Raw genomic sequence first — 143,706 nt, forward strand, 5'->3', positions numbered from 1 at the left:
CTGGGCTTTTATCTTTCCGGTGTTGTTCTTTTAGCTGTAGTAAGGGCACAGAGGGCCTATTTTTATTGACCATTGGTTAGCCTCCAAGAAACAGGTAAATAGTTTACATAGACATCTTCAAAATCAATGTACATTCTAATTCAAAATTGATATGAGTAATAACTTCTTCCCAGAAATACTGAATGACTGGTGAGTTACAATTCCAACAAGGGTTAGACACTTTAATCATTCCTTTGCTAAAGAGTCGCTGTGGTGTCCAGTATACCTTAAGCATAATTTTTTGCTGAATAAGTCTCAACTTAAGGTCCATGGAGAGAGCAGGCATAAGCTTTAAGACCATATCCCATTGCTTGGGCAAAATAATGCAATCTAGCTCTATATTCCATTGGTTCCTGAGACTTTGCATATCATATTTATTAATCAACATCAAGTATTTATAAACAAATATTGTAGGTTTTGTTTTCTGCCTTGATTCAATTAGACTTCCAGGAGTAAAGGGGACTCTAAGACATTTAATTCTGCAGGGCCATATTTAGATACCAACAGATGTTGCAACTAAGTATTGCCATTCTACATAAGGTTAGTCAATGCAAGGCAATCACTATGGCTATTTATAACAAAAACCAATGATAACAATATCTTAAAGGTTCAGTTTCTTATTCATCTGTTGTTCCTTCACAAAGATAAAAATTATACATAACAATATCAATCAAAATCAAAACAGGCTTCCGGTAATTTTCCTGTTTCATATAAACTTTCATCAGTTGGTAAGTAGGATTTCATAAATTATAGTTCATTAATCCTCTGTTTCTTCTTTTTTTCAGATTCTTTGCTGAAGAATTACTGAGGATTGTTCGTGCACAATGGCGATCCCACGTTGTATCTCTTAATTCTAAATAAAATATTTTTTCCAAAAGGTATCATTGGAGCTCATTATGCAATCATAAGTACATGCAGCACAACCAAATAATACACAATTATAAATTATACTCACAGACTACTTTTCCACGTCTTATATTTTAAGTTATACCATTCGTATGGTGAGTGTTCTTATATCATGATGGGATAGAGTAGAGAGAGAGGGTGCAATATTTATTAGAAACGCTCCTATACGGCGTTTTACAGTGAGATTCACAAAAAGGCAGAATAATCGCATGCCGAATTCAATCCATTGGGGGCCATAGTATTAAACATCGTGATAAAGTGAGCTTCTCTTTGATGAAGAATCCTATCTACATTTTCCCTAGATAGGATTCTTCATCAAAGAGAAGCTCACTTTATCACGATGTTTAATACTATGGCCCCCAATGGATTGAATTCGGCATGCGATTATTCTGCCTTTTTGTGAATCTCACTGTAAAACGCCGTATAGGAGCGTTTCTAATAAATATTGCACCCTCTCTCTCTCTACTCTATCCCATCATGATATAAGAACACTCACCATACGAATGGTATAACTTAAAAATATAAGACGTGGAAAAGTAGTCTGTGAGTATAATTTATAATTGTGTATTATTTAGTTGTGCTGCATGTACTTATGATTGCATAATGAGCTCCAATGATACCTTTTGGAAAAAATATTTTATTTAGAATTAAGAGATACAACGTGGGATCGCCATTGTGCACGAACAATCCTCAATAATTCTTCAGCAAAGAATCTGAAAAAAAGAAGAAACAGAGGATTAATGAACTATAATTTATAAAATCCTACTTACCAACTGATGAAAGTTTATATGAAACAGGAAAATTACCGGAAGCCTGTTTTGATTTTGATTGATATTGTTATGTATAATTTTTATCTTTGTGAAGGAACAAAAGATGAATAAGAAACTGAACCTTTAAGATATTGTTATCATTAGTTTTTGTTATAAATAGCCATAGTGATTGCCTTGCATTGACTAACTTCATATTGCAATCTGAGTTTTACTTGTAAATTCTACATAAGGTGGCAAATCATATCTAGGCCTCAGCTCAGAAATTGGTGAAAACACGTCATCATAACCTATCAATTGGTCCAATGTAAAAATTCCCCGATCAGTCCAAGCCTTCAATAAAAAAAGATTTCTTCCCCATTTTTAAATCTGCTTTGGCCCATAATGTTAATTTAGCATTTCAAAATGGATCAAATTGATATTGTCATACCATTATGCAACCCTGTTCTTTAGTTGCAGAAAGTGCAAATGGAATGGGATCCACTCTAGCCTATGTAGACCCTGAGGCATTCCACTTAGAGAGCTTTCTTAGCATCAAGTGAAAGAATGGCAACTTGATCAAATCTCTTGCTATTTAAAGCAATCACACCTGTGACCAGGCTAACATTCTGACCACCCAAAATTGTCAATGTTTGTGATTCTTTAGCAAACATTTCAAAAAATATATGGAACACTTCAGCTAAAGCAGTCTAACCACCTTCTTGCTTCAATGGCTCATTTATCCTAGAAAGCCATTGAGAAAAAAGTGATGTTGCCCCAGGGATTTCTCTGTTGGGTGCAGCTTTGGAAACACTTGTATACAGATAAGTGACCCATAAACATTCTGACAATAAACAAATAGATTTGTCTTGGTGTTTTTGTGAAGGCTTCATTCCCAATATTGGGCGGCCTTGTCCAAATTCACATGGACCCTGCAGGTATGAAAAATGCAAGCCAAGTACAGAAGCACTCCTTCCTCGCCCCAAATAACAAAACCAATCATCCCCGCATCACATCGGCTTCCTTCCATCATAAGGACAGAAAATTTTGCTCCAATGTCTTCCTTTTCTTTCTAGGTCAGTTATGGGTTTGTTCCTCACATTCTTAATGATCCAGCTCAGTTCCCTTTTCTCTACCAAAGGGTTCCAAAAGAGGAAAAACAATACCTGGGCACTGTCAAACTGCTCTTGCATTTCCAATGGACATGGATTGGTCTCTTTGCAATAGATACTGACAACGGAGAGCAGTTCGTGAGAATCTTCCCCCCTCTGGCCAGCAACCATGGCGTTTGTGTTGCCTTCTCCCTGAGCATCCCGGAAGCAACACTCCCAGAAGTTGTACAACAAAAATTCTTGTACTCTGATGCATTTCACTTGTGGAGAGAAGTCAATGTATTTGTTTATTATGGGGAGCCACAGACTTTTCTGACTATTCCTGACTGTATACATAGCGCAGCAGAAGTGTGGATCAGGCCCCCTGTGGGGAAAGTCTGGATCACAACAGCTTTGTGGGACCTCACGCCCTATTCCCTTTATAGGCTTTTTTATTCTGGTTACCTACATGGGTTTTTCTCTATCTCCATCCGGACCAACAAAAGAATGAAATCGAACAATTACAGAGCATTTTCGTCTGCTATCAGGAAGTTTGGAGAGAAAGCATTTCATTGTTTCTATTCAAAGTCTTCGTTGTCTGTGAAAGGCCAAGAAAGATGCAGAGAGAGAGAAAATATGGAGACCATTTCTCAGGATATGAAGGAAACGAGCCTCTCTCTAGACAGCTACAGTTCTTTCAATGCCATCCTGACTGTGGCCCTGGCCTTACACGCGGCATATTCATCAGGACCCAAGCAAATCTTTGTCAGGGACAGGTTGGGCCTCCAGAGGCTACAGCCATGGCAGGTATCCTTTCCGTTGTTATACAGCTTAATTGAACATTAATTGTTGGTTAATTGGTTATCTTCCATTCTCATATGTAGTCGTTTCTCCCAACACAGACCCCCCCTCCTCTTTAAAGTTGCTATGATGACTTCTAGCCAGTGGGGTGTAGTGGTTAAGAGAGATGGAGTCTAATCTGGAGAATTGGGTTTGATCCCCTACTCCTACACATAAAGCCAGATGGGTGACCTTGGACTAGTCACAGTTCTCTTAGAGCTCTCTCAGCCCTACCTACCTCACAGGGTGTCTGTTATGGGGAGGGGAAGGGAAGGAGATTGTAAGATGGTTTGATTCTCCTTAAAAGGTAGAGAAAGTCGGCATATAAAAATCCAACTCTTCTTCTTCTTTAACTGTCTTTCACCAGCAGCTCCCTGGCTGTGGAGCTCTGTCAGAGACTTCCCTTTGCAGGGAGATTTAACAGCTCACAACTTAGGGCAGCTTTGTGTTTTTAGACATCCAATTTCCTGAGCTAGCTGGTCTTTTGTCAAAAGAGTGAGAATTGTCGAAGGCTTTCACGGTCAGAGTTCATTGGTTCTTGTAGGTTATCCGGGCTGTGTAACCGTGGTCTGGGTATTTTCTTTCCTGACGTTTCGCCAGCAGCTGCTGGCGAAACGTCAGGAAAGAAAATACCAAGACCACGGTTACACAGCCCGGATAACCTACAAGAACCAAAGAGTGAGAATTCTCAACACAAATTACCTCTCCAAAATAGCCAGAAACAATGTGTCCTTTCTACAATTTTATTAAATAAACAAAAACAAAATAAAATGGCAGGATATAACAAGGTTATTGTCCCTTATCCTAGAAGGAATCTGCACCGACTCTCTTCTGTGAAAATTATTTTCCATGAGTAAGTGGCTGCTGACCCTTTTGAGGAGATATGGCATATAAAAACTCACAGAGAGAGAACTTATCTTAATAGGCTCTGAGAAATAAGCTTACTGAGTGTCTATGTTCACATTTTGATGCCACTGATATTTGCTGCCGGAGAAAAGGGGTGGGGAATGGAGTCTGATCTTCAATCTTGAACTTCTGGGTTATACTCTGATGAATCCCCCAAGCTCGATGGACTACACCAAAGTCTATCAATTTCACTATAATTTAGAGAAAATCTGTTGAAAACACTACACCAATGGCATTTAACTCCCCCAAAACAGTGAAAATATGCAGAATTCCTTCCAGTGCTTGCTGGTTTTGCAGGTCTGATAACACTGACTACATGCACATGAGGTGATGGTATTGGTCAATGGGAAAAATACTGTTTATTAGCGGTAGAATGTATGGGAAAGGGTTTTGAGCTAGACTTCCCTTAAACCTCAGAGGCTATTTTGTTAAACTATGTGCCTATGTTTTGCAAAAAGCAACGCAATATAATTCTGCTGTTACAGACTTTGACATATGGGATCATATGAAAATTTTATTTTGTGTATTCTTGGTTACTGTTAGTGTTGTAAGTAGACATAATTTTCTCCATTTAAAATCCTTAGACTTCTCTGTGACATTAGTGGGAGCAGCAAAATCTGTCTTAACTCTGTTCACAGAGGGCTCTCTCTCTGTAACACTAGTTCAAGCAGCCAAAGCTGCTTTTTCAGTTACACCTTGGCAATACCAGGAAGAGTGCCAAGTCTTACATGAGTGTCCACTGAAGTGGTTCAGTACAGTATGACTGCTTTGGCTACTCAATTATGGGAACTAGAAAGCACTACTTAACTAAAGAAAATATATGAAGCTGAAAATTATATTAACTTTATTAACTGTAGGTATTCAATACAGTTACTATACTATAGTTTTGTAACGGTAACAGTTAATGTATTAAATTGCTAGTAGAATTAAATGTTTTAGATATATTGAACTACTAATATAACTGACTGTTGTAATGATATTAAATTGTCTAGTTACTAGTATTTGATGGTATCAAGGATGGTAGCAAACGACTGAAGCCACTTTGACTGCTTAACCTTGACTGGAGCAGCATTAAATGCTGACCTAATGGCAGCAGCAACTGCAGCTCTCATATTATTTAATTAATTAAAAGACATATAAATATAAGTGTGGAGATACAGGAAAGTTAGATCTCTCCAGTCTTTGCATATACTGGAGGTTCTCAGAAGATAATTGAGTTGCTATGTATATTTACTTGCTTATATGCTATTATAGATATTTGAATCAAGATTCTTTTAACTAAATCAGATTTCTTTAACTGTTTTACTTTAAACTGGATTTTAAGACTGCTTAGGATATAGAACTTGCCTGTATTCTCTTGTATTCATTTTGAAGACTTTACATACATGCATATACACATATATTCTGTTTGAAGCTTGACAATAAAAATAACTTATTTACTTAAGTTAAATAAAATTGTGTCCTAAGTGATTATCTGAATAAGATAACATACCACTTCTTAGTAAAGTCAATTCTGAGAGCATAATCACTAAAAGGCACTGACCTGTTTCAGTGCATTTAATAAAAGCAGCCAGAATAACATAGGCCCAATATAGGGGGAAAACTGTAATCCCTACCACTGCAGTATGGAGCATGAAATGTAAGGAAACTTTTATAGTTATTACACTGACTGTTTTAAAAGAACATAATGACTAGGGTTCCTAAGTGCCCACTAATGGTGGGAAATCTCCCAGCAATTCCTGCCACTGCATGCTGACACTCAGCTGTTTGGCAGGCGGAAGCAAGCTGGTCAAAAGGGGTGGGAACTATTGGTGTCCATGCATGATGACATGACTTTCAGTGCGATGCAGAAACCCTAGAGTTTTGAAGGCAAGTGCTACAGTGTCCCCCTGGTGCTATGCCAGCACTTCCACATCCCACCAGAAGTGCCAGATACCGATTGCCACCCCCAGTACCCGCCTCCCAACATCTCCTGCCAGTTGCTGGGAGGGCCCTGGGAACCCTAGTAACAACACATATCAACTGAACAAGACCTGGCAATTTCCCCCCCAAAAAAAATCTGCTAGAAAGGTTTAGTCTTTCTCCAGTCTTGAATTTTTTTATCCTCCTAATAATATGTAATATGCTTTTTTCCCAGTATATTAAAAAAAAGTTTTTCATAGGTCTATATGTTATTATTGTATTGTTAATTAGAGAGAGAGACAGACAGACAGACAGACACAGACAGACAGACAATGGCAAAACCACTCTGAACATCTCTTGTCTTGGTGTTGCCCTAAGTCAACTGTAACTTGATGGCAAAACACAGAGAGAGAGAGAGCTATATATTTGAATGTTGTTTTAATGTTTTTAAATGTTTTAATGCCTTGACCTTCGCTGCCTTGTGGACCTTATTTGGGTGAAAAGGTGGCATATAAATGTTTTGAACAGACCTCCAAATGAACTGGGTTGAGCTATTACTCTGAACTCCTGGTTTCTAAGTGCCTGGTTTTTCTCTTTCATTCCAGTTTCACACTTTCCTAAAGAACATTCCTCTTTATAACACTTCCATGGGTGAGACATATTTGGATCAGGATGGGAATGTTGCCATGGATTTTGATATCATGAAATGGATGGGATTCCCCAATAAGTCTGTTGTTGCAGTGAAAGTGGGGAGTGTAGAGAGTCAGACATTGCCAGACCTAAAGCTCACCATTGACCAGGATGCCCTTGTGTACCCCAAGAGGTTAAACCAGGTGGGGAAATCCATTGGTTTCCTTTAATTCCATTTCTAATTTTTTAAGATCTAGTAATCATTTGGTTACTATATGTCAAAACAAAAATGAATGAATTTATTTTATGCACCTGCTTTCTGTGTCAATAGGACTCAGGGCAACTCCTCATTCTTACTTATTTAATTTATAAGATCATAAAACAGGCAATGTGAATAAACAGGGCCTATTCAAAAGGTATGGGCTCCACTTGAACCAGGATGGAACCAGACTGCTGGTATGTAACATACAAAGGTGGCAGAGTAGCTTTAAATTGAACCTGGGGAGGAAAGATGACAGGAGCTGAGACACATCCAGTTCGGGCAGACTCATTGCAAATAGACAAAGGTAAAAAGGCCTGGGGGAGCTAGAGTGCTTGGTTTTAAGAAAATGCATAGATATAGTGAGCATTACAGAAACCAGGTAGAAGAGAGAAAACTATTGGAATGTGGTCATCCCTGGATACAAACTATAAAAATTACAGGGAAGAGTGTATTGGGGGGGGTGTGTGTGGCTTTGTATATCAAGGAGGGCATAGTGTCTAATAAACTAGAAATAAAAAAGGCAGACTTGTCCACAGAATCCTTGTGTGGGCCTATACCAGGCCCCAAAGGTTAATTAGTACTGGGGACGTTCTATCAACCCCCTGACCAAAAGGCTCAGGGTAATCTAGAGGTGGAGAATGAAATTAGGGATGCATACAAAGATGATGAAGTAGTAATAATAGGGTACTTTAATTACCCTTACATTGACTGATAAGTCAATGCCCCAGTCAAGCCAAAGAGATACAATTTCTAGACATCCTCAATCACTGTGCCCTTGAACAGATGGTCATGGACCCAACAAGAGTAGGCTATCCTGGACTTAATACTCTATCCTGGACTTAAGACTAACAAATACTCAGTGGTGCTGCCATTGACTTTCTGTGGGATGTGTATGTGGTTGAACCAATTGGCAACAGTGACCACAATGGCATCAGATTTAATTTACATGTATGTGAGAAAGTGCCTGAGAAATCTCAAACAATTACATTTGACTTTAAAAGAGGGAACCTCTAAAATGAGGAACCTGGTAAAAAGGAAGTTGAAAAGGAACAATTAGAAGGGTTAGATCTCTGGCAAGGGCTTGGGGTTACTCAGATCCTCAATACTAGAGGCTCAGCTAGATTGTATACTGCAGGTCACATGGTAATAAGTACAAGAGGTCACCACCATGGTTAACGGGTAAGGTGAAGGAAGCTATCAGAGAGAAAAAGGCTTCCTTCAGAAACTGGAGGGCTTTCCCAAATGAGGCAAACAAAAGCAAACACAAACTTGCACAAATGGAAATGCAAGCAAACAATTGTGTGTGTGTAAAGTGCCATCAAGTCGCAGTTGACTTATGGGGACCCCTTATGGGGTTTTCAAGGCAAAATACTAAAAGAGGTGGTTTGCCATTGCCTTCCTCTGAATAGCAACCCTAGACTTCCTTAGTGGTCTCCCATCCAAATACTAACTAGGGCTGACCCTGCTTAGCTTCTGAGATCTGATGAGATCAGACTAGCCTGGGCCATTAGAGATGCAAAAAAGGATTTTGAAGGACATGTTGCTAAACACATCAAGATCAACAATAAGAAATTCTTTAAGTACATTAGGAGCAGAAAAACCAGCAAGGGAAGCAGTTGGACCATTGGATGACAATGGGATTCAAGGAACAATAAGCAAGAATAAAGCGATTGCTCAGAAACTAAATAAATTCTTCTCATCTGTCTTCACTGTTGAAGATATAGGGCAGATGCCTTTTCCTGAACAGATGTTTTGAGGAGGGGAGAATGAGGAGTTGGGGTAAATAGTGGTAATAAGGCCGGACATTCTAGAACATCTAGACAAACTGCAAACTAACAAGTCACAGGGACCAGAAGGTATTCATCCTAGAGTTCTTCAAGAACTCTAATGGGAAATTACTGAACTTATAACAATGATATGTAACATGTCCGTAAGATCATCCTCTGTACCAGAGACTTGAGAATGGCCAATGCTGATTCTATGACCTTAGGCAGATCAAGAGAGGGTGGGCATCTTGGCCATCTTCTGGGCATGGAATTGGGGTCATTGGGGGTGTGGGGTGGGAGAGGTGTGAATTTCCTGCATTGTGCAGGCTGTTGGACTAGATGACCCTTGTTGTCCCTTCCAACTCTATGATTCTATTCTGTTCTATGATTCTAGATTGCATATACATAACATAAGCCAAATTACACTGTATCTGATGGTAGAATGGTTCCCACAAGAGCAAAAACTGTACAAAATTATTCACAACATGTGGATGAATTATTAGGAATTGTGGTCTATGCTACTGTGCGTAGTTTGATATGAATTGGATCCTGTTTTGTAATTTGGCATGTTAACATGCTTTGCTTCCATTTTGCTTTTTAGACTTTTAGTTGGTTCTGCAACCCAAATCTTATTTTATATAACATAAATAAACAAACAAATATGTCAGACAAAACTATGTGATTAATTTTTGCTGATATTTGCCTTGTATATTATATGTTAGAAGGCCCAACCTTCTGTTTTTCTTCTTCTTTCCTTTTTGCAAGGACCTTTCTCTTTCTTTTTTGGCGACTTTCTGGTTAGTCTGTTACCCATTCTAGGTGTACTGAAAGCTGTAAGCCTGGATATGCCAAGAAGAGCCAGGAAGGAAAGGCATTTTGCTGCTATGATTGCGTTCGATGCTCAGAAGGGACAATTTCCACACAGGAAGGTAAGTAAGGCCAAAGAAATAATATTGCGGGGCAGAAACCGAGGCAAAGAGGCAAGATGTAACCAGTCCTTTCCACCCATCAGTGTTTTGTCTGTCACCCCAACTAATGGTGCTCCTGCTACCTCCCCTGACTGTCTGGAAAATTCATGGGGTTCAACTCTTAGCAGTCTCGCCTGAAAGAAAATAATAATCTCTGGTATCAGTGCCAGAAGTACAGTATCTCCTGGAGATATTTAAGAGCTTCTGCCTGTTAGAGTAGACAGCACTAAGATAAACAGACCAACGATATGGGTCAATCCAGCAGCTTCATCTCTGCTTCCAGTGTTTGGTAAGAACTTTTCTAATTTACTCTTTCCCAGTGTCCTAAATTCAGCACTCCCATTTAAGGGTCCAGTGTGCAGCTAGAGTGTATTCTTTGGTCTGGCCTTTTTCTTTTTTGGAAGACCCTCATGGTATCTTCCTCCAACGTAGGTGGATATGCCCTCTTCCTCCAGAGAGAGCCTTGTGAGAAGTCTATTCTTCCTGGCAACATCCCACTTTGATCACTGCAGTGTCCTCTGCTTGGGGCTATCCCTCAAGATTATCAGTAGCAAGTGGAGGGAGGAGCCTTTTCTGCTTTTCCAACCCTGCTTGAGGACTCTTGGTGGGTGACCCCTTAGTCTAGATTTAGGAGCCAAGTCAAGACAATTTTATTCTCCCTCATGGTGAATGAATGAACCACTTTCCAGATGATTGTACCTGTGTTTATTATTTGCAGTATTGTTATTGAGTTATGGTGGTTTTATTATTTGTAATGTTTTCCATGTTTGTCAACACAATACCCAATGACAATATTTCTTAAATTTTACCAGTGTTATCCCCCCCACTTTCAATTAAAACAGTTGTAGACATCCAGAGGCTCCCCTCCTCTCTGTATGCTATTATGCTACCAAAATGCACATGGCAATTCATGCACCTGCCATAGGAACATCTGCCCTCTCACATGCTCTTAGATTATATGAAGACCCTTCAAAATCAACAGCCAGGTCTTTGACAGTGGCTGGTTCTATAGGAGGGACACAATTCCATCCATTTTGCCAGAGGAGGGCAGTCTCTGCCCAATTCTTAAAAGGTGAGAGGGCTCTGTTGTCATCATTGTTGATGGCACAAGAAGGAATGTTGCCCTCACACCCAGTTCCATCTACATATTCTTGGGCGCTGACCTCTCAGATAAGAATAAGACTAAAGGTCAATGTGTGTGTGTTAAGTGCTGTGTGGTCGCCTCCAACTCATGGTGATGCTATGAGTCAATGTCCTCCAAAACATCCTATCTTTAACAGCCTTGCTCAGGTCATGCCAGTAGAGGGCCATGGCTTCTTTTTAGAACCAATCCATCTCTTCTTGGGTCTTCCTCTTTTCCTGCTGCCTTCAACTTTTCCTAGCATGATTGGCTTTTTCCAGTGACTCAATATAGTTCCGCAATTTTTCACAGTGGCTAGTTAGACCACCCAGCACAAATGGCATTCAAAGGTACAATATTCGTAGATCAATGGTATCATGTGCAGAAATGTCCTTTCCTTAATATTTTAGAACACAGATTACTGTATATATAAGGCAGATATTCCTAACATTAAAGTCACTCACGTTCTTTCCAGATGCAGACCGTTGTGACAAATGTCCAGAAGATCAGCATCCAAACAAGGACCAAACTCAATGTGTTCCGAAGGCTACAACCTTCCTGTCTTTTGAAGAACCTTTGGGGATCAGCCTAGCTGTCTTTCCTCTGTTTTTGTCCCTGATCACTAGTTTTGTTTTAGGACTCTTCACTAAATTCCTACACACTCCTGTAGTCAAAGCCAACAACAGGGATCTCTCCTACATTCTCCTTGTCTCCCTCCTGCTTTCCTTTCTGTCCTCCCTTCTATTCATCGGCCAGCCAAGGAAGGTGACCTGTCTTCTGCGACAAACTGCCTTCAGCACCATCTACACAGTTGCCATCTCTTCTGTGTTGGCCAAAACCATCACTGTGGTGGTGGCCTTCATGGCCACCAAGCCAGGGAACAGGATGAGAAAATTTCTGGGGAAGAGTCTTGCAAACTCTATTGTCATTTCTTGTTCCACTGTCCAAGTTGGCCTTTGTGTCATCTGGCTTTGCATGTCTCCCCCTTTCCCAGAGTCTGACATGCACTCCCAGCATGGACTGATCACACTACAATGCAATGAAGGGTCTGTGGCCATGTTTTATGGTGCTCTGAGCTACCTGGGCTTCTTGGCTGCCATCTCCTTCATGGTGGCTTTCCTAGCCAGGAAGCTTCCTGGGGCCTTCAACGAAGCCAAGCTGATCACCTTCAGCATGCTGGTGTTCTGCAGCGTATGGGTGTCCTTTGTGCCCACCTACCTGAGCACGAAGGGGAAATACATGGTAGCCGTGCAGGTCTTCTCCATCTTGGCCTCCAGTGCTGGGCTTTTGGGTTGCATCTTCCTTCCCAAATGCTACATTATCATACTGAGGCCTGATCTGAATACCAAGGAACATCTCACAACAAAAGTGAAGTGATTTAGTTCAATGTGAAGTGGGAGACCTCTTTGCTATCATCCTGATGTACATGCAACAATAACTCCGAAATGCCTAATACCTTGTCAGAAGCAGAAATCACCCAATCTATTACAATACCAAGAAAAAGACTCCTGCTGTCTATCACCCAATTAATTTGCTTTCTGTTATAGGAAAGTTGCATGCTGGCTGGTTTGGGACAGGCTTGCAGCTTTTATCAATCTTATTTCCATTCTTTATTTGCAGATTCTAAAAATAAGGGCTGAGTGGATAGTAGGGTTTCCAGCCTTCTGGTACTAGCTGGAGATCATCTGCTATTACAACTCCAGCTAATAGAGATCAGTTCACCTGGAGAAAATGGCCACCATGTTAATTGGACTCTATGGCATTTAATTCCCTCCCCAAACCCTGCCCTCCTCAAGCTCTGCCCCAAAACCTTCCTGCCAGTGGTGAAGAAGGACCTGACAACCCTAGTGGATAGATAATGCAAGGACCCTAACTGACTGCGCTAGTTCCCATACATTACTTTCTAGAGGGAGCAGGTCACAACAGTCTCATCTGTAAGGGGAAACTGATCTCTATCATTGGGAGATCAGGTGCAATTCCAGGAGAACTCCAGGTCCCTCCTGGAGATTGGCAGCCTTATGGCCCCACCATACCATCAGGTCTTCCTACTCCCATATGGACCTACCCAACTACTGCAATCATCTTCAGGGGCTCTGCTTCAGGTGGCCTCAACATAGGAAGCTAGATGTGTAGCCACCTTAGATGAAAGCATCTTCAGCTCCATGTACAAGCAGCAACTGAACATTAGCTAACAAGTGATTAAATAATGGAGTTCACTGGCACTGGATGTAGTTAGGGCCATAAACATAGCTGGCTTTAAAATGGAGTTAGGCAGCATTGTTAGGGAAGTAGATGGGGGTCTCCTGATTAGAGGGGGAATTTAGCTACAGAGACACCTAGAGCACTGTGAGAGGTTTTCAAGCAGAATCTTTATCCAATGTATGTGAGGGAGGAGCAAATCAGTGGGAAAAGCTTTCAATAAAGAATAAACAACGGTATTTTTTAAAAAGTGTTTTTACTTGAAGGGATTTAAAAGGGGTACAAGTGCACACAGGGACACAATCTGAGAGCGTACAAACACACACAAGATCTATAGGCAAAAAGGGATAAAGGGGATTTATAGCTACCCATCAGAGGAGGAGGAGGGTGTCCGTGGTAGCAGCTGCTTGAAAAGAAGAAGCTGCAAAATGGCAAATGAGATTCAATGTGAGTAAGTGTAAAGTGATGCATATTGGGGCAAAAAATCCCAACTTCACATATACACTGATGGGATCTGTGCGGGCAGCGACAGACCAAGAAAGGGATCTTGGGGTGGTAGTGGGTAGCTCAATGAAGATGTCAACCAGTGTGCGGCTGCTGTAAAAAAGGCAAATTCCATGCTGGCCATAATTAGACGAGAAATAGAGAATAAAACTGCTGATATCATACTGCCCTTGTACAAATCTATGGTGAGGCCACACTTGGAATACTGTGTACAGTTCTGGTCACCACACCTATAAAAGGATATTACAGAGCTTGAGAAAGTGCAGAAAAGAGCAACCAAAATGATTAGGGAACTAGAGCAACTGTCCTATGGGGAGCAGTTAAGACACTTAGGGCAGTTTAGCTTGGAAAGAAGGTGGCTAAGGGGTGACATGATAGAGGTCTATAAAATTATGCCTGGTTTTCTTCCTCTCCCATAATACTAGAACACAAGGTCATCTGCTGAAGCTGGAAGGTGATTCAAAACAGATAAAAGGAAGTATTTTTTCACACAACACATTGTTAAATTGTGGAACTCCCTGCCCCAGGATGTGGTGATGGCTGCCAACTTGGAAGGCTTTAAGAGGGGAGCTGACATATTCATGGAGGAAAAGGGTATTAATTGCTATTAGTTAAAACGGATACTAGTCATGCTGCATACCTATTCTCTCTAGTATCAGAGGAGCATGCCTATTATATTAGGTGCTGTGGAACACAGGCAGGATGGTGCTGCTGCAGTCATCTTGTTGTGGCTTCCTAGAGGCACCTGGTTGGCCACTGTGTGAACAGACTGCTGGACTTGATGGGTCTTGGTCTGATCCAGTAGGGCCTTTCTTATGTTCTTAAGCTGTACAGCAGTAGTACAGGGCACAGCTTTTGGATCCAAAACAAAATACAAGGAAGCATAGCAAAATGGGCAATATTTATAACAAATTCGTGCCCTGGAGCAGGGTGACTACACAAGTTGGGTGGTCATTGAGAGTGGACAAAGGCTGATTGCTTCTTTATTCAATTAAACGTTTGGGTAAGAAAAGACAGAAGAGGAAAGCTGTTAGGCTATACATTAGTGGTTATGATTGAGTAGCATTACGAATCTGCCACAGATTTTTTCGAATCTGCCAGAAAACACTCTAGCTTGAAAACATCTTCAGCAAAGGCTTTCTCTCATACTCCCAGCTCCCCAAAAACATCCCTTGAGTGCTAAGATGAAGACTTAACCAATGTTTAGAAGACTGATTTGCTGTAGACCCCATGACAAGACGATGTAAAGGCAAAGAGAGAAGGTGGTGTCACAGGCTTTGACATATCAGCACATGAACTATAAGATTGTGTTGTACATATGCAGCAATTATTCATTGTAAAACCTAAAACTACACATACAAACTACACAAACTGAACTGCAAACAGAATACAGCAGAGGTTTCTAAGACAGAAAAGCCTGGATATTCATTGTTAGAGATTTGTGCTTTTACAATTGCAATGTCAGCACAGATGAAACTTTTTCCTTCTCACTCTATGACTCATTGCCAGCTGGGGAAAGGAAAATAATTCTCAAGATAACTTTAAACCTCATGACATTTTAATCCTCATGGCTAGTTCCCATGAGTGAAAATTTTCATACAACCACAAGCAGCTATCCAGATGGTATGATAGGCTGACTGAGATGTAATAATGCAATGTAAGCAATAATTGTATTTTATGATTTAAACGTATACAAGATGCTACTGATTCATGAATGGGTTTAATCAAAGCGTATTTTGCTGGAGATGAGAATGGTGTTAAAATTGAACATATAGAGTGATCATAAAGCTCAAAACTGATTGTTTATAGTTAGGGAAAATAGCCTGATAGACAGGATGCCCATATTTGGTAATGGGAAGGAGGCATGGGCAATAAGAAAGGAAATTTTTATCCTTTCAAGATCAGCATCATTAACTGTGCTTGAAACAGTATAAATACAGGCACAGAAAGGCTAGATCTTCAGACCTCTCTCAGAGGGTCTCAAGAAGAAAGCTATTGGTATGTTTGGCTTTATATATATTATTCTAGATATTGTGAATTACTTTGAACTAAATCAGACTTATTTGACTGTTATAATTTGAAGTTAGATTACAAAACTAAATAGTATGTAGAACTTGCTTGCTTTACTGCATACATTGTAAAATACATTGTCACTACATACATTGTCTATGAATGTGAAGACTTTGAACTTGCATATACATATATATATATATATACATTTTTACTGTAAGTTCATCAATAAAAAGACTTGCTTTTTAAAAGTAGGTAAAGTCATTGAGTCCTGCTTAGTGGGTGACTGGCTGAATAAGATAACATATCACTTCTCAGGTAGTTAATACCCCGGAGGATAGGGTCAGTGTTTAGAATGACCTTGATAGACTGGAGAGCTGGGCCATAAGCAATAAAATGGATTTCAATAGGGATAAGTGTAAGGTACTTCACCTAGGCAGAAGGCACAGGTACAGGATGGGAGTTAGTTGGCTTGACAACAGTACATGTGAAAGAGAACTGGGAGTCTTAGTGGACCACAAACTGAATATGAGTCAACAGTGGGATATGGCGGCTAAGAAGGCCAATGCAATTCTGGGCTGCATCAATAGGAGTATTGTGTCTAGATCAAGAGAAGTAATACTACCACTGTATTCTGCATTGGTCAGACCTCACTTGGAATACTGTGTCCAGTTTTGGGCTCCACAATTTAAGAAGGATGTTGACAAGTTGGAACGTGTCCAGAGGAGGGCGACCAGAATGGTCAGAGGTCTGGAATCCATGCCGTATGAGGAGAGACTTAGGGAGTCGGGTTTGTTTAGTTTGGAGAAGGCTGAGGGGAGACATGATAGCCATGTTTAAATATTTGAAGGGATGTCATGTTGATAAGGGAACCAGTTTGTTCTCTGTTGCTCCAGAGACTAGGACACGGAGTAATGGATTTAAACTAATAGAAAAGCGATTCCACCTAAACCTTAGGAAGAACTTTCTGATGGTGAGGGCTGTTCAGTGGTGGAATGCACTGCCTCGGGGGGGGGGAGTCCTTGTCTTTGGAGGTCTTTAAGCAGAGGCTGGATGGCCATCTGTTGGGAGAGCTTTGATTGTGGGATCCTGCATGGCGGGGGGAGGGTTGGGGTCACTGGGGATGTGGGGGGGAGGTAGTTGTTAATTTCCTGCATTGTGCAGGGAGTTGGACTAGATGACCCTGGTGGTCCCTTCCAACTCTATGATTCTATGCCGAATGTTGACATGGGTAATCCATAGGGTTGCCCAGTCCATCTTCTCCTCCGGCGGGAGGCTTTTGTGGTAAGTGTGCATGCGGCAGTCTAAAGAACTTGATTCAGACTGAAGACCCCAAACCCAAGAACACCACAGTGTCCTTCAGTGTTACTCCTCTGAAAATGCCTGCCACAACTGCTGGCGAAACGTCAGGAAAGAAAATACCAAGACCACGGTCACACAGCCCGGTGTCAGGCTTCAGTACCTCGTTGCATTTCAGCAATAGTAAACTTTACTCCAGACATTGCAGAGAGTTTAAAATTTTTATTAAGAAAGTAAATGGGTTCAGGACATCTAACAAACTTAAGGTTGGAATACGGATTAGGGAAACAGTGGTCAACTTTATAGGGAACATACAATATAATTGATTACATCAGCGGTAGGACATGAAAGGGTGCAGCAGAGTTGTTTTGAATATAAAAGGATATAAGGTGACAGTAAGGAAATGTTCGCCGGTGATTGCCCTCTACTAAACCTCCTGGTGAGATTGTCTAGCAGGCTGCCGGGCGATCACTGGGCTCCCAGGCATTTGTTCCACGGCGCCAGAGATCTCACCTGGATCTCTACAGAAACGCTAATGCCAGGCGATCAAAGGAAAGAGAACGGGGGTGGGTGGGAAGGAGACACAGAGTCTGCTTATCTGGGGCTCGACTGGACGCCCTCGCTGACACACAGATAACCTACAAGAACCAATGAACTCTGACCGTGAAAGCCTTCAACAGTATAAGAGCAGTTTGATGGTGAGCAACCTTGAGCAGGCATCTGGAGAGGTGGCCTATACATTCTTTAAGAGAAGCAGAAGAAAAATTGGTTTTAATATCCTGCTTTTCTCTACCTTAAGGTATCTCAAAGTAGCTTACAATCACCTTCCCATTCTCCACAACAGGCACCTTGTGAAATAGGTGGGGCTGAGAGAGTTTGGAGAGAACTGTGACTAGCCCAAGGTCACCCAGCAGGCTTCATGTGTAGTAGTGGGGCAACAAATCTGGTTCTCCAGATTAGAGTCCACCACTGTTAACCACTACACCACGCTGGGTCTCCTAACACTTCCTGACAAAAGCACCTAAAGCTGTCTACCAGAGAATACAGTGGAATACCAGAGACCACCAATGGTAGGAAAAATTTGAGTGATGATCGTGGAAATCCATAAAATGTCTTCACAGGGTAGGACAAATAACTCCCATTTTGTAATAAATTGTATTTCAAATATCTTTGTTGAGAACAGAGCATGCCATAACCAATACCAGTTCAACAGCTGTATAATCTGGGCCTCGTTTAGAAACACAGAAGAATAGTTGCAAGAGACCTCCAAGGTCATCTGGTCCAACCCCTTGAAAAAGGCAGGAAAATCACAACTATTTCCCCCCCCCCTCAACTATCCCTAGTGACCCCTGCTCTAGACCCAGAGGAAGGCAAAAAACCTCCAGGATCCCTGGCCAGTCTGGCCTGAAGGAAAATTCCTTCCTGATTCTAAAGTGGCAATCGACATTACCCTGGGCACGTAAGAAAGGGCCACGAGATCCGAGCATTGACCCTTCATGGCCCACCTTCTCATGAGCTGCCTAAGTTCACAGAATCAGCATTGCTGTCAGATGGATATCTAGCTTCTGTTTTAAAACCTCCAAAGGACAGCTCACCACCTCCCAAGGCAGCCTGTTCCACTGATGAACCGCTGTAACTGTCAGGAAGTTCTTTCTAATGCTGAGCCAAAAGCTCTTTTGATTTACTTTCCACCCGTTGGTTCTGATCTGACCTTCTGAGGCAACAGAAAACAACTTGGCACCATCCTCTGTATGACAGCCCTTCAAGTACTTGAAGGTGGTTATCGTTTCACCTAGTGGAATTTCATGCTTGGAACTGAATTCCAAGGAACCTGGCAGCCCAACTGGGCCTGGGACACAGACAGAGGGGGAACTTGCATGCAGAGTTCCTTGGTACATGCAAGTTTCCGCAATGGAGCAAATTCTAGCCATATCACATTGTGAGGCTTAAGCCCCTTCCCCCCACATGCTAGTCATGCTCTGAAATCAGTCCCCATGCTCCTGGGAATCCTCAATGCATATCTATTTGTCAGTATGCTGGACTACAGCATTGAGCGGTTAGGTCCCAAAGCTCAAAATATGTGACATGCTTATTCCCACCAAAAAAAACTGCTTACCCATTCCTATATGGATTTCAGTACCTTGAAACAGATATTTTAGCCATGTTCTCATATACAATCAAAGTACTGCTGTGTTAAGGAGAAAAAAGTCATTTTTCTGATGTTTTTTATGAAGGGGGATGGGAGAATCTATAATGTTCCCTTCCTGTTGCCCCTCAATGCAAAAATGACAACAGAAGTTGTGCAGTGATCTCAGCCGGCCTTGCCTCAGGCCGCGCCACGGCATCTCTGCGTCACGGAATCCCTGCCCTGCCACCCTGCTCCTTGCCCTCTTGCTTCTTTTGCAACTTTTTTATTTTTCTTGGTGGCGCATGCCGCCCCAAAGCCACTTAGGAGGCCTATCGGCAGCACCATTGCTGCGCCCCAGCCAACCACCCCAGCCTGCCTGCGGTTTCAGGAATGGGCCATAAATCCAGTGTAAGCCAGTGGTTTTTTTATACCTATCCTACTCTTAAATAGAACCTCATGTGGTGAAAGCCATAGGGGAATCTTATCCATTAAGATTTCTATTCACACCAAAGTTCTTTCAGAACTCCAAGAATTTGTAAGGTTTCTCCGCAGTGTGGATATGCTGATGGATAGTAAGGTTTGAACTCCGAGTAAAGCTCTTTTCACACTCCAAGCATTTATAAGGTTTCTCTCCAGTGTGCATACGCTGATGGATAGTAAGCTGTGAACTCTGAGCAAAGCTCTTTCCACACTCCAAGCATTTATAAGGTTTCTCTCCAGTGTGGATACGCTGATGTCTAGTAAGCTGTGAACCCTGAACAAATCTCTTTCCACACTCCAAGCATTTATAAGGTTTCTCCCCAGTGTGGATACGCTGATGTTTAGCAAGGCCTGAACTTGAAGCAAAGCTCTTTCCACACTCCAAGCATTTATAAGGTTTCTCCCCAGTGTGGATATGCTGATGGGTAGTAAGATGGGAACTCTGAACAAAGCTCTTTCCACATTCCAGGCATTTGTAAGGTTTCTCCCCAGTGTGGATACGCTGATGGATAGTAAGGTTTGAACTCCCAGCAGAGCTCTTTTTACACCCCAAGGATTTATAAGGTTTCTCCCCAGTGTGGATACGCTGATGGATAGTAAGCTGTGAACCCTGAACAAAGCTCTTTCCACACTCCAAGCATTTGTAAGGTTTCTCCCCAGTGTGGATACGCTGATGTTTAGCAAGGCTTGAACTTGAAGCAAAGCTCTTTCCACACTCCAAGCATTTATAAGGTTTCTCCCCAGTGTGGATACGCTGATGGATAGTAAGCTGTGAACCCTGAACAAAGCTCTTTCCACACTCCAAGCATTTATAAGGTTTCTCCCCAGTGTGGATACGCTGATGTTTAATAAGGGCTGAACTTGAAGCAAAGCTCTTTCCACACTCCAAGCATTTATAAGGTTTCTCCCCAGTCTGGATATGCTGATGGGTAGTATGGTTTGAATTCTGAGCAAAGCTCTTTTTACACCCCAAGGATTTATAAGGTTTCTCCCCAGTGTAGATATGCTGATGTCTAGTAAGCTCTGAACCCTGAACAAAGCTATTTCCACACAGCAAGCATTTATATGGTTTCTCCCCAATGTGAATATGTTGATGGCTGCAAAAGTCTCTGTTCCAATCAGAGCTCCTTCTATACTCCAAGCATTTATCAGGTTTCTCCCCTGTGTGGATTCTCCACTGTGTATCAAACACCTGGGATTCAGCAGCCTGAGAAGCAGAGCATTCCTTCCCCCTCTTCCTTTTTGTTCTTGCGTTTCTTTTCTGCTCTTTTTCAGCAAATAGGAGATGTGGTAGTTCACCCTCAGGCTTTTTCTGGGGACCATCAGCCACTGCAATAAAGAGAAACACCTTGTAAGACCTTCAAGTAAAAGTGGAATCAAGTAAAGGAGGCCATTAGCTGCTCTTCATAATGAAAGAACCAGAAAGAAGAGACAAATCTTGCCCCGTATGAATCAACTGTTGATGCTTCCTTGGAGGATAGTTCCAGTAAAGAAAAGGCAGGTCAGTGGAACCTCCATGTTTAAAGGTAGTCTCTTCTTGCAGAGGGATGCTCTGGATCTGCTCCTTTAGTTGTGAAACTTCCAAGGGCTCTATTTGACCACTATGTGAAACAGGAGGCTGGACTAGAGGGACCTCTAGCAAATCTCTATATTTGAAGACAGAACTGACTGCATTCACTGGACAGCGAGTTTGGAGCAGAGCTTTACACCAGAACTATGGAGACCCAGTCTGAGCTCCACTTATAAAACTCGCCATACTTTCCACCTCCTGAAAAGTTCAGCCTCCAAACCCTGTGATCTGTGGCCCTGCCTGCAAAGCTGAGGCAGGTGTTGACTGGAAACTGGGCATTTCCAGTGGTGGCCCCTCATCCGGGGAATCCCCCCCCCCCGAAACTCATCTGGAGCTGACCTAGCCAGGTGAAAGCATTTCTTTTCCAACCAGGCTTTAACTTGGGGGTTTGACTTTTTAGCCATTTTATGGTCCTCTTTTAACTTAAGAAGTGTTCTCAGGAGATTTTTGAAGCAACTTGGTGGCTTTTTTGTGCTCTTCTTGTGTCCCTGGATTTTTAAACTAATCATTAAGGTAGTATTTATGATCTTACACTATTGTTTTGAGCCAACTTGAGCAGGTCTGTGAATAGGCAGCAGAAATAAATTAATGTGTATTAAAGCCGAGCAATCAATACACATTTCCTCCCAGTCTTAGATACAAACCAGCCATCATTTTGTTCCTGTTTTAACTTCACTTTCACACTTAAGAAAGCTTTCCTGGCAATTCTCGGGCTGTTGCCAAAGAGAAATCTCTCCATTCCCCAACTGGTGAAATTTAGCCCAAGAGAAGTCCTATCCGCTTCCACAACATAAGTAAGCAGATACCTGCTGATCTCTCTGTTTCTTCTGTGTCTTGGACAAGCAGATCTCCTGCTTGTTCTACTTGGGACATGGAATCAGGTTTGAGAAGCAGAAGTCCTTCTACAGGGAAAAGAAATAGACCAGTGACTTTTAGACATTCCAACTCTAAGAAATGTTCAGATGTTTAAATTAGACTCAAGCGTAGACAGAGCCAGCCTTTCCCCCCTGCCTTGAACGGGAAAAATGCACCTGCCCAACTGAATTCCAGAGAAGCCTCAGAGGCAGGAATTCAGCAACTGAAGCTCATCAGGACATAAAGCCAAACTTCACCTGCTGAAATCCTGTTTTTTTATTTGTTACCTCCGGGATCTTCCACCTCATTTTACTGAATCTGGAGCCATGCCTAAGCCTGGCTTAGCCTAAGCCTGGTGTAACAGGAATGAACCCAGCAGAAGGGGCCCAATTCATCCTATCTTCCCCCTCCACCCCACATTTAACTTCCTCAAGTCCTAGGGGAGAGTGTAATGTCCTCAGGGCAAGTAAAGATCTTTTCAAACTTTGGAAAATGCATATTGAGGGCTCTATTCAAATATTATTATTGTTGTTATTATTTCAAATGCTTCTTTCCATGGCTGCTACGAAAGGCCCAAGAGGAGGCCTTGTTGACATCCCACAAACTGTTATGGAGACCAATTCCCCTCCTGCCCTCCTTCCAATGGATTTTCACCCCTGAAGAACCATGAGGTCGTCCAGTCCTCAATGGCAGTCAGGGGGGTGGGGGGGGTATTCCTTCTCTGCCATATTCGTTTTTCTTTACAAATTCATTTTTCTTTTCCACACTAATTCTAACAGAGTCCAGTAAGTATGCAGAACCCCCTGCCTGGCCTGCCTTTAAATCTACTACATTCCTCTATTCAGAGTCTCCATTGGAAGAGCCCTACCAGGGCCCTTACTGGTGGTGGTGAAAAGTGCTGTCAAGTCACAACTGAGTTATGGCAAGCCCGTAGGGTTTTCAAGGCAAGAGACGGACAGAGGTGGTTTGCTATAACTTTCCTCTGCATAGTGACACTGGACTCTCTTGGTGGTCTCCCATCCAAGTACCCACCTGGAACCACCTTGCTTAGCTTCCATTAACTGTTGAGATCGGGCTAGCCTGGGCCATTCAGGTCAGAGCTGGGGTCCTTCTTAGAAGGAATGGTTTCCACCTTCAGCATGTCTGAATCAAGGGAAATGAGAGCCTTACCCAGGGAGGCCACATTCTCATGATTGTCCTCCATGACTTCCTTGTGAAGCCTTCTTTGGTCTGGATCCAGCAGGGCCCACTCCTCCTCAGTGAAATGAACAGATACCTCCTGAAAGGTCACCAGACCCTGAAAAGAGAGAGAAGAAACTCCTCTGTCATCACAGATAATGTAGCAACCCTTCCCCTTCTTAGGGGCATTCCAAAAGTACTATATTAGTCATTTGATTTCAGGGTTCAAACTTTCATCAGATGTTTTCATTTTCTACCCAGTGAGCAGCACAGATAGCAGACGAAGGTAGGAGATAGAGAGAGACTCCACTTGACCTAGGGAAGGGCAGGGAGACACCCAAGGGCACAATCCAGAGTTCCACACTTACCTGATCTGGCTGCACGAAAGCCGCTTTTTCTCCACCACAAAGAGATGGCAAGGAAGGTATCATTAGCTTTATGCCATCGCCTGGAAGGAGAAGAAGGTCAGTGGAAGGCGTTCTATAATTTCCAAGTTCTTTGTGTTATAATTCTTTGGCAGGGGGATTAGATTCTCCCTCTCTCGGTTCATGATCACAACTGTCCCTGCATCCTCATTTCTCATACACTTTTTGCCAAAAATAGTCTTGGTCCTGTTATCATATACAAAACTATTTGTCTAATGAGTCAGAATTCACAGATATAAGAAGAACTCTGCAATGCAAGGAACTGGAAGAGGTAAAGAAGGACACAAAAACAACTACCAAGTCCCAGAATCTCCTTCCATGTGGCAAGACTATTGGCTCATCCGGAAAAAGGCAGCCTTGCTTTAGTTGAAGGACCAGCAGTTACCCTCTTGACATGGTACTGAACTGACATGGTGAGAGATGCCACTGACGCATATTTATTCTGTTTTCAAGCCTTCTTTGAGGTTTCACCCCCAGTCCACAATCCTAGCCTACTTTATGCCATCTTCCAAAAGATTCTGTGTTGTTAAATTCAAATGTTATTATTGAATGTAATACTGTTATCCTATCTTGTAATCCACTGGTTGCCTGATGTTCTCATCTAATATGTTTACTGGTTGTGGGTTTTTTATCGCCTTGAGTCCCAGTTAGAAAGGAAGAGCAGAAATGAAACTAGTGTTAGAATTATTAATAATTTGGTTTATTACGGTTTATTATTAGATTTATACCCCATTCTTTCGCTGCCAAAATAAGGCTCAGGGTGGCTTACAAAATGTAAACAAACACACACATGCACATATAATTAAATAATACTAATAAAAATATAATGCTATGTCAAATTTAGAAAACTTGTCAGATTCCAACTTATAAAAATTGATTAAAATACAAAAAAAATTACTACAAAATTGAGGTCAAAATAAATCACACAGAACGGATCACAAAGTCTGGATAAGAATGATATAATATAGTGACTGATGTGGAGACCAGCAAAAGAAAGTCAGGGTGGGTTCAGGAAGTGGTCCCAATGAATGGCCCGCCTTAGAATAGAACCGTCACTGTCCTCAAGCGCAAGCCTGGTGAAACATCTCTGTCCTGCAAACCCTGCAAAACTCAGCTGGGTCTCTCAGATTTCAGATCTCCTTAGACAGAGAATTCCACCACATAGGGGCCTGGCTGAGCACAACTGGGGAGATATTTGGGCCAGGGACCACTAAGCAGATTATCTTCTGATGAGTGTAATGCTCTCTGAGGGGTATAACTGGAGCATAATGTCAGGCCTGCTTTCTGCTGCTCTCTGTAGCCTAACGGACTGTGTATGTTTTGGTTTTCATGTTCTGGTTTTACCAGGTGCATCTCAAAGTTAATTCCTGCTGAATTCCTGCTCCAGCGCTATCTTTCGTGGGAACCCTAACGAGGGTTGCCATGGCTGCCAATGTTATCTCGATGTGACCACTGCTTTCCCATATAGGCCCTGTGCTGTGCTTCTAGGCCCCAGTTGTGCCTACTTACCTGTTAGCTCTGTATACCTGTGGAAGTTGTTTATGGGACTACTACGGGGACAAGTGCTTACACATACATTTATTTAGTCACTATGAGGGTAGTTAAAGTCTCCCATTATTACTACTTCATTACCTTTACATGCTTCCCTAATTTCATTCTCCATCTCAAGATCACCCTGAGCCATTTGGTCAGGGGGCCGATAGAACATCCCCAATACTAAATCACCTTTGGGGCCCAGAATCGTCACCCATAAGGATTCTGTGGACGAGCCTGCCCTTTTTATGGTTTCTAGCTTATTAGACACTATGCCTTCCTTGATATACATAGCAACACCCCCACCAATACGTCCTTCCCTGTCATTTCTACACAGTTTGTAACCAGGGATGACCATATCCCACTGGTTCTCTCCCCTCCACCAGGTTTCTGTAATGCTCACTACATCTATGTTTTCTCTTAAAGCCATGCACTAACTTCCCCATTTTTGCTTGGAGGCTTCTAGCATTAGCATAGAAACACCTCCACAGTGTCTCTCTCTTTTGACTTGCCTGGCAAGTGCCTTTGGGCATCCTTAAGTGGATATCCTGCTTTTTTTTACCATCCCCTTTCATGTCTATGCCATTCCCATGTGGGCAATCTGAAGCAATTTTCTCTTTGTCCGTGTGCATTGAATCTGCCCGAACTGGATGCTTCTCAGCTCCTGTTGGCTTTCCCCCAGGTTCAGTTTAAAAGCTGTTCTGCCACCTTTTTTATATTACGCACCAGCAGTCTGGTTCCATCCTGGTTCAAGTGAAGCCCATCTCTTTTGTATAGGCCCGGCTTGTCCCAAAATGTTGCCCAGTTCCTTACAAATCTAAAGCCCTCCTCTCTGCACCACCGTCTCATCCACGCATTGAGACTTGCCAACTGTGCCTGCCTATATGGTCCTGCACGTGGAACAGGTAGCATTTCTGAGAAAGCTACCTTGGAGGTCCTGGGTTTTAGTCTCCTGCCTAGCAACCTAAATTTGGATTCCAAGACCTCCAAACTACACATCCCCACATTGTTGGTGCCAACGTGCACCACGACCACTGGCTCCACCCCAGTACTATCTACCAGACTACCTATATGACGGGTAATGGCCGCAGCCTTCGCACCAGGCAGGCAAGTCACCATGCAGTCCATGCATCCACCAGAAACCCAACTATCCACATTCCTAAGGATCCCCCACTACAAGAAGCCCTCCTACCCTCTGAGGAATATCCTCGGTACGAGAGGATATCTGTTCATCCACCAAGAAAGAGGTCCCTTCTAAGGTACCACATCCCCTTACCTCAGTGAGATGACCTCCTTCCCCAAGGGCTCCATCATCCGTGACTGGCGGGTTGCCGTCACCTTGGGACTGGGATGTGACTATTTCATCCCTGGAGTCCTTACTCACCATTCTCTCTGCCTGCCTCAGCTCATCCAGTTGAGCTACCTTGGCCTCAAGGAAGTGAACTCACTTCCTGAGAGCCAGGAGCTCCCTGCACCGAGCCCACACCCACGACTTCTGTCCAGCAGGCAGATAGTCATATGCAGTCATATATGTGCTCTCCACAGGGCATCAGAGCAACCCCCTACGTTCAAGGAGGCCTTCCAGTGTGAACGGCAACCATGTTGATCTTACCTGGAAAAACTGCTCTGTGGTAATGCTCCTGCGCCATCCTTTCCTGCCCCTGAAACAGAAGTGGGGATTGGTGAAAGGGGAGGCTGGTGAGAAAAGGAAGAGGAAAACATGCAAAGGGGGTTTCCAAAAAGATGTGGCAATCCCTGTCAATTTGAGGGAACCTTTGATCTTATCCTATGCTCCAGCACACTGCCTAGATGCAAACTTCTCACCTGCCGATCCTGATTCTTGTCCTCTGCCTGGCTCAAGAGGAAGCCTTCTGCCAGGGCCACCGCCTGGGAACTGGTCTCCGGCCTGCATTCCCTGACCCAGCTCTGCATCTCCAGGGGCAGGACGGCCAGGAACTGCTCCAGGATCACCAGGTCCAGCATCTCCTTCTTGCTGTACCTTTCCGGCTTCAGCCACTGGCGGCAAAGATGGTGAAGTCGGCTGCAGACCTCTCGGGGGCCCTCGGCCTCCTGGTTGCTGAAGTGCCTGAAGTGCTGGCGATGCACATCGGGAGGGAGGACGTCGTCGTCTCCCAGGCTCTTCTGCACGGCTCCTTCCCACATCTTCACTCCGCTCCCAGCATCGGCGGCATCAAGGCCTTTTCTTGATTCAGGGAAGGCTGAGTCCGGCTCTCCCCTCATCCTCCCTTCCGCCCCAAACAGCCTCCGCCTGGACTAGCAGATCCCCTTCCTCCGCTGCCCGGTTCTTCTGTAAAGACAAGTGCCAGATCTGGGATCTCCTGAAAAACCAAGGCTGATTTTTGCATTGAGATTTTATACACGCGCAAACACACACACACACATTTACATGAGAAATCTGCAGGAGTATATATAAATAAAAATCTTTAAAAAAAAAAAAGAAAGAAATCTGCAGGGGTCTTTGCAACAGCCCCCCAAAGCCCTCCCCCAAACTATTCCACCATAAAAATATTTTGCAAGGTATTTTGCAAAGGAAGGTATTTTGCAAAAAAGGTATTTTGCAAAGGAAGGTATTTTGCAAAAAAGGTATTTTGCAAAGGAAATCTTCTCTTATTGCTTACCAGTGCTTTTAAAAATCCGCCGGCGTTGCCTCCTCCGTCTCTCGCGACTCCCCAATCCTGCAGCACAACTGAGCCGGAAGTGTTGCCAAGTCAGGCGGGTCTTCTTTGTTGACGCCGCTCTAGGAATAGAGACTCCTTCCGTTTAACCCTTAGACTACCTCTTTCCAGGAGGCGAAAATGGACCCTCCTCTTGCTTCGCCCCCTCTGTTAGGAAATGCCATTTGTGGTCCCTAAGAACCGCATGAAGGATGCAGAGAAACCTCTGGCCGGGCTCACTGTCTTGAGCCACGCAGAGCATTCCCCATGCCTCAGCTGCTCTACTCTCCACCCCCAGTAGACCTTGTTCTGGGTTGAGGCTTGATGTGGGGGGATCTGGGGAGAAGGAGGGATGCTTGCCCCCCAGAAGGGCATGGGCTTCCCAGGCTGGGGATCCTTTGGTTTTCCGCCCACGACTGTTTCTTGCCGTGGTCTTCCAACACATTGTTTCCCAACCTGTGGGTCAGGACCCAAAGTGGGTCTCGCCTCTGCAAGTGGGTCTTATTATTTTTTTAATTTTTTATTTTATTTTATAATAGGTGGGGTACAAAAAGGAAAAAAGGGAAGGATAAACCGTTTGATGTACCAAAACAATATGACAATTTCATTTGGAAAATAAACTAAATCAGTCAAGTACAATATCACAATATCACATTATTTGTACTATCACTAGTACAAATCAAATGCAGTATAATATATCTTAAAAAAAAGTAATTATAAAAATATGGAAATCATTCAAATTATCTAAGTGTTACACGTTAAAAATATAACATATAAAAGCTCGGAATTTGCTTATCAATTAATTGAAACATATTAAATAAAGCATTGCCAGTTATTCATATTCGCACTAGTCAATATACGACGCTCGTCTGATTAACTTGAAGTCATATCAGCATAAAATGATTCCCACTTTTCATCAAACTGTTCTGTAAACCTCTGCAAGTGGGTCTGGGGGGGGCAGCCCTCCTTCACGGCTGCCCCTGCCCTTTCCATTGCTTTCTTTTGTCTTTTGGAAACCGAGATCTGTCCCTGGAAACGTTCTCTTGTGTGTCTCGCATTAGTTTTATTTATTTTTTCTTCACTGCACATATATATTGATCAGTAAAATGTGTCCTCATGGTTACTTGGGTGATTTTCTTATTGGGTTGTAGGGAGTCCCTATGACAAGGCCGCATATGTTCGCATTGCCACCTGCTTGAGGTTCATAATGTGGGCAGCCACCCCCTTTGCGCGATGCTCGTTGGTTTCTCAAAAGGAGATGGCTAGCCACTGTAGGAAGTGGGATGCTGAACCAGGTGGGTGCCAAGGGCACCATTTGCCAAGGGCACCTAAAACCTTGGGCCAGCCCTGGCCTGGTCACCATGCCAAGCAAATCATAGAATCATAAAGTTGGAAGGGACCACCAGGGTTATCTAGTCCAACCCCCTGCGCAATGCAGGAAATTCACAACTACCTCCCCCTCCACACACACACCCAGTGACCCCTGCTCCATGGCCAGAAGATGGCCAAGATGCCCGCCCTCTCAAGAATTGCCTAAGGTCATAGAATCAGCATTGCTGACAGATGGCCATCCAGTCTCTGCTTAAAAACCTCCAGGGAAGGAAAGCTTACCACCTCCCAAGCAGTTGGGAAGAGTTGGTTTGTATAGGGGAAGGTTTCCTGGCAGGAGTAAAAAGACAGAATTGCGTCCTCAATAAGCCAAAGATGAGTGGAGAGGAGAACCCCCCCCCCCAAAAAAAAACCCAAGTTTATTTTTCCAGAGCAACAAGAAAAAAACCTACAGGCCACAACAACCACAGCATCACCAGATCCTTTTTAAGAAAGGTGGAGTGTGATTTATTCTCTTGCACATCTCCATAACCTGATCAAGAATGGTCTGCCCTACTTCCTCATCAGCTTTCCCATTTTTCTCCTACCAAAACTTCTTCCCTATTTATCGCACCATGTTTTTGGGTCCCATTCTTAGGAAATCCCTCACCTGTTTTGTTCCACTGGGTTGGTGTCCTTTGGACCAGCACAGGGGGTAGGAACACAATTTGCAGTAAAGAAATTACATTCCTAGAGGCTATGGTGTTGACGCCAGATGTGCCACCAAGGTCATGCAACTTTGACAAGGGCCCCTAGCACCTTTAGCAGCCAAGAAGACTGGATTTTATCAAGTCCCACCATCCACGGCAGGCCATTCTGATTTACTCAGCCAAGGAAATGTAGTCCAGAGGGATGGGGAAGCCACGGCCGGAAACAGCATGCTGGACTAGATGGACCTTTTGTCTACTATTCTGTTCTCACTGGTTTGTTTCATCAAATTTCTTTATTTCTGTTATTTGTGGTCCACATTTCTCATTGAGATTCAAGGCAGATTACATAATGTATGTAAATACAACCAACTGAATGAGATGCTGAATTATGTGGTTCTAAAACAGGGGACATCGGTTCACAAGTGCCACACTGGTGTGCATTCAATTCTCCCCCATTTCATTGGGGTTGGGGACTATGGGACTGTCTTGTTCTCTATGCTGCTATGTCACTTTGAGAGAAAACCTAGAAGTAGTACAGGGTAGCTCTCTGGGATTCACCAGAAACTATGATTCTACCATACAGTTTCTGACAATTCCAAGAACTAACCTATGTCACTGCCAGGTTTTCACCAGAGGTGACATAGTAGTGCCCAGGATGCCAAGGTTGTTGTTGTTGTTGTTTTTAAAAAATATTGTGTTGCTATTTTGAGTTGTGGATGGGACCTAGGCCCATTAGTGGAGGGTCTCCTTGCCAAAGCTGAAGGCCTGAAAGGCCTTTGCCAGTGCCTCAGGTGCTGGCAAGCAAAAAACTCAAATGCCAGAAGGTCTCCCCTATTACGGTAACCTCTTAAATGATGCTGAAATGACGTATCTTACATACGCCCTGACCTGGATGGCCCAGGCTAGCCTGATCTCGTCAGATCTCAGAAGCTAAGCAGGGTCATTCCTGGCTGGGAATGTCATCTGGCTGGGAATGTCTCCCCCTTTCCCAGAGTCTGATATGCACTCCCAGCCTGGTCAGATCACACTGCAATGCAATGAAGGGTCTGTGGCCATATTTTATGGTGCCCTGGGCTTCCTGGCTGCCCTCTCTTTTACAGTGGCTTTTTTAGCCAGGAAGCCGTCTGGAGAATTCAACGAAGCCAAGCTGATCACCTTCGGCATGTTGGTGTTCTGCAGCGTTTGGGTGTCCTTTGTGCCCACCTACCTGAACACAAAGGGGAAATACATGGTAGCCGTGCAGGTCTTCTCCATCTTGGCCTCCAGTGCCAGTTTGCTAAGTTGCATCTTCCTTCCCAAATGCTACATTAATGTCATGAGGCCTGATTTGAATACCAAGGAGCATCTAATGGCAAAAGTGAATGGATTAAATTGAATGTAAGATGGAGGCACCACTCTATATCCTGATTTATGTCCAACCATTAACTCAGATAGAATACCTAATACCTGGGCTGAAGTGATTATTATCCTAACCTATTACAAGAACAATAAAAAGAATTTTGCTATCGCTCAGTTAGTTTGCTTTCAGAAATAGGGAAGTTGCATACCAGCTATTTTGGAATGTGTTTGCTGCTTTCATCAATCTTATTTCATTCCTTATTTGCAGAGTCTAAAAAGTAGGGCTGGGTGGATCACAAAAGATCCTAGGAGACAGCATGAATTCCCATACTCTAGTTGTCACAGGGCCAGATCACTCCAGTCTTGTTTGCAAGTGGAACTTATCTTTGCATTCTGGAGATCACCAGCAATTCCGAAAACTGCAGGACATAGTACAATTCCACTGGGCCTGTAAAATGTTCTGCCAGGCCTACAGTTGAGGGCAACAATGGTTAGATCATAACTGTATCACTTATATAATCTGTATTTTTTTTTTCCATCCTTGGTTTACTTTCCTGCCTAGCCTTTCTCTCCTAAATAGATGGATATCGCTACACTTGAATAGCGCCTATGGATTTGTGTAATGTGTAATTTTAGATTTTACTAATGTTTTACAGAGCTGTTATGTACTATTATGTTATTGTTTTAATCTGGACGTGCTCTATTATTGTTATTGTACAGGATGTAAGCCTCCCCAAGCCTGGGGTATAAATCAAATAAATAAATAAAAACTCCAGGAACCACCAGGAGGTTGGCAACCTTAGGGTCCCAGCATACCACAAGGACCCAACCACTGCTATCATCTCCAGGGGCCCTGCTTCAGAGGCCCCCACCGTCTGAGGCTAGATGGATGACAACACAAGAAAGGGCCTTCTCAGTAATCGTGCCCAAATGATGGAACTCCCTCCCCAGTCTATCTGCTTCTCATTACATTCAGCTAGTGGGTGAAGACTTATCTGTTTTGTTTGGTGTTCTCTCACTAACTATCCACCCTGTGTTTGCCAGGTTGGGGACCTTAAATTGGGTGGAAAGGCAGCATTAAAATAAATAAAGCAACATAGAAACTAGCACCCATGTAGAGCCCTAGGCAGGCTCTTTCCCTCCAACCAGTGGCAGAAGTTGGACCTAGTCGTGGCTCTCTCCCCAGTAGCTCAGTCCAAGGAGGTGGGAATCTGTCACTCAAGCACCCTCTTTTCTAAGACGCTGCTGAGAAAACATCTTCAGCTCCATGTAGAAGCAACAACTGACCATTACCCAATAAGACATTAAATAAGATAATTCACTGCCAGTGAACACTGTGATGGCCAAGAGCACAGAAGTTTTTAAAATAGGGTTAGGTAAAGTAGGGAATAAATATATTTAAATAGAAGGATCCATTTCTTTGCCCGATTGTTTGTCCATGGTAGTAGCCCCAAAATAGTCAACTGGTTTCAGGATGATTGTGGGAGTCACAGTCCCAAGATGAAGGGAATTGAAACATCTCAGCCCATGTTATCTCCAGACACACACACACACACACACACACACCGGTTTTTGCACTGGAAGGTAAGGTTGACTGAGGCAGGCATAACACACCAGACAATAAAGCTAGGGGCTCCAAATTTGGCCACCCACATCACAATGGTCACAGGAGTTGAAGTTGTTCACTCAGTGGTTAGTCAGCATCTTCTAACTCAGGGTTATCCTCACGACTTCTCAGTTTCACTGGACATTTAAATGATATCTTTGGAATTCCTTTCACATCCTGTTATAACATCAAGTTGGTTGTAGATTTTCTGTAATGTCTCTGCAATTATATGTGTCTGAGTTGCTAAAAGACTACGTTCCTTGGATTTAACACTTTAGCTCAGCATGGATGATGAACACATTGTTTTACCATGTGATAAAACAATTATCAGAAGTGACCTTTTAAGGATAGAGCAACCAATGGAGGGACCTCAGAATAGGAGTGACACTGTCCCAGGTGGCTGCCTTTTGCATCAGCTGTGGTTTCTGGATCACCTTTCAAGGGCAGCACCAAGTACAACACATTGCAGTAATCTCGCCTTGAGATTTCTGAAGCATGGACTGGCATGGCCAGATCAGGTATCCACACATAGGGAGCCAGAATCCTAACTAGATGTAGCTTGGGTAGGGAATTTATTATCCTGTACCCCTGTTTCTCCCATAGAAGACCAGGATCTACCAACAGATCTGAAGGATGACTGGATGAGGTTAATAGAGCTCAGAAATTACTCAGCCATGGAAAGAAAAGGTGGAAGCCTGTTTCCCTTCCAAGAGCCATAGAAAATGATATGGTGGGAGAAGGAGGAAGATTAAAATTCTTTAAAATTAGCACAAAGTTGAAATAAGAGCTAAATTTAATTATATCCACATTAGTGATAGTAGGACACTTGAAAACAAGCCAAGGGCAACAACAAAAAAGAGTGTCTCTTCTCTGAAATGCACCAGGAGACAGTTCAAAAATATATTTTAGGATATGCTCTGTTGATTGTGCTTTAATGAGTTATACTATACAGGTTATATCATACTACATCTCTACATTGCACAATATAACCACTTCCTCAAAACTACAACAAAAGCCTTGGGGGGGAAATTAACAAGAATGCACTGAGCATAAAATAAAAACTGAAATTTCATGTGATAAAACATTCCTGAAAACAGTGGGAGAATGGGATTGCGCTGGGCGAAGCTATTGAGTCACAAGCATTTTATCATTCCATCCTAGGATTCTAACTCTGATTCTTCAAACCAGAGCAGCTCCTCAAAAACATGTGTAAATGCTACAGATCGTCGCCTTCATAGAAGAAATAGATTTCAGTGATAAGACAGACTTGAACATTCCCTAACAAAACAGGGCATCTCCCAGTTCTGTAACTTGCTTGTGATTTTTTACAAGACTTTAGCCACAATGTTCATTTTTCTGGTTTCTTCCCAGTATGAATTCTTTGATGGGAAATAAAGCTTGAGCTGTGACTGAAACTTTTCCCACATCCTAAGCATGTGTATGGTTTCTCCCCTGTGTGAATTCTTTGATGTGAAATAAGGCTTGAGCTCTGGATGAAGCCCTTCCCACATTCAGAACACAGATATGGTTTCTCTCCTGTGTGGATTCTTTGATGGGAAGTAAGAATTGACCTGGAACAGAAGCTTTTCCCACATTCAGAACAAGTATATGGCTTCTCCCCTGTGTGGATTCTCTGATGAGCAGTAAGGCTTGAGCTGATACTGAAGCTCTTCCCACATTCAGAGCACAGATACGGTTTCTCTCCAGTGTGGACTCTCTGATGTTGAACAAGGTGGAGATTCCGCCTGAAGCTCTTCCCACACTGTGAGCACTGATATGGTTTCTCCCCTGTGTGAATTCTTTGATGGCAAGTAAGGCTTGAGCTGATATTAAAGCACTTTCCACACTCAGAACACCGATATGGTTTCTCCCCTGTGTGAATTCTTTGATGAGAAGTAAGGCCAGAACTCTGACTAAAGCTCTTTCCACACTCCAAGCATTTATATGGTTTTTCTCTTGTGTGGGTTTTTTGATGAGAAGCAAGGTTTGAATTCTGACTGAAGTGCTTTCCACACTCCAAGCACTGGTATGGCTTCTCCCCTGTGTGGATTCTTTGATGGGTTGTAAGGCTTGACCTCACACTGAAACTTTGTCCACACTCTAAGCATTTATATGGTTTCTCCCCCGTATGGATCCTTAGATGAGAAGTAAGGCTTGAGCTGTCACTGTAGCTCCTTCCACACTCTGAACATTTATAGGGTTTCTCCCCTGTGTGGATTCTTTGATGGTAAGCGAGACCTGAGGTGTGACTGAACCTCTTCCCACATTCTGAGCATTGATATGGTTTCTCCCCTGTGTGGATTCTTTGATGCTGAATCAAATGAACATTCTGCCTGAAATTCTTTCCACATTCTGAGCACTGATACGGTTTCTCCTCCATGTGAATTCTTTTGTGGGCAATAAGATTTTTGACATGACTGAAGCTTTTTCCACACTCAAAGCATTTCTTCTCATCAGGTATTGTCTCGTGTGCTCTAAGGGCTGTCTGAATATTTAAGATTTTAGTAAATGGCAAAAACTCATTGCTTTTACTTCCTTCATGATTTTTTTCTTGAATTGAAATTCCATGGAATTTGGCACCATCATAAGAAACAACAGTCTGAATGGCTTCTGTTTTAATTCTCTGTTGTTCTTCGCCTCTCTCATTCTCCCTCGCATCACCTGCAGAAATAAAGAGATAAATTGAATGAAGAAGAAATGGATGCTGAAATCACAAAACAAACCGAATGAATAAATGCTGATATACCTATGTTCAACAAGGGCCAGTAATAGAGAGAATTGCTGCACACTTTAGATGCATATGATCCATGCCATTATTCTGCCCTGCATATGATCCATGCCATTATTCTGCCCTCCTCTTTCCTAGAACTATTTATTTATTCAACTTCTATGCTGCCCTTTCCTGACTACATCAGGCTCAGGGTGGCTCACAGCAATTCTCACAACAGTTAAAATCACATTTAGTTTATAAGTTAAAATCCACAATATCTCTTAAAAATTCCAAGGGTGCCCTTAAGACTATTTGACAATAGTGGGCACCAGTTTAGAGGGGAAGGATCAGGAAAGAGAAAACAATAGGGTACCCCCCAGTAAGTCAGGGATAAGGAATAAAAGTAAATAAATATAAGTAATGGCATGAAGGAGTGGGAGGAAGGCCAGCAAGATGGAAGCTTTTGCTGTCCTCAACCGTAGGCCTGGCGGAAGCAGGGCCCAGGTCTCATTTCAAAGACCATTCCACCAGGCAGGGGCCAGAGCCAACAGCCGGATGCTTTTTGGGCCAGGCTTTTTGGGCACCCAACTGAGTGCTCTTTGGGGGGGTGTATCATGAGAGGCGGTCCCACAGGTACAATGGTACCAGATGAAAGAATCCCACCAGCTATTTGGTGGGATTCTTTCCAGGATCAAATTGATAACTTTAGCTAGAATTAATGTTTCCCCTTGAGGACTCATAACCTAATAGAGGAGAGTTAAGTTTCCTGCCATAGAACAGAGCAATTACCAGCCACTCTTTCTCCCTCCTCAGAATTTTGCGCCAAGGCATATTCTCCTACTTCCAGCCAGGGAGTGAGATCCAGTTTCAGACATGGAAGTCCTGTGTGTGTGTGTGTAAGTGCTGTCAAGTCGCTTCCGACTCATGGCGACCCTATGAATGAAAGTCCTCCAAAATGTCCTATCTTTGATAGGACATTTTTTGAAGGACATTTTTTCTGTCCTGCTACAGAAAAAAGAAGGATAGCCCAATTGTTCCTGTGACTTCCAACTATGATGACTATTCAGGGATTCCAAACCAGCCAGTCTGTATAGCCTCATAAAAAGATCTTTAAACTTTTTCTTTTACTTTAAGTTCCTTGGCAATTATTTAAAACATTTTATACCATCTCTACCAATGAATATGTGTGAGGTGATCCATAAAAAATATACTCTATCCCCAATCTTGGAATATTATCTAAGAAATACATCAGCAGCATTAAATGCTTGGGATATAAATGCCTGTGGCACAAAACGCAAAAGCTGCAAATCATCCGTGTGTATAAAAGATTCCAACAAGCACATAGAAAACCCACTTTGAAGGGAAAGTGAAGAACTTAAAAACCACATAAAAAACACAGGAAACTAAAACGGCATATCTGGTTTGGGACATTAGGTGAAAAGTTAGGGGTATAAGCATTCCATAGTTGAGTTGCCACCACTGAAAACTCCCTGTCTCTTTTGTCCCTGCACCTCACCTCTGAATGTGGAGGAGAAAACAAATCAGCATTTGAGGAGACAGTAACAAAAAAAAAAAGAAGAAGAAAATGCAGGTTTGCTTAGGGGCAGGTGGTCCTTAATGTGTCCTGGCCCCAGATCATTTAAGGCATTAAAAGATCAAAACCAACACTCTGACTTGGGTTCAGAAATAGATAGAACTGAGGTGTGTGGCCTTTAGCCAATACCTAATAGCAGCCACTCTGCCACAGTTTGGACTAACTGAAATTACTATCTGAAATTACCAGAGTTTGGAATAATGGAAATGAACCATCTCCAGAAGCAGCCCCATTAAGAGCACCTTACGGTAGTGGGGAGGACCTCTGACTCCATGGCTGAACACATCTGAAGCTACTTACCATTCTCTCCCCTTCTTCTGAAGCACATAAACATTTTGAATGAGTAAATACATGATAAATTATCAGACCCTCACCTTTAATCGCACTTCAGCAAAAACTTTTGAAAGTCCCAGAAGTGAGAAGAAAAATAAAGAATGTGCATCTAATGCAATATTAAGGCCAAAGGGGGCATTTACACCCCTTCTCAACTTTCATGGGAGAAAAAAAAAAAACTCTGGAAAGGTGGATATTGTGAGGTGCCAAGTGATAATGAAGCTAGTTGCCAGTTTCCCAAGCTACCCCTGCAATACTCTGTATCTAGTTACCTGCAGATCTCTTGCCTTTTTCAAGATCATGGACAAACAGGTCTTCTTCTTCTTTCAGCCAGGAGATCAGGTCAGGTTTGGGAATGTCTTTCAAGAAAACAGATAGGCCAATTTATTTCTTAATACAAAGGGTACAGCCATTCTAATGCAGTCTGGGGTTTTTTGCGCCACCATCCCACAAAGGGAAAAGGGCAGAAAGGCAAACTCTTTTAATCCCTACACAAAGGTAGGATAGGACTGTGTGGATCCAGCATGAACAGCTTACATAGTGACTTTCGCCACAGGCGAGTCACCTTCAGGTGCATTTATTTATTTAAAACATTTATTAGCCATCTTTCTGCCTTGCAGAACTTAAGGTGGCTTACAATATAAATTAAAAAGATTATAAAAACAAATAAAATATCAGTTTAAAATCTCCATTAGGATTGCCAATAAATAAGAACTGAGGTAGTCAAATGCAGTCCTAAATAAAATGGTCTTCAACTGCCTTCTGAAGATTGACAGTGGGGGGAGGCACATCTCTCTGGGGAGGCTGTTCCATAATCATGGGGCTGCCACCAAAAAAGTCCTCTCTCATGTGCACAACAGAACAGCTTCTTTGATTGACAGATAGGAGGTCATCTCCCCACAATCTTAGTTCCTAAGCAGAGACATAGAGCAAAAGAAGGTCCTTCGGATACCCAGGTCCCAAGCCATGTAAGGCTTTCAAGGACAAAACCAACACCTTTAATGGAGTCAGGAGTTGATCAGTAGCCAGTGTAATTGTTGGCTGCAGTCACTCAAGAGCCCTCCTCCCTCCCCGGAGCTGTTTTATGCAAAGTGTCAGAGTCAGCAAAACCCTCATGATGCAAGTGACCATTCATGTGGCAGAATATTAGATAAAAAGAGTGGGCCATATTGAACCAGGAATCAGAATAGCTGCTAGAGCTTCATTGAGCCTCTTGGGCTGAACCAGCAGATGTTACTCTGCGTAAGCCGCAAACTCAGCTCGCGCCTATAGATAAAGAAGGAAGTGCCGCTAATGCCAATAGTGCACGGGCTAAGAAATGGAGTAAGACAGAGGAAAGGGAGACATCAGTCACAATCCACTCCCTTTTCACATGGGTAAGCTCCCAAAATGGGATTTATACTTGGCAAAAACTTTTGTTCACCCCAGCAAGGCACAGCAGGCATATCCACTCTTCCAAGATAGCATCCTTACAATGCAAGAGGACCCAACAAGTATTGATATGTCTACCTTCTGTATCGGTAGGCAAAGAGGAACCCAGAGAGGCCACCATCCCATAATTCTCCAACATGACTTCCTTGTACAGAGCTTTTTGATCCAGATCCAGCAGAGCCCATTCGCCCACCGTGAAATACACAGCCACCTCCTCAAAGGTCACCAGCCCCTAGGAAGAGAAGAAAATATAAATAATCGCCTAAACACAACACTGTCACTCACCTTCTGAACAAATAAATGAAGGTTCCGGATATTGTTCTGCAGGACTCAAAACCAAGCAGGGCTGGCATTCATTCATTTATGTATACTCTGCTTTTCTCTATGGTGCAGAATGGTAAGCTGCAATACTGCAGTCAAAAGCTCTGCTCAGGACCTGAGTTCAATCTCGCCGGAAGTCGGTTTCAGGTAGCCGGCTCAAGGTTGACTCAGCCTTCCATCCTTCTGAGGTTGGTAAAATGAATACTCAGCTTGATGGGGGTAAAGTTCAGCCAACTGGGGAAGGCAATGGCAAACCACCCCGTAAACACAGTCTGCCTATTAAATGTCATGATGTGACGTCACGCCATGGCGGTGACTCAGTGGACTACTTTTACCTCTTTTCTCCCCAGTGCAGGTAGTTTCAGGAAGGCAGCCATGCTGGTGTGCAGTAGAAGAATTAGATTCGAATCCAGTATCTTAAAGACCAACAAGACCTTCAGGGTATAAAGGTTCCAGGAGTCAAAGCTGGTATCTGATGAAGTAAGCTTTGATTCTCGAAAGCTCATATCCCATAAATCTTTCCAGTCTCTAAGGTACTGCTCAACTTAACAATATCTGTCATCTTCCCTCCAAGGCACTGCTCAACTTAACAATATCTATATTCCCATACTATTAGGAAAAGTTTATTGCAAACATGGAACAAATATAAATGTTTCCTAGAAAACAAAACTCCCAGTTGGATTAATCCCATAGAAGCCTATATGAGAAGGAGTGTACATCTAAATCTGGATAGCACTATATATAGAGAATTGATAGAATATAAACAGGGGATATGGATGTTGAAAACCAGAGAAAAGCTTCAAATTAAGATTGGTTTACGTATTATAAATTAAGGGATATATTCAACAAAGATAATAAGTTGGGCTTTAATCAAACTAAATCCAAATTTGAGATTATATTAACTAAGGGAAATAAAGGACTGATAGGATGGATTTATAAACTACTGATAGAAATGAATCTAGAACAGGAAAGGATTAAACCAGTGATGGTGAAATGGATGAGGGAACTAGGTTATAATATAGATTTGGAAATATGGGAAAATTTCTGGAAGAAGGAATTTAAATTTACTATTACTAACGAAATAAGAGAAAATTTATATAAAATGTTCTACAGATGGTATATAACTCCAGCATTATTAAGTAAAATGAAAAAAGAGGAGGAGGGTTTTTGTTGGACGTGCAGAACCGAGATAGGTACATTTATGCATGTTTGGTGGTTTTTCAAAAAAAATAAAGAGATTTTGGCGATTAGTTTTAAAAGAAACTAATAATTTGATTAAGTCAAGTATAAAAAAAGATCCTGCCTTTTGCTTATTGGGTATTCCCGATAAGAATATAGATTATGCTGATAGAGTCATATGCCAGTACAGTTTTGCCATGGCTAGGATTACAATTGCTAAGAAATGGAAGCAAATAAATAAACCTTCAATCAAAGAGTGGAGATAAAAGCTTTGGATATATATGCGGATGGCCAAAATTACAGACTCTTTACATGGTAAAGATATGAATGAATTTAAACAAATATGGTCAAAGGCCGCCGCATATTGGGATAAATTGGCAAAAACGGATTTTAAAAATATAGTTAATGAATTATAGATTTATGTGTTTTTTTTAAACAATGATTATAAAAATAAGTTTTTATATACTGTCATAACACCTCTCCGGAAGTCCAAAGGTGGAGGGCACTGAGGTGGGTGGTAGAGGTTTGGGCACTATATACTTATTAAAAGATAGTAAGCATTGTATTAGTAATAGATGTAATAGTGCTCTATATATGTTTTTGTATGTTATATGTTTTATTTTGTATTTTTCTTTTTTTGTTGTTTAATTTTGTGTTTAATTATAAAAGCAATAAAAAAATTATATATATATATAAAAAAACTTAACAATATCATTCTCCCTTTGGCTGGTCAAATAAAGATCAAAGCGTGTAAACAGGAGCCAAGAGAGAGAAAGGCAGGAAGACAAAGACCACCATTACCAGCCTGCCCTGGGTCTGTTCAGAATGGCCTCCTCTGCTTCTTTCAGACTGGAGGGACGAAATGTTCTTCTTGTGTGAGAGTTTCGGTGGGAGGCGGCAGGGGTGGTGCCCCCCCCATATCTTCCCCTCCCCAAAGAGAATCAAATGCTGTCCCTTCTACCTTTCAGACATCAAGGGGGAAAAAATTTAACCCTCCCAAAGCAAATGGGCTTGCTGCTTTTTAGCAGTTTTGTTTTTTGTACAAATTATGCCTTGTGTTTAACTAAATTCCCTGTAAACATCCCCCCCAACACACACACACACACACACACACACACACATGAAGCCTCCCTATACTGAATCAAAGTATTAGTTCATCAAGGTATGTACTGTCTATTCAGACTGGCAGGGTCTCTCCAAGGTCTCAGGCGGAGGTCTTTCACATCGCCTGCTTCCTGGTCCTTTCAAGTGGAGATACCAGGGATTGAACCTGGGACATTCTGCAAGCAAAAGGAGAAGCTTCTGCAAGCCACAGCCCCTCCCCAAATGGGCGAAAAAATGAAGAAGGGTTAAACGTCTTAAAGTAGAAAATCCATGCATATCAACCCAACCGGCCTCCCTGAGTCTGCCCCGTGGGATCTGTCCCTTACCTGAGCAGGGTGCATAGTGACTGTTTCCCTCCCAGAGAGGGCCTGGATCCAGGATGCCATCCCGCTTGCCTGTGAGGGAGACAGGAGCAATAGGAAAACTGAAAACTTTCAGTCCCTGGAACTGAAGGGATTCCAGGGAAAGGATTTCACTTGGGTGTCTGGCCTCCCTCTCAACCTTCCTGCCACGTGCTCTTCTCCTGGCACACTTCCCACACCCACCAACCAGATCACCGCAATATGCCCAAACCGGAACCCCAGTCTGGCAAAAACTCTCATTTCTTGCCTCGACGAATACAAACTCTTCCGTTTCAAGGTATAAGCTTTAGGGCAGAGTTCCCCAACGAGATGCCCACGGGTACCACGGTGCCCACCAAGTTTTTCAGAAAGTGGGCAGGGCTGTTGTAAGTCAGCGTTTGTTACTGGGCTGGCCTCATTCAAAGGAAAGGGCTTTTCACTGGAGGATGAAGAAGAGAAGTAAGCATATGAGCTGTCCTTAGTCAGTGTGTAGTTCCTTTCCGCTTCAGGATTTCCTTCTTCCCTTGAGTGTGAGGAGGGAGGTATTCCATTTGGCTCCACCTCCTGAGGCAGCCATTTGGAGTCTGGCTCTGCCTCCTGCGGCGGCCGTTTTGGGACGGCACTCACCACCCCCTCTCAAAATTTCAAAGACGCCCACAGGCTCAAAAATGTTAGACACCTCTGCGTTAGAGAGTCAAAGCTCTGACCTAGCGAGCTTTTAGTCATGAAAATATTTATAACACAACAAATATTAAAAAGGTAAAGGTCCCCTGTGCAAGCACCGGGTCATTCCTGACCCATGGGGTGACGTCACATCCCGACGTTTCCTAGGCGGGCTTTGTTTTTACGGGGTGGTTTGCCAGTGCCTTCCCCAGTCATCTTCCCTTTACCCCCAGCAAGCTGGGTCCTCATTTGACCGACCTCGGAAGGATGGGAGGCTGAGTCAACCTTGACCCGGCTACCTGAAACCGACTTCTGTCGGGATCGAACTCAGGTCGTGAGCAGAGCTTTTGACTGCAGTACTGCAAGCTTTACCACTCTGCGCCACGGGGCTCAAAGAATATTATTCCCCACTTTATTCCCCAGCAGGAACCCCAAGTGGCTTACATCGTTTCCCTCTCCTCCATTTTATCCTCACGACAACCCTGTGAGGTAGGTCAGGCTGGGAGTCAGTGGCTGGCCCAAGGTCACCCAGCAAGCTCCCATGGCAGAGTGGGGATTCACACCTGATCTTCACACAACATTCGAATCACTGCACCACACTGACTCTGTTGTGCCCTGGGAGGTTTTTGTTGATCTTTGAGGTGCTACTAGATTCAAATTCTGTCCAGCCCCATGGAGCAGAGTGTTAAGCTGCAGTACTGCAGTCAAAAGCTCTGCTCTGAGTTTGATCCCGAAGGAAGTTGGTTTCAGGTATCCGACTCAGCCTTCCATCCTTCCGAGGTTGGTGAAATGAGGACCCAGCTTGCTGGGGGTAAAGGGAAGATGACTGGGGAAGGCACTGGCAAGCCACCCCGCAAACAAAGTCTGCCTTGGAAACGTTGGGATGTGACGTCACCCCATGGGTCAGGAATGACCTGGTGCTTGCACAGGAGACCTTTACCTTTACCTTTACTACAGACTAACGTGACACTGCTGCCCTCCTCTTGGTTGTCAGTCCTCAGCTCTCCAAAATCACTCCTGTCCTCATCGGGGCCTTTTTTTTAAGGTCTTTGCTGGCCTTTCTGTCCCTTTCCAGATCCTTCTTGCCTCCAAAGCCCTTCCTGGCCTCCCTTCCTCCCGCTACACCCCTGCCCGTGTCACAGGGCTGCCAACCTCCAGGTGCAGGCTGGAGATCTCCCAGAATGTCCAGTTTTCCCATTTTTCTAAATGGGGCTGCTGAGGCACCAAAAGAGAGGAGCCACAAAATTCCCCCCACCCTGCCCTCGCTGCCACTTAAACCAAGGTTACCAGCTCCAGGTTGGAGAGTGTTGCCAGGCCCCTGAGGAGGGGAGGGACTTCAGTGTCATAGACTCCAATGGCCAAAGCAGCCATCTTCTCCAGGGGAACTGATCTCTATCGGCTGCAGATCAGTTGTCATAGCAGGAGATCTTCTGCTATTACCTGGAAGTTGGCAACCGTAAGGTTGGAAAATACCTGGAGATTTACTAGGCAGAGCCCACCTTCCAGGGATGGAGCCGGGGGGAGTGGGAGTTCAGGGGGGGGGCTTCTCCGTCCTCGGCCTCTCCTTTCCTCTCCATCAGCAACAGCTTCTTCCCCCCCTTTTCTCATTGCATCTCTTCCAAGAAAAAAATGCAGTGTAAAAAGTAAAGGAAATCCCCCCCAGCACATTTACCTACCTGATTCTGCAGCAAGGATCAAAAGTCCTGCTTCTCCCAAATAACATCCGGAATCCAGTTTTTGCATTGGCCTGGGGAGGGATGGGGATGGGAGGAGATGGGGGGGGCAGTCCCTATTGATCCCCCCCTCCCCAGTTAATTTTTGTCTTCTTCCTCTCTAGGAAGCTGAGCTGTTGATTTTAACCCTTGGAGGACTGCAACGCAATGGCTCTGCTGTATGCTTCTCCACCCTGGCTATTCTCTGATCGAGGAAGGTTTTGCACCAATAAGACCACCATCACCCCCAATCCTCCTACAGGCGTAACTGGGATAAGCATCCACACCAGGATCAGGCCTTGAGTCCCGCACTGTTCTGTCCTGGGCGGCCATGCCTGCGCTGCTTGGTTTCTCTTGCGAGGCAAGATTGTTCTTGGGAAAACACAAGCCTCTCAAGGAAGAGGTGCAGCGAAGGAAGAAGGCAGGACTGGGATATAGGGTTGCCAACCTCCATGCGGGGCCTGGAGATCTCCCGGAATTGCGGCTGATCTCCAAACTGCAGAGATCAGCTGCAATTTGGGGAAGACTCCAAGGCCCACCTGGTTATTGGCAACCCTACACTTTCCCTCTCTGACAGCCCTGGGACTTCATTGTGCCCAAATGCATTCTCAGGTCCCAGCTGCCAAGATATTAAGTCAAAAATCGAGGCAGTTGAATTAAAATACAAAATTGAAGCCCGGATACACAGCCCGGATAACCTACCAGAACCAATGAACTCTGACCGTGAAAGCCTTCGACAATATTTTGAAAGCCTTCGACAATAAAATTGAAGCCGTTTGTAGAAAAGAACTATGAAAAAAGATGGTTGCAATTCTGTACAATAAATCTCACCCCTGCACTATTAAAAGCATGGTTTAAAAATTGTGGGGGGTAACCTAGTATATGGAGAACAGCCGCATGCATCCATGGTAAATTTACCTCAGGGCTGGACGACTGCCATGCAATCTATGTGGGCCTGCCCGTGAAGACAACTTGGAAAATCCTGACCTGGGTAGCCCTGTTGCGTCCCCAGTTATCATAGAGTCCAATGAAGACAATTGAGAGGAGGTTGGATTAAAGTAACAGCTCTTTATTTTGGCCACAGAGTAGAATCGGGTGCACGGGCTCCAGACCCAAACACAGGCGGGAGACCGACACATCCCCCCCCCCCCCAGGATCAAGCAGTTAGCTTTATAGACTTTAGGCAACTACGTGTCAATAAAAGATACTTTGCAAACATGTGAGATTTCCATTCTTCATTGTCTAAGCATTTGCGATACATATTTTGGCAGTCAGCAACTCTTAAGCGCAAGCGTGTCTATCTTGTCAATTTCACTAGCAGGTGAGAGCGATCCCAGACAGGAAGGGAAGCAGGGGAGAATTCCAACCTTGGGGGGGGGTTTGATTGGATGATGCCTGTGTGTGTGTGTTACTGCTTTGAGGCACTGTAGTTAGTGGGGGGGGGGGGTTGCGGGATTGTACCCGTGTCAGTGTGAATGCTGGGGACTATTCATGGGCACTTCAGCCCCAGGCTAGCCTGATCTTGTCAGATCTCAGAAACTAAGCAAGGTGAGCCCTGGCAAGTATTTGTATGGGAGACCGCCAAGGAATATCACAGTTGTGACATGGAGTCAGGCAATGGCAAACCACCTCTGAACGTCTCTTGCCTTGAAAACCCTACAGGGTCTCCTTAACTCAGTTGTGACTTGACGGCAAACCCACCCCCCCAAAAAAACCCCACCTTGGCCCTGACCTGGATATTCCCGACTAGCCCAATCTAGTCAGATCTCAGAAGCTAAGCAGGGTTGTCCCTGGTTAGTACTTGGATGGGAGACCATCAAGGAAGTCCAGAGTTTCTATGCAGAGGCAGGCAACGGCAAACCACCTCTGAACGTCTCTTGCCTTGGAAACTCCATGAGGGGTCGCCATAGGTCAGCTGTAACGTGACAGGGGGAGAAATCTACCTTGACCCAGTCTGGTCTGACCTACCTGTGACCAGACTTACCATGAAGCACCCCAGGAGCTGACAAGGTCAAAGGCTAGGACTGTGGCCTGGTGCAGGCATATGCGTCTGGCAGCCTGAGGCCTCCTCTGCGCTGAGGAAATGCTAGAAGAGACCAATAAGTCACCACAGGATTTGGGCCCCGGTACTCCTCCTCATGAGTAGAGAAGCTCACTCAGCTTGTGGGGAAGAGCCTTACATGGGACCCAACAGCATCTGTACGGAAATTCCCTATGTAAAACTGCAGCCAGGGTGAGACCCATATGGAGGAGCAGAAGGAGGAGGAGAGTTGGTTTTTATATGTTGACTTTCTCTACCACTTAAGGGAGAATCAAACCAGCTTAAAATTAGAAATAATAATAAAAATAGCACCATAAGCTCCATCAGAGAGAGCCAACATGGTTTAGTGGTTACGAGCAGAGGAGTCTAATCTGGAGAACCAGGTTTGATTCCCCACTCCTCCACATGAGCGGTGGACTCTGATCTAGTGAACCAGGTTGGTTTCCTTACTCCTACACATAAAGCCTGCTGAATTACTTTCTTCTTCAGAGTTAACTCCTGAGACGAACAGAACATCCGCAAAGTAAGTGGGGAGGGGGACCAAGGGGAATTTATAGAAGGGGGGGCTCTGTTCAGTAACTGGTGGATATAATAGAAGAGTCAAAAGACCACAGCCATGTGCCTCGCAGAAAACCTCCATCTTGCAGGCCCTGTAGAAATGGGCCGGATCCCACAGGGCCCTAGTTTCCTCAGACAGATAATTCCACGAGACAGGGGCCATGGCCAAAAAGGCCCTGGCAGAGGACAATCGGACTGCTCTCAGGCCAAGGACTTCCAGTAAATTTTGGGAACTAGAACAAAGCATCCTTGGGGAGACATAGTGGGAGAGGCGGTCCTGCAGGTATGAGGGTCCCATGCTGTTAAGGGCTTTCAAATTTAAAACCAGCACCTTGAACCTGATCCTTCAGGTGCTTGGATTGGTCAGCTTCCAATAAAACAACTTGTGCCAGAAACCAGCGATTGGTGCATTCATGACCTCATGGACCCCAGGTACGATGATTCTCTGCCCACAGAGGGGATTCACATTAAGATATAGAAGATTTTCTGTTTGGTGCAATTTAAAGACATGAAAACCATATTATATTTCCAGATACCTCTTGCTCAAAACAGCACTAAAACCTTGGAAACAAACTGAAAAGTAAGCATTAAAACAAACTGAAGGCTTCAGGCAAGAAAACATTTGTGAAAACATCTGGAGAACAAGATCTATATGGTGGGAAGATGCCCATCCACCTTTCTTTCCTTCTTTCCTTCCTTCCTTCCTCCTTTGACCCATAGGTCCTGAGTAGTTATTTCTTAGAAGAAAATATGCTGGAGAGATATTTGGCCATGGCCAATGTTATATTTGGATCTCTATCCATCAGCAAAAAAGGAACTATTTTGTCTCTTGTTATGGGGGGCTAATATGAGGGTAATCCATTTATCTCGGTGGTGTTTAAAGAGGGGGCATTCCATCATGTTATGATATATTGTGTCAATTCTTATCGTAATAAGAATCTCAGGACTGCCTAGCAAGCAAAGTTTCAGGGATGTTAAATCTGGATTTTCATCCTGGGATTGTGATTCCTCAAAACAGAGGCACTTCCCAAGGTGACATTTTAAAACTACAGATCATCCTCATTATAGAAGAAAAAGTTTGCTTTAATAGCAAACTGAACATTCCTTAAACTAGAGACATCTCCCCACCTCTTTAACTTTATCATGGATTTTTTGATGGCAGGAAAGGGTGTAGTACTGACGGGAAAATTTTAACTCCAACGAAGGGAGCCCACTACCCGATAAACACCAAATAAAGTCAAAGTCTTTATTCTAGAAAAAGACATTTATTGATCAATCAAGACAAATACCTTACACATGGAGGAATCCACAACAGTTGCAAAGATCCAAACAACAGCTTAGACAGTTATAGAAAATTCTGACATCTTGATTAATCCCCACTCTCTCCCTCCCAAGATATGGCATCTCCCTGAGAGAGGGTAAATGCCAAAAGAAATGAAGGAGGAAATACAGTGACTTTTAATATGGAAGCCAAAAGGAGTGGATAACAACTAGAGCAGAGCAAGGACAGTCACTGTAAAAGATGCAAACTTGTCTCTAAAGACAGGTAAAGAAAACACAAACTGCCTCAACAGGGCAACCTGTTCTAATGAGAAGGTTTCTGTTACAAAATATATTGAATATAAGGTAAAGAGAAAAAAAGCATGACAGAACAGTTCTCTTTTCTTTTCTTCTTTTGAATGTAACAAAACGAAGGATATTTTTTGAATATAAAACATCATTTTCCTTTCAGTACTGACTGAAGTTCTTTCCATGCTTGGAACACGTATACAGTTTCTCTCCTGTATGGATTTGTCAATCCTTAGGAAGGCTTGAGCTGCCTGTGAATCTCTTCCCATCAGTGATATGGGTTTTCTCCTGTCCGGATTCTTTGATGGGAAGTAAGACCTGTGAACTGACTACAGCTCATTCCACTCGAGGTATTTATATGGTTTCTCCCGTGTGGATTCTTTGAATTGAGGCCTGTGTTGTGACTATAACTCTGAGCATTTATACGGTCTCTCCTATGTGAATGGTAAGTTTATATCTTTTCCTGAGATCTTTCCAGACTCTGAGCTTGGTATTGTTTCTCCATGTAAACTCTTTTTTGCCAAATAAGACTTTGGACACAATGGAAGCTTTCGCCACACGCATTTGTTCATGTTGTATGTTGTTTCATGTACACTAAGGCCTGATTCATTAGTTAAGATTTTTGTACATGGAGAGAACTCATTCTTACTTGCTTTGTTACTCTCTTCTTGCATTAAAATTCCATGGACATGGGAACCATCCTAAGAAAATAACGTCTGATCGGCTTCAGCTTTTATTTTCTGCTGTTCTTTCCCTCTCTTGCTCCCACACCCATCACCTGCGGGAATAAGCAGAGAAACCTGATGAGGGAGTAACAAAGGCTGAAATCACAAAACAAACCCAGTGAACTGCTGTTGTGAACTACAGAACGGAAGACAGAAAGGGGTTGTGGTTCAGTGGTAGAGCATCTGCTTGGCTTGCAGAAAATCCCAGGTTCAATCCCAGGCATCCTGCTTGATCCTTTTAGCTGGAGTTGCCAGGGATTGAGCCTGGGACCTTCTGTATGCCGAGCAGATGCTCTCCCCCGGAGCTTGGCCCTAGCCCAAATAAACTCTAAATAACTGAATTCAGGGGAAACTGTGAGGGTCCAATTGGTTGTGAATAACATTGTGAAGCCATCTGAGATATTCACCAGGAGAACTCACAGCCTGAGGGCTCAGTTTTTCAAGGATGAGCTTGAACAGCACCTAAAACATTCACATGATTTCCCAAGCAAGCCCCACGTTTCTCACAAAAATGCCCCCACCCGTCCCAGCAGCTACCTGCCAATTCCTCACTTTCTTCAGGATTCTGGACAAAAAGGTTCAGCTCCTCTTCTTCTTCTTCCAACCAGGAGATCAGCTCAGGTTTGGGAACTGCTTTGAAGCAAAAACAAGACAGTCCAATGACTTCTGACTACAAAACATTCAAGCATTCCAAAGGAACATAGTTTTGTGCCTCTCTCCTTACAGAGAGATGAAGGTATATGAAGTTGCTCTATTTATTTATTTGATTTATATCCCGCCCTCAAATCCCCGGCCTAGGCTGGGCTCAGGGAGGCTAACAGCATGAGCTCTTAATCCATTCATGTCTGAGAAACAAGGAAATATCATTCACATCCTTTACAAGCCACTCCCTTTTCACAGTCCCACTCTCCATAAATCTATAACAAAATCTTCAGGATTTCTAGTTGGCAAAAAACTCACACTCACCCCAGAGTAGGCATACCCATGTTTCCAAGACAACATCTTTACAATGAAAGAAGACAGAGATTGCTAACTTCACCTTCCAAGGACAAAGAGGAACCCAAAGAGTTTACGACCCCATAATTCTCCAGCATAACTTCCTTGTACAGAGCTCTTTGGTCTGGATCCAGCAGGGCCCATTCTCCCACTGTGAAATGCACAGCCACCTCCTCAAAGACCACCAGCCCCTGGAAGAAGAAAAAGATGTTAGTGACACTCACTCCACAGATACTCAACATCCCATCCTCCCCTCGCAGCACAGTGGTCCCGACAAGAATCTGCTTCCATGGCAGAGTGGGTATTCGAACCCGGGTGTCCCACACCGTAGTCTAAAATGGTAAGCGCTATGCAAGAAGAAAGGAGGAGGAAGAGGAGGAAGAAGAAGAGTTGGTTTTTATATGCTGACTTTCTCTACCACTTAAGGGAGAATCAAACCGGCTTGCAATCACCTTCCCTTCCCCTCCCCACAACAGACACCCTGTGAGGTAGGTGGGGCTGAGAGAGCTCTAAGAGAACTGTGACTGGCCCAAGGTCACACAGCTGGCTTCATGTGGAGGAGTGGGGCTACTAGTAAGAATGGATACTAGTCATGATGCATACACCTATTCTCTCCAGGATCAGAGGAGCATGCCAAATATATTAGGTGCTTTGGCAGGATAATGCTGCCACAGTCATCTTGTTTATGGGCTTCCCGGAGGCACCTGGTTGGGCCACTGTTTGAACAGACTGCTGGAGTTGATGGACCTTGGTCTGATCCAGCATGGCCTTTCTTATGTTAATTTATGTTAACTTATGAACCCGATTCTCCAGATTAGAGTCCACCGTTCGAAACCACCGCTCTTAACCACTATACCACGCTGGCTCACTGGAGAAGGAGAGTTGATTTTTATACCCCAATTTTCCCTACCTTTAAGAAGTCTCAAACCGGCTTACAATTTCCTTCCCTTCCTTTCCCCACAACAGACACCTTGTACGGTAGGTGGAGCTGAGAGAGCTCTAAGAGAACTGTGACTGGCCCAAGGTCACCTAGCCGTCTTCATGTGGAGGAGTGGGGACTCGAACCCAGTTCTCCAGATTAGAGTCTGCCGCTCTTAACCACTACGCCACACTGGAAGGGCACCACTCAGAGTGCAGAACCCTTGATTTCATGGGCCAACACTGAAATTGCTGCCCGGCAACAGGTGTTTCATTGACAACAGAACGGCTGACAGACCTGCCATTTTGCCTGCCTCTGCATCAAAGTCAAAACGTCCAGCAAGACCAGAAGCAAGGGGGCATAGAGAGACGTTCCTTCTAGCCCCAGAGCAAAGAAGGAGGCCCCCAACCCGCCCCCCTCCCATCTGTCCCTGATGACCCCTCCTTACCTGAGCAGGCTGTAGAGCATCTGTTTCCACCCCAGAGAGGGCTCGATCCAGAACGTGGTACTGATGCCCTTCCTGTGCAGGGAACAAGAGAGACAGGAAGGCTGCAGATTTTACTCTCAACCTCTGCCCGTCCACAGTGGCACTTCTCCCATTCCTTCCAAACTCCCTTGGGAGGAAGCACGGTGTAGTGGTTAAGAGTGATGGACTCTGATCTGGAGAACCGGGTTCAATTCCCCACTCCTCCACATGAGCATCGGAGGCTAATCTGGTGAACTGGATTTGTTTCCCCACTCCTCCACATGAAGCCAGCTGGGTGACCTCGGGCTAGTCACTGCTCCCTCAGCCCCACCTACCTCACAGGGTATCTGCTGTGGGGAGGGGAAGGGAAGGCGATTGTAAGCCAGTTTGTTTCTTCCTTAAGTGGTAGAGAAAGTTGGGTTATAAAAACGAACTCTTCTTCTCCCTCACCTCCTCTTCCCCCGCACTGGCAAGACCACTGCAGCTTGCTAAAACTGCAGCCCTGTTTTCGGCTGAGGGGCAGCAACATAAGGTACTGTGAGTGGCAGAAGGGCCCCTCTGCCTTCCTCTCTCGTGTTATGGCTCAGGACACTCCTGGAGATTTTGGGCGGAACCTAGGAAAAGATGCATGTGGGAAGGGCAGACCTCAGCAAGTGACTGACGCGGATGCCAGCGGATTGGCAGTCAGTCCAGGATAACACCATCAGAAAAGTCCTCTGCTACTTAGAAAAGTGTAGTTTATTTTTCAGTGCAAAGATATAATACAAATACTTGTCACACTCTCTCCGCTCATAGAATTAAACACTGAGCTTCAGTTTCACTCCATTATATACACTTGATGGTCGCAGCCACCAATCACAGCAGATGCCTAGTCATCATGACATTGCTCATGCATTGCATCAGCCTCCTGGTCATAACCGGATCAGGCCAGCTCCCTCTAGCTCTCCAGGGAGTTTCCAGGCTGATTGCATCATTTCAGATCCATCTGATCTACCATGCACCTGTCAAACTAATCTGACAGCCTTGCAATATCGACAGAGATGCGGTGCCTCTTTACGATGCCGCATCGTGCAACATCACTTCAAGGTCAAATGTAAAGTACTCGATCTCATCTCTCCCTGTGAGGACCCTTCCTCCTCCTGCCAACATTCCAGTTTTAGATATTAAATTTCCCACACTGCATCACTTCCCCCTGCCTTTTCCTCCTGCCTTAAGGCTAGCCTGCACAACATCAAAAAATGAGCACACACATGAAGCTGCCTTATACTGAATCAGACCCTCAGTCCATCAAGCTCGGTAGTTTCTACTCAGACTGGCAGTGGCTCAGGCAGAAATATTTCACGTCACCTACTGCCTAGTCCTTTTAACTGGAGATGCTAGGGGTTGAACCTGGGACCTTCTGCGTGCAAAGTAGAGGCTCTGCCATTGAACCATGGCCCCTCCCCAAATCAGACCATTGGTCCATCAAGATAAGTATTGCCAACTCTGACTGGCAGCAGCTCTCCAGGGTCTCAGGCAGAGGTCTTCCACATCACCTACTGCCTGGTCCTTTTAACTGGAGATGCCAAGGATTGAACCTGGGACCTTCTGTGCAAAGCAGAGGCTCCTCCACTGAGTCACAGCCCCTCCCCCAATGGCTTCAGGCTCCAACCTTCCATGCAATATAAGCAAAAGTTGTGGCTTTACCTTGATGCTGGTTTTTCTGGGCAATCTCCTCGCAGTCTGCTTCTGTCCTGTTGAAATGATGATCCTGGTGGCCTCTTGCTCCTCTGGGCATCTCCGTGTTCTTTGGAGGAGCTTAAGGTGGTCCACACATGACACATTGATTTTCAATTGCAGATCCGCTTTCACAAGGCTGTCACTCAATCCATTTCGCCCCTTGCTCCAGAGCTGCGACAACAGGTGGAAGACCTTCTCACAATAAGCGTTGGAGACAGGGAGGGAAAGGACGAAGGAAACCAGTTTCAACATCTGGCTGTCCTTGCCCTCCGGCATCTGTCCAAAAACCTTCACCCACCTCTGATCTATTTTCTCTTCCTGGAAAGCAATCTTTTCCTGGCACTCCGACAAGACGCAGTAGTCCTCGTACAGCTTGTCCATGTCGAGTTCAATCCGGAGCACCGTCACAAGCGCCTCGAGGTCAGACCATTTCACGTCATCATTGAGCGACAGCACGGCGATGCGCTTGAACATGGATGACTTAAAATCGTACAGTTCCTCCAGGAAGGCGATGCACCGCCTCAATGTCTCATCCGCTTCCTCTAGGAATTTCCTGCTGTCAGATAGAGAGACATTGCTCAGAATGTCTTGGCTACACCTTCCATAGAAACTGTCCTCTCTCCTTCTCCGGAGTTTCGAACGGAGGCCTTCGAGGACGCCGTTCAGTTGCGCGCAGCTGACATTGTCGCTTTCCAGTTGTTCCAAAGCCCGTCCAAACACTCCCATCAGGTTGTACAGGAAGGTAACAGAACAAAAAGGGAGAGACTCGTCCTGTCCCACACTGAACGCTTCCCACACAATCTCGGCGCACTCTTCTTCCCCCTCTGACAAGAAATAGTCTCTCAGTGCTGACCAGTTTTGCAGTACTTGTTCAACAGCCGGCAAAATGGACAGCCAGCGTGTTGATACATTCCGAAGCACATCTTTGTAGCCTGTTTCCACAAACTCAGAAAAGGACTTCAGGGACTCTGGCTTCTTGGCTGAGCATGAGAACTCACTGCATACTTTGAGAATGAGCGTTTCGACGTCAAAACTCAATGCCCTCCTCCCGTTTCTGAGGCAACTGTGGATAACGTGACATTGGCCGTCCATCGCTATCAGCTGGCCATTAATCTCTTGGAGTTCCTCAAAAACCAACCTGTGTTTTCCGCAGTCCACAGAGGAGCTGTCAACCACGTAAGAAGACATTCTGTTCACGCTGAGGCCATTCTCTTGGAGAACTCTGCAAATCTGTGTGGCTAGTGAATCGTTCGTCTCTTCCTCGTCATGGCAGAATCCTAGGAGGCCATGTCTAAGTCCCTCTGTCGCGGAGAAGTAGCGAACGGTCACAGGAAAGAATTTCTCGTTTCCTTGGTTGGAGGCATTGCACCCAACTGCAAAAAAGGGTGCTGCTTCCAACTCCTTTAGGAACAGTTCTTGGGACTCCACTACCAAAACACTCCCTTCCATGCTGGCGGCTTCTCCCTGCTGGCAAGACGCTTCTCTCAGTGTTTTGGAATTGGGACGAATTCCAGGAAGTGTTCTGCTCCTGTAGCCTTGGTTTGCTTCAATCAGATGGTGCACAGTGTCTTGGCCTGCTCCAGTTCGGCCACTGTAACTGGACTGTCGTGCGGCATATCAAAAAACAAGGCGATCTGGGGCATTTTTTTGTGTTTTTCCTCTGCTTTCTTATGCCTCACGCCTTCCGCATGGTTTATTAGCGCCCCTTTCCCCTCGTATTGCACTGAAATCACTCCACGGCACAGAAGGCATTCCGCAGTGAATGCGTCCACCTTGCGAAGCCAGCCTTTGAACAAATTGTCTTTGAACCACTCGTTCTTAAAACGGCTGATGTACTTCTTCTTTCCCCTTCGGCAGCCTGAATTCCCCTCATCACCATCCATGTCTCCCATTTGCTTTTCCCGGTTCAACTTGTCCAGGTATTTTTGGGGGAGCCGAGCCGATTGAAAAACACAAAACAAAACAAGATCGTGATTGCCTCTCACTCCCTACAGGTGTACACTCGCCAATTTGGAACCAAAGCAACCCCAGATGTTTTATCTGCTCTTAAGATGTTGCATGCCCTGACCTGGATGGCCCAGGCTAGCCTGATCTCGTCAGATCTCAGAAGCTAAGCAGGGTCAGCCCTGGTTAGTGTTTGGATGGGAGACCACCAAGGTCCAAGGAAGTCCAGGGTTGCTGTGCAGAGGAAGGCACTGGCAAACCACCTCTGTTAGTCTCTTGCCATGAAAACCCCAAAAGGGGTCGCCATAAATCAGCTGCGACTTGACAGCACTTCACACACACAAGATGTTGCACGGCTTCATGTTTACGGCACACCTCTTCAGAGCACTGCCACAGTGCATCCTTTGGCACTCTGAAGTTTCCTTTAGAAGTTCAGTGGCCTCTTTAACCACTGATTGTGCCTTATGCTAAATCAGACCATCAGTCTGTCAAAGTCAGAATTTTTCTATTCAGATTGGCAGTGACTCTCCAGGGTGTCAGGCAGAGGATTTTCACATCACCTGCTACCTGATCCTTTCAACTGGAGATGCCAGGGATTGAACCTGGGACCTTCTGCATGCCAAGAAGAGGCTCCTCCACTGAGTTACAGCCCCTCCCCTCCCATCTTTAAAGCATTGGTTGGTACAATAAAAGTCTCAACAGTTTGGAACATGTTTGTCAGTTTTTAATGAGAGCCAGCATGGTGTAGTGGTTAAGAGTGGTGGTTTGGAGCAGTGGACTCTGATCCCCCACTCCTCCACATGAGCAGCGGAGGCTAAGCGGTGAACTGGATTTGTTTCCCCACTCCTACAAATTAAGCCAGCTGGGTGACCTTGAGCCAGTCACACACACTCAGCCCCACCTACCTCACACTGTGTCTTTTGTGGGGAGGGGAAGGGAAGGTGATTGTAAGCCGGTTTGAGTCTTCCTTAAGTGGTAGGGAAAGTCGGCATATAAAAACCAACTCTTCTTCTTCTTAATACTGCTGTTTGTAGAAACAGCTGAACAAGCTGAATGCATAATGAAGAAGAAGAGTTGGTTTTTATATGTTGATTTTCTCTACCTTTTAAGGAGAATCACACTGGTTTACAATCTCCTTCCCTTACTCTCCCCACTACAGACACCTTGTGAGGTAGGTGAGGCTGAGAGAGCTCCAAGAGAACGATGACTAGCGCTCTCAGAGCTCTCTCAGCCTCACCTACCTCACATGGGGAACCAACCCAGTTCACCAGATTAGAGCCCGCCGCTCATGCGGAGGAGTGGGGAATCAAACCTGGTTCTCCATATTAGAGTCCACCGCTCTTAGCCACTACACCATCATGCCTTTTTCTTTTCTCCTTCAGCTGACAATGTCTAAATTTTATTGGCTGCAACACTTGTCATTTTATTGCAGTGCTCTCTGGATATATGTTTTGTAGTGTTTTGAAACTGAACCTCAGGAAGGCACCTGGGACTGTTTTTACAAAGGAGCATGATAAAAACATTGCACATTAATAAATATAGTGCTTTCAGCTAGATTTGAGCCAAGTAACACCTTAGAGACCAACAAGGTTTTCAGGGTTTAAGCTTTGACGCTTTGGCATTCTTGGAATTACAGTATCCACCTGCTATAGTAAGGAAACAGGTCAATAAAGGCAGAATGATACAGAGGAATAACCTGCTGCAAGATAGAGCCAATCGAAACACCACCACAACACCACTGGTGGCCACATATAGCTCTCAGAGGTATGTTATCTCTGCAGACACAAATTCATAGTTTTGAGAACTGCAAAACCATGCATCTGTGATATTATATTTAAGATCAAAAAATTGCCCAAAATAGTCTTATAGAAACCTCTGGAAGAGCATGACATTGTGAATGGATGAATGGAATTCATTTGCCAAAAAAAATTAAACATAGCATGAATATACAACTTCATGCTACATAACTAAAAACTAATTCTTATTTCATGATGAATAACCTTTGGACTACAATGTATCTTAAACAGAAAACAATAGATAGTTTTTTAAAATAAAATACTTTTTGACAAAAAAATCTATTTAATTTTTTTAAATCCAATTTAAATTAAAAAATCTCTCTCCAACAAAAAAAAATCAAAGCAGCCTAGCAGACCAAAGTTGCAATCAAGCTTTTTCAGATATACCTTCTCAACAGTTGCTTCAACCTCCACCAGTTCTCTGAAATAAAAGTTAAAATGTTGTTCTGACTTTTAATGTCTAGAAAATCAAAATACTCACAACAATGCTGCAAAGCACATTAGGCCACCCTGGTCACTTTCTCCCTCACTTTGAATTTTCACAACAACCCTGTGAGGGAGCCAATGTCACGCACTGAGATTCTAGACTGAGTAGGCAACATGAACCCAAAGTTCCCCAAAATTCTGGTTCAGGGATCCAACCACTAGACCATACTAGCTCTCAATAAGGGCATACGTAAGGGCAGGGGTCCCCAACCACAGGACACAGAGCTAACCACAAAATGGCACCACAGGGGGTGGAAACACAGAAAAATCCCATGCAAAGGAGAAGAGGGGCAATTAAAAAAAAAACATTGGGGAAGAGGAGTGAGAGTAAAACTAACACTGTGGTGACAGCTGCCTTGAAACATTGTTTCAAACGTTATTTGAACAGTCAATCAGATCTCCGCTGGCGAATCAGAACCCCTGATGGACGTCTGCCCCATCGAGCCCCACTTGCTTTCTATAAACAATTAGTGGTCACCAGGAAGGGTATGGGTGGACGCCATGGTGCCTATGGGCACCACGATGGGGACCCTTGCATAAGAGAAGCCCTGTTGGATCGGCCAAACAGTGTGTTTGGCTGGGTCCCAGTGCCAGAATTCCAGAGGTGCCCACAGGCCCAAAAGGTAGTCCAAAGTCCTACCAAAGTCCTACCTCTGAGAATATTCCGTAATGCCATCTTGCACAGAAAGGAGGGGGGTCACATATAGAGCATGTCTGGCATGCAGAAGGTTCCCAGGTTCAATCCCCAAAATCTCCAGTAAAATAGATTCGGTCGGAGGTGATGTGGGAGACCTCCACCGGAGAACACGGAGAGCGGCTGCCAGTCAGAGTAGACAATGCTGACCTTGAGAGAACAGGTGTCTGACTCAGCAGAAGGCAGCTTCATGGGCCCATGCTGAAGCTGTTTGTGTGGTGCAGGGAAGGTGGGAAGGGGCAGGAGGGTTGGACATAAGCTCCTTCCCCGTCCCCAGGGCCGATTCCACTCCCTAACTCTGCCGCAGCCCCACAGGGTAGCCACTGTCCAGCTGGGGTGCCCTGAATTATAACTGATCTCCAGACTGGGGAGGTCAGATCTCTCTAGGACGCACAGTATGGTACTATATACCCTGACGAAGTCCCTCCCCTCCCCAAACCTTGCCCTCCCCCCACAAGCTGCACCTCCAAATCTTCAGGAATTAACCACCTCGGAGTTAGCACCTGCAGAAGGCAAAGGGTGCGTTGGATCCTGCCAGGGCACCCCCTAGGGTTGCCAACCACCAGGTACTAGCTGGAGATCTCCTGCTATTACAACTGATCTCCAGCCCATCTGGAGACAATGGCCGCTTGAGCAATTGGGCTCTATGGCAGTGAAGCCCCTCCCCTCCCTAAACCCCGCCCTCCTTAAGCGCCGCCCCGAAAACCTCCCGCCGGTGGCTAAGAGGGACCCCCAGAGAGAGAGACGTCCAGGAACGGGAGATGCAGGCAGCCCCTTTCAAGGCTCGGGCAGGGCGAGGGTCTCTGCCCTCGACCCTTCCTCTGCAGCCTCCTCCATTTGCAAATGGCTTTTCCCCTGACCAACCCCCTTGCAAGCATCGCAACAAGAAAGGAAGGAAGGAAGGAAGGAAGGAAGGAAGGAAGGAAGGAAGGAAGGAAGGAAGGAAGGAAGGAAGGAAGGAAGGAAGAAAGGAAGAAAGAAAGAAAGGAAGAAAGAAAGAAAGAAAGAAAGAAAGAAAGAAAGAAAGAAAGAAAGAAAGAAAGAAAGAAAGAAAGAAAGAAAGAAAGAAAGAAAGAAAGAAAGAAAGAAGCCAGTCCGTGCACATTTTACCCGGTGGGCTTCGCCAGCAGGAATAAAAGAGTCCACCTTCTGGTTCTCTTTCTGTTGAAGATCCGGTTGCCAACCTCCAGATGGTTGTGTGAAAAAATAGTATTCAGCTCACACTATTTATGTATGCAAAAGTGCAATATTTAATTAATATTAATATTGCACTTTTGCATAAATAGTGTGAGCTGAATACTATTTTTTCACGCCGCTAGTCTATTTGGTATTAGATGCTTCTTTTTGCTAAGTAACCTCCAGATGGTGGCTGGAGATCTCCCGCTATTGCGACTGATCTCCAGGCGACAGAGATCAGTTCCCCGGGAGAAAAATAACCGCTTGGGAAGGTGGGGGGGTATTATACCCCACTGAAGTCCCACCCCAAACTCAGGCGCCACCTCCCAAAACCGCCAGGTATTTCCCCAACCCGGAGCTGACAACCCTACCTGAATAGCCCCCAGGAACCGTTCTTGCATCCTGGTGGGTTGGGAGAAACTCCTGCAGGAAAGCCCATTTCCACTCTCCTCCTTCCCCCCAACACTTCCTCTCGAGGAAGCAGAGATCTGTTCATTTAACCATGGGGGGACTGGAGGGCAACTCCTGTGATGTTTTTGCATGGATGCCTAAAGCCCACCTCCTTCCCCTCCACAATTCCAGCTTCAGCTGTTAGAGTTATTCAGGGTCACCAAAGGCAGAAGACCCTTCATGGGATAGGGTTGCCAACTCTGGGTTGGGACATTCCTGGAGATTAGGGGGAGCAGCCTATAGAGGGCGGGGCTTGAAGAGGGGCTTTGGTGAGCTTTGGTGCAGTTCATCGTATCCCAGGACACACTTCCTGAAGTCCTCAGCCAGAGGCCTTTGCAAAGCCCACAAGCAGGAGAAGATCGCAATGGCCCTCTGTACAGTCTTCAGAGGTACATAGATTCATAGAATCATAGAGTTGGAAGGGACCACCAGGGCCATCAAGTCCAACCCCCTGCACAATGCAGGACATTCACAACTACCTCCCCACAACACCCCCAGTGACCAGAAGATGGCCAAGATGCCCTCCCTCTCATCATCTGCCTAAGGTCACAGAATCAGCATTGCTGACAGATGGCCACCTAACCTCTTCTTAAAAACCTCCAGGGAAGGAGAGCTTACCACCTCCCGAGGAAGCCTGTTCCGCTGAGAAACCGCTCTAACTGTTAGAAAATTCTTCCTAATGTCAAGACGGAAACTGTTTTGATATAATTTCAACCCGTTGGTTCTGGCCTGACCTCCTGGGGCAACAGAAAACAACTCGGCACCATCCTCTCTACACTGCTTCTGAACATGGAGGTTCCATTATCCAAGTTAGTGATAAACCTCTGCTTCATGAATTTGTCTAGTCCCTAGAAGCTAAAATGACTAGGCTGAGGTCACATGTATGTACTTTGGCCACATTATGAGAAGGCCAGATTCCCTGGAAGAGAGGAAAAGTTGAAGGCAGCAGGAAAAGAGGAAGACCCAACATGAGATGGATTGACTTTATAAAAAAAAATCACAGCCCTCAGTTTGCAAGACCCGAGCAAGGATGTTAACAATAGGATGTTTTGGAGGATGTTGATTCATAGGGTCACCATGAATCGGAAGCGATTCAGCGGCACTTAACACACACACATTTTTTCAGATGTCATACTAGCATCCTTCTGCACATCCCATAGCACTGAATTCCATTAATGAACGGTGCTGGGAGATGCCCTGTCTGGTATTAATCGACTTCTTTGTCACCCTTTTTCCACTTTTTGTCCACTGCATTAATATTTTTTCTATAAAGTTCTAGCCTGTCTCCTCCTTTTAAAAATTTATTTTATTGATATTATCTATAGTCCACCTTTCTCACTGAGGCTGCAGGCAGATTATACAGTGTAAGTCGGGGGTCCCCAGTCCTTTGGAGCCTGTGGGCACCTTTGCAGTTTTAACACACGGTGATGGGCAGTGGGCACAGCTACAAAATGGCTGCCACAGGAGGCAAAGTCTGGAGAAGAGGTATAATTTAGGGGGTAGCATAGTTCAATTGTGGAACTCCCTGCCCCAGGATGTGGAGATGGCTGCCAACTTGGAAGGCTTTAAAAGGGGAGTGGACATGTTCATGGAGGAGGGGGCTATTTATGGCTACTAGTAAAAATGGATACTAGTCATGATGCATACCTATTCTCTCTAGGATCAGAGGAGCATTCTTATTATATTGGTGCTGTGGAACGCAGCACCTAATAGATGCCGCTGCTGCTGCAGTCGCCTTGTTTGGGGGCTTCCAGGAGGCACCTGGTTGGTCACTGCATGGACAGACTGCTGGACTTGATGGGCCTTGGTCTGATCCAGCAGGGCTTTTCTTATGGTCTTATATTCTTATGGGATCCCTAGGTCCCACCTGGAAGCTGGCATCTCTAACTTTACACAGTATTCCAAGTGCTGGCACTTTGTAAATTTCTACACAGGCATTTTCAATATTAACTTTTAAAAAACTGCCAACTCTATTCCTAATAACCAGCAATACCTTTTTTTTTGCTGGTGCACTCATTTTTGTTGCCATTCAGCAACATCTGATGAATCCCACACAAACTCTAAGCAAAAGATCTCGAGATCTGTCTCCAGCGATGTGCCTTCGCTTTGCAAAGAGATGGGGGGGGGGGAGTCTTGGTGGGAAGGGTGAAAAAAATGGCAGGGGGGAGTGAACGCACGTGCAGCAGCCTGGCCCCTTTGGAAAGCCCTGTCTTCTGTCTCCAAGGAGCGCAAAGCCTTGGGGAGGGGAGAGATTCGATCACTGGGTTAAAATGAGAGAGTCCCCGCTCTTAAAAGAGCAGCGAGGAGAGAGGTGGGGGTTGTGAAGTCACTTCCTGACGTGCCTCCCACCCTCCACTACCACCACCGTGGGAACGTAGCCTTTGTCTTTCCCACGGTACCATTTACTCCATCCCAGGCGCATTTGGTGAGTTAAAATCGCTTTTGGGTCCAGGGGCATGCCAAGGCTGGGGACCTCTCTGGGATCCCTCTAAGGCATCCCCAACCTGGCGCTTCCTCCTCTCTGCAAATCTGGGAGGTCCCAGCTGCAGCACAATCCAGATGCTGAGTGTCTGAGTGGGTGGGGGGGAGAGAAAGAGAGAGAGAGAGAGAGAGAGAATTGATGCTTTGGAGGGTGGACTCTATGGCATTGTACCCCACTGAGGTCAATGTCCTCCCCAGGCTCCATCCCCAAATCTCCAAGAGTTTCCCAACCTGAATCTGACAACCCTACCTGCACCCCATCCCCTGCCAGTGACGGGCGGGGGTGGGGGGGACTTGGCAACCCTAGTTGCATGAGATTTTTGGGTAGATTCCCCCCCCACACACACACACCTTCATACGGCATCATTTATTTGTCCATAATTGTGAAATCCAAGGTATTGCATGCATTATGCTGTTTAAATGCCATTGTCCTTTAATTGTGTGACACCGTTTTACTGCATGGTTCATGGTATTATTCGATTAGTTTGCATTATTCTTTTTATAAAAAATATTTTTTTATTTCCAAACCAACACCAAGAACATCAGACACAAAATACATAACACACTACACACAATACACATGACCATACATTGACTACATTAAACAATAAGCTCCTAATCAATATAATTTTGTACCTTCCATCTTACTCTAAATTGCAAATTATGATAATAAAAAGCTCCTTAAAAAGGAAAAAACACCAATCCATATTTTTTCTCATACCCTACATGACTATTATTTCTATTGCTATATGGGATGGTATATGTGATAGTTTGCATTTATTTATTTGTTTTTAGTGCATTTTACTTAAAATCTTTTCTCACTGGGATTCATGGTGGATTACGGAGTACATGTCAATGCAATCGATTGGATGAGACATGAGCGGCAGGCTCCAATCTGGTGAACTGGGTTGGTTTCCCCACTCCTACAGATGAAGCCTTGGGCTAGTCACAGCTTTCTCAGCCCCACCTACCTCACAGGGTATCTGTTGGGGGGAGGGGAAAGGAAGGTGATTGTAAGCCAGTCTGAGTCTCCCTTAAGTGGTAGAGAAAGTCGGCATATAAAAACCAACTCTTCTTCTTCAAGCCCTGTTTAGAATTTGAAAACCCTATAGGGTTGCCCTAAGTTAGCTGTGACTTGACGGCCTTTCACACCACCCGGCAGGAGTCACTCTGCATATTATTGGATTATTCCTACAGAGTGGGTCAGTAGTAGAGTATCTGTTTTGCATGCAGTTCCCAGGTTCAATCCTGGCGATCCAAGCTAAAAAGGATCAGGTAGAACCTCCCTGAGACCTTGGAGAGCTGCTAACAGTCAGAGTAGTTAAGGCAGACCTTAATAATCCAAGGGTCTGACTCAGTAAAAGGCAGCTTCATGTGTTTAATACTTCACACACACACACACACATTCACACATTTAGGCAGTCCTTAAGAAAGTAATTTGTAGGAGAGCAAAGAGATTCTTGAACTCATGAACACATGCAGCTGCCATATACTAAATCAGACCATCAGTCCATCAAGGTCAGTATTGTCTAAGACTGGCAGCCGCTATCCAGGGTCTCAGGTGGAGGTCTTTCACATCACCTACCGCAGATCCTTTTCACTGGAGATGCCAGGGATTGAACCTGGGACCTTCTGCATGCCAAGCAGATGCTCTACCACTGAGCCACAGCCCCTTTTCAGTATTCTACCTTGTTGGCTGGGAATTTGGGTAAAAGATCTAACACTCTAACCTCTGCACCCCACTTACTCTCTGGAAATTCACGAGTTGCCTTTATATAGCTTCCCCTTGGAGACCTGTGGGCACGCAGCCTCTCCTGCACCTGGCTTTAGCTCTTTTAAGATTGTACCCAATACAGCAGTGTGGGAAGAGACAGCTTTCACACTAGACGTTTAAATATACGATTTGTTTGGAGAATAATTTATCTTGTTTATTACACTGCTGAAGAGCAGCATGACAGAGCAAGACTAAAATCAGGCCAGAACCGAATTCTTTAGTTTAATCAAATACTAACTAATACCAGCCTGGAAAGGAAGGCTGTAGACACTTTGTAATCTCCTGAAGACTGGCATTCTTGAGGATCCCCACAGGAGAACAAGGGCCTTCCTCTGTACTTTCTTAGATCTTAGAGCCAGCGTGGTGTAGTGGTTAAGAGCGGTGGTTTGGAGCGGTGGACTCTGATCTGGAGAACCGGGCTTGATTCTCCACTCCTCCACATGGGCGGCGGAGGCTAACCTGGCGAACTGGATTTGTTTCCCCACTCCTACACACGAAGCCAGCTGGGTGGCCTTGGGCTAGTCACAGCTCTCTTAGAGCTCTCTCAGCCCCATCTACCTCACAGGATTGTCTGTTGTGGGGAGGGGAAGGGAAGGTGATTGTAAGCCGGTTTGAGTCTCCCTTAAGTGGTAGAGAAAGTCGGCATATAAAAACCAACTCTACTTCTACTCTACCTTGACCAACAGAGAGGTACTAAGTAAGGCCTCTCTAGATGACCTCGGTTGGGAGGGAAAGCTATATGGGAGAGAAAGCTGCGAGGAAGGCAGGCTGCAGGCCAAGGGAGGCATGAAGGTAAGAAGCCCTTCCTTGAATTCGGCTGACACAATAAAAGACCCGTTCTGTTTCCTTCACAGGCAGTGGAAGGACACTGACGCTTCATTCTAGACCTCCTTGTGGTGGTGGAATGGAGGCCACCTCTGTGCCACCAGATCAGGTAAGTGGGGATTACTTACGACAGGGGTCCTCAACGTGGACACCTTTTCTGGTGCCCTTCAAGTGTTTTAAGGAAGTGGGTAAGGGGCTAGCAAGGCTTCTGCTTGACTGTTGGAGATTTGATCGGTTGTGCACATTTTTAAAAAATGATGCTTTGGCAGCAGCTGCCACCATAGTACAAGGATCTACCCAATATTACTGAATTTAAGCTGTGACAATCGTTTTCTGGCCGCCTCCGCCTCCTGTGGCAGTCTTTTTGTAGCAGCCATTTTGTTGCTGCGCCCGCCATGCCACGTCAGAATTTCAAATGTGCCCACGGGCTCAAAGAGGTTAGGGACCCCTGCTATTGTGGATTGGCATTCTGTAGGACCCCCAGGGGGAGAACAAGGGCCTTTCCCTCTACCCTCTCAGACCTGGCCTTAGTCAACAGAGAAATGCTGAGCAAGTCCTCTCCAGATGACCGTAAGGAGGGAGAAGCTACATGGGGGGTTGGGGGCTCTCACCCTTACGCTACTCCCTGAGCCCAAAAAAAAAGGGATGGAAATGCTCCTCATGAAAATACCTGGCCACCTCACCTACATACTCTTTTTGGATTGTCTGCAAGGAAGCAATGTTCCCTTTTTCTTTCAGGGACTGGTGACCTTTGAGGATGTGGCCGTGTATTTCTCAGAGGAGGAGTGGGCTCTGCTGGATCCAGGCCAAAGGGCTCTGCACCGAGAAGTCATGGAGGAGACCTGCAGGAATCTGGCCTCTCTGGGTATGCCTCCCTTTGTCTGGGCTGATAAATATGGACAGGGCGGCTGACAACATGATACTAATACAATGAAAACATAGTGAATACAATAAAATCACAATGCAAAATTATACAGTTAGCCCCATAAGATCATCAAACAAGATCAAAACTGACAATGGCGCTCATTATTGGAGCATAGGGACCACTGCATGGTTTGCAAGGGCAGTCAGGGCCCCCACATTTTAGACAAGGAGTGGGGGTGGGAGTAGGGAGGCTAACATTGATGGATAACCATAGCTGCCCTCAACTATAGGTCTGGTGGAATAACACCGTTTTTCAGCCCCTGCAGAATTCTTTAAGATCCCACTGGGCCCGGGTCTCGTTGGAAAGGGAGGCCCACCAGGGCAAGGGTAGGGTTGCCAGGCCCCTCTTCGCCACCAGTGGGAGATTTTGGGGTTGGAGCCTAAGGAGGGCGTGGTTTGGGGAGGGGAGGGACTTCAGTGCCATAGAGTCCAATTGCCAAAGCGGCCATTTTTCTCCAGGTGATCTGATCTCTATTGGCTGGAGATCAGTTGAATTAGCAGGAGATCTCCTGCTACTACCTGGCAGTTTGGCAAACAAAAAACAGCAACGATATGCAAAAGATACAAGTGGTATTAATTTATCATATCCACTGTTGCATAAGAAAATAGTTAATTCTGTAGAAAGGCAAACTTGCCCATTACAAAAACAATGCAAAAATTAATACAATTATGATTATTCAAGGAATACACTGTGCATAGTAGCATGTGTAGCTCATCACTTTGTCCAAGAGGAGTGTTGCAGGTTCTTTCGACAGGTGTCCGGTAACCATCTGTTTCGGCTTATATCAAAGCCTTCCTCAGGGACCAACGCTTGCTGTTAGTAACTTGCTTGAACGTAGTGTTCTCTGAGGGGTGTACCAGGAGAGGCGATCCCACAGATTCGAAGGTCCCAGACTGTGTAAGATTTTAAAGATTAAAACCAACACCTCAAACCTGATCCGGTGCTTCAGTTGGAGCCAGCGCAGTTGAGGGAACACTGGCTGAATATGGCCCCTCAGCAGGGTCCCAGTAAGGACCTTTGCTGCGGCATTTTGTACCAGCTGGAGTTTCCAGATCAGTCTCGAGGACAGCCCTACGTAAAGCGGGTTACAGTAATCAAGCCTGGAGGGGACTATTGCATGGATTACCATGGCTTAGTTGGGGCAGGAGAGGTAGGGCGCCAACTGCCTGTCCCGGTTAAGATGAAAAAAGGCCACCTTGGCCACGGCAGTGACCTGAGTTCTGGTCACCACACTTAAAAAAGGATATTGCAGAGCTTGAGAGGGTGCAGAAAAGAGCCACCAAAATGATTAGGGGACTAGAGCAGCTGCCCTATGAGGAGCGGTTAAAACTCTTAGGGCTGTTTAGCTTGGAAAGAAGGCGGTTAATGGGACACATGATAGAGGTCTATAAAATTATACATGGTATGGAGAGAACGGACAGGAAGAAGCTTTTCTCCCTCTCCCATAATACTAGAATGCGGGGTCATCTGTTGAATGAGAGATTCAACACAGATAAAAGGAAGTATTTCTTCACACAATGCATAGTTAAGTTGTGGAACTCCCTGCCCCAGATGTGGTGATGACTGCCAAATTGGAAGGCTTTAAGAGGGGAGTGGACATGTTCATGGAGATAAAAATGGATACTAGTCATGATACATATCTATTCTCTCCAGGATCAGAGGAGCATGCTGAATATATTAGGTGCTGCGGAAAACAGGCACGATAATGCTGCTGCAGTCATCTTATTTGTGGGCTTCCTAGAGGCACCTGGTTGGCCACTGTGTGGACACACTGCTGGACTTGAGGGGCCTTGAGCATGGCCTTTCTTATGTTCTTGTGATCCTCTATTGTTAAGGAGGCATCAAGGATCACACCCAGGCTTCTGACAGCCGGCACAGGTGTTAAGATGGCACGCCATCAAGAATCGGGAGCCGGCACCCCACCCCAGAGCCACCCCAGCCAAGCCACAGGACCTCCATCTTTGATGGATTTAATTTCTGAACTTCAAAATCTGCAATGTGTCTTTAACTTCACTGGCTCCCTGTGTGTTTCTGAGCCCAGTTCAATGGGCTGGTTTTGAACTTTTAATGCCCTAAACGATCTGGGACCAGGACAACTTAAGGAATGCCTGCTATCATGGCAATTTGTTCTGAAGGGACACCACCCATCTTTGGGGTGAGGTGCATGGGTAAAAAAGGATAGGATCCTTTTCAGTTGTGGCCCCTTATCAATGGAATGGCCTGTCCCTAACATTCCACCTAGTACCAAATATGTTAGAATGTTAGCATTAAGCTATAATCATTTCATTTTTGCAGGCAATAAAATAGGAGTTTTTGTAGGGGTTTTTTTTTGTAACCTTTCCCTTTGTACAGGTTTTTCTTGCTGCATTCTTGCTTGCATTGCATTTTGTACCCCACTGTTCTCTGTCTTTGTGTTGCAGGTATTTTTTGCTGATGATTTGATGCTGCTAGTGTGTTTTTAGATACTTTTACATGGATTAGATTGTTTTATTTTAAAAGGAGAACCAGCAGGGTGTAGTAGTTAAGAGGAAGAAGAAGAAGAGTTGGTTTTTATATGCCGACTTTCTCTACCACTTAAGGAAGAATCAAACCAGCTTACAATCACCTTCCCTTCCCACTTCCCTTCCCCTCCCCACAACAGTCACCCTGTGAAGTAGGTGGGGCTGAGAGAGTGTGACTAGCCCAAGGTCACCCAACTGGCTTCATGTGTAGGAGTGGGGAAACCAACCCGTTCACCAGATTAGCTTCCACCGCTCATGTGGAGGAGTGGGGAATCAAACCCGGTTCTCAAGATCAGGGTCCACCGCTCCACCACTCTTAACTACTACACCACACTGGCTCTAATCTGGAAAGCTGGTTTTGATTCCCCACTCCTCCGCATGGAGCCTGCTGGGTTTCCTTGGGCCAGTCACAGTGCTCTCAGAACTCTCTCAGTCTACACAGAGGCATGCAATGGCAAACCACCTCTGAACATCTCTTGCCTTGAAAACCGTCTCTTGCCTTGAAAACCGCATGAGGTCGCCATCAGTCAGCTGTGACTTGATGACACAAAAACACACAAATACAGGCCTTAGAAAAGACATAAATGACAATCAAGACAACAAATTGAAGTTCAGGTATATATGCATCGCTACTTAAAACAAATTCTTGCTGTCAGGAGCCTAAAAACAAGTTTTCAGCTTAACAGAAAAACAGGCTTTTCTTGTCTACCATTTCAAAAATATGCAATCTCATTTTGGCTTGAAAATTTGTCTAACTGCCAAATTTAGTTTATCATTATATAAATTTAGTTTATACTTTGGATTTTCTTCAGATCATATAAATCTTTTGCCCTTTAAATTTAGTTTATCAGAAACTTGATTCTTAAATTTTTGGCAGTTTCCCAGTCCCTCACCCATTGATATTTTATCAGTAGTAATTAGATCTCAAAATGTGTGCTATAGTTTCCTGGTTCTAGACATCACCCCATTGATCATCCAACACTATCTGCCTCCCCTGCTGCACTGCGGAACCCCCATGTAAATAACTGAGGCTTTTTTTTTCTTTCATAGCTGGACTTATGTTTTCCGTAGCTGGTTTCACCTGTTGGCTGGAAGAAAGAAACTATCCATTTGCCCTGGGCTCGGAGGAAGTAGAGAAACTGTCAGGTATTCACTCAGTTACATAGCATGAATCCTATTCTCATATACCAGGGTATGAGGCCTATTGGTAGATGTTAATTCTAGAGAAATATTACACAGTTGATGTTTGAAATATTTCTTGAAATTCGTGGCGGAGGGCAACTTTCATTGTGCAGAAATCTGAGGGAGAACAGAGACTGGCATGTAGCTGTTCACTTGTATCTTGGGAATCTGATTTTGCAAACCAGGCTGTGAGTCTCCTGGCAGAAATTATTTTACCTAACTGACACCCATTTGATGCTCAAAAGATTTCTCAGAATGCTTGGGAGGGAATCTTTCATCTAGCAAAGGGAGGCCATAATGATGGAATGGACCGTGCATCTCTTAACTATGCAGGAATTTGTCTATGCAATGATGGGCTAATATTGAACATAAAAATATTGTCATCAGTCCATCTTGCTCAATATTGTCTTCTGGGACTGGAAGTGGTTCTTGAAGGTCTTAGTGGAGTCTTTCTAACACTGATTTTGGAGATGCTTTAATAGGAGATGCCAAGGATTGAACTTGAGACTTCACACATGAGGACCAAAGTACCAAATATACGCTATACTGCACTGGTACCAATCAAGATTCCACAATATAAAGTATTTTTGTTTTTCATAGCAGGAATTAACAGGGTTTGTTCTGTGATCTGAAAATCCATTTCTCATTGGGTTTCTCTTTCCTATTTCTGCAGATGGTGAACAGCAGAAAAAGAAAAATGAAGTAAACAAGAAGTGGTGGACAAAAATCATTTTTTCTTATGGTGTCGACTTCCATGAGATTCAAGTACAAGAAGAATGCCGTAGTGGAAATAAGGTTCCTCTATTCACCCTTAGCCCACATGGGAAAATATACAAAGAGGAGAAATGCTCTGAGCATGGAGATAGCTTTGGTCAGACTCCATGTTTTAATCCCCAACAAAGAATACACATGGAGGAGAAACTGTATGATTGTTCAGAGTGTGGAAAAAGTTTCACTGTGATTTCAAATCTAATTTCCCATCAAAGAATCCACAGAGGGGAGAAACCGTATAAATGCTCAGAGTGTGAAAAGAGTTTCAGTCACAGCACAGGCCTTGCTTATCATCAAAGAACCCACACAGGTGAGAAACCATATCAATGCTTGCAGTGTGGACAGACTTTCAGCGTGAACTCCAGCCTTACTTCCCATCAAAGAATTCACACAGGGGAAAAACCTTATAAATGTTCTGAGTGCAGACAGAGCTTTAGTCACAGCTCAAGCCTTGCTTACCATCAAAGAATCCACACAGGGGAGAAGCCATATACATGTTTGGACTGTGGAAAAAGTTTCAGCCATACATCAGGCCTTGCTTACCATCAAAGAGTCCACACAGGTGAGAAACCATATAAATGCTTAGAGTGTGGACAGAGCTTCAGTGTGAGCTCAAGCCTCATTTCTCATCGAAGGATCCACACAGGAGAGAAACCTTATAAATGTTCAGAGTGTGGACAGAGCTTCAGTCACAGTTCAAGCCTTGCTTACCATGAAAGAATACATACAGGGGCAAAACCGTATAAATGTTCAGAGTGTGGGAAAAGCTTCAGTCATAGCTCAGGCCTTGCTTATCATCAAAGAATCCATAATGGGGAAAGACCATATAAATGCTTGGAGTGTGGAAAGAGTTTCAGTGTGAGTTCAAGTCTTACTGCCCACCAAAGAATCCACACAGGGGAAAAACCGTATGAATGTTCAGACTGTGGAAAGAATTTTAGTAGTAGGACAGGCTCCATTAGGCATCAAAGAATCCACACAGGAGAGAAACCATATAAATGCCTGGAATGTGGAAAAAGCTTCAGTGTGAGTGTAAACCTTACTTCCCATCAAAGAATTCATACAGGAGAGAAACCATATAAATGCTCAGAGTGTGGAAAGTGTTTCCCTGACCATTCACGCCTTGGTGTGCATCAACGAATCCACACCGGGGAGAAACCATATAAATGCTTGGAGTGTGGAAGGAGCTTCAGTGTGAGCTCACACCTGACTTCCCATCAAAGAATCCACACAGGGGAGAAACCATATGAATGCATGGAGTGTGGAAAGAGTTTCACTCAGAGTACAAACCTTACTAGACATCAAAGAATCCACACTAGTTAGAAGCCATTTATTTTGGGAAGATTTTCGGTGTGACACAGACTCTTATCTTAGTGCCTAATGTTAGCCAGTTGGAACAAAATGTTCTATTTGGGTGTTTTAAATATTGCAAGTACTTTGCAGGACATGTGAACTAAAACCTTTTAAATCTATGTATACATGTCTAATAAGACTTCCCCTGGGGTCTATGTGTTATTTATTTACCTGATTGTAACAACACACCTGAGCTGATTGTTATCCTATTAAATGTTTTTATGTTTCTATATACTGCCATGTCAGTGACAAACATCTGGCTGCCAATGGTCAGTTGATGTTAAATCTTTTAATTGCTGCCGACATAGGACTAGACACTGTCAGCAATGTCTATTGTTAAGGAATGGCTTATTAAGGACTTCAAATTAGAAGGAAAGTAGGTTTTTATACACCAACTTTCTCTACATTTTAAGGAGAATCAAACCAGCTTACAATCTCCTTCCCTTCCTCTCCCCACAACAGACACCTTGTGAGGTAGGTGAGGCTGAGAGAGTTCTGAGAGAACTGTGACTAGCCCAAGGTCACCCAGCTGGCTTCATGTGGAGGAGGGGAACTCAAATCCGGTTTTACAGATTAGAGTCCACTGCTCCTAACCACTACACCACGCTGGATTGGAAAATTCATTGATAAAATTCATTGCTTTTATTCTGTTCTGTTGAGTGAAAAATCATCTGCCATTTGTTGACTACTGGAATAGCCTTTGTTTTGGCAACCCACCTCTGCTACTCTCATGCTTGGAACACCCTGTAGAATGATGATAGCATCTGTTACTACACTCACAAGCAATGATAATCTGTCCCTGTTGAGTTTGTTGGGAGCATAACTTCAGACGTCCTCACAGGTGGAAAGAGTTGTCCCCCCTCCCGCCTAATAGTCATCTGTTGTCCCATTTGAGATACTGAGGTCAAATTCACTGCAGTCATGAGTCCCCCATCATCCACTGAGGTATCTTGAATGGTGATGGAACAGGCCGAGCTCTGAAGTAAGCCAAGGATGCAAAAACATTGAGGGAGGCCCCTAAACCACTCTCCACTCTCCTTTTAAGAAAGGGCTAGGAAAGACATAGGTCCCTCCTGTCATGCTTAGGAGACCACAATCATATAGCAGACATTTTTCTTCAAAGGTTCTTCAAAGCTGAGTGATTGAAAAACCTGAAATTGTAATGTGCTAGCTCAAAGTATAAAAACTGATGCAACAATGGTACTAGGGATCTTTGCAGAGAAAATGGCAGCGCAAAATGCCATCTTGTTGAGCTATTCTCTTTAAACCTTTGTTACAGACTATGACCAAATGCAAAGCATTCAAACAAACCAAGTCAGCCAGTAAAATAAAAACTGTACAAACTTTTTTTTGCTAACTTACTATCTTGTGCTTCTATGATGACGACACAGTCCAGAGATTCAAGAAACCTGTTGCGAAAAAAACCTCCAGCACATACCCTGCGATGGGAGTGACATCTCACTTAGAGGAAGATGACAATTTCAGAAGTCTTCTGGCCCAAAAAGAGAAGTTTTCTGGCCCTTTTCATCCTGACACTGGACTAACTGGTGCATGAGATGCTGACTCACTTCACTAACTTTGAAGTTATTCATTTCACATTTCGTTTGTTTCAAACATGCATAATTAGCCAGGTGTATGTGTGTTCTGGTCTCTATGATTAACATTTTGCAAACCCTTGTATATTTATTTATTAAATGTTTTTGAAGACAAGGTTAGAGGATGTGCCGGACAGTAGGTACAGCCAGATTATAGTTACTCCAGGTAGTTGCTCACTAAGGGATTACTGGGAAATGGGGAGGGGGGGTAAAGCAGTACATTAAAGTTATTGAATATGGTCCATGAAGCATTACAAGCACTAAAGTTATTGAATATGGACAATGAAGTTTTTTTCTTTCCTTGTTTTTCTTTATGTCTCTTTTTCCCCCCTAACAACATCATTTTCCCAGAACAAGCTACTGATATATATATCAGTTCTCCAGAGGCCACATTGGTAGCAAACACTTAAGTGTAATTCAGGAGAAATGCAGCTTTAAAAGGCTTTAAACAGTTGGAAATAAATACTTCGTACTACATAGAAAGTTCAGTTCAAAGAATTACTAAACTGTTACCTCGAAACAGGTTTTGCATCCTAACGTCATTTGGTTGGTCCTAATTAAAGATATTATTTGGATTTTGTCACCTTGAAATAGACAGCTTTGGAGACCCTAAGCCAGGTGGAAAGACAGCATAAAATAGATAATAAATATTCCAAACAAAATCAAAACAAATTCAAAAGACCTTGGGTAATTACTTAGACGTTTATTGCCTCTTCTTATATTTATTTGCTTTGTATTTCTTTTTTTTCTTTTCTGACAACTTTTTCTATTATATTTTTAAAGCTAGTTGTGCAATAGCTGTTTAGTTAGGGGTGGGTGGTGATAACACATAATGGGGGAGGGAAAGGGAAGAAAAAGGAAGGCTAGGATGTAGTGTGTAATGGGTAGCCAGCTTGGTGTAGTGGCTAAGTGTGGCAGACTCTACTCTGGAGAACCGGATTCGATGCCCTATTCCTCCCCACGAATCCTGCTGGGTGACCTTGAGCCAGTCACAGTTCTCTCAGAACTCTCTCAGCCCATGTGGAGGCAGGCAATAGCAAACCACCTCTAAACATCTTTCACGTTGAAAACCCTATGGGGTTGCCATAAGTCAGCTGTGACTTGATGACACTTTCCACCACCAGTGTGTAATGATGTGGTTTGCCATTGCCTGCCTCTTTGTAGCAATACTAGACTTCCACCAGGGCCGACCCTGCTTAGCTTCTGAGATATAATGAGATCAAACTAGCTGGGTTTGCCAGGTTTAGAGTGAAAGCAAAATGAAAAGCACATAAAATCATTGAGGGGAAGCCTGATGAAACAAAAGCATCATCACCTGCAGGCAGAAGACTGTGACAGAAGGAGACCAATGAATATCCCTGGGGAGAGAGTTCCACAGTTTTGTTTCAGTTCATTCTCCAAAAGTGGCTTCTGGAAAAATCCACAATCCGGTAATTAAGACAACAGCCCTCCCACCTGGTGTTTCTCCCTCAAGCAGCTAGTGTTCCGAGGTACACTGCTGCTGAATGAGAAAGCTCCATTCAGCCATGATGGTTATTAGCTGTTGATGGACTTATCCTCCATGAATTTATCTAATTCCCTTTAAAGGCATTTAAGTGAAGTTAAGGCTATTAATAGTATTGCATGAATTCCTGCTGTTCAGATTTCTGCAATCCTTAGCCCGACCTCATCAGATCTCAGAAGCTAAGCAGGGTTGACCCTGGCAAGTATTTGAATAGAAAACCTCCAAGGAATACCAGGGTCATGATGTGGAGGCAGGCAGTGGCAAAACCACCTCTTGACAGTCTGTTGCCTTGAAAACCCTACCCGGGGTTGCCAGAAGTTAGCTGTGACGTAAGCAAAAAAATAAAATCCTGTTATATTGTTTATTCAATGTCCCATCCTGCTGGCTATATTGATTTACGCTATGTAATCCACCTTGAGTCTCAGTGAGAAAGGTGGATGATAAATAACATTAATACATGTTACATGAAAAACTACTTCCTTTTTCTCTATCCTGCAGTGTGCTGATGTAACTAAAAAGGCAAATGCAGTCTTGGGCTGCATCAACAGAAGTATAGTGTCCAGATCACGTGAAGTGATGGTATCGCTTTACTCTGCTTTGGTTAGACCTCAGCTAGAGTATTGTGTTCAGTTTTGGGCACCACAATTTAAGAAAGATGTAGACAAGCTGGAACGTGTCCAGAGAAGGGCAACAAAGGTGGTGAGGGGTCTGGAGACCATGTCCTATGAGGAAAGGCTGAAGGAGCTGGGTATGTTTAGCCTGAAGAGAAGAAGACCGAGAGGGGACATGATAACCATGTTCAAGTACTTGAAGGGCTGTCATATAGAGGAGGGTGCCAAGTTGTTTTCTGTTGCTCAAGAAGGTCGGACCAGAACCAACGGGTTGAAATTAAATCAGATATTAAACTGATAAGAACAGATACTACACTTGATGTTAGCCGATAGGACGAGAAGCGATGAAATTAAATCAAAAGAGTTTTTGTCTAGACATTAGGAAGAATTTTCTAACAGTTAGAGCGGTTCCTCAGTGGAACAGGCTTCCTCGGGAGGTGGTAAGCTCTCCTTCCCTGGAGGTTTTTAAGAAGAGGTTAGATGGCCATCTGTCAGCAATGCTGATTCTGTGACCTTAGGCAGATGATGAGAGGGAGGGCATCTTGGCCATCTTCTGGTCACTAGGGGTGTGGAGGGGGGAGGTAGTTGTGAATGTCCTGCATTGTGCAGGGGGTTGGACTTGATGGCCCTGGTGGTCCCTTCCAACTCTATGATTCTATCTCCTGTCTGACAATTTTATTGGCTGTCACCTGAGGTATGCTTGGCAGATACAACATCTCTGTCGTGAAGAATATCAGTGAACAGCCATTCTAGATCATGTATTGGTGAGCATCCAGCAACTCTAAGAACATAGGAAAATCCATGCTGGATCAGACCCAGGCCCATCAAGTCCAGCCGTCTGTTCACACAGTGGCCAACCAGGTGCCTCTAGGAAGCCCACAAACAAGACAACTGCAGCAGCACCATCCTGCCTGTGTTCCACAGCACCTAATATATTTGGCATGCTCCTCTGATCATGAAGAGAATTGGTATCCATTTTTACTAGTAGCCATGAATACCTCTCTCCTCCATGAAAATGTCCCCTCTTAAAGCCCTCCAAGTTGGCAGCCATCACCACACCCTGGGGCAGGGAATTCCACAATTTAAATATGTGTTGTGTGAAGCTATACTTCCTTGTATCTGTTTTGTGATTTCATTAGAAGACAGGCAGAACAGACAGGGAGAGTGAGAAAATGTCCCTTCCGTGAAAAAAACAAAGTATTTTTTAATCCCTTGCTTGAACTATCAGAGCCGGGCTGGTTTAGTGGGCAGAGTGTCTGATTAGGATCTAGGAGGTCCAGGTTTGAATTCCCACTCTGGACTGAGTTGGGCGGGGTGATTCTGGACTCTTGCGTTAGTTAGAATGGATATTAGTCGTGCTGCATACCTATTCTCTCTAGTATCAGAGGAGCATGCTTATTATTTTGGGGGCGGTGGAACACAGGCAGGATGGTGCTGCTGCAGTCGTCTTGTTTGTGGCTTCCTAGAGGCACCTGGTTGGCCACTGTGTGAACAGACTGCAGGACTTGATGGGCCTTGGTCTGATCCAGCAGGGCCTTTCTTATGTTCTTAAATTTATGGGGGAATGCAATGTTTTCATTCATAGGTTGTTAATATGTAGATGATATTTGTAGGATGTGTTTGTGTTTCATAGCAGTTAATACATGCTATATTCATATGTGAGCCTGTGTGCTGCTTTCTTTTCTTACTACTTGTAGCTTGCAGCATTGATATTTTTGTTTACTTAACCTCCAGGTGGTGGCTGGAGATCTCCCCATATTACAGCTGGTCTCCAGACAACAGAGATCAGTTCCCATGGATAAAATGGCTCCTTTGGGAGGTGGACTGTACGGTATTATATCTTACTGAGGCTCCTCCCCAAATCCCACCTTCCCCAGGCTCCACCCCCTAATCTCCAGATATTTCCCAATCTAAAGCTGGCAACCCTAGCATCTGTGGGGCAAAGGAAACCAGGACTGTTTCTAGTTTTTAGGAAAGCAGATGAAAATACAAAGGCCCATTTAATAGACTACAGTATTTATTCATTTTATTACATTTTTACCCCGTCCTCCCCAGCCCAACAGGAGTGCAAACATAATTTTTATATGTACTGGGAAACTAAAAAAAATTGTGTGACTCAGTCTAGCACATGGGGAAGAGATTAAGAGAACCACACCAAAAAAACTGATTGTATGAAGCTAAAAAAGGTGAGAAAAGCACACAGCAACAACACAGAGATATTCAAATGAAACGCAATACAGTTGAACTAACTAAGCTAAACATGTTATCTATGCTGTAGCAGGTTCCTGAGTGCATGTGCAGAGTTCCTTGTGATAACAAGAATTTGGAGTCCTTAACTTACCCAATTTCCTGTGGACAGTTTCCACTGAAGATTGAAAACCGAAGACAAGGTAAAATCCCAATTGTGCAGATATTTATATTAAATGGAGTTGGACCAAAGCCAGCTTCCTTTCTAAGAATGACAAGTGGATTTCTCCAATCCCTTGCAAATCCCCATCTGTGATGTCAGAGGCCACTTTTACCAATCAGAGCCATATACAATATAGCCCCACTTCTATCAAGCACCTATTCCTTCTTCCTGTCACTGATTAGTTTCATCTTCTATCTCCTATTGCTTTTAATTTCCTCCACTCCACAAGACAAAGATTACATGCTAAACCTGTTTTCCTTAGAAACCAATGATACTATCAAGTACAGTTAGCATGGTAATAGCAGCCCAAGTAGTCCAGGTTAGCCTGAGAGCATCAAAACCTGGAGCCAAGCAGGGGCAGTCACGGTACTAGGATGGGAGATCACCAGGGAAGATTGGGGTGCTGTATGAAGGAAAAAGGGTTGGTTGACTTCCTCTACCACTTAAGGAAGAATCAAACCGGCTTACAACCACCTTCCCTTCCCCACAATAGACACCTTGTGAGGTAGGTGGGGCTGAGAGAGCTCTAAGAGAACTGCGACTAGCCCAAGGTCAACCAGCTGGCTTCATGTGTAGGAATGGAGAAACAAACCCGATTCACCAGATTAGAGTCCGCTGCCCATCTGGAGGAGTGGGGAATCGAACCCGGTTCTCCAGATTAGAGCCCACCGCTCTTAACCACCACACCACAGTGGAAGGCAATGGCAAACCATCTCTGCTTGTTTCTTGCCTTGATAAGTCTACGGGGTTGCCATAAGTTGGCAGTGACTTGATGGCAGTTCCTTCTAGCAAGGTAGTGGAGATCTACTAAGCATTGATTTGTAAGGTTTTTTGTTCAATTGAAGGGAACGGTCACAGAGAGATTACTAAGGCAGATCTTACCCATCCTACCACTCTACTGAGCCAAGTTTATTTATTCATTCAAATGTTTATACCCCACCTTTCCTTTTCACTAAAGGTTGAAGTCCCCGTCCTATCTAACAAGCTTTTCTTCAAATTAAGGGGCTCTTTTATTGGACAAAGGTTTCTTAGGCTAGAAAAAGGCAACTCGGAGGATGGCTGGATCCACCCCATTGAATTAACTGCAATGTTGCAAGTCTTCATTGATGTATGACACAGAATCTGTCAACTATTTGTGTACCTTAATAAAGAAGATAATTTAAAAAGTCTAATGTGTGTCAGAATTCTTTTCCAATCGAACAGCTAGATTTGAGTCCAGTAGCACCTGAGAGACCAATAAGATTTTGGGGGTTCATAAGAAAAGCCATGCTGGATCAGACCAAGGCCCATCAAGTCCAGCAGTCTGTTCACCCAGACACACACTGGGTTGACAGCTTCATCGAGCTATCCACTACCACCCCAAGATCTGGTGAAGGGAGCGCCGACTATCGAAAGCTTATAACCTGGAAATTTTGTTGGTCTTGAAGTTGCTACTGGACTCGAATCTAGCTGTTCTACTGTACACCAACTTGTCTACCTTGTGAAACTATTTTCCAGTAGTTTCCTTTCTCATAGCAAGGCTTAACAATCCCCTAAAATGTATCCAAGTGGTATGTGCATAGGTTAGGAAACAACCTCCCTGTTTCCAAGTTCCAGTCATGGCTGTAGTTTGTTGTATGCCACATCCCATAAGAATGCTCTGAGCATCTAACTTTTTAAAAAAATGCATTTTATTAGTTATTAAATAACAAAGACAAATAATATTGATAATAAAAACTATAAAGCTGTAAAACACTGCAGTTTTAATGGCCACTTCATCCTTTTGATTCATTACTGATACCAAGACATTCATCTTTTGTTTATGTTTGCTTTGTATGGTGATATTTGACCCAAACCATTTAGGATGTGTCACATAACAGTTTCAGGGAGTCTGGTAGATTTGTCAACGTAAATACAAAGTAATCTTCAAAAACCTTAGCATTATTCTTTATTGCAATAGCAAAACATCCTATGATTAATACACATGGCTAAAAGAGAAAAGAAACAACCCTGTCAAGTATCTCTATATACTGAAAATTGTTCAGATGCATCACCATTAATCTTCTTCTGGCCTTAGGGTTCTTGTACATTTACAATGCCCAATCTGTAAGTTTTCTTCCCAAATAAAAACATTTTAATACATCCTATAAAATATATCCATTTTATTCTATCAAATGCTTTTCAGCATCTAAAAATATAAAAACCAGTTAACCCAAGATAACAAATGTATCATTATCATAGATTTCATTAAAATATATCAGTTTCATAAAAAGCCAGTCAATATGGTTCAAAATAACATTCATTAGCGCATTAGCAATAATAGGCGTTCCCATTTTGAAATCATGACTTTAAAGTGAAATCAGTCTACAGGAACTAGTACTAAGAGAATACTCTCCCGGTTTTAATGCGACAATTGTTCTGGTTTCAATCCAAGAAGGTAAGAATATGTTTTAATTGAACTGACTCATTGATGAGTCTGATTAATGTGCCTTTAAACTGTTCAACAAACGTTTTATCAAACCATCGGGCCCTATGGGCTTCCTATTTTTTAATTTCTTTATAGCAGATACAATCTCATCAACTGGGAAAGGTGCTTTCGATTTTTTTTTCCAGATCCTGAGCTCAGGGTTGTATTATCTTAATTTCAGATAGTAAGATATTAATATCACACCGCTAGTGGGAAATGTGTTTCATGCAATTTATAAATATGTATAAAACAAACACACAATCCAGCTTTATACTCAATGAGACCACTGGTCTATCAAAGTTAATATTGTCGACTCAGACAGGCAGAGTCTGAGACTCCATGGTCTCAGGCAGAGGTCTTTCACATCATCTACCACCTGATCCTTTCAACTGGAGTTGCAGAAGGTCCCAGGTTCAATTTCGATCATGCCAAGCAGATGCTCTACCACTGAGCCACAAACCCCTCCCTATGTTCAAGAATACCTCCTGAGCCACAAACCCCTCCCTGTTTTAGAATACCTCCTTTTCAAGTGAGATATTGTACTAGTAATCTTGTTTTTCTTTTGCTGATGTCTTAAACCCTTTACTAAGATGATAGATGGCTTATTGCCATCTATCATCTTAGTTGAAAAATTTCTGATGAGCAAAGCTTATCCTTCTTTCAGTTTTGTGAATCACTGAAAGTTCCAGGTGAGCCTTAAGGGGAGGAAAAGGCTTTTGTATAACTCCAAGCTTGAAGATTTTTATGTTCATCTCTAGCTGTCTATTTCGTTCCAATTACTGGCTTTCTTCCTTAATCAGCCTTTCTGAGTTCTATTGATTACATGTTTTACCCCACTGCTCTCTCCAATGATAGCCCCAAGTAGCTTTCCGTGTCATTCTCCTCTTTCTTCATTTTATCCTCACATCAACCCTGTAAGACAGGCTAGGCTGAGAGTGTGTGACTAGTCCAAGGTCACCTAACAAGCTTCTATGGCAGAGTGAGGATTTGAACCCGGGTCTCCCAGATCTTAGTCCAACAGTCTAACCACTACAACAAACTGGCTTTCCCTACTATTACCCCCAATGGATATTTTATTTATTTACTTACTTCAAGGATAACCCACCTTTCTTGCTGAGACTCAAAATAGATTAAAGGTAAAGGTTGTCCCCTGTGCAAGCATCGGCTGATTACTGACCTATGGGGTGACATCATATCACGATGTTTATGGGATGGTTTGCCATTGCCTTCCCCAGCCATCTACACTTTACCCCCAGCATGCTTGGTAATTTTACTGATCTCAGAAGGATGGAAGGCTGAGTCGACCCTGAGCCGGCTACCTGAAACTGACTTCCATCGGGATCAAACTCAGGTCATGAGCAGAGCTTCGACTGCAGTACTGCAGCTTACCACTGGGTTATGGGACTCAAGGAGGATTACAAAACATTAAAAAAACTTGATCAGACAGCGTAAACAATCAAATAATCAATGCAGTAAGATTACAGAATCAGAAAACAAGGCAAATAATAATATCTAAGACATACCATGCCATGCCATAATGCGAAATGTGGGTTACAAAATTTAAAAAATACAATAAAAGCAAGGTGATATACAGAACACTGCAACAGAACAATCCTATTCCCTTATACAAGTGACCACCTGTCCTAAAACATTAGATTTAGAATGGATTTAGAAGGGTGTATCGTACTTTGGACACATTATGAGAAGACAGGGGTCACTGGAAAAGACAATCATGCTAGGAAAAGTTGAAGGCAGCAGGAAAAGAGAAAGACCCAACATGAGAGGGATTGCCTCTATAAATGGGAGCCACAGCTTTCAATTTGCAAGACCTGAGCAAGGCTGTTAAAGATGGGATATTTTGGAGGACATTGATTCATAGGGTCGCCATGAGTCAGAAGCGACTTGATACACAAACTATGCTCAGGGTGGCACTGTTAATCACTGGCATCTAGATAATATATTTTGAGGGTATTTCCAAGAAACAATTATTGGAGAACGATCTGCGTAATCTCATCTGAACATTACAAATTTGAGACATGAAACATGGGGAGACTATCATAGAATAGGTCCTCTTTGGAGCTGAATAAAAGAAATAATCTCCTCAAACTGGATTTAATAAGCTCCATGGCAGCATTTATTTTAAGAGCATAAGAACATAAGAAAAGCCATGCTAGATCAGACCAAGGCCCATCCAGCCCAGCAGTCTATTCACACAGGGGCCATCCAGTTGCCTCTAGGAAACCCACAAACGAAACGACTGCAGCAGCATTATCCTGCATGTGTTTTGCAGCACCTATTATAATAGGCATGCTCTTCTGATCCTGGAGAGAGCAGGTATGCATCATGACTTGTTTCTATTTTGACTAGTACCCATGGATAGCCGTATCCTCCATGAATATGTCCACGCCCCCCCTTAAAGCCTTCTAAGTTGGCAGCCATCACCACATCCTGGGGCAGGGAGTTCCACAATTTAAGTATGTGTTGTGTGAAGAAATACTTCCTTTTATCTGTTTTGAATCTCTCACCCTCCAGCTTTGGCAGATGACCCCACATTCTAGTATTATGAGAGAGGAAGAAAAGGTTCTCCCTGTCCATTCCCTCCATACCATGCATAATTTTATAGATGTCCCCTTTACCGCCTTCTCTCTAAGCTAAACAGCCCTAAGCATTTTACCTGCTCCTCATAGGGCAGTTGCTCTAGTCCCCTGATCATTTTGGTGACTCTTTTATGCACCTTCTCAAGATATGCAATATCCTTTTTGAGGTGCGGTGACCAGAACTGTACACAATATTCCAAGTGCGATCTCACCATAGATTTGTACAAGGGCAGTATGATAGCCGCAGTTTTATTCTCTATTCCTTGTCTAATTACGGCTAGCATGGAATTTGCCTTTTTCACAGCAGCCATCACCCCAAGATCCTTTTCTTGATCTGTCAATGCCAGCAGAGATCCCATCAGTGTAAATGTGAAGTTGGTATTTTTTGCCCCGATATGCATCACTTTGTACTTGCTCACATTGAATCTCATTTGCCATTTTAATGCCCATTCCTCTAGTTTGGTGAGATCCTTTTGGAGCTCTTCATAGTCCGTATTTGTTTTAACCACTCTAAATAACTTGCTGTTCACCCCCAGCTCCAGGTCATTGATGAACAGGTTGAAAAGCACCAGTCCCAACACAGATCCCTGAGGAAACCCTCTGCTCACATCCCGCCATTGTGAGAACTGACCATTGATTCCTACTCTCGTCTTCTTATTTTCAGCCAGCTCTCAATCCATAAGAGGACTTGTCCTCTTATCCCATGACTATGAAGTCTGCTTAGCAGTCTTTGGTGGGGGACTTTGTCAAAAGCCTTTTGGAAATCCAAATACACAATGTCCACAGGCTCATTCTTGTCCACACACTTATTTTGGAAGGGAGTTTTAACTAGCTCTAGTTGATGATCTATCAAGGATGGTATTCATTGTTCCATCACATGAACACATTAAACTCCCTCATACCACTAGTCCATCAAAATCATTTTTGTGCTCTCTCAGAATCCCAAATGTGCCCACAGACTCAAAATGTTGGGGACCCCTGACCTCATTCTTTTAGCTGGAGATGCCGGGTATTGAACCCAGGACCTTCGGTATTTCAAGCAGATGCTCCAGGACTGAGCTACAGCCCTTCCCCAAGGGACATCTAACACCACCAGACCCAGCACAAGAGACCACCTTTTTCCTCCTTAACTTTTTACTTGTCATAACATCTGCCTGAAGAAGCATTCTTATGAACTCGAAAGAAGAAGGGTAGGTTTTTTTATGCTGACTCTCTCTACCACTTAAGGAAGAATCAAACCGGCTTACAACCACCTTCCCTTCCCCACAACAGACACCTTGTGAGGTAAGTGTGGCTGAGACAGTTCGGAGCGAACTGTGACTAGCCCAGCTGGCTTCATGTGTGGAGAAACCAACCTGGTTCACCAGAACAGAGTCTGCTGCTCTTAACCACCACTCTTAACGATTACACCATGTTTGCATAATACTCTGTGTCATCTTGATTGGCCCTAATGACATGGAATTTCTTTCTTGTTCTAGATTTTGTGGGCCACACAGCTGTCTACAACTTTTTTTTTTTTTTTGCAGATGCAAACAAGCTAAGGGAAGCATTCATTTTTAGGCTATATGGCCATGCCAGTTCCATGCAATTCCCACCCACCTACTTATGGCAGAGTCCAGCATATTGCCCCGATTAAGCTTAACAGCCTGGGATTTTTGGCAACCAGGAGGGTGAGATATTGAAAACATTTTTGATCTGTTGGCCTAGCTGAAGCATTTTGGATTTGAGGGTTTTGACCTTCAGTGGGGATAGCCTTGCCTAGAGCAGTTGATCAGCAGATCGCCTCTATTCATGAGGTAAATTTGCCTTCTACTGAATCATCTCATTGGTCTAACAAGGTTAGTATTGTCTGCACTAACTGGCAGCTGCTCTCTAGGGCCCATCAAGTCCTACCTGGTCCTAACTGGAGATACTGGGGACTGGACCTGGCATCTTCTGCTTTCAAAGCAGATGCTCTCCAACTGAACCATGGCTTCTTCCAAATCATCTCTCTCTCTCTTTTTTAAATTAGAACCAAACAGAAAGGAGGGAAAGAACCTTCAACATATACAGGCTGAGTTACAACAGGAAAACAATCATCTTTGATTCTTATAAATGTCCTTATGTGGGTAAGCTTCCCTATGTTTTTATTTAATTCATTTGTACCCTGCTTTTTTCATTGGGGACCCAAAGCGGCTTACATAGTTCTCCTGTCCTCCACTTTATGCTCACAACAACCCTGAGAGGTTGGTTAGGCTGAGAAAGTGTGACTGGTGCAATGTCACCCAGCAAGCTTCCATGGCATGAGGGGGGATTTGAATCTGAGTCTCCCATATACTAGTCCGACACTCTTAACCACTGCACCACACCAGCTCCATGTTTTGATATTGAGAACCTCAATACAGTATTCCTTTATGATAAATGTTGCTCACACTTTACTAGTCTAAGCCAAAGCTTCTTAAACTGTGGGTCATGACCCCATATGGGGTCGCGTAACTGAACTTGGGGGTCGTGAAAAATTTGGCAACAGTAACAGAATTGCTTTAAAATATATTTTTTTATGATTTATTATCAGTAAATGTTTGATTTGTATACCTATTTTATATACCCGAGATCACGTAAAAATTTATCAGGTGAAAAGGGGTCACAAGTGGAAAAAGTTTAAGAAGCCGTGGTCTACACTACCTAAGCAGCTATTACAAAAATAAACCACCACAGCTTAGGGCCCAATTGATATTGCCACTTAGATAATACTATGTACGTATATAGCACTCTTGGGTTCTTACTATGTCAGGAGAAAGGCAGGTACATATATATTCTGGATAAATAAATAACATTACTATCAACAATAACATACAAAATCTGGGGCTAGTAGTGCTGAGTATTGGTATACAGCCTTCCAAACCAAGTTCGAAGTCCAACTAATCAGCCAAGTGCTTGCAAGGGTTAACTCTGCGGTTGAAGGGTTGAACTCACCTGTGGTAGGTAACAAGGTGAAGTTTTGTGTGGCCACTGACGCTCTTCCCAAACTCTAAGCAATTTGTATGACTTCTATCTAGCATGGGTTTTTTTATGTCTAATAAGGTTTGCAGTCTGATTGAAGGTCTTTCCGCATTTAGGACATTGAAACGGTTTTTCCCCTGTGTGAATTCTCTGATGGGAAATGAGATGCGCACTCTGAATGAAGCTCTTGCCGCATACCGAACACTGATACGGTTTCTCCCCTGTGTGGATCCTCTGATGTGAACGAAGACTTGAGCTGACTCTGAAAATCTTCCCGCATATTGTGCATTCATACGGTTTCTCTCCTGTGTGGATTCTTAGGTGGTAAGTAAGGGTTATGCTGACTCGGAAGCTTTTCCCACAGACGGAGCATTCGTAGGGCTTTTCCCCAGTGTGGATTCTTTTATGGGCAACAAGGCTTTTGGCCTCAGTGAACCTCCTCCCGCATTCTTTGCATTTATATGGTTTCTCTCCCGTGTGGGTTCTGTGATGGGCAGTAAGATGAGCGCTCTGAACAAACCTCTTCTCACATACTGAGCACTCATACGGTCTTTCCTCTTTGGAGCCCTTTTGAGAGGAAGTAAGATTTTTGTTCTGACTGAAGCTCTTTCCGGGGTCTGAGCATTTCCCACCATTGTTGTTTCTCCAACGGGGCCGAAGGACTAACTTACTAGTAAAGGCTTTCGCAAAGCGACGTAACTTGTTTCTTTTGTTTCCTTTGCCGCTTTCTCCTTGGCTTGGGATTTCCCGACTTCTGGGCTTTTTAGAAGACATGGATTTCTTCATCTCCTCTGCTTCGTTTTCCTTGCTCTGCTGTTCTTCCTGTTTCTCCCTCACAACACCTGCAGAAAAAAGAGAGTGAGAGACTTGGTAAAAGAAATAGTGGCTTCGGATCACCGAAAGGACCCAAAAATTGCTGATGTAAATAGAAATGTTGCAGGGAGAATTTTGCCCTGTGTGAAATTAGCCTTTGTAGATTTATTGGAACAGGCTGAGGTGGTACAAGGTAAGGAGATATAGGTGTTCTTCCAAGCAGGAAGTTCCCAGTCCATTCCTAAGCATCTCCTCCTAAACCATATCAAAAACTAATGTTTGGAAGAATCCACCCAAGAATGACTTCCAGTCCAATAAGACAATATTGGTCAAGGTAGAACAGTGCCTACAGTAGACTATGAAGCTGTCATACTTAAATCAGACTGTTGGTCCACTGAGGTCAATATTGTCTACTCAGACTGGCAACAATCCAGGGTCTTAGGTGGAGGACTTTCACATCACCTCCTGCCTGATCTTTTGCACTGGAGATGCTAGGGATTGAATCTGGGACCTTCTGTATGCCAAGTCAATGATATAAAGAAAGTCATGAAGAAGGAGACATGTAAAAAGAGGACAGAATTGTTCTCCTATGCCACAACAAAGGGAAAGGAAGCCCCAACCTGGAGGGAAGCTCCTTTTTAGAGCAACCCCCAATTCTTCCACAGGTGATCTGGGAGGCAGTTTCCAGCACGAAGCTGCGATACCACCTCATGCAGCTGAGTAACAAAAAGTCTCTGGGTAATAGCCATGTTCTTCCTGTGAAGAGAACCCCATAGAGAAGGATTTGAGACACTAACTGGTTGGAAGAGCTTTAAAAAGAGATCGCTAAATTGTTTTAGAGCATTTCCAACCATATTTCAGGAATGCTTTAATGGTATCTTTAGGGTTTCCTGAGCAACATTCTTTGGCTTCTGGGCAAATACTGAATAATACCTTTTACAAAATGATAGATAAATGGGGTCTATCCCACTGTCATTTTCAGCAATGCATGGATACTGATCAACGTCCACAGCCATTCCCACTGTCCCATATTTACCAGCCAAGACAGAGGGAGATATTCCCAGAGAGGTCAGATTCCTGCAGTTCTCCTCCATGACTTCCTGGTGCAGGGCCCTTTGGTCCAGATCCAGCAAAGACCACTCCTCATCTGAGAAATACACGGCCACATCCTCAAAGGTCACCAGCCCCTGAAAGAAGAAGGGAACATTTTCTCCTTGCAGATCATCCGGAAAGAGAGAGCAGGAAAGGGGTCAGGGAAGTTCTTCAGCAGGAGCATTCAAGCCACCCCCAAAAGACAACGGTCCTTTTGGGCCTAGGGCCAGAAGTCCCTGGCAGAGTCCCCAGCTCTTGTCCATGAACAAGATCAGGTCTTTCTTTACCTGATCTGGTTCCTCAGAGATGGGTTCCGTTCCACCACCATCAGAAGATCTGGAATTAAGCATTGGTATCCCTCCATAGCCTGTGGATGAGAAGAAAAACTCTTTTTTTAAAATACATCTTTATTAACATAGATCATACAGTTGGAAGGTACCACAAAGGTCATCTAGTCCAACCCCCTGTACAATGCAGGGAATTCACAACTACCTTCCCCCCACACCCCCAGTGACCGCTACTCCATGCCCAGAAGATGGCCAAGATGCCCTCCATCATCTGCCTAAGATCATAGAGTATCAAAGGAGCATGCCTATTATATTAGGTGCTGTGAAACACTGGCAGGATTCTGCCGCACTCATCTTGTTAGTGGGTTTCCTAGAGGCAACTGGTTGGCCACTGTGTAAACAGACTGCTGGACATGATGGGCCTTGGTCTGATACAGCAGGGCTTTTCTTATGTTCTTAAGTAACAAAGCTGTGGTTCAATGGGTAAGCTGTAGTCTGCTCAACACCTTCCAATCCCCCAGTAAGCCAGAATCCATATGAGGGCATCATCTAAGTATGGACAGATAAATCATAGAATCATGGAGTTGAAAGGGGCCATACAGGGCATCTAGTACAACCCCCTGCTTAATGCAGGATCAGCCTACAGCATCTGTGACAAGTGTTCATCCAGCCACTGCTTGAAGACTGCCAGTGAAGGGCAGCTCACCACCTCCCTAGGTAGGTGATTATACTGTTGAACAACTTAGTGTAATTTTCCCCACACACACACACACTAATATCCAGCCAGTACCTTTGCCCATGGAAAGACTACTCTGAGCAGATCCCTGGGAGTGACTGCAGGTCTGAATGGTAGGACCCAAATTTGAAAATGCACGTCAGCATAGGTGAACCAAAAGATTCTCTAGTAGGTCCATAGCATGTAAAGGTACACCTCTGCCAGGTCTACTGAAGCCAGGAACCTCTACTTCAGATGGAGGATGATTCTTGTGTCCCCATATCATTGAACTATAATGAAAGAGGGAGAAGAGCCCCAATGGCTTTGGACTTCTGGGACCGACTCTGTTGCCTCTATTTCTAGAAGGTGTTCTATTACTAGAAGTAGGAGGTGATGCTATGACATTCTGAAAGTTCTGTTTGGAGGAAAGATCTCCAGCTCCAGAGCTTAATGGCTGTCCTATCACACAGCAGTCTCAGGTGGGTTATTCCAGGTCTTTGAGAGGTAATGAGGTTGACCGCCCATACTCCAGGAGTCTCTGGGTTGTTGGTATCATGCTATATTGATTTTCTTCCCTCTTAGATTGGAGGATTTGAGGGTGGGTGTCTTAGATTGTAACCCCTTTCCCTGATGGCCTGAGAGATCTGACCAGGGCATTAGGTTGGGACTCACAAAAAAGAATGTAGCTTCCTCTGGGGTTTGCCGTCGTGTTCTGCTTGTCCTTATCTTCCACAAGGTATTGACCAAAGGCACCTCCAAAACAGTGGTTCCCTTGAAGGAAATCCTGAGTACTCTGGTCTACAAAGTTGGGAACCACTTCCGAGCTGTGGAGCCAGGCGAGTGAGTGGACAGTTGCATTTAATTGTGTGACTGGCCCACCAAGAGTTTTCGTGGCAGCCGGGAATGAGGGAGAAGGCCTCCAGTCAGGAGAAAAGGTGAACAACAGGGAGGAGCTTCTTCCAATAGTACGACTGCCCCACCCAGACCCCTGAAGAACAGGTCTTTTATCCTGTTAGCTGCCTGGCCCAACTGAAGGCATGGATTCTGACCCTTAGGCCTTACTTGGCCTGGGACATGCATACCTCACATAACGTTTTTTTCCCCATGTACCTTTCCCCACTAAAAGTCATCTGGAGAGGTCTTGCTTAGTATCCCTCTGTTGACTGAGGGTAGATCTAAAAAGCTACAGAGGAAGGCCCTTGTTCTCCTGTGGGGATACTCAGGAATGCCAATCTTCAGGAGCTAATGGAGTGTTTACAGCCTTACGAACATAAGAACATAAGAAAGGCCCTATTGGATCAGACCAAGGCCCATCAAGTCCAGCAGTCTGTTCACACAGTGGCCAACTAGGTGCTTCTAGGAAGCCCACAAACAAGACGACTGCAGCACCACCATCCTGCCTGTGTTCCACAGCACCCAATATTATAGGCATGCTCCTCCGATACTAGAGAGAACAAGTATGCAGCATGAACAGTATTCACCTTAACTTAATAGCCATGAACACCCCTCTCCTCCATGAACATGTCCACTCCCCCCTTAAAGCCTTCCAAGTTGGCAGCGATCACCACATCCTGGGGCAGGGAGTTCCACAATTTAACTATGTGTTGTGTGAAAAAATACTTCCTTTTATCTGTTTTGAATCGCTCACCTTCCAACTTCAACAGATGACCTCGAGTTCTAGTATTATGGGAGAGGGAGAAAAGCCTTCCTTCCCAGGCTGGGATTTCCTGGTATCTAATTAAGCTACACAGAGCCAGCATGGCGTAGTGGTTAACAGCGGCAGACTCTAATCTGGAGAACAGGGTTCGATTCCCCACTCCTCCCCATGAAGCCCACTGGGTGACCTTGGGCCAGTCCCAGTTCTCTCAGAACTCTCTCAGCCCACACAGAGGCAGGCAATGGCCAATCACCTCCAAATGTCTCTTGCCTTGAAAACCCTACGAGGTCGCTGTAAATCAGCTGTGACTTGACAGCACTTTCCACAACCAATTAAGCTACAGAATTCTGTTCTGACCCGGTTTTAGTCATGCTGCTCTTTAAAAAAAAAAATTATATGTTGGATTGCTTATAGAGAACTACACTATACTGATTATAAATACTATATTACATCTGCTTTTGGGATAACCATGCTGCCTTTTTCGGCATGCTTCTCAGTGCTGGTTTGAACCTAGAAGATCTTAGAAGAGCAGAAATCAGATGCGGGAGAGGCTTGTGATTGACTACGCATTGATACAGACCGACATCACAAGGAATCCCCAGAAACTCCAGGTTCCTGCAATTCTCCGCCATGACTTCTCTGTGCAAGGACCTTTGGTCCGGATCCAGTAGATCCCACTCCTCCTCTGAGAAATACACGGCCACATCCTCAAAGGTCACCAGATGCTGAAAGAAGAAGGGAACTTTTTTTTTCCTTGCAGATCATCCAAAAGGAATGTGCAGGAGAGGTGGCCAGGAGTTCTTTAGCAGGAGCATTCAAACCATTCCTATGGGGGGGGGCAGAGAACAGGGAGTCCCCAGCCCTTCTCTGTAAGCACCCCCCTTACCTGATCTGGCTGCACAGAAGTGGTTTCTATTCCACCACCGTCAGAAGGTCCAGAATGAAGCGTCGGTGTCCTTCCATTGCCTGTGAAGGAGACAAAACAGGTCTGTTACCATGTTAGCTGCCCATGTTATCTTTACGCCTCTCTTGGCCTGGGACCTGCATTCCTTAGAGAGCGATCCCCTCCCATATAGCTTCTCCCTCAGCAGGTACAGAGGAGGGGCCCTATTCTCCTCTGGGGAAACTCTAGAATGCTAATCCTGAAGAGATTACAGAGTGCACTCAGTTTTCCTTCCCAATCAGGGATTTTCTGGTCTTTGATTACGCTTCCAAATCTGACGAAGGGAGCTTTGACTCTCAAAATCGTATACTCTGAAAATCCTGTTGGTCTCTAAGGTGCTGTCGGGTGTGTAAAGTGCCATCAAGTCACAGATGACTCAGGCCGACCCCTCACGGGATTTTCAAGCCAAGACACATTCAGAGGTGGTTTGCCATTGTTGCCTCTGTGTAGCAACACTGGACTTCCTTGGAGGTCTCCTATCCAAGTACTGACTAGGGCCGATCCTGCGTAGCTTCCGAGACCTGATGAGATTGGGGTACCCTGGACTTGAACCCAGCTCTTCTACTGCTAGCTCTTCTGGACTTGAATCTAGCTCTTCTACTGAAGACCAACATGGCTATCCTCTGCCAAATTATGTTCTGGTCCGATTCTATAGTTTTTAGTCTTTTGTTTTTTAGATGTTGCTTTGGAGTTTTATAAATCAAGCAACAAAATTAAGAGAAATAAGGTATTCTAAATAAAAGTTTCAGCTAATTACATGAGAACAATTTTCTCCACCCTACTGTAGGAGTCAACCCATGTGCAAGCACCAGAGGAGTAAAATGGCAGCCCCCGAATTCCAGGCATATTGGCAAAGAAGAAACATTGGGACACAATCTTAGGGCATCAGACGCAGATCAGAGAGACCCAGGATCAAATTCTCGGCCAGCCCCAAGGGCTTCTGGTTGACCTTGGCCAAGATACTCTCAACCTAACCTACCTGACAGGGTTGTTGAGTCAAGGATAATGCCCTAAGCTATGAAAAGTGGGATCAAAACATGATTGTGCACAAAGTTGAACTGTGTCTCAATTCGTCTTACCCAGGTGTTCATCCTCTTGTGATGTCCCATTGAGAACTGGTCTTTTTCTGGTGTCCAATGGACTTTTCTCTGCCTCAGGGGAATCAGTGGTCTGAAATAACAATCATGGCATTGGAAGAGGGATTAAAAGAGGTAAAGGCCTCCCCAAGAGGGTTTTCACCCCTCTAAACTACTAGAATGAATCCCTCTCACCTGCTCTTCCTGCATCTTGTCCTCTGCCTGGCTCAGAAGGAAGCCTTCTGCCAGGGCCACTGCCTGGGAACTGCTCTCTGGCCCGCATTCCCTGACCCAGCTCGCCATCTCCGGGGGCAGGACGGCCAGGAACTGCTCCAGGATCACCAAGTCCAGCATCTCCATCTTGTTGCGCCTTTCTGGCTTCAGCCACTGACGGCAAAGACGGTGGAGTTGGCTGCAGGTCTCTCTGGGCCCCTTGACCTCCTGGTAGGGGAATTGCCTGAAACGCTGGCGCTGGACATCTGGCCAGATGGTGCCTCCGCCCCGGGGCTTCCGCACCCTTCGTCCCCTGAATCCCCTGTTCTTCACAGCCTTGGTGGCATTAGGAACTCTTTCTTCTTCATGACCAGCAAAGCCTTTCATCTTGAAGGGGTGGCTCAGACAAAGCTAGAAGGTTTTCCTACCTGTTTCTTTCTCAAGGCCAGGAATAGTCGAATGGGTGGATCTATGGAGCCCTGCAAAGCCAACAAGGAATTCTAGGAGCAAACTATGATGCTCTGTCCACAGGCAAGCAAAAGAGGCTGAATCCAACCTCAGACTTCTCTCTGTAGGAAAGAATAAAAGACAAAACAGAGACTTCAGTTCAGTCTTCCTTTGGTCAAGAGTCATGTGGTAAAAATGTTAACACCAGTAGAATATAGGAACACCCCTCCAATCATGACAACAATGTGACAGGTGCCCCACCCCCTTTCTGGGGCCTAAGTCCCACCTACCTTTGCCCCGGAACTTCTACCCCTTATGAGGGGAAATGTCCCAAAACCATGTGACTCCTGAGAGGTCTCTACAGGTTTCAAGTGACCCCTGTAGGAGTACTAGTGACCCCTCCTTGCCATTCTTAATGAAAGGGGACTCTAAGGGGAAGTTTTGAATATTTGATATCGAAAGGTGAGGGCACTAGTACTCCCCAACCTTGAAAAGTCCCTGAATAGGGTTTTTTTATGAACCCTCTAAGAACTTGCCTCATCTCCCCATATCAATAAAAAATGATTTCGAAGCTGTGGCAGGCAATAAGTGGAAAGTTCATAGAATCATCGAGTTGGAAGGGACCACCAGGGTCATCTAGTCCAACCTCCTGCCCAATGCAGGAATTTCACAACTATCTCCCACACACACACACACACAGTGACCCCTCCTCTATGCCCAGAAGATGGCCAAGATGCCCTCCCTCTCATAAACTGCCTCTCATGAACTGCCTACGGTCACAGAATCAGCATAGCTGACAGTTGAGGGGTGGTAGTTCCCCATCCCCTTAGAGACCTCTATGGTCTCTCAACAAGCATTTTTTCACTGCGCCTAGGGACCATCCCTTCTTTCACTGCGTTCTTGTCTGTCTCAACAAGCAACTCTCGAGGGGGGGGGGTGTCCTTTGATACCGTTAGCATTTCTTCATAACAGAGGCTCCTCATCCTTACAAGAAAAGGACAAGAGCACCAGGAAACCTGTGTTCCTTGGTGCATTTGAACCACAACAGGATACATCCTGTTGAAGAAGGGAGGACAAGGCGAGTGATGTCACACAAGTCCCTCAGGGGGCTCTTGGAGGATGGGGTAATTTTAGCTCACCCTCCACCCATCCATGCTTGGAACTCAGAACCCATTGCTATTGGTCCAGCTCCATGAGATGAGTTTATAGAGGGACAGGGAGGGGGTGGTTTAGTCTCACTCCCCACCTGCACAAACCATGATTTTCAAACCTATTCCTCTTCACAATGCAACGTGTTCATTAAGGGGTCACATGAACCCCTTGGGGGATATCTTGAGGTTTCACTGGGGAGGCGCGGGATGTAAGATTAAAATAAATAAATAAAATGGTGAATAGTGGGGAGGTTTAGTCTCCCCCCCCCCCTTGACCACACCACAAACCTGACACCCATGCCTATCGATCTAAGGTGCTGAGATGATGTCATAGAGGGGTCACACAGCCCCCTTCTCTTATAATCTTCTAGGTGGGAGGTGGAAGTGTGGGTGGGGGAATTCTAGGGGTGCATTTGGCCACTCCTTCTACGTTTGCATGCCACAGCCTCAAAATCATTTCCTATTGGCCCAGGATGATGAGTCGAATTTCTAGAGGGGTCACATGACACACACACACACCCCGACTTAAGGGGTCTCTTGCCTTGAAAACCCTATAGGGTCGCCGTAAGTCAGCGGTGACTTGGTGGCACTGTCCACCACCACTAGAACCCCTTAACTTCACCCTTGTAGGTCAAAGATTCAGAACTCTTATTTGGCAAGGTCACGGTCAATTCCTAAAGGGGGTTACATGACAACTTTAGAGGCCTCTCAGGGTCACACAGGTCCATGTCATTTCCCCCCATGTGGGCTAGAAGGCCCAAGACAAAGGACAGCAGGACTTAGGCTCCAGAGAGGGAGCGGGGTACCTGTCACTTTTTGGTTCTGATTGGACGGGAGGATCCAGTATAGTACTAACAGCTTGTTCCTGGTTGAGACCAAAGGTCCCTGCACCCCAGATCCAGATGGGAAGAGCCATGACCTGCTGCTAACCCCCAAATGGTCTCTACACAGGTACACTGCTAGTGAACATGGAGGCTCCATTTATCCATCCAGGCTCAAAGCCTGTGAAATTCCTTCCCTGCCTCTGTGATTTCCATACATATAGGAGGTATCCAAAAATACTCCCCGGTGTCTGGTTTCTAATTTCTCCATTAACTAACGTCAATTTCTGGTATCACCTGGGAAGGAGTAGAAGATCTCTCTCTTTCCACCCTTGCCACACCAGGCGTCATTATATAAGCCTCAGCTGTCAATTCCCTAAATTAAAAAGCCCCAAACTGCCTCGAGTTGTATCTGAAAAGGGAAGAGGAATGCATGGAAGCAGAGCACAAAGAGATTAATAAAACAGAAAAAGGCCGGACCTCACAAGGAAGATCCTCCGGTCCTCTGACTTTTTTGGTCACCCCCATTTTACGCCTTTTCCAGATCTTCGATGCCCCAAAATTACACATAGTGTTCCCAACGTGAAGATAATTCACAGTGGGTAGCCGTGTTAGTCTGTCTGCAGTAGTAGAAAAGGGCAAGAGTCCAGTAGCACCTTAAAGACTAACAAAAATATTTTCTGGTAGGGTATGAGCTTTCATATGCCCTAATATAGATTCTAGGAACATCATCTCTGGACCCACCAATGTCAGCCATACTATCTCAGGTTCATACTCCTGCTCATCTTCTAATGTGATTTATGCCATCACATGCCAGCAATGCCCTTCCACAATCTACATTGGACAAACAGGTCAGTCTCTTAGACAAAGATTAAATGGACATAAGTCTGACATCAGAAACCACAATATTCAAAAAAACCAGTGGGAGAACATTTCAACCTTCCAGGACATTCTGTTGCAGATGTAAGAGTAGCAGTTCTCTTACAAAGGAATTTCAAAGGGAGATTGGAAAGAGAAACTGCTGAATTACAGTTGATATTCAAACTACAGTCAACGCATTTACCTGGGCTGAATAAAGGCCTTGCATTCATGGCTCATTACCAATGCTGATTTCTCCACACCCATCTCCCCCCTGGACATCACAGACTCTTCTGCATACCACACCTAATCCAATCAAGCCTGCTATTCACATTTACATACTGTTAACATTGACATACTAATGCTTGTCTGAATTCACTCTCCTCTACTTAAAGACGGATGGCTTCACATTCTAGCGGTATCTGAAGACGTGAGCTGTGGCTCATGAAAGCTCGTACCCTGCCAGAAAATATGTGGGGCCACGAGGGGGGCCGCGTGCGAGTCTTATGCATTCATGGCCCGTTACCAATGCTGATTTCTCCACACCCATCTCTCCCCTGGACATCACAGACTCTTTTGCATATCACACCTAATCCCATCACGCCTGCTATTCACATTTACATACTGTTCCTCTATTTAAAGACCGATGGATTCACATTCTAGCTGTATCTGAAGAAGTGAGCTGTGGCTCACGAAAGCTCCTACCCTGCCGGAAAATATTTTTGTTAGTCTTTAAGGGGCTACTGGACTCTGGCCCTTTTTGACTACTGCAACCAGACTAACACGGCTACCCACTGAGAAAATATGTTTGTTAGTCTTTAAGGTGCTCCTGGACTCTGGCCCTTTTCTACTGCTCCCAACGTGGCTGCACTAGGAAAGGCTGAACGCGGGCCTTTCATCCCCAACCCTTTCGTTAACAGGGCACCTCCAGCAATCCCACAACCGGCCTTCCAAACGTCAGACCCCATCACCTCCCCTGCCCTCCCCCCCCCCAAAAAAAACAACAACCCTGCTGAATGCGAAGTTCGGATTGGGGACTCCGGTTTGCATTACTTTACACGCCACTCACGCCCAACCTCCTTGAGGGTGGCCGGAGAAGCCGGGTCCAGACAAGACGGAGGCCCCCTTTGGCACCTGGACGGGGCGGCCCTTCTTGGAGGAGCTTGGGAAAGGGGTGTTGGTGAGGGCTTTCAGATCCGGCTGCCCAAGAACCCCCCGATTTGACAGCCGCGCGACCTGGGCCCTTTCCTGGGAAGGCCACGGGAAACCCCCCCCCCCGGGCTGGACTTCTGCAGTAGTGCGGGGCCGCCCCTCTTTGCAAGGCCCCCCTCCCCATTATGCAAAGGGCCGCAAGGACCCCCCCACCATTTGCTGTCGGCTCTGCCCCCTGCCTTTGTCTCCAATCACTGCCTGGACTCACCACCACCACCCCATATCCCCACCTCCGACCCTCCCTCTCCAACCCCCTCCCTACACTCAAAAGCGTTTTTAACTCACCAGATCTTTGGAGAAGGGGCACCTACGGCTGTCGCTCATGGTAACAGGGGGGGAAATGCCCTCGCCGCCCGTCTAGGAAAGCAAACTCGCTCCCTTTCCTGGTTCAGGCTGCCGTCCCGGGAGCCTCTCGCACGCGGCCCCCCTCGTGGCCCCACTGACAAGCGAGAAGAGAGCAGCTCGCCCTCTGCAGGCTGGAGGCAGCGTTGGGCCGAGAGCGAGCTGCGCACGCGCAATACACGATTGACGCATGGTTTTTTTTTTTTTGAACCTCATCCCCCAACCACTCGAGTCCTGTTTCCTAGAGAGGAAGGAAATGGTGGACGGGGGGGGGAGCCCAATAGAGGATGCTCCGTCCTGCCTGTGACTCCTCCCCCCCTGAATCTTTGCAAAGTGGACTTTGCATTTGTTTTGGGAGGAAAATCCAAAGGTTGGTTTCTTCTGCGGGGTGCCATGAAGCTGCCTTACCCGTGGGTCCATCAAGGTCAGTATGGCCTACTCAGGCAGGCAAGCAGGGTCTCAGGAGGCCACCTTTCACATCACCTACTGCCTGGGTCTTTTCAACTGGAGAGGCCAGGGATCGAACCTGAGGCCTTCTGCATGCCAAGCAGTTGCTCTGCCACTGAGCCAATGACAAACCTGCTCCATGGACTTTGCAAAGGTCCCTGAAGGGTTGCTGAGGAAAGGACACTAATGTGGTCACGCATGAAGCTGCCTGATACTGAACCAGACCTTTGATCCATCAAGGTCAGTATTGCCTACTCGGACTGGCAGCGGCTCTCCAGGGTCTCGGGCAGAGAAAGGTCTTTCACATCACCCCCTACCTTACCTGGTCCTTTTGACTGGCGATGCCAGGGATTGAACCTAGGACCTTCTGCATGCCAAGCAGATGGTCTGCCACTGAGGCTGTTATTTATTTATCTACCCCACCCTTTCCCAACCTAAGCCAGGCTCAGGACTGCCAACAACATAAATACAGGGTAAAGGGTAAAGGTTTTTAGCAGCGAGGAGGTGAGAGACAGACAGGCAGACTGCAGAAGGGATTGCTTCCAGCTTTTCTCTCCCCTTTCCCGACCAAGCTATGAGGGAGCTGGCCATGGGAGGGGAGATGTTTTCCTAGGGTTGCCAACCTCCAGGTGGGGCCTGGAGATTTCCCAGAATTATAACTGATCTCCAGAGTACAGAGATCAGCTCCCCCAGAGAAACTGGATGCTTTCCTGGGTGGGCTTTGTGGCATTATACCCCACTGAGGTCCCTGGCCACCCCCAAATCTCCAGGGATTTCCCAGACTGGAGCTGGCAACTCTCTCTTTTCCCCATGAAGGGGGGTAAACACCATGGTGGCAGGATTCTGCAATTTAGCTTCCAAATGCTCATATGGCCCAAAAGAGAAAGCCAGAGAAGAAGCAGCACTTCAGGTTGGCAGCCAGACGTGGCCCTGTTAGGGGCACCCCCAGTGCACGGAAGATCCTCCAGGAGATGTGAATGGGTGACATCCCCTCCCCCCATACTGTTGCCCCACATGTGGTGGCATTCATCTAGGCTGGGTGTGTAGTGGATGGACTAGGACTCTGGGTAACTCAATCTCGACTCTCCCCCTTCTGCATGGAAGCTCGCAGGGTGACCTTGGGCCTGTCACAAACTCTCAGACTGGCCTACCTCACAGGGTTCTTGTGAGAAAAATGTTGGAGGGAAGAACAATGTTCTAAGCCGGTTTGAATCTCAAGGGGGTGGGGGAGTGGGACACAAATAAATCTGTATCCTGTGAGTCATGGCTCCTCATCTATTGGGGCCTTAGTGGCCAGCAGCAAATGCATCTTCTGCTTCTGCCCATACAGAGTAGCAAAATTGGCCTCCAGGTTTTGGCAGGAGGGAGCAGAGGGTTAAATCCAGAAAATGGGAGGGGGGAAGAGAAGCAAAGGACAGACTCACACATGCAGGGGTTCCCCCTGCAATCCAGTTCCAAAGTGGGAGCCCAACTGCATGGCTTCTGTTGCACTGTCCCTTTGTAAGACCCTCTCCAAGCTGCATCCAGCCTCCGTGGGGAGCCAAGTTGTGAATAGGAAATGGCCTTAGAAGTGGTGGCCCCAGCAGCTTCTGTGCTGCAGAGTTGTCAGAGAGCCGGGTGTCAGTTTCCCATTCCCTTCTGGCCTCCACTTAGAGTTGCCAACTTCCAGGTGGAGTCTGGTAACCTCCCAGAATTACAACTGATCTTCAGACTACAGAGATTAACTTCCCTGGAGAAAATGCATGCTTTGGAGGGTGGACTCTATGGCATCACAGCCCCGCTGAGATCTCTCAGGCTGCACCCTAAATCTCCAGGAATTTCCCAACCTGGAGTTGGCAGCCTAGGTATGCCAACCTCCAAGGGATCTGGGTATCCCTTAGAATTACCACTCATCTCCAGACTACAGAGATCAGTTCCCCTGGAGAAAATGGATGCTTTGGATGGTGGACTCTAGGGCATTGTACCCCACTGAGGTCCCTGTCCCCCCCAGGCTCCATCCCCAATTCTCCAGAAATTTCCCAGCATGGATCTGGCAACCCTACCCCCGCATCTCCCATCAGTGGCCTGGGAGAGGGAGACCTGGCAATTCTATGGCAATCCTACTTTTTCTCTCAGGATTTCCCCCCTCCAAAATGTCTCCTCAGAGCACAGAGGTCAGGACTTGGAGCCTCCTATTTTCTAACTGGCTCTTTCCTCAGCTCTCCCACTGCCTCTTTCCAATGCTTGTATCTCTTGTCCTTGGGGTCAGTCACAGGAGCAGTTCTTAGTAGCTTTTTAAAATAACTGATTCTCAAAAGTGTATACACCCTAAATCTTGTTGGTCACATAGGTACTACTGGATTAAAATGTAACAGATCTCCAGACGACAGAAATTAGTTCTCCTGGAGAAAATGTGGAAGCTTTTTCTGCATGAGGAGTACGTATATCGTTTCTCCCCTATGGGGGTTCTTTGATGGGTTGTAATGTTGACCTTCTGCCTGAAACTCTTTCCACACTTGAGAGTGTGGTGTGGTGAACAGAGTGGTGGACTAGGAACCTGAGTGACCTTCGTTCAAATCACCACTTCTATCTTAGAAACTCTCTGGGTGACCTTGGGCCCATCACGATCTCTCAGCCTGGCCTATCTCACAGCGTTGTTGTGAGAAAACAGAAGAGGAGAGAATGATTTCTAAGCTGCTTTGAGTCCCAGAAAAGCAGGATATAAGTAAATAAATGCATGAATGCAAATACACTCGAAGAATTTATATGGTTTCTCCCTTAGGTGGGTTCTTTGACAGGTAGTAAGATGGGCTTTTTGACTGAAGCTCTTGCAATGCTCTAAGCATTTATATAATTTGGCCCCTATAAGAGTATTTTCATGGGTTGTAAAGTGGGCCTGATGACTGAAGCTCTTTCTGCATTCAAAGCATTTATATTGTTTCTTGCTTGAATGGATTCTTAGACAGACATAATATTACTATTCCAAGAGAATCTCTTTCCACACACTTAAGCATTTATATGGTTTCTCTCCTGAATGGATTTGTAGATGGGTAGAAAGGCTAGCCTTTATACTGAAGCTTTTTCCACACACAGAACATGCCACACTCAAAGAATTTATATGGTTTCTCCCCAAAATGGATTGTTAGACGGGACTTAAGGTTACTACAGATAGAGTATCCCTTATCCAGACATCCCATATCTGGACTGATCCGAAAACTAGACCCTTCGAGCCGGCATGCAGGCAGATCTGTGCTGCCTGCTTTCAATGTTTCCTCTCACCTAAAAAAATAAAATACACTGCATCGGTGGAGACTGAAAGCCTGCTATTGTTAGCTTGTTTGTTATTGTTCTTGTTTAACAGCTGGTGAGTTAGCTACACCTTGGCTTGCTGATGGTTCAGTGTACACAAAATTATTACAAAATATTATTTAAAATTACTTTCAGGCTATGTGTATAAAATGTATATAAAAGATAAATGAATTTGGGTGCCATTCCCAAGATAGCTCATTGTGTATATGCAAAAGTTCCAAAATATTCCAATATATTGAAAGATCCGAAATATGGAGCACTTTTGGTCCCAAGCAATCCAGATAAGGGCTATACAACCTGTATTCCAAATGAATCTCTTTCCCTACTGCAAGCATTTGTATGGTTTCTCTCAGTATAAAACTCCGAGACTTTATGAAGTATTTCATCAGCATGTGCTCACTAATGTTCAATAAGGTGGTCATTCTTTCTGAAGCTTTCCCACAGGATTCCTTCCTGCACTTCTCCTTTGCTTCATTTCCCCTTCCCTTCTCCTTTTCTGTCCCTTTCTGGAGGAACTGAAAGAATGAAACCAAATCAGGGAAATCAGCAAACAAATACCAATGTTGAATAAGGGAATGGAAAATAGCAGTATAGATTGCAAGGTATAATTTCAAGCTATGTCTCTTGTAACCAAGCAGGTTTTGTACCAAAAAGACAGCTTATTCTGAAGGTGTTAAGTATCAAGACAAAATGCTAGGGAAAAGACCATAATGCTAGGAAAAGTCGAAGGCAGCAGGAAAAGAGGGAGCCCCAATATGAGGTGGATTGACTGTATAAAGGAAGCCACAGCCCTCAGTTTGCAAGACCTGGGCAAGGTTGTTAACAAGAGGAGGTTTTGGAGGACATTAATTCATAGGGTCACTATAGGTCAGAAGCTACTTGACAACATTATGGCAACCCTATGCATTAATAACCTCGAAAACATCCTACTTGTTAACAGCCTTTCTCAGGCCTTGCAAAATGAGAGCCATGGCTTCCTTGATTAAGTCAATCCATCTCTTGTTGGGTCTTCCTCTTTTCCTGCTGCCTTCAACTTTTCCTACCATGATTGTCTTTTCCAGTGACTCTTGTCTTCTCATAATGTGACCATACAATGATAGTCTCAGTTTATTCATTGTAATGGTTTAGGCTTGATTTGATCGAACCCACTGATTTGTTTTTTGGCAGTCTGCAGTATCAGTAAAATTCTCCTCCAACACGACATTTCAAAGAAATCTACTTTCTTCTTGCCAGCTTTCTTCATTGTCCAGCTTTCACACCCATACATAGGAACAGAGAAATACTATAGTATGAATTAACATGAATTTGATCGCCAGCAACGCAACACATTTTTATGCTTAATGATCTTTTCTAGCTCCTTCAGGCTGCCCTTCCCAGTCTCAACCTCCTTCTGATTTCTTGGTTGATCCCACCCCTTACTGGTATTAATTTGTTCAGCTGTAACTGTGTAGCTTCCTTTTTCTGATACACTTATCATGTAAAACTTGCTTGTCCTATCTGCCACTCAACTGAATAAATCAAACCTCCTTCTAAACAGGCTTCTCTTTTTAACATCTTTTAAAAAACAACCCTCTCTTCTAACATCTTTGTTGTTTGCTTTGTACATGTGACGAAGTAATTCTAACTCACAAAAGCAGCTGATGTTGGAATAAATTATTTTTAGTCTTAGGGATGGAGTGACACCTGGACTCCTGTTTTATTTCTAGGTTTGCCAACCTCAAAGCAGGGCCTAGAGATCTCCTGCAATTACAGCCAATCTCCAGAGAGCAAAGATGAGTTCCACTGAAAAAAATGTCTGCTTTTTAGGTCTTGCCCCTCCCAAACCCTGCCCTCTGCTCCCAAATCTTCAGGAATTTTCCAACCCAGAACTGGCAACCCTATCCCCACCAAGAGATAAAAGGAAATTGCGGCGGGGGGGACCTCTCTCTTCCTTCTTCTGTAAACCCCCCAGACCTCTGCATGCATGTAATGCCTGGGTATTTCCACTGCTTGATCCCCTCCTGGTCTCCCCCACCCCTCCCAGGATTGTATTGTGTAAAAAACACATCTTTCTGTCATCAGATGGGGGAGGAGGATTGATGCAAGATTCAGGAAACACCACTTTCCCATGTGGGGAGGTTGGACTTTCCAATCCCTCATTCTTTGCCCTCCATTGGGATTCTCTGGCTTTATACTTGTGAGGGAATCTCTGTCAACATATGTCAAAGTTATGCCTAGTCTGCAGTTTGCTAAACAGATCATACTGATCAGAGTGACAGCTAAGTCATGTGATGATGCTGGTCTGATCCAGTTTGTACAGCCAGGAATGGGGATTTCCAGAATGACTCATCTCAGGTGAACTGTGATTGGTCATGAATGTGTATATAAGTCTGTGTAGTGAATGTGAGTTACCCTCTTGCTGAAATATATATGCTGGCGGAGCATGCTGATGCTCAGAGCTGTGAATGCTAACAGCAAAGGACTCTGTGTAGATATTGTAAATAAACTGTACATAGCAGAACTGCGTGGTGTGAAGTTGCTACCAGGTAAACTCCTGAAGTCCAGACAAGCTGTGCGCGACAATCTCACCCTGCAAGGGAGAGAGACCAAGAGTGCAGGCTTTTCTTTGGGGACAGATGAGATTTTTTTTTTAATTCCCTTCCCCCAAGCACCTAGTAGGAGGCTTTGCTGCTCTTCTCACATTCGCCTTTGTGATTTTCTTGTTTTGAAACCTCTTTGACCAGAGATGACTGGGAGGCAAGCATTCAGCACAGGCAGCACCTTTTAGCGCATTAGTTATTGTTTTACATCCTGTTCTTCTCCCCAGTTCGGACTCAAAGCAGCTTTTAGAACCTTCTTCTCCCTGCCCTCCATTTTCTCACAACAACAGCCCTGTGAGGCACGCCAGCCAGCCAGTCTGTGACAGGCCCAGTGTCACCCAACGAGCTTCAGTGAGGGTTATGGGGATTCAAACGCAGGTCACCCAGGAACTTAGTCCACCACAACACTATGCCTCTAATTCCCAGTCTTTTTGGTAGGGTGACCCACAAGTTCAAATTTATTTGGCAAGGTATCCCAGCCAGGGCTGGCCCAAGGTTTTTCAGTGCCCGAGGTAAACTCTGACCTCGGCACCCATCTAGTTGAGCATGCCATTTTCTACAGTGCCTAGCCATCTTGGTTTAAGGAACCAACAAACATTGCCTGCCTCCACTCTGACCCCCAAGCAAGTACATTTTTTAAAAAAAAATCTGCACAATCAAACCTCCAGTGGTCAATCACAAGCCCTGCTGGGCAAAAGCCCTACTTGGTCCCACTCACTTCCTAAAAACCTTTGGTGGGCACCAGAAAAGGTGTTGATGGGTGCCATGGCACCCACAGGCACCACATTGGGGACCCCTGGGATATAGCATTCCCCTTCGCAACTGTGATCTTCTTCCTCAGAACAGAAATGGGTGAGTTTTCTAGCAACAAAACCTGTCTTCTCCTGCCCTGTCCCCCACCCCCAGTGTCCAAGCTCAGCCCAGAATGACAATGGCAAGAAAGAGCCCAGATTCTCACCTGTTTCGGAGACCGCCAACAGCCTGGAAGGAACGAGAAAACACCATTAATGGGATGCAGGAAAGTAGGGATGGAACTTATGATGCTGTTCTGGTACTCCCAGAAACTTATTTATAGACAAACTCTTTGATTTCTTTTTGGGGGTCTTTTCAGGGCTGTGCCTTATGGTAAGGCAGCCCTCACCAAGCACAGAAATGCATACTACACGAGTTCAGCTTCCAGATAGTGATAGTTCTCATTAATCAACGATGTTACTAGTCCTGAAATATTATCCTAAATAACTTGGCAGTTCCCTATGAGATTAAATAATAAACAGATTGGCATTAATGCTCCACAGGGTTTTGTTTTGCTTTCCGTGTGTTTGGTTACTGAAATCTTACAAGGATTGCATCAATGAGCCCCTGATATCCATCACAAATCACTCGCGGCACCATTTCTCACTCACTAAAATTGGTGGTTATCCATTCACGACTCAAAAAATCTTCACTACAGAAAAATGACATGGCCAGTTATCACCTGGTTTCTAATCAGCCCTTCCTCAAGATGATAGAGAAAGAGGTGGCAGAACAACTCCAGCTCTTCTAGGATGACTCATTTGGTCCAGATCCCTTTCACTCTGGCTTCAGGCCAGGCTATGAGATGGAGATGGGCTCTAGTAGCTCTCTCTCTCTCTCTTTCTCTTTGAAATGTCCGGAGAAGTAAGATATCCCCCTCCAGGCCCCAATCCAAGCTAAAAAAAAAAGCCACACAGCTGTACAGACGTGCTCCAGGTGTGACCAACCTGATAGGAGAGATCTTCCAAAAGGAGCGGCTTCTCATCGTTTTCAGTTTTCACACAGCTCAGGAGCCTCTCCAACCGGAAACAGAGGGCTCAGAGCCCTAAGATTCAAACAAACTGGAAAAAATGCAAATCCAACATAACCTCCTATACGGTTAAAAACAAAATTCAAGTTATGAAAACCAACCCTAAAACAGGTGTAATGTACCTGTAATTTCTTTTCTGAAACCAAAGGGATTCTCGGCTGGTGATGGAATTTCTAAATGCTACAAAGAAACTTTTAGTTTATGACCGCCACTACAGAAAAGCAAACCTGAGAAAAAATGGTTGACTATTACCCATTCCATTTAATAATATAGTCCTCTTGCATTATTTTTATTTTGCTGGTTTATTTCGCTGACTACATATCAGGAAGCCCCTGGTGCAAATCTTACTTCTGCCACAAACTCACTGGTGGCCTTAGGGAAATAATTCTTGTCCTGCCTTTGTCTCCCCTCTGCAATAAGGAAGGGATATTATCCTACCTCTTAGGACTGTTATGAGTATTGAGATGATGTCATAGGATGCACTATGAAAATACTGAAGCAATACTTTACCCACATACTTTGTCATTCACTTATAGAACTCATGGCCACACGATCTAGTGATGGTTGCTAGTTTAAATGGCTACAAAAGCGATTCAAAGAAATTGTGGGTACTTATCAATGGCTATTAGCCATAATGACTCAGTGGAACCTCCATGTTCAGAGGCAGTGTATCTCTGAATACCAGTTCCTTGGGGGAACAAAAACAGGGAGGGCTCTGCCCTTCTCTGGGTCTTTTGGGGAATTTGGCTGGCCACTGAATGAAGCAGGACTATGAATTTGATAGACATTTAGCTAGATCCAGCAGAGGCTGTTTTTGTGTTCACTGCATTAATGCTCAATACTAACATAATTATTGAGTTTACTAGGAGTGTTTGGGGGCATTTTTATCCTACAGAGGCTCTGTGCCTTTAAAGAACTGGCTTTGGGCAGGGAGAACTTCAACAGGGGCTGCCCCTGATATTCCTCGAAGGCCTCCCATCCAAATACTAGCCAGGGTCAGGGCTGATAGTGTGTGACTGGGCCAAAGTGTGTGCTGATAATAATCTTTCAAGACTTTGCAAAACAGCTCTCATAACAATTTGCATTTTGCAACCTTCCAGCAACCTGCTAAGGAAAGCAGATATTATTCCCATGATGGGAAAAGAGGCAGAAAGACAGAGCACTCCACAGGCTACTAAAAATCGGGTCTGGTCTGAGATAATGAAACTTTGAGGTACACTCTTTCCGACACCCTCAAAGCGCAACAGCCCTGCTGTTGAGGATCCCCTGCAAAGACTGCCACCTCTTGCTTGCCACTCTGCCATGCTTCAGTTGGTCCTAAGTACAGTTGCCAATAACGGGAGAATTTTTAGTTCTCCCACTGGGTTCTTGAATTGGAATTTCCCTGCCTGCTCTACTCACCAAAAGCAATGGCCAGAGAATAATAAAGATAACACAGATCATGCACACCAGGCACCTTTAGATAATCAGAAAACTCTTACATAGAATACAACGTTATGATAGTGAAACCAGACAGATTTATTTAAGCTTTCAAGAAAATATAAAGCAAGGAAAGAAACAGTACTCAACTTCAATATTCAAGGCAGAATTTAACAGACCCACATATACACAGACAAACAGTTATCAGAAATTTCTGGATCACTCTAAGGAAAGATGGCTACAGCCTAATTTCCTTTCCCAGAATGATAAGGAAACAGGGATCTCGCGATACTTTTTAAAGGCTAAACCATGGGAAAGAGATCTTTACAATAGCCCTTCTTACAAACTCTCCGGAGATGGGCCTGTGCTTTGAAACTTTCTGTTCCTGATATGTTACTTTAGTTGAAAAAGTCCTTGACAATTGTCTGCTTGTGAAGCGTGTAAATTCCCTCATTCAGCAAGATAATTTTGTTGCTGGTTCAGAGGCTCTTTATGTCCCTGAAAGGAATTGTAAGCACCTATCTCCTAGTAATGTAATTTCTTCCAAGATCACAGACCCTAATTTGAAGATGGGGTCAGACTAGAAGCAGCTTAAGGCTAAAAGCCAGAGTCAGCCCTTAATATGATTTTTAAACTATAAGTTAGAGCCTATAAATGGTTCTTTCTTAACGCAAACTAGTAATATGTTTTAATACTAAAAAATTTCTTACCACAGCCAACCACCAGGTAACTATTGTAGCTTGCACCAGGTTATTTTTTGATAACCTCCAGGCTGGGCCGGATTTACGTATAAGCGAAACAAGCTATGGCTTAGGGCCCCACTCTCTTGGGCCCCCCAAATTTTTTTAAAGGAAATAATGATTATTTCACTATTAATATACTTCTTCTTAATTGTATTTCAGTTCAACAATTACTTTGATAAAACACATATTTTGTTATGTGCAAATGGCTTTAGATACCTATTAGGTCCATAAATTACCATATAGCATATATTCAACACAAAAAACAGTGACAATTTGTTGTTGACAAAGGACAGCTGGACATATAAAGGGCCCCGTTACCTTCAATAGGGCCTCATCAAACCTAAATCCGGCCCTGCCTCCAGGTGATAGCTAGAGATCTCTGATAGCATCTGATCCCAGGGAACCCGATGCCTGTCCAGCCTTGGGGTGGCAGGATTTCTCTGGAGTCTAGGGGCCAGTCCCCCACTCTCCAGCCCCTTACCTGGCCCAGGTGTGCCACATCCATCCCCCTCCAAAGCCACCTGGCCAAAGGGATGCCTTTGATTGCAGAGGGGCAGGTCGGGGAGAAGAAGAAGGAAGGGAGATTCTCGGATAGGGAGCAGATCGGCGGGTGGGGGTGATGCCAGGATCCGTGCGGGCTCCTTCCTTTCCTTCCTCCCCTCCTGAATGCAAACCCAATGGCCGGGCGAGCAGCGCAGCCCTTTCCTGCTCCAGAGGAGACCACTCCTTCTTTGCGCACCGGGGCTCTCTACTGGCCGCTCCGAAGTAGTTTGCAACACAAAAAGGGGGGGAGGTCCCTTGGCTCCAAAAGTCTGGCGCCTAGGAGCATGTGCAGAGTGCTTCTCCCTCCACGCACGCACAAGGACTTTTTTTTTTGTCTTGCTGGTTTGAAAACTGGATGATGATGGCAGTCGCAGTGCCCAAAAGGAAGGGAATCAGGATTTCCCGGCCCACGCTATACCCAAACCCCCATTCAATATGATGTGGTAAACGGGGGTTCGTGGGGGGGGAGAGAGACCCGAGATCGTTATCAAGAAAAAACAGTTTATTTGCAGCTGCTGACTCAGAGGCCCCAGTGGGCAGAAATCTCTGAGTCCCGATCATACTGGGGAAGAGATATTTATCCAAATTCAAGTTATGACGATACATCAAGTTATGCATATCTGATTGTATTGCAGACATAGAGGCGGCTCAGTACAGTCGCAGTTTCATCCAGTTTCTCCTCTTGTTTATCGTTCACTCTGACTCTCCATGACTCTGAACCCACTTACTTAAAGCACAGAGAGAGCAAGCCCCTATCTTAACCCACTTACTTAAAGCACAGAGAGAGCAAGCCCCTATCTTAACCCACTTACTTAAAGCACACAGAGAGCAAGCCCCTATCTTAACCCACTTACTTAAAGCACACAGAGAGCAAGCCCCTATCTTAACCCACTTACTTAAAGCACAGAGAGAGCAAGCCCCTATCTTAACCCACTTACTTAAAGCACAGAGAGAGCAAGCCCCTATCTTAACCCACTTACTTAAAGCACACAGAGAGCAAGCCCCTATCTTAACCCACTTACTTAAAGCACACAGAGAGCAAGCCCCTATCTTAACCCACTTACTTAAAGCACACAGAGAGCAAGCCCCTATCTTAACCCACTTACTTAAAGCACAGAGAGAGCAAGCCCCTATCTTAACCCACTTACTTAAAGCACAGAGAGAGCAAGCCCCTATCTTAACCCACTTACTTAAAGCACACAGAGAGCAAGCCCCTTTCTTAACCCACTTACTGAAAGCACACAGAGAGCAAGCCCCTATCTTAACCCACTTACTTAAAGCACACAGAGAGCAAGCCCCTTTCTTAACCCACTTACTTAAAGCACACAGAGCAAGCCCCTATCTTAACCCACTTACTTAAAGCACACAGAGAGCAAGCCCCTTTCTTAACCCACTTACTTAAAGCACACAGAGCAAGCCCCTATCTTAACCCACTTACTTAAAGCACACAGAGAGCAAGCCCCTATCTTAACCCACTTACTTAAAGCACACAGAGAGCAAGCCCCTTTCTTAACCCACTTACTTAAAGCACACAGAGCAAGCCCCTATCTTAACCCACTTACTTAAAGCACACAGAGAGCAAGCCCCTATCTTAACCCACTTACTTAAAGCACACAGAGAGCAAGCCCCTATCTAGCTAGCCATTCCTTTCCCCAGCTTCCCTAGCAATCTGGATGCCAATTATTACCGGGAGATCTTTGGGCCCACCGTTACAAATATGTGTGCATTCCTAATTTCCCATCTTCCCATCGTGATAAACACAACGCAGCCTGACCCTTGGATGTCGGATGTGTCTCAACGGATTTCACGCTTCGGGACATTTTCTGCGCTTCGGAGGTTCGCTTTCCTTTCTCTCTCCCCGGATGAATTGGACGGCTGAGATCCGCCTCAAGGGTTAAAGCGAGGAAGTCCGCCATCCTAGAGAGGCACGCGGAAGGGGGAGCCGCTTGGTTGCAGAGGCCGCCGGCAAGTTTCTCTGGCTCGGTTGCAATGGGTGGGAGGCATCTGGGGGGCTTTTGCGGGGGGGGGGAGATATGGGGAGAGGCTGCAACCCAAGACCCAAAGCAGAGAGAAAGGAGTTGGGGGGGGGGCTGTTAATTAGGGGAGACCCCCCCACCCACCCCCTCCCTATGTATCACAAAGAAGAGCTGCTTTGTGCAAAGGCAAATCAATCCCCAAAGAAAGAAGAGCCTGGAAATAAAAACTCATAGGAGACACAACTGGGAAAGGGGCCTTTTAGATTGGGGTGGGGGGCGATGGGTCAAGGCTGGGGAGGGAGAGGAGACCCCCTCACTCCTTCTGCCCACCCCCCTTCTTTTTAATCTGCCTTTTCTTTCTGCCTCATCAGGCTCCCCAACAATACAGCTGTGCCCTCTCATTCTTTATTACTCCTCTGGGTGGGTGGGAATTGGTGGTGGTTGGTGGGTGGGTGGGTGGGGTGGGGTGGGGGGCTTCCAGGACGCATGAGATCATAAACAAGAGGTACAGGATCTTTCCAAAGTGAGCAGTGCCTGGTGCCGGAGGAAAGAAAAGAGACCAGGTCCCCATCCTGGGAGATGCGAGTCTCTGACCCAATTCACACAAGCAGAGAGCCGGGCCAGAAGCCGCCTCCTTGCCGTGATCGGTTTCTAGTAGGTGTAACTCTTCTACTTAATTCAGCATGGCGTAGTGGTGAAGAGCGGTGGGCTCCAATCTGGGTTTGATTCCCCGCTCCTCCACAAGAGCAGCGGATTCTAATCTGGTTAACCGGGTTGGTTTCCCCACTCCTACACATGGAGCCAGATGGGTGACCTAGGGCCAGTCACAGTTCTCTGAGCTCTCTCAGCCCCACCTACCCCTCAAGGTGTCTGTTGTGGGGAGAGGAAAGGAAGGCGATTGTAAGCCGGTTTGAGTCTCCTTGAAAAGGTAGAGAAAAGCAGGGTTTAAAAACCAACTCTTCTTCTTCAAACTCAAAGAGGGGATCTCCAAAGAAATCTTATTTAAACTGAGTGTGATCCCATCTGATAACACTTATACTAGTGAAAATAACAATGAGAAAACGTCAAATCTCTTCTCTTTTTTCATACACAGACCTTTTTTGTTCATACAAATTTAAATATGAATGACATAATGACAAAAAGAATTTCATACATCAGACTTTCATACAAGGTATATAGAACAATAACTAGCTTGAGGCAGTTTAGACCTGTCCTTCCAACACACACCAAGGCCTCAGTTTCTTCTCACTCGAATCAAGCCAGTCCCTTGGAGATGAATGGACTTGCAGCTCTGCTCTGCCTTGGTGTGTTGTCTGTCTTACTTCCTTTCCAAGAGTTTCTTGTAGTCTCAAAAATATTAATGTATAATTTTAGGTGGACTGGAGTCCTCCTGTGGAAAGTTACCTGCTATTTAAGGCTCTTCCAGCATGCACTCCCTCCCCCCTATATGGAATAATTTAAATAACTTTTTTTCCATGATGCAAAGAAACATTCATAGTTTTATATATTCAGGACTGGAATATTGCACCTGCTCCCTTGAGCCAGGCAATCCACTTTGAGCTCTTCAGGGGGGCTTCCCAACTCCTGACCTTTCCTCAATATGTGGAGTAGGCTGGAGGGTCTTGGCAGCCCTCAGAGGGGAGCGGGGAGTGACATCATGGCTTCCATCAGTGTCAAGGATGCAAATCCCTGGAATGGATTTGTTGAGTCTGGGAAGAAACATGGCCAGAAGGGGAGAGGGACAGTTGGATAAGGAAGGTGGGACCCCCTCCCCCCCCTTAAAGGCTGGCTGGGTGTGGGTAGAGATGTCAGGCCAAAGACTCCTGAGCCTTCGTCAATCAAACCCAGCACTGTAAACTGTTCCTAGAAGCAAAGAGGGGCCCTTCAAGAGACTGGCTCAGAAAATGTGTCTCTCATTCTGCCAGGAAGCCACAGAAAGACACCCTTGATACCTCCGTGTGAGGGAGTGAAAACAGCTGCCATGAAGTCCGCTCAGGTAAGGAGGGGGGGTCACCGGGGAGACATGCCACAGAGGGCAGGAATGTGTCACAAGACTCAGAGGATCGTGCTCCTTCCCCCTGGTTCTCTCACAGCCAGGTTTTTCCATCCAAGCCCACTTCCATCCCCGAGAAGACAGTGTGTAGTCTTCAAGACTGGCAGCTGTCATGTGGTTTCTCCCTCTTTCGCCCCCGACTGCCCTGACACAGCTCCTGGTTCCTGCCATGGAGTCTCCATTCATCTCTCCCAAGGCCCCTCTCCGGATCTCCTGGTTGTCCGTCACCTTTCAGCCCCTCCCCATTTTTCCATGTCTCCAGCAGAATGCTGCCTCTTAAATCCCCAAGCCCCTTTTTGCGCTGTCTTTCATTCTCTTTCAATCTTTCCTGTTCTTCAGAGGAAAGCGTACATCCACCCAACACTCATGGACTAGCCAAGAGTGAGACAGGGGTGTCTTCCTAGCCAAAGATGTGAATAATTGACTTGCCAGGCTTCAAAAACTTGAAACGTTTTCCCCACTTGTCAAACAACTTGAGTGCAAACTGCCTTTTACATTTCCTTTCTGCCTTGCTTTCCATCAATCCGATTGTAATAAATAAAAGTTAACAGTCTAAAATGTTTAGTTCATAGTTTTATATGGTCTAGATTTGAGTCCAGTAGCTCCTTGGAGAGCAACAAAATATTCAGGCTATAAGCTTTTGAGAGTGGGGTTGCCAGGTCCCTCTTGGCCACCAGCGGGAGGTTTTTGGGGTGGAGCCTGAGGAGGGCAAGGTTTGGGGGACTTCAATGCCCTAGAGTCCAATGGCCAAAGCGGCCATTTTCTCCAGGTGAACCGACCTCTATTGGCTGGAGATCAGTTGTAATAGCAGGAGATCTCCAGCTAGTACCTGGAGGTTGGCAACCCTCTTTGAGAGTCATGCCAAAAAATCTTGTTGGTCTCTAAGGTGCTACTGTCATCATTAGCCTCCTCTCCCCTCCTCCTTTCTCCTTTTGGTCAATAATTTTTTTTTGTTATTTGAGGATTAGTTTTCTCATGAGGCACCTTTACAACAAGATAAAGAAACACTTTCTTCTTCTTCCAGGCTGGGGTGTCCTTTGAGGAGGTGGCTGTGTACTTCACCCGGGGGGAGTGGGCCCTGCTGCGCCCAGCCCAAAGAGCTCTGTACAAGGAAGTCATGCTGGAGAATTTTGGGAACGTGGCCTCTCTGGGTAAAGGCATCTTTTTTCTCCTTGATGCCTTGAGATGTGACTACGACTCTCTCTCTGGTCACTCTAAGGAAGTGACTGTTCAGGACAGATGTGGTCAGGTGCTTTAGCTAAGCTCTGCCGCCCTTTCTAGAGATCTGGCAAGGATTGGGGTTTCTCCTGGCACAAGGGGAGGCCTTGCTTAGCAGTCCTTGGACCACATGAGAGGGCATCAGAAGAGGTGCCAGGAGATGTTGGTTTGGAGAAGGGGGGAGAGTCTAAGCAGGAGCTTAGCTGGCCAATCTGGGCCTTGCCTTATGTGGTCTGAGACGTGTCTGCGGAGGGAACTCTTCTGGCTTCTTGGCCACTTCCATGATTCTCATTTCTATCTATGCTGTGCAGAGAGTAGGCGTAGAACTGCCAATGGCAGCTGGTTGATTTGTGGCCTATAATGTACTTGGGGGGAGTGGCTCCCTCCCCAACTCTGTTGCTGGCTTGTTTTGTATTTCTGGAGGGACAGGATGAACCTGGATTGGAATTGGGGGATTTAAGTGCACACAGAGAAGGATTTCAACTTTGTGTTTTTCTTTTGATAAAAGGACCTCTGATTGCCAAACCTGACCTTATATCCTGGCTGGAGGAAGGGGAAGAGCAGTTTCTCCTGGTCTCTGATGAAGAGGAAAGATTGGCAGGCGGCTGCCTGGGTCTGTAGTGGGATTGTGTGTTGCTTGTGATTTCTTCCAAGGGCCGGTGGGTTTCTTTGGCCTTATCTATCCCCAGAGTGCCCTGATTTGGATGGCCCAGGCTAGCCTGATCTCGTCAGATCTCAGAAGCTAAGCAGGGTCAGCCCTGGTTAGTATTTGGATGGGAGACCACCAAGGAAGTTCAGGGTTGTTGTGCAGAGGAAGGCACTGGCAAACCACCTCTGTTAGTCTCTTGCCTTGAAAACTCCATAAAGAGTCGCCATAAGTCAGCTGTGACTTGACTGCTCTTTACACACACATCCCCAGAGTAGGTTCGTTCTCCTCAGAGGACCCTGGATAAGTTGTGAATGCAGCAATGGTGTCCGTAAATCATGAAAATGGGCAACTCCCTTCTCCCTAGTCCGATCTCTTTTCCCAAGTCTAGCTGAGGTTCATCCAGGTAGCGTCTCTCTGGCAAGGCTGTTTCCCAGACCTGCAATCCCTGAGATCAATCTGGGATTGAACCAAGAACCTTGCATTTGGAAGCGGGGAAAGATTTTTATAAAATAATAGTTGTTGAATCCATGACAACACCCATAACACAAAAATGACACGTGAACACACATGAAGCTGCCTCATACTGAATCAGAGCCTTGGTCCATCAAAATCAGTATTGTCTACTCAGACCGGCGGCAGCTCTTCAGGGTCTCAGGCGGACCCCAAGCAAGTCCAGACAGTGCCCACATAAACCATCTTCTCCCTCCCTCTCCCCAGCACAGAGCAGTGTTGTAAGTGATCCTGAAGGGCCTGGCCCATGAATCTTGGCCAACAGCTGAACATGCCAAGGTAAAACCCAGCATCTTGCAGAGACAATCCTGACTTCTCCACCTATTTTAACCCCTAATCAGGATTAACCTCTTCCAGTTCGGAGGCAAGTGCATGTTGTTTGAAGCAGTTGATCAGGAAGTTATTTGAGCAGCTCAAGAAAAGTGCAGGAGGGCTGTTAGTGGGAGAGTCCTGCAGAGCAGATACCCTGATGGGTGGGGAGACACACAGACGTAGTCATTTGCCAGTCAAGTGGGGTGGGGCAGGTTGGCCTAGAGTTGAGTCACATGTAGCACACAGTTTGGGTTACCAGCTCTGTGTTCCTACCATCTGTGAAGGGAGAGTGAATCGTAGAGTTGGAAGGGATCACCAGGGTCATCTAGTCCAACCCGCTGTGCAATGCAGGAAATTCACAACTACCTCCCCCCCAAACACACACCCAGTGATTCCTACTCCACACCCAGAAGATGGGGGGAAAAAACAAAAAACTCCAGGATCCCTGGCCTGGAGGAAAATTGCTTCCTGGCCCCAAAGTGGTGATCAGCAGTACCCTGGGCATGCAAGAAAGGACCATGAGAGCCAAACACTGATGCAAACCTTCCTGCCTTCCCTCTCATGTTCTGCCTAAGATCATATTATCAGCATTTTTGACAGATGGCCATCTATCCTCTGCTTAAAAACCTCAAGGGAAGGAGAGCCCACCACCTCCTGAGGAAACCTGTACCACTGAGGAACCTCTTTAACAGAAAGTTCTTCCTAATGTTTAGCCAGAAACGTTTTTGATTTGACTTCAACCCGTTGGTTCTAGTCTGACCTTCTGGGGCAACAGAAAATAACTTGGCACCATCCTCTATATTATGGTAATCCTATCATCTCTCAGTCGTCTCATCTCCAGGCTAAATATACCCAGCTCCTTCAATCTTTCCTCATAGGACTTGGTCTCCAGACCCCTCACCATCTTCATTGCCCTCCTCTGGATACGTTCTAGGTTGTCCACATTTTTCTTAAATTGTGGTGCTCAAAACTGAACACAATATTCTAGGTGAGATCTAACCAGAGCAGAGTAAAATGACACCATCACTTTGCGTGATTTGGACACTACTTCTGTTGATACAGCCCAAGATCCTATTTGCCTTTTTAGCTACCGCATCACACTGCTGACTCATGTTCAGTGTTTGGTCTACTAAGACCCCAAGATCCTTTTCACACACACTACAAGTCTCCCCCATCCTGTAATTATGCATTTGATTTTTCCTACCTAAATGCAGAACTCTACATTTATGTCTGTTGAAATGGAATTTATTGGTTTTAGCCCAGTTCTCCAGCCTGTCAAGATCATCCTGTATCTTGACTCTGTCTTCTACTGTATTTCCTACCCCTCCCAAGTTAGTATCATCTGCAAATTTAATAAGCATCCCCCCTATTCCTTCATCCAAATCATTTATAAAGATGTTGAACAGCACAGGGCCCAGGACAGATCCCTGAGGAACTCCACTAGTCACTTCTCTCCAAGTGGATGAGGAACCATTAGCAAGCACTCTTTGGGTGCGATCTGTCAAACAGTTACAGATCCACCTAACAGTAATAGGATCTAAACCACATTTTCCCAATTTGTCAACAAGAATATTATGTTGAACTTTATCGAAAGCCTTACTGAAATCACGATAAACTATGTCTCCAGCATTCCCATGATCCAGCAAGGTAGTAACTTTCTCAAAAAAGGAAATAAGATTAGTCTGACATGACTTGTTCTTGTGAAACTGTGCTGGCTCTTAGTAATCAGATCAATTATTTGTAAATGCTCAAGGACAGACTGTTTAATTATTTGTTCTAAAACTTTTCCAGGTATAGAAGTCAAGCTGATGGGTCGGTAGTTACTCAGATCCTCTTTTTCCCCTTCTTGAAGATGGAGACATTTGCCCGCCTCCAGTCTTCTGGCACCTCACCTGTTCTCCAACAATTCTCAAAAATAAAAGAGGCTCAGAAATTACATCTGCAAGTTCTTTGAGTACCCATGGATGCAATTCATCTGGCCCTGAGGACTTTGTACTACAATCATAGAGTTGGAAGGGACCACCAGGGCCATCAAGTCCAACCCCCTGCACAATGCAGGAAATTCACAACTACTTCCCCCACACACACACCCCTAGTGACCAGAAGATGCCCAAGATGCCCTCCCTCTCATCATCTGCCTAAGGTCACAGAATCAGCATTGCTGACAGATGGCCATCTAGCCTCTGCTTTAAAACCTCCAGGGAAGGAGAGTTTACCACTCCTGAGGAAGCCTGTTCCACTGAGGAACCGCTCTAACTGTTAGAAAATTCTTCCTAATGTCTAGACGGAAACTCTTTTGCTTTAATTTCAACCCGTTGGTTCTGGTCCGACCTTCTTGGGCAACAGAAAACAACTCGGCACCCTCCTCTATTTGACAGCCCTTCAAGTGCTAGAACATGGTTATCATATCCCCGCTCAGTCTTCTCCTCTTCAGGCTAAACATACTATCCCAATGCCAATCCTAGGCTGCAACTCCCTTCCCTCATCATGTGTTCTGTTTTTGCCATGTTGAGCACTGTTTCCCTCGCAAGAGAAGACTGAGGAAAAGTAGGAATTGAGTTCTGCCCTCTCTTCATCTCATGTTACAATTTCATTTTCTGATCCCCACAATGGGCTTATTATGTCCTTGTTCTTATTCTTACCCTGAACATAGGAAAATAATTCTTTTTTGTTGTGTTTAGCATCTCTTACTAGCCTAAGCTCATACTGAGCATTAGCTTTCCTAACACTCTCCCTACAAGCAATGGTTATTGGTTTATATTCATCTTTGGTTATAATGCCCTTCTTCCACTTTGTAAATGAGCCTTTTTTATTTCCCAAATCTTTAAAAAGCTGTTTATGGAGCCACTCTGGCCTTAGGCTGAGCTCGCTTTTCAAATATGAACTTGACCCTTTATTTTTTCCCATTCCTGCTGACTTCCCATGCTCAAGTATCTAAAAAAAAAGAGATGCTGAAGGCTTACTGGGGAACCCCTGTTCCTTTATCATACCCCTAGAGGAGAGATATCTTGTTTTGAAAGTGTCCAGACACTGAGCTTTTGAAGTCTATCATTCTCTACAGACGTTAGTTCAGTTTATTGCATACTTAGATCCATTTTCCATGTGTGTTCATCTCAGGTTTCTCTTTTTCTGCAGGTGGTGTGTGGGAGTTAGCGAATGAAACAAAAGAGCAACCAGTGATGGAAAAGAAAGATATCTATTCAGATGTGAATGAGAACAGTGAATATTGTGATGAGCTGAAGATGGAGGTGGGGAAACACCCACTTATTTGGAGGATACATTCCATTTTTTTAGAAGGTGACAATTCTCAAGAACCTCCACCCCTTCAAAATGTAGACCATAGAAAAGGGATCCCTGGAAGCATGGAAAGATTTTATGAAATAACAGTCACTGATACCCAGGGGAACACCCATAACAGAGATAAACCATATAAATGCTTGGAGTGTGGAAAATTCTTTGGGAGGAAAGATGTTCTAACTTCACATCAAAGAACTCACACTGGGGAGAAACCATATACATGCCTGGAGTGTGGGAAAAGCTTCAGTCGCAATACACTTCTGACTTCCCATCAAACAATTCACACTGGAGAGAAAAAATATAAATGCCTGGAGTGTGGAAAAAGCTTCACTCAGAGGGGAAAACTTACTTCCCATCAAAGAATTCACACAGGGGAGAAGCCGTACAAATGCCTGGAGTGTGGGAAATCCTTTGGGCTAAAAGACATTCTTACTGCCCATCAACGAATTCACACAGGGGAGAAACCATATAAATGCCTGGAGTGTGGGAAAAGTTTCAATCACAAAGGACATCTTATTTGCCATCAAAGAATTCATACAGGAGAGAAGCCACATATGTGCTTGGTGTGTGGGAAAAGCTTCAGTCAGACTTCCACCCTTGCTTCCCATCAAAGAATTCACACCGGGGAGAAAAAATATAAATGCCTGGAATGTGGAAAAAGCTTCAGTCAGAGGGGAAACCTTAATTACCATCAAAGAATTCACACACAGGAGAAGCCATATGAATGCCTAGAGTGTGGAAAAACCTTTAGGCGGAAAGATTATCTAACTTCCCATCAAAAAATTCACTCAAAGAAAAAACCGTATAAATGCCTTGAGTGTAGAAAAAGCTTTAATTCCCATGAAAAAACTCACACGGGACATATTCTAACTTTCCATTAAAGAATTCACACAGGAAAGAAACCATTTAAATACCTGGTGTGTGAAAGAAACGTCCGTCAGAGTACACACCTTAATTCATCTCCAAGAACTCACAGAGGGAAAAATCATAAACATGTCTGGAGGGTGGGAACATAGTGCCTGATACCAAATTGGATTAGGAAATTAGAAAGCGATGCAATGATATAGTGCATTTTGCACACTATATTGAATGATGAATAACCAGGCAGGTTATTCAAGTACGGTAAGTAGGAGCAAGGAAAGAATGCTACTGTAAAGGCAGGCACATTGCTTCAATGAGCAGAGCAGATCGAGGAGGTGGTCTTGGAGATGTGTGGGACCTAGTTGCTGATATTTCGAGGTCAGATCCAGACCCTAGAATGTAAACTGAAAATTAAGTGGTACTCAAAGGAATGAATCAAAATATGTTTAATGCATTGGCCTCCCTGGCTTGCCATACCTAATAGCGTGGGAGCTTAGCCCTTGAAATAAGGGGCATTATGCTCCATGTCTCACTCTTGTTTACTTCCCTTTTACCAGCATCTGCCGCTTTTTCAAATGTTACTGAGTTATGGAGCTCCAATAAATGTGTTGTTTTTATTCCCATGGTGCAGTCTCTTTTCAGAGAACAGTATGCATTCTCTGTCTCACTTTTAATAAGTTGTGGAATTCTGCAACAGCTGGAGTTTCCATCTCTAAGGGCAGACCCATGAAGGGTGTGTATCAGTAGTCTAGCCTCTTAAATACTGAGGCCTAGATCCATGTGGCAGGTTGGGCTTGTCAAGCTAAAGAGGCATCCTCCATGCAGAAACGCAGATACAGATATAGATAAGCCAAGTCTACTGTGATCCATTCAAAGGCCAGCAATGTTCTTGTTCCCCCCCTTTCCAGGATATCCCTGCAGAAGGACCCCCTGGTCCACAAGTGATGAGCAACAGGCCAAGGCCCCATTGGCTCCTGCCTGTGGTCCAGCAAGAGCTTCAGAACACAAAGGCCCAGAGGGAGAGAGGGAAGAGCAGGGCACCCAGCCCCAGAAAGTCAGCTTCCAGCCTAAGACACACTGGAGAAAGAAAGGGTTTGCAGGCAGGGGAAGCTACAGCAGAAATCTGGGGGGAGGCAGAAGAGAGATGCTGCAGTTCTCTGGGAGAACAGGCACTGCCTGATGTCCTGGCAGCAGAAGGCAAATGGCATTCTTGTAAGCCAGTGTGATTCTGCTTGAGCATGCAGTTCTAAGGGGTGGGTGGTTTTAAGGGGTGAGCATGTATACAATATACAAGCTCACCCCTTAGAACTAATCCAGAGTTTTCCACATACAGGCCTCCTTCGGTCTCTTCCAGATTCATCTGTGATGCATGAAATGGACCCTTTTGTCTGTGTAAACTTCCAAAAGGGGTTGAGACACTGTCTCTGGGGTCTTGACTGAAAACTGGGATGGAGATGGCAGCGAAGCTGTAGCAGAGGCATAACGAAGGTGAAGCCCTGATCTGAGCAGTCCTTGTTTACGGAATCCCCAGAAGATGACATCTTGTCCCATGGAATAAAGGGGGAAGGTGGACACGAAAGGGTGGAGAAATGGCCTTCTCTCCTCTGTGCCCACCCCTGGGGATTGGGCTCCCTCCTCTGACTAAGGAAAGAGTCCGAAGGATGGTGTCTAGGGTGAGTTGGGGGCTCTCTGGTTCTCTTCCTCCCTTCATGCTGATGGACCCATCTTCAGTTAGACAGAGATAACCTTAGAGTAACTTTGAGGGCCTGCCCCTTTTGATTGGATGGGTCAGGGAGGAGGGGGGTGGGCTGCTAGAGGGAAAATGTTCTCAGACATTGCTATTAGGCCTTATGATTAATTTTAAAGGTGCTTTGTCTCTTCTCATGCAATTTTATTTCCTCTGGGCCTTTAGGTTTCCGTTTTATTCACGATTTTTGCTGGTTTTTTTAGTAGGAGGGGGCCTTGCCTTTCATTATATATGTTGGTTCTAATCTGAACGTTTATGGTTTCTATAGTCACTGTATTCTGAGGAGTACCGTTTGTTGTGCTTAATACAGTGTGTAACTAGTTTTTGTTCAGTTACTGTGCCTGAGTTTCTTATTGGATCAGTGTGGAACAAAAGGGCAAAAATCGAACTCAGTTCTGCAGTTTCCAGCCGGTGGTCCCTCAACCCTGTATTAACCACTCTCACTGGCCGTAGATCTTCAGGGAAACACTTTTCTCAGGCTGAGTCTGGCCTTTCCCGGCCCCTCCTTCCACAGGACCCTTGCTTGGAGACCCCAGAGACTGAATCTGGAATCTCCTGCAAGTGAAGCCAGTGCTTGACCACCGAGCCACAGGCTCACCCCTCCTTTGCCCTCCAGGCCCAAGTGGTGCCCTGGAGGACAAAGTAGGACTCTGCCACCCTTCCCTCCTCATTCAAGTCAGAAAAAAAGGTTAGGATTCAAGAATGTTTATTTACTTATTTATAATAAAAATATAGACATTTTAACTGAATTTTAAAAGTCCATCTTAACACTCATACAATGAATGCGGTAAACTGCACAGTAGTTAACGTTTTAAAGTTTTAACAACTGTTTCCAGCTGTTAAAAGTGTTTCTGATAGGTGTTTTAAACACCTGCGCTTTGGGTTGCAAATCTCTTTTCTGCAAAGCAACTACTTTGGGGGACGCTATAAAAGCCCTGAAAAGATAAATATTATTAATTAGACCCCACTCGCTCACCATCTCCATAGCTTCCTGTACTCACAATTCTGTTTCTGTCCCGGTGTTCTCTGCTTGCTAACACCCCCCAAGTGTTTGGCCATATTTTTCTCCTAGAATGATAATTGTTTTCAGTACAGTTGCTTCCTCTGCTGCTGCTTCTAGAATATTATTCCAGGGTACATCATCCTCAAGAAGACCTCTTAAGTTGCAATATGTTTTAATTAATTTGCTAAAGGTTTGTTGTGTCTCAGCTCTGTTTCTACCATCTTAATTCAAAGTATCTAGAATATCATAAAGTAAGTTAGACATACTTTACCCAATCATGCCATTTGTGAACCTCCCCAGTACAGCAGGACTAGAAAGATCTGAAAGTTCGTAATCCATGTTTAGGATGAATAGACCTTTAGATGTTATTTTGGTCTTTAAATGTCTGGTGTATGCAGAAGCTAGAGAAATCTCTGATTCCATGAGTTCATGTAAGAACTGAAATCTTTAGAGAGTATTTTCAGTCCATGCCAGGACCAGATTCATGAAACCATAGAGAAATCTCTGAGTGTTCTCAGCCTATGAAAGGCCTCTGATCTATGCTAAGATCAGGGAGATCTGTGTGTGTGCATGCCATCTTTAGCCTTGCCCAAACTAGAAAGCTATGCAAAGCTTAAAGCTATGTAAAGATCAAAAGAGTTCTGTGTAAGACCTTAGTCTAAGAGAAGTCTTAAGAACTTCCATGTCTATAAGGGCTGGATAGATCTTAGTGAACACTTCTCAATTCATGCAAGCATTAAGGAGTTTTCAGTGCCTCCGTTTAAAAGATGGAGAGATGTATAGGGAGTTTTTAGAACCTCTACATCTACGCAAAGACTTGGAGAAATCTAAGCTCCTCCAGTCCATGAGGACTGGTAAGCTCCAAGAATCCATGCAAGGGTTGATGGATTCCAAGAGCTCCCATCTTATTTGAAATATGTGAAATCTATAGGTATTCAGTCCAGATACCCAGTCCTCACAAGGACTGGATATCTAGAGAGAATCCTCAGTTTAGGGAGTTCTCCAGTCTTATTTACAAGTTTTATAGGAAGACTTGTAAATGTTGGAGAAATCTGTAAGTATTCAGAGCACGCAAGGGCTAAACAACTTAGAGAGACTGTTTAGGCAAGAAAGTCTTAACCCAGATGGAAGGTCTAAGAGCCTCAATCCATGCAAGAATCAAGGTCTGAGAGCCCACATCCCACGCAAGGGGTGGAGAGTCCATTCAGGCCAGAAGGTATCAACCTGTTAGGAACTCTAACTCTTGGCTAGAAAGTTCCTCCTTATATATCCTTCAAGATCAGTGTCTATCTGATCTTGAGAGAGCAAACTGCACCAGCACTGTATGTTACCTGGGCTGCAGCTCCTCTGCACTTACCATATAAGGAGTTCCTTTCCTGACCATAGCCACTTGTACTAAACAGTCAGTATGTGTCTTTGTTATGTTTCTTTTTTGGTTGCCTTCTCCAGCATTCTCTTCTCTTTAAAGAAATGATTAATATGCATCCTTCCTTTACTTTATAGGACTTAAAATTCAATATAAAATCACATTGTGTTATTACATTACATCATTTGTTAACAGTCAGGATATATATTATCAGAGGACAAAGAAGGAACAGAGCAAATCTGCGGCTCATAGCTCAAACATTTCTGATAGTGGCAACATTTCAAGACAGAGCTACAGCTTGTGCCTGTGACACAGGAATACAACAAGACCTTGGCAAGGAATGTTTAGGCTGGTTCCTTTTAAATGAAAAGTCAAGCCTCTAAATAAGACTGGTGCTCTCTAAATAAGACAGTGCTTTTGGACTTCAAATAGGAAAATTCTACAACTTCTGCTATTTAATCTTTGCCCATTACAGTCTATGGTGGTCAAGGCGGCCTTTTTCCATCTCCTTTGGGCCCGCCAGCTGGTGCCTTATCTCTCCCACCCTGACCTAGCCACGGTCATTCACGTGATGGTCACCTCTAGGCTAGATTACTGTAAGTCGCTCTATGTAGGGCTGCCCTTGAGAATGATCCCGAGGCTGCCGCTGGTACAGAGTGCTGTGGTAATGCTCGACTGGGGCCTCTATTTGAGAGCACATTCAGCAAGTTCTTCGCCAACTTCACTGGCTACAGCTGGAGTCTCGGACCAGGTTCAAGGAGCTGGATTTCTCCTTTAAAGCCATTCACCGTCTGGAACCTTCATCTTTGGGAACGCCTCTCCCAATACACCACCAAAGAACATTGCATTCCCCGGCGCTAAGAGTGTGCGGCTGTCCTTGACAAACCTGGTGGAATGCTCTTCCTGGTAACTGAACTATTACACCAGGCTGAACTATTACACCAGGCTGAACTATTACACCAGGCTTGTCAAGGACTGAACTATGGTGTAAACTGAACTATTACACCAGATTGAAAGTAGCCGCCGATGTCATCAGTAATGGCCTCCCCACCCTTCCCCCCTCCTTTTTTGTTTGAATTAGGGGGCCGGTCTGTATCTGCTTTATCGGCAAATTGGTTTTCGCACCATCTATTGTTAGGTTTGTGTTTAGTCTGTTGATGTAGTTTTCAAGGTTTTAAATTACTATGATTTTAAAGTTGTAACTTGCCCTGATTCTGCTTCTGCTTGTCAGAAATTTAAAATATAAATAAAACTTTCTCCATCCCGTGCATAATTTTATAAAACTTCACTGTGCCTCCCCTTAGTGTTCTCTTTTCTAAACTGAGTAGCCCCAGACTCTTCAGCCTTTTCTTCACAGGGAAGGTGCTCCAACTCCCTAATCATCTTGGATGCCCTCTTCTGCTCTTTTTCCAGCTCTGCAATGTCCTATTTAAGATACCGTGACCAAAACTGTGCACAGTATTCCAAATGAGACAGCACCAAAGATTAATACAGGGGAATTATAATATCTACCATTTTATTTTCAACCCCTTTCCTAATAATCCCCAACATACATTGGTTCTCATAGGTTATCCAGGCTGTGTAACCGTGGTCTTGGTATTTTCTTTCCTGCCGTTTCACCAGCAGCTGTGGCCGGCATCTTCAGAGGAGTAACACTGAAGGACACTGAAGGTTCCACATAGTATTCTAGTTGACAAATTGGGAAAATGTGGTTTAGATCCTATTACTGTTAGGTGGATCTGTAACTGTTTGACAGATCGCACCCAAAGAGTGCTTGTTAATGGTTCCTCATCCACTTGGAGAGAAGTGACTAGTGGAGTTCCTCAGGGATCTGTCCTGGGCCCTGTGCTGTTCAACATTTTTATAAATGATTTGGATGAAGGAATAGGGAGAATGCTTATTAAATTTGCAGACGATACTAAATTGGGAGGGGTAGCAAATATGGTAGAAGACAGAGCCAGGATACAAGATGATCTTGACAGGCTGGAGAATTGGGCAAACAGCGCATTTCTGAAAGGAATGCCTGCGCCAGGCTTAGGAGGCAACCCGGCGGCTTTGCATCCTAAGGTTTTGGCACTGCCAAAGCCTCCGCCTGGTGTAAAAAACGTGTGCAACCCTCATAGGGTTGCACAGGAGACATGCCACCTAAAAGGTGGCGTATCTCATGAAAAATAAAAGGGGGTGTTCCTGAGCCGAAATGCCTCAGGAGGCCGCCTAATGGTGGCCCCACCCCCCACCAGCACTGGACCACCACAGGAATGCTTCCCAGGATGCCGGAACGCCTCCTAGGGTGCCGCAGTAGCCTGTGCCAGCAGCTGGATGCCAGGGGGAGCCTCCAGTGGTGTCCGGACCCAGCGCTGCTGCGCCAGTGGCCAGGGCCCGGCAGCCTGGCTTGCATGCCGGCACTGGGGCCATTAACGCCAGCGTGCACCTTCCGGGCGCCAGCGCTGTGGGCCCTTGCGCTGGAAGAGGATTTCCTCAGCCTCCTAAGGCCTTTGGTAAGTGCTGCCGGCGCATTTCAGGAATGCACTGAAAAACTAATAAAATGCACTTCAACACAGATAAATGTAAAGTTCTACATTTAGGTAGGAAAAATCAAATACATAATTATAGGATGGGGGAGACTTGTCTTAGCAGTAGTGTGTGCAAAATTGATGATGGGGTCTTAGTGGACCAAAACAGTGAACATGAGTCGGCAGTGTGATGCGGTAGCTAAAAAGGCAAATGTGATCTTGGGCTGTATCAACAGAAGTGTAGTGTCTAGATCACGTGAAGTGCTGGTAATCACTTTAGTCTGCTCTGGTTAGACCTCACCTATAGTTCTGTGTTCAATTTTGGGCACCGCAATTTAAGAAAGATGTAGACAAGCTGGAACGTGTGCAGAGGAGGGCAACAAAGATTGTGAGGGGTCTGAGGACCAAATAATATGAGGAAAGGTTGAAGGAGCTGGGTATGTTTAGCCTGAAGAGAAGACTGAGAGGGGATATGATAACCATGTTCAAGTACTTGAAGAGCTGTCATATACAGGAGGGTGCTGAGTTGTTTTCTGTTGCCCCAGGTCGGACCAGAACCAATGGGTTGAAATTAAATCAAGAGTTTCCGTCTAAGACATTAGGAAGAATTTTCTAACAGAGTGGTTACTCAGTGAAACAGGCTTCCTCGGAAGGTGGTAAGCTCTCCTTCCCTGGAGGTTTTTAAGAAGAGGTTAGATGGCCATCTGTCAGCAATGCTGATTCTGTGACCTTAGGCAGATGAAGAGAGGGAGGGCATCTTGGCCATCTTCTGGTCACTAGGGGTGAGGGAGGGGGAGGTAGTTGTGAATTTCCTGCATTGTGCAGGGGGTTGGACTTTATGACCCTGGTGGTCCCTTCCAACTGTATGATTCTATCAAGAAAGAAATAGCTGAATTTATACAGCAGACATTAGAGCACAATTATAGTGAGAAACATATACGATTTCCTCCTGCAGACAGAGGAGAGTGCCTCAGTTCCATTTACTTCCCAAAATACAGAAGTGTACCTACCTGGCACCAGGAAGAACCATAGTGTCAGGATGTAGACTGTGATGGGACCTTTAGCTATGTATTTGGACCTGTTTTTAAAGACCTCTGCCCAAACCACCGGCTCATATCTTAGGAACATGGATTTTTTGAACCACATAAGATACATACTGAAGAGATTATGTTTGTCACTATGGATGTGGTTTCCCTGTACACTAATACTCTACAGGATGAGGGTATCAAAGTATTACAAGAGAGACTAGATAGAAGAGAGTATTTGGATCCAACCCACAACAGTCTGGTGCCAAATTGTAGAGATCTGCCTCAAAAAAAAATATTTTTTTCAATTTCAAAATATTTTTTTACTTGCAAGTCTTATGTACAGATTGTAGAATCAGTTTATTCTGCAGAATTATAACCTCTTTAGAAAATATCCTATCCTATACAAAAGGTATATGGATGATGTATTCCTCATTTGCACAGGCTCTGAAGAACTACTTCACCAGTTTGGCTGGTATATCAATACTATACACTTTTCTATTAAATTTGAAATGCAATTTGATAAATCCAGTCTGAATTTTTCAGATGTAGTGGATAGAAGATCAGGCACAGCAATACAGACCGGTATACATAGGAAACCAAGAGGAACTCATTTTTAGCTGGCGATAGTTTTCATCCGCCCTGACCTGGATGGCCCCGGCTAGCCTGATCTCATCAGATTTCAGAAGCTAAGCAGGGTCTACCCTGGTTAGTATTTGGATGGGAGACCACCAAGGAATACCAGGGTTGCTATGCAGAGGAAGGCACTGGCAAACCACCTGTTAGTCTCTTGCCATGAACACCCCAAAAAGGGGTCGCCATAAGTCGGCTGCAACCTCGGCACTTTACACACACAGTTTTCATCCTCACCACCTAAAATGGAACCTGCCATATTCACCTTTCTTAAGACTGAGACGTGACTGAAGTCTGGAAGCACATTTCTATCAACAGGCTCAGCTTCTAACAAGGCAATTGTTGGGAAGGGGCTATGAAACCAGAACTGTCAAACAAAAAACATTTCATGATCATCATCGTTAACTCCCAAGAAGAAGAGACAGAACACTGATAGAATGGTGATCTCGCTTAAATACAACAGAACATATGTTCATGTAATGGACATAATACAAAAACACTGGCACCTATCTGGGGACCCCTGGTGTAGTCTCCCGCCCCCCCCTTTGCATTCAGGCGAGCTAGAAATCTCCAAGATATGCTGGTCAGAAGCCGATTGAGTGATCCTGCTGCTGAAAACAGAACTATTGATGGAGGAGCTATTGTGAAAGAGTTTCCAGTGTGGTCCCTGCTACGTGTGCTCTCTCTCTCTAAAAACACCAACTTTCATAACTCATCCAAAGACAGAACTTTTCCAATCAATTCTTTGGTTAATTGTAATTCTAAAGGATGTATCTCTGTGGTCCAGTGCCCTTGTAAACCTATGTATGTAGGCTGTTCTTTGAGAACTATCAAGACCTTTATCCTTAAGTAGATAAGCTGTATTAGAAAAAGGAAAGACTTATAATGTCTTAACTTGTGTAACATTTAAAGATTTTGTATCCATCTACATACCTACATTTATATATTTTTTAATTGAAGCACTACATTAAAATGTACATCAAGTTGTTTTCTGCTTCTTAGGTGGCTAACTGAATAAGATAACATACTTCTTCTCAGGAAGGGGTCGATTCTAGGAACGTAGTCACTGAAAGGCACTGACCCACTTCACCTAAGAAATACCACATGCACACACATATACAAAACTGACATATACAAAAGAATGATGAAAAGAAAGGGAAACAGGTAAGGATAAAGAGGAGAGAGGTCAATATTAGCTGATCCAAGGTGAGTGAGAAGCTGAGAATTCCTGTGAAGCAAATGTCTAGTGATGGAGGGTTCTGCAAAGCAGTTACAAGAGTACCCAGGTAATGGGGGAAACCTGGCACACTCTTTTCACACAACTGGGTGCCCCTTTTAGTCCCACAGTTTGGCATGGGACTGGACTTTTTGATGATCATTGGTTCAAGAAATAAAATTTGAACTTGATTGCATGTTTTGAAGTAACTGCCCTCAAACCTCAGCAGGAAGAGTCACAAATGTCAACCAATATTCGAAGATAGGGAGGATTTCAAAGCACCTGTTGTGCCTGAGTCGATCAGGTGTTACAGCTGCTCAGAGGTGATTGTCCATTAACTGGAAATGATCTCGCATTGCTTTGATTAAATTTTCTTTAAGCAGAGATATTTTTGTACACAGGCCATGGAGACGGGGGGGGGGTATATAAAAGCCCGAGTGACATCCTGCCTTACACTGTGCATTTAAAAAGGTTTTTTCCATTGTGTGGGTTCTTAGATTTCCTTGACGATGGCCACTGTGCCTGAATCTTTTGCCAAACTCTCAGCATTCAAAGGGTTTCCAGCCTATATGGATTCTTTGATGCACTTTAAGATTGCCACTGCGACTGAACCTCTTTCCACATTCCGAGAATTCAAAATGTTTCTCCCATATGGGTTCTTTGATGCTTTTGAAGAGTGTCATTGCGACTGAATCTCTTTCCACACTCCAAGCATTCAAAAGGTTTCTCCCCTGTGTGGGTTTTTTGATGCTGCTGAAGAGTGCCATTGCAACTAAATCTCTTTCCACACTCTGAGCATTCAAAAGGTTTCTCCCCTGTGTGCATTCTTTGATGCTGCTGAAGAGTGACACTGCGACTGAATCGCTTTCCACACTCTGAGCATTCAAAAGGTTTCTCCCCTGTGTGGATTCTTTGATGTCTTTGAAGATTGCTACGCTGACTGAATCTCTTTCCACACTCTGAGCATTCAAAAGGTTTCTCCCCTGTGTGGGTTCTTTGATGCTGTTTAAGAGTGCGACTGCAACTAAATCTCTTTCCACACTCTGAGCATTCAAAAGGTTTCTCCCCTGTGTGCGTTCTTTGATGATGCTGAAGAGTGCAGCTGTGACTGAATCTCTTTCCACACTCTGAGCATTCAAAAGGTTTCATCCCTGTGTGGGTTCTCTGATGCAGTTGACGACTGCAACTTTGGCTGAATCTCTTTCCACACTCTGGGCATTCAAAAGGTTTCTCCCCTGTGTGGGTTCTTTGATGGCTTTGAAGATGGTCGCTGCGACTGAATCTCTTTCCACATTGAGAGCATTCAAAAGGTTTCTCCCCCGTGTGGGTTCTTAAATGTGTTTGAAGATTGCCACTGCAACTAAATCTCTTTCCACACTCTGAGCATTCAAAAGGTTTCTCCCCTGTGTGGGTTCTTTGATGTATTTGATGTATCTTTTCACCCTCTGAGTATTGAAAATGTTTCACTTCTGTGTGTAGTTTTTGGTGCACAAGGAGCTTTGATCTGTATCTGAAGTTCTTTCCACACAAAGAGCATTTATGTGCCCCCATTATTCTATGCTTCGGGAAAAGTGCATTTCCTTTCCTTCCCCAAGAGAACATCCTTCCACTTTCCGTGCCGATAAATGGCTTCTCTCCTGAATGAATTCTTTTGTGTTCAAAATGGTTTGATTTCTGTGAGAAGCTTTTCCCACAGTCTAAGTAGCTGTTAGGTTTCTCTCCTATATGTGTTCTTTGATGCCTGAGTTTTCCGCTAGGAAGGAAGCTCTTGGCACACTCCAAGCATTGATGGGTCTTCTTTCCACTGTGCATTTTCAAATGTATATCATATTGGGTTTGATCTGAGAAGTTCATTCCACACTCCAAGCACTTATATGTTTCCTCCACCATTTGGCTTTGTTCAGGGAAATCCTGCCCTTTGCCAGAAATGGGTTCATCTTTCTTCTCGGCCATGTGACATTCTTTCTGCCTCTTAGTTCCACCTTGATTCCTGAAGTTTCCTTTCAAATCTTCACTCTTCACTTCATCTGTTAAGAATTGATGCACTTCCTCATCACCGATCCTCAACTGATCATCCCCTGCTGGAATGAAAAGAAAAATCCTGTTAGCACCTACACAAGGAGGTCTGATCATCCACAAACAAAACATTTCAGTGGCTTTTTCCTGCTCTATATTGAAGGGTACACTAATATGCTTTTTAAAGCGACATGAAAGCCTGCTGCATCAGAAAGTATTGGTTTGCAGTCTAATGATGTATACAGCTCCTCACCTGAGTGAATGCTTTGATGTGATATAAGGACTGATTTCCAACTAAAGATCTTTTGGCCTTCCACACAATCATATGATTTCTCTCCTGTGGTAATTTTTCTCTTAGAAATAACACTCAGATTCTTACTGAAGGATTTTCCAAAGGCCACACTTTCATTTTGATTTTCTCTGGAGTGGATTCTCCAGTTAGCACAAAGGCCTTTGCTGATTCTTGTTTTGGTTGACCTCTCTTCTTGGACTGGTATTTCATGGAAGCCTCCTCCTTGAGATGGAATGGACTTATCGGTCCTCTTGTCTGTGTGGCTTCCCTCCTGCCTTGGTGGTCCCTCTCCATCTCCAATGTTTTCTTTAGAGTCTTCATTCTTTACTTTTTCCAAAGAGAACCCCTGAAATCCCTCAACTTTCTCATCTATATGTGCTGTTGGAATAAAGAAAGAGGTCCGTTCAGCACCTACGTAAGAAGCCAAGCAACCATCAGGCAGTGCTCACTAATCAGTCTGTATTTCCTTTATTAGACCTTTCCTTTATTATTCCCCCGCCCCAACTGAATTGCTGGTCACACCTTATCACCAGCCAGGCCCCCCAGGTGAGCAGTTTTATATTCTGCCTATCCTTCTCTATTCTGCCCATGTGTACTTTTCTTCCTTACAGTGGCAAAGAATCATTCCCCCACTGTTCACATTTGAGTTGACGTGCAACTCTTTTGAATCTCCACTACTGATGTGTATGTGTGACTAAACTGAAGAGACACAGGCTTTTATACTCCACTTTTCTCTACCAAAAAAGAGGCTCAAAGCGCCTTACAAATCACATTCCTTTCCCCTCTCCACAACAGACACCTAACAGACACTTTGTGAGGTAGGTGGAGCTGAGAGAGTTCTAAGTGAACTGTGACTGACCCGCGTTCACCCAGCTGGCCTCATGTGTAGGAGTAGAGAATTGAACTCCTTTCCCCAGACTAGGGTCTGCTGAGAGGGGGTTGGAAGAAAGAGAAAGAGAGAGAGAGAGAGGGAGAAAGAGAAAATGGAATAATGGAAACCTGGTCAAGATTAAAGCCCACAATCCCAACCAGTATAAGGGGGATGGCTGCATTCCAGATCACAGTTAGAGGGGATTGCGGGTAATCCCATCAGGGGGACAAGTATGTTTTAAAGATTGGCAACTGAGAAATTAGGATGGGGCCCCTTCCAGTCTTCCTGGGGGCTTCTCAGTCTCGCATTGGCGTCAGGTAAGGCACCCTCTCTGGCTTGGGCATGGCCACATCACTGGACTCTGTTGCCCCTGGGCCAGCCAGGACACTCAGGTCACTTACCCATGCATGCTGAATATCGCTTTTGCTGCCACCCCACCACAAGGCTCCCAAAAGGGATCAAATAACAGGGCAGGCCTCAATGTATTACTCTTCAAGATTTTGATCAACATATAAACCCAACGGCACAATCCTAGTGGCAGCAATTTGCACCTTTGGCAACTTACCCAGAGAGGCCACACACCAATAGTTCTCCACCATGACTTCCTTGTAGAGAGCTCTTTGGTTTGGATCCAGCAGGGCCCACTCTGCCTCAGTGAAATACACAGACACCTCCTCAAAGGAAACTGGAGACTGAAAGAAAAAGTAGATTCCTTCGTCAGAGATCATGGCAGTCAGAGATGGCACTTTTTAAGGGAGCGTTCTGGGAGGGTGCTGGCATGTTTAAAAAGAGTGGCATTCAGAGCCTCTTGCCTGGGCCCCTTAACAACAACTGCAGGAGAAAAGCCCTCCTGAGAAAGGAGGGGGGACCAGGGCTGTCCCCTGCTCATCTTGCTTACCTGGACTGGAGGTGCAACAGCTGTTTCCACACCTTTGCAAACAAAATGGATCAACACTGTCCCTTCACTGCCTGTGAGGGAGAGAAAATGGAAGAAAGTGTATTAGCCTCTACTTCTTATTTTGTTTGACTGTTTGAATCGTGCTTCACACATCCCCGTTCCCAGGACTGTGAAACTTTGCCCTATGTATGCTTTAAAAATGTGTAATGCTTTGTAGTGCATTGTAGGAAAGGCAAAAGTACAAGGTACCCATGAGCCTCAGGGGCTCCAAATGCTGCTGACATGTTTCAAACTCCTGTGATACATTAAACCTGTCCTGTGAATTATGGAGCTCAAAAACGCGACAGCATCTCTTCTGGATCAGACCAAAGGCCCAGGCAGGCTATTCTCCCACCAGCTGGGCCTTCACACAAGCCCTTGAGCCCAGGCTGGTGGGAGATAAAGACGGAGGTGAAAATGACATCACATGGCACCTGGCTGTCACATCTGGCTAAAGAACCAGATGTGCATCAGTCGCATCTTGAAACTCAGGGTAATATCAGTGATTGACCGGAGCGTCTACTGACCAACTAATGTCACATCTGGGTTTTCAGCCAGAGGAAACATCAATGTGACATGACATCTGCCCTAAGCCCCTCCCCAAAGCTGCTGACCATGCTACTCCAAAGCCCAGCATCTCTAGTCCATCATCCTATTTCCTGTAGCAGCATGTCAGATACCCCACTAAGTATGAGCACAAAACACACTCTCCCCCTATTACTGGCCCCTAGCAACTGGTTGGCAGAGCTTTACTGCCCAGAACATGCAGGCTCCATTTATTCGCAAGACTGAAGAGCTCAGCCCAGATTTGTCTATCTTTCCTTCTGGGCCACGTTGAGTCCCTCTAATGCAAAAAAGGTGGGATATGAATATTGTAATCAATGTGAGGTATTTCCTCCATGAATTTGTCTAATCCCCTTTTAAAGGCATTGCTTTGAGTGCCAAAAGTTGGGTGGAGAAGCATTTCTTTTCTTTTTTTCCTGACCAGAACTCTCTACCCATCAAATTCACTGGATGCCCCAATCCCATCCAGGCACAATGAGTCCTTGTGAAGACAGAAGAACCATTTTGTTCTTTAAAAGGTAAAGGTCCCCTGTGCAAGCACCGGGTCATTCCTGACCCATGGGGTGACGTCACATCCCGACATTTCCAAGGCAGACTTTGTTTGCGGGGTGGTTTGCCAGTGCCTTCCCCAGTCATCTTCCCTTTACCCCCAGCAAGCTGGGTACTCATTTCACCGACCTCAGAAGGATGGGTGAGTCAACCTTGAGCCGGCTACCTGAAACCAACTTCCACTGGGATCGAACTCAGGTCGTGAGCAGAGCTTTTGACTGCAGTCCATTTTGTGTCTCTTAACATTCAGCACTCAGTAAATTGCCATAGGCCTGGCTCACTCTGTTCTCACTCTTTCCCCATGCCACTCTGAAACAACATCTTTATAGCTTTTAAGATCAGCAAGTTTGTCGTTACGGTTTTCAATATATTTAGTTTAAAGTATAGATTATTGTCAAACTTCAACATAGGTTTGAATGGATTCTTTGGATTTTTATGAATAAGACAATAAAACTGGGATATGTGAATGGATGGAAAAGGATGCTTAGAGAGGGATGAAGAGAGAATATCACATAGTGCAGTCAGCAGAAATCATAGAATCATAGAATAGAATCACAGAATCACAGAGTTGGAAGGGACCACCAGGGTCATCTAGTCCAACCCCCTGCACAATGCAGAAAACTAACAACTACCTCCCTCCCACATCCCCAGTGACCCCAACCCTCCCCCTGCAAACCAGGATCCCACAATCAAAGCACTCCCGACAGATGGCCATCCAGCCTCTGCTTAAAGACCTCCAAAGATAGGGACTCCACCACCCTCCAAGGCAGCGCATTCCACCGTCAAACAGCCATCAGAGGCTTGAGAACCGGGACCAGACAGGCTTGTGGTTTGCTGATATGAAAGCACAGAGAAAAAATAGTTCAAAGTGACCTTGTAAAACTCTCTTAACCTCGCCCGCACCAAAGGGAATAGAAAGAAGATTTCCTTACCTATGTGATTTTGTTTGGCCTTTAAAGTATATGGAAATGCATTCTATGCAAATTTAAAGACTTGTTTAGTCTTCCTGGTCAACAGACTTTGAAGATGGATGTGTGAAGTGGAAATTTTATTTTGAGAATGTATTTTGATATATGAATTTCATACGTCATCTGTCCATCTGACATGGGGTCACAGTTTAAAGATTAAAGTTTATCATGGGAAATTTTGTCTGATTAATTATTTTATGTCTTTTCCCCTCAAAGTAAATAAAGGATTTTATTTTTAAACTGAAGCTCATTTTAATGTTTCTTGCTTGCGGCTGCCACCTGCCCAGCAATCCTGTCCAGAACTCTGCCCCTGTGGACTAAGTTTACGATCTCCATCCTGGTCTTTCTCCATCATCTTGAGCCCCTCCAGAGCCTGAAGGACCCTCCTGGCAATGCTCTTGGAGCCCCGGCTGAAGTGGCTGGGCATCACGCCGTTGCACTGGCGGCCCCCGTAGATCTTGGTCATGAAGCCAACTCCAGCACCGCCAAGAAGGTACAGGTGCCAAGCCGTGGATGCAGCTCGAGTGTCGAACCAGTTCTCATCATAGGGAGCCAGTTCTTTGCGCCTGGCCAGTTTGACAGTGTCCACCCATTCTGGTACTTTCAGCTTATCTGACTTTTTGAGGAAGGCTGAAAGGGCCCCCACAAACCCCTGCTGGTTCACGTCTTTTACAGTCACACCAGAAATCGTGCAGCCACCTCTGCGCTCCCGGGAAGGTGAAAAATTATTTTATGCCTTTTGATTTGTGAGAATATGTCTTTCATGTATGAAAACAGTATAACTTCCCCCAAAACAATATTTTACTGGTTTTACTGTTTTACTGTGTGTGTGTGTGTGTGTGTGTGTGTGTGTGTGTGTGTGTGTGTGTGTGTGTGTGTGTATATATATATATATATATATATATATATATATATATATATATAAACACACACATATCTATATGCAGATAGATAGAAGATAGAAGATAGATAGATGATAGATAGATGCATCCAACATTGTAAAAAGTGGGAGATCCTTCCCAGGCATGCTTGTATATCGTTAGGCTGGCTGGGTAACGCTCCCCCATATGACTCCTGGTATGAAACTCTGAATTTTATTACTGTGTACCTGTACCCAGATCTATACCATTTTGCTATAATTAATATGACTTCCATATATTTTATATATATTTTTGTGGCTTTGTACATTTTACTTTTTCATTTTTATACTGAAGTATCTACAATAAATAGGAATTTTTAAATTCAAAGTTTGTATCATTGCTTGGGGTGGCAAGTTAAATTGCATAATGTGTTTTCCAGCGACATACAAAATCTAAAAATTTAGCCACTTATCACAGCAAATGACCACTTCAATATAACATTTTAGTAAGTATAATGTAGCCAGCTAGATTTATTGTTTTATATGCCTTTTGCCTAATTGATTATGAAGCCTGTATTTTAATCTCTGTTTTGAACTTTTCTATTAATAAAGCTTTTTTGAGCTTTATGATTTTTGAGTTTACTGGCCGAACCCAGTGATTTCGGTTACCCGATGGGTATACTACTGGGGGTTAGTTGTCATAGTCCTTACCGCGTAAGAGGGCATCTGGGCCATGCACCTGGGCCTGGGCCCGCTGCCATTCCTCCAACGGAACTCTTTCCATCTCACAGAACTCAGCTTCCATCTTCACAGATGGACCCCACCTCTGAAACAGAAGCGAAGGAGGGGGGTAAGAGAAGTAATGGAAGACCCCAAGAAATGGATCGTGCCCAACTCCCAGTCTCCACACCTGTTTAACAGCAGACCTGGCAAGGTTTTCCTTCAACCCAGGTGAATTATCTGGAGGGATTAAAAAATTCCCGAGAAGAAGTGGCTGCTGAAGCAGGTTCTTAAATCTCCCGTTTGGATAATTAACACTTGAACAAATATCAGACAGGGAAGTTTTAGGAGACGATTGGATATCATTGTTTGAATTGGAATACATGGAAAGAAAACTCCTCACCTGTTCAGCCTGCCTCTTCTCCTCTGCCTGACTCAAAAGGAAGCCTTCAGCCAGGGCCACCGCCTGGGAACTGGTCTCCGGCCCGCATCCTCGGACCCAGCGCTGCATTTCCTGGGGCAGGAGGCTTAGGAACTGCTCCAGGATCACCAGGTCCACGATCTGCTTCTTGGTGTGTGTCTCTGGCTTCAGCCAGTGGTTGCAAAGTCCATGGAGCTGGCTGCAAACCTCTCGCGGCCCATTGGCCTCACAGTAGCCGAACTGCCGGAAGCGTCGGCAATGTACTTCTGAGTTCAGAGGCTCCTGATCCCAGTTCTCTGGCTCAGCTCTCTCCCAGGATTCCATGCCACTCCCAGCTTGGATGGGCTGGGGGCCTTTCCTTGATCTCTTGCCAGGTCCAGGTCCTTCCGGGTCCTGCCCTTCCATCTCCTTCTATTGGGTCACCTCTGACTGTGAAATATGTCACTCTGCAGGGCAGAGACAGGTAGCAATTGGCAAGAAAGGAAACAAAAGAGAATGGAGATACATAGTGGATCAGAACCAAAGTTCCACTTGTGGTTTGTAATATCATTTTGCTATATTTTGGAGGACATTGATTCATAGGGTCGCCATGAGTCGGAAACAGCTTGACGCCACTTAACACACACACACACATAGTACATATTAACCGTTTTAAAGTTTTGCCTGTTGGGTTCTTTGGGAAAGGTAACTGCCTGTAGCTCTTTAAAGATGCTACAAGCTTGCATCTGCTAATTGTTCAGGCTGTTCTAGGGGCTTTGGATGGCCACTAAGTGTGTCAGAAGAGATGCTCACCCAAAGCCATAGTGGTCTACTGCTTGGGTAGGGCAAGTGGAAATTGAACATTGGCACAGAGTGGGATTGCGTCAGGGGTATGGCTTGTGCATGGAACAGGCTTAATTGACTTCCAGCAGCCCCTCCAGGTCAGGGCTCAAGGGCTGCTGGGATAAATAGGATCTAGGGGAGGCAATGAACCTTGCCAAACATACAAGGTTGCCAATTCCAGGTCTAGAAAATTCTGGACATTTGGGGGCAGAGCCTGAGGAGGACATGAGATAATGGCATAGAGTCCACCTCCCAAAGGAGCCCCTTTTAAAATGTGAACCAATCCATTATAATTCCAGGTGATCTACAGGCTCTACCTGGACATCAGCAAACATGCATCAGGGATATGATAGATGGGGGGGGGGCATCTGCCAAAATCACTGGTTCCCAACCAGGGGTCCATGGACCCCCAGGGGTCCGCGAGAACTAAATTAAGGTCCGCAAAACAAAGTTATAAACCCATAATAAATATTTTCAATTTAAAGTTCTTTATTATAAAAATATATACTCAAATATTATTCTAAGCTTAATGTTTAACTAACAGTTATGATTAAAGTTTATTTTCAAATTCTCAGAATTTTTATTTTGAACCTTGGGGTCCCTGCACCGAACAAAAAAGTCCTAGTGGTCCCTGGTCAAAAAAAGGTTGGAAACCACTGGCCAAAATCCTTAGTGGGACCCATGCCTTCTGGGCCCTGGGGGGGGGGGGGAGGTGTGTACATTTCTTGCCTGGCAAATGGATGCTGCTCCTCCCACCCAAACCCCAACCCAGAAGGGAGAATTTGTCCTTCTGTCACGGCTCGCTTGAGTCAAGTGAGCTGGGGAGGTTATTAGGTTGGGGAGACTTCTCTTAGCAGTATGTGTGCAGAAAGGAGCTAGGGATCATAGTAGACCATACACTGAACCTGAGTAAGCAATGTGATGCGGCAGCTAAAAAGGCAAATGCAATCTTGGGCAGTATCAACACTAGTGTCCAGATCATGCAAAGAGATGGTATCACTTTGCTCTACTCTGGTAGACCTTACCTGGAGTATTGTGTTCATTTACTCCATACTGAACATTAACTGTTCAGTTTGGGGCACCACAATTTAAGAAGGATGTAGAGAAGCCAAAATGTGTCTAGAGAAGGGGAACAAAGATGGTGAGGGATCTGGAGACCAAGCCTTACGAGGAAAGGTTGAAGGATCTGGGTATGTTTAACCAGGAGAGGAAACACCTGAGAGATGATATGAGGGCCAAGTTTTTTTACGTTGCCCCTTAAGGTCGGACAGTTTGAGCAGTTCCTCAGTGGAACAGGCTTCCTCGGGAGATGGGCTCTCCTCCCCTGAAGGTTTTTTAAGCAGAGGCAAGATGGCCATCTGTCAGCAATGCTGATTCTGTAAACTTAGGCAGATCATGAGAGGGAGGGCAGGAAGGGATGAGTTAGTGCTCGGCTATCGTGACCCTTTCTTACATGCCCTGGGAAATGCCAATAACTACTTCAAGGTCAGGAAGCAATTTTCCTCCAGGCCAGATTGGATTTTTTTTTTTTTTTGCCAACTTCTGGGCATGGAGTAGGGGTCACTGGGTGTGTGGGGGGAGGTAGTTTTGATTTTCCTGCATTGTGCAGGAGGTTGGACTAGATAACCCTGGTGGTTCCTTCCAACTCATTGATTCAATGATATGATTCTAGGTATGGGCAGGGGTACTATAATCATCACAGTGATGCATGCCCATGTGCCATTTGTCCCTCCTGGACTACCGTATCTGGTGGTCAGTAGGTTGATAATAGGGGTGTGGCCTTACCGGCATGCTCTGCCCCTCTTTGCTGGAACATGGGAGTCACCACCTGCAGCGATTGGTGGGTGTTGGTATTTCCATGGACACCATTGGTGGCATTGCTGGGATGTCTGGACTTCGGCAAAAGTTTTTTTTTAAGTTTTCCCCTCCTCTGCTGGTTAGTGGAGAAAAACTGGTGCCTACCCAGGTTGTCAACCTCCAGGTGGGGCTTATATTTCTGCCAAAATTACAATCAGGTGACAGAGACCAGTTCCCCCTGGAGAAAATGGCAGCACTGGAGGGTGGACTCGATAGCATTGTACCCCCACTGAGCTCCCCCCCCCAACCCAGACTTTGTCAGAATTCACCTCTAAATGTCCAGGAATTTGCAGTCTGGGAGTTGGAAACTTGGCTGCCATATCTGGCCACAGAGGCTTTCATGAGTATTAAAATGACTATTTTCTGGTTCGGGGTCTAAGGAACAGAATCTGTTATATCATCGGTTATACCTGAAGATCAAAAGGTGGAAACCCTTAAGTGTGTGCGGGGGAGGGCTATGGGGCGGGCGAGCAATTGTGTCTCACCATATCCACACCCCGAACTCTAAAGTCACCCCCAGCCAAGTGCAATTTCTATTTCATTCATGGAGGGATATCCAAAAATATTGTTTCCAATGAATGAACTTGAGGGATTTCACATATTTGACAGTGTGATCCCAACATCTGGCACTGACATTTTTGAAAATATCACTAAGCTAATTTCAAAATTCTTCTTTCTTTATAAGACACACAACAGCAGTTAAGTATGTAAAAGAATAGTGAACATGTACCAGTTCGGGCCTGTTTTTGGACTTCTGTCTAGGCCATCCCATAATGATGCATAGACTTGCAGCTGCACTCTGCCTTGGTGTTTCTTTTCAGGAGTTTCTTGCAGCCCTCCAATATTAATGTGCTGCTTTTTTAAAAGGCCGGAGTCCTTCTGAGGGGGGTGGGGGTGACTGGCAGCTTCAGGCCCTCCAAGTACTCTGGGGAAATTATGCTTCCCCCCCTTCTATGGAGTACCCAATTTCTTAGAACGCCCCCCTTTTGCCACAAAGAATCCATTGTTTGTGTGGAGAGAGAGGAATCAGTCTCTTTAGAATAAGATGCTATACAATCCATCTGTGCAGCTGATTTGGAGACGAAGGAGCAGAGCTCTGGAAAGCTCATCATATCCTGGCTTGAGGGGTTGGCGTCAGGGGGTGCCCACTGTCTCCACAGCCCCTCCTACTTTGTCCTTTCCCTTCCCCTGAAATAATGTTCAACGAATTTCCATCTTCCATGGCTCCTGGAGGGGTAGTGCATGCTCAGGCCCCTGTGCTGGGGAGGTCTGGGGTGGGGTCGGGGTGATGATCCTTTTCTTTCAATTCCCAAACTCTTCTGCATATCTAGGAAGACCCCCTCCCACGCACACACGCACACACACCGTATTTTGGTGCCTTTCAAAGAGGAACTGGACCAAAAAGATTATAGAAATGCCATACCTGAAGTTGGGTACAAAAGAGGATTGGGTAAAATTCGGATCTAGATGGATTGATACAGATCCTCGTGAAATCATATGATTTTTATAAAAGAAAACCACTGTCGTCATGCCTTCGTTTAAAGGTAGCACCACAAAAATCACACATTCCACTGCTTCATGCTGCTGCGATCATGCAAAAACATAATCCCAAAGCACCAGTCCTCATGGATCCGTCTGATTTTTGTGTCAGGTTGCCCTAAAATCATCAACAAATCACCAACATCCACTGCTTTGAGGCACTGTTATGGCACAAAAGCATGGTTCCAAAACATGGACCCTCATACATCTTCAGGGCTTTTGCACTGGGTTAACTCAAATCACATAGGATGCCCATATCCACAGATTGCACCAAAACAAACAAACAAACCACACATGGATCCAGTGCTTTGTAGCAACCCTATGGTGCAAAAAAACAGAGTTTAAAATCACAGATCCTCATGAATACTCACTATTCTTTTATTGAATCACTCCAGATGTACTATCATAACACATATCATATCCATAGCCACAAATCAGAAGCTAAAACTAAACTGTCTGGCGCCAGGGGGCTGGTGGGAGATTCCATCCCGGAACTCGGCTACTACAAATGTTCCTTTGCATCAGGGAAAACTCCTTGCACATAGAAAGCTAGAACTGCAAGGAGAAAGGCTGTGCCCACTGTCTCTGCTTGTGTGAATCAGGTCAGACAGATTAATGTCTCCTAGGCGTGTCAGAAGGGGGCCTTGTTGCTCTTCTTCCCTCCAGCACATGGCACTCCTGACCCTGAGGAGATCCTGCTACTCTGGTTCATAATCTCAGGGAGCTGGGAGGGAACCCCTTCCCCCCCTCACCATCACCCAAAAGAAGGACGGAGCAGAGTGGATGGGGGGGGGGGGATGGGCTCTCCCTCACCTGTTTCGCAAATACCCATGGAGATGGCTGCGTTTCTCATGATCCAGAGGTGGAAGGAAGGAAAGGCCTGCTGATGCCAGGCTGGCCAGAAGCAGGAGGGGCAGAAGAGGAGGGGGCTCCCCTAAACTTCCTGCCCCTCCTTTGACCCATCAGCCCCCTCCCCAAAGGGAAGGTCCCTTAACAATTCACATCTCCTGTGTGTGTGCGTGTAATTCCTGAACTCTTCCTTCTTTGGGGATGTCCTTGTTCTGCATCAAGTCTCTCTTTCTGGCCCAGAATGGGGCAGGTATGGGGCTGCTCAGTGATACCCCCTTCCTTTCTCTTTGCTGTGGCGCTTGCCTAGCAGACCCTGGCCCGACACTCCTCCCCCCTCCCCAAATCCCCTTTCAGCTCACCAGACCTCTCCCAGCCATTCCTGCAGCAGCCCGGAAGACTCAAACCTTCCTTCCGCAGGGAGGGAGCAGGAAACGTCCCCACCCCACTTATGTGCCTCTCTGGGGCTGTGGACACCCTCAGTCTCCCTTTCACCCCCCCCCTCCGGGGTCTTCTGCCCCCCCCCCCACCGCTCCAGAGAGGCTCGTCTGGTCCCCTCGGACCTCTCTGCTCGGGGCTCGGCCCTCCGGAAGGAAAGGGGATGACGGGCTCGGCCCCCTCTGAACGCCCCTCATTCCCAAGCAGGTTGCATATGCCAGGCGTCCTTTATCTCCCCCCCCCCCATCCAGCCCCCAGAGGCCAGATTCCTTCCCTCGAAACAGCCACTCTGCAGAGAACCTGCCGGGGGGGGGGGTCTGACTCCAACCCCTCCCCCCCCCATCCAGCCCCCTCTCTCCCCCTGCCTTTCCTCGTCTGCCAACCCACCCACTCTGCCAGGCATCACAACACCTCCCCCCACACGCCCCCCCCCCATGATGACCCATCCGGACTCGGCGCCCCTTCATCCCCCCACCGACCCCCCCTGCAGACCTGGATCACTCGCGGGGCCTCCTCGAGGCAGGAAAGGGGCTGCGACGCCCCCCACCCCCCTCATGCAAACAGGAGGGAGAAAAGAGGAGACCCAAAGGAAGCAGCCCCGCCCCCCCCCGCCTCTCCCCTCCCCCTCTCCCCTCCCCTTCCGTCCGCCCCACATCTCCCCCTCTCCCCCCACCCTCCACGACTCACCCGGAAGGAGACGCTCCCCGCGCCAGAACCGCAAAGGCCGCTTCCCCAAGCGCGCCCTCCGCGTGAGGAGGAGGAAGTGGCCGCTCTAGGGTTTTCGACTCACTGGCCTTAATTTCCCCCCCCCAAAAAAAACCCCTCCTCTCTGCAACCCGGGCGTTGCATTTGCTTGGGGAGGGAGAGGGGAGGTTCATGAAAGAGAAAGACAGAGAAGGAATTGCTTGGAGGAGACCAAAGACATTGGGGGGGGGGGGGAAGGGGCAGACAGAGTGGTTATGAGCGGTGGTTTGGAGCGGCGGAGGCTCATCTGGTGGGCTGGGTTTGTTTCCCCCACACTTACACACGAAGCCAGCTGGGTGACCTTGGGCGAGTCACGGCTCTCTCAGCCTCACTCACCTCACAGGCTGTCTGTTGTGGGGAGGGGGAGGGGGAGGTGGTTGAAAGCTCGGTATATTAAAAAAGCAGCTCCTCTCTCCTTCTCAGACTCCCCTCCTCGGCCTTGAATTACCTCTCGCAAGAGGAGAGGTTGCCCCTTCTCTCTCCCCCTCCCCCAAAGCCTCTCCCCAAGAAGGGTCCAGCCCACCTGTTCCCCGGCAC

General features: G+C 45.0%; 5 protein-coding genes and 2 pseudogenes across 5 annotated transcripts; 1 reads left to right on the forward strand and 6 right to left on the reverse strand.

The window, feature by feature from the left end:
• Positions 1 to 19,833: 19,833 nt before the first annotated feature.
• Positions 19,834 to 27,599, reverse strand: LOC130472618 (zinc finger protein 239-like). The gene is made up of 5 exons (XM_056844030.1): positions 27,358 to 27,599; positions 25,335 to 25,351; positions 23,769 to 23,848; positions 20,413 to 20,754; positions 19,834 to 20,334 (listed from the first exon to the last, which is right to left on the reverse strand). Exons 1-5 carry the CDS (start codon positions 27,597 to 27,599, stop codon positions 19,834 to 19,836), a joined length of 1,182 nt encoding a protein of 393 aa, XP_056700008.1.
• A 6,721-nt stretch (positions 27,600 to 34,320) lies between these two features.
• LOC130472702 (zinc finger protein 883-like) lies at positions 34,321 to 89,862 on the reverse strand (annotated as a pseudogene).
• On the forward strand, positions 60,287 to 71,704 carry LOC130490675 (zinc finger protein 664-like). The gene is made up of 8 exons (XM_056864489.1): positions 60,287 to 60,311; positions 65,032 to 65,111; positions 65,741 to 65,867; positions 69,479 to 69,574; positions 70,284 to 70,375; positions 70,709 to 70,943; positions 71,028 to 71,481; positions 71,566 to 71,704. Exons 1-8 carry the CDS (start codon positions 60,287 to 60,289, stop codon positions 71,702 to 71,704), a joined length of 1,248 nt encoding a protein of 415 aa, XP_056720467.1.
• Positions 75,691 to 75,790, reverse strand: LOC130493622 (U2 spliceosomal RNA; annotated as a pseudogene).
• A 2,589-nt stretch (positions 89,863 to 92,451) lies between the features above and the next one.
• On the reverse strand, positions 92,452 to 93,062 carry LOC130472798 (zinc finger and SCAN domain-containing protein 31-like). The gene is made up of 2 exons (XM_056844271.1): positions 92,658 to 93,062; positions 92,452 to 92,556 (listed from the first exon to the last, which is right to left on the reverse strand). Exons 1-2 carry the CDS (start codon positions 93,060 to 93,062, stop codon positions 92,452 to 92,454), a joined length of 510 nt encoding a protein of 169 aa, XP_056700249.1.
• A 36,318-nt stretch (positions 93,063 to 129,380) lies between these two features.
• Positions 129,381 to 130,046, reverse strand: LOC130488864 (zinc finger protein 391-like; the record flags this gene model as incomplete). Its single annotated transcript, XM_056862536.1, has 1 exon — positions 129,381 to 130,046. A coding segment is annotated over one exon (666 nt), but the record flags the coding sequence as incomplete, so codon positions are not given.
• Positions 130,047 to 135,143: 5,097 nt separating this feature from the next.
• Positions 135,144 to 136,517, reverse strand: LOC130472880 (40S ribosomal protein S19-like). Its single transcript, XM_056844398.1, has 2 exons — positions 136,494 to 136,517; positions 135,144 to 135,629 (listed from the first exon to the last, which is right to left on the reverse strand). The coding sequence occupies exons 1-2, from the start codon at positions 136,515 to 136,517 to the stop codon at positions 135,171 to 135,173; spliced, it is 483 nt and encodes a 160-aa protein (XP_056700376.1). The 3' UTR covers positions 135,144 to 135,170.
• Between the last annotated feature and the right edge of the window lie 7,189 nt (positions 136,518 to 143,706).

Source organism: Euleptes europaea, chromosome 1, assembly GCF_029931775.1.
Source record: "Euleptes europaea isolate rEulEur1 chromosome 1, rEulEur1.hap1, whole genome shotgun sequence".
Taxonomy (NCBI): Eukaryota; Metazoa; Chordata; class Lepidosauria; order Squamata; family Sphaerodactylidae; genus Euleptes; species Euleptes europaea.

What these genes read in the sequence shown, in the direction of transcription:
- LOC130472618 (XM_056844030.1), bottom strand. Translation starts at nt 27,599, where the DNA reads ATGAGGGGAGAGCCGGACTCAGCCTTCCCTGAATCAAGAAAAGGCCTT. An exon ending in CTTTCGTGCAGCCAGATCAG is followed by an intron (nt 20,755 to 23,768) that starts GTAAGTGTGGAA and finishes GGGTGTAAAAAG; the next exon opens with AGCTTTGCTCAGAATTCAAA. An exon ending in TGGAGTGTGGAAAGAGCTTT is followed by an intron (nt 20,335 to 20,412) that starts GTTCAGGGTTCA and finishes GGGTGTAAAAAG; the next exon opens with AGCTCTGCTGGGAGTTCAAA.
- LOC130472798 (XM_056844271.1), bottom strand. Translation starts at nt 93,062, where the DNA reads ATGAAAGGCTTTGCTGGTCATGAAGAAGAAAGAGTTCCTAATGCCACC. An exon ending in ACAAGATGCAGGAAGAGCAG is followed by an intron (nt 92,557 to 92,657) that starts GTGAGAGGGATT and finishes TTGTTATTTCAG; the next exon opens with ACCACTGATTCCCCTGAGGC.
- LOC130472880 (XM_056844398.1), bottom strand. Translation starts at nt 136,517, where the DNA reads ATGGCCCAGATGCCCTCTTACGCG. An exon ending in CCCAGATGCCCTCTTACGCG is followed by an intron (nt 135,630 to 136,493) that starts GTAAGGACTATG and finishes CCTTCCCGGGAG; the next exon opens with CGCAGAGGTGGCTGCACGAT.
- LOC130490675 (XM_056864489.1), top strand. Translation starts at nt 60,287, where the DNA reads ATGGCCCTCTGTACAGTCTTCAGAG. An exon ending in GGAAGTAGAGAAACTGTCAG is followed by an intron (nt 69,575 to 70,283) that starts GTATTCACTCAG and finishes CTATTTCTGCAG; the next exon opens with ATGGTGAACAGCAGAAAAAG. An exon ending in CCATCAAAGAGTCCACACAG is followed by an intron (nt 70,944 to 71,027) that starts GTGAGAAACCAT and finishes GGATCCACACAG; the next exon opens with GAGAGAAACCTTATAAATGT.